Below are 144,179 nucleotides of genomic sequence, written 5' to 3'. Positions count from 1 at the left end.
AAACACGTTGCATACAGCTGACCGAGAGAAAATTGATAAGCCACGACCGCCCCATCCTTCGGCGGTCGCGCGCAGTTCTTCAGCCTTTCCAAACTAAAATGCTTCGCTGTCTTGATACCTGTACAATGGTACCCCTAGGTAACGACTAGGTGTCGTGAGCCACTGAATATTTCCAAAGGAACTGAGCGTGAGGTCCCAATTGCCATGCCATAAACTAATGCTTTTCTCTTTGTTCATTAAACTTCCACTCGTGTCACAAAAACTTCAAGTGATTTTTAATAACGAAGTGACACTCTCTCTATCAACAGCAAAAAAAGGCAATATTGTCGGCGTATGCTAAAACACGCACTTCACATGACTGCAACCTGAAACCATTAATCCCTGTGTGGTGAATCACTTTCTGACACAGTGGCTCCAAAAATAGAGCGAAAAGCAAAGGACTTAAAGGACACCCCTGGCGCACGGAGGAAAGTACTTGTATGCGCTGTGAGAGTTCTTCATTTACAATTAAATTTGTGGTTGAACTTTTGTATACCAATCTAATACCTTTACATATGATCGCACCAAGACTAACGTACTCAGCTAGCATGAAGAGTATATTGTGTGGAACCATGTCGAAAGCCTTGGATAGATCAATTTGCAACATAGCTACTTTTAGAAGCGCAGCGTCACAATACTTCAAAATGCTCCTGGCAACATGAATATTCGTGAATATGCTCCTACGCTTGATGCCGCAAGTCTGATGTGACCAGACCAACTTGTATATAACTCCTTGCAACCTCCTAGCCAGAACTTTCATAAACACCTTATAATCTACGTTTGTTAGCGTGATTCGCCTGTATCCTGTCACTTTGCGTAAAACATGTTGCTCTTTCCCTTTAGGAATCAGCACAGTGTGTGCCCGATTAAACGATGGAGGCAGAGTTCCGCGATCTAAAGACTCTGAAAAAACCTCATGCAATGCGGCGGCCATATCCTCCTTGAACGCCTTGTAAAAGGCGGCATTAATGCCATCTGGACCAGGTGATTTGCCCATGCCAAGATCATCGATAGCCTTTTCAATTTCCCTTATAATAATAGACATTTCCAATAAATTTGTATCCTCAGCATTAAGTGTCGGCATTTCTATCAAGAACTCATCTACAAAACCCGGCTCCTTTGGTTCGCGATAAGGAAACAAGTCCTGATAATAGTTTTCAAAAGCTTTCATAATATCTTTATGTTCTCTCAATATTTTACCATTCCATTCTATCTCTAGTATGTCGCGAGCTCGCCCATATGCCTTTTCATCTGACAAGGCTCGCTTTGTCGGGGCTTCACCCACGAGGTATCTCTCAGCTCTTGCTCGTATAATTGCGCCTTTATATTTATCTTCTTCAAGACATTCAATTTTGTTTTTGACAACCTGCAGTTGATGTGTAAATAAGCCCGGGTTTTCTGCTTCAATTTTCACCAAATCATTTAGCTCTGCCCGTAGCTCACGTTCCTGTTTTCGAGCTTGATACTGCATGTAGCAACCACACTCTATTGCCTTCATTTTTATCTTTTGCTTAAATAATTCCCATCTTTCCGTGGCACTCCTTTCTGCGTTTTTGAAAAAATTTTCGATTTCCTTCTTTGTCTTATCTACAAACCCTTCGTGCGTAATTATCTTAGTATTCAGTTTCCATGTTTCCCATACATCCTTCTTTTTGCACTTTTTACCTATATCAAGCGAGACTAAGCAATGATCACTGAAGGAAACAGCATAAACGTCATAGTTCTGACATAAAGGTACTATCTCAGAACAAACATATGCTCGATCTAGTCGTGCGTGACTCGAACCTTGAAAATGTGTGAAGTGTTGGCGACTGCCACCCTTCGCAAACAGAGCTACGTCATGTAAAAAGTACTTATTAAGGCTGTCTCTAAGCAAACCAACGCTTTCATCACCTAATTTAGCAGTATACGTGCAATCTTTTAGGGTCAAAACACAATTGAAGTCACCCAACAGAATCACACATTTCTGACATTGAAAGTACGCTTGCATTTCCCGAAAAAACAAACATCTGTCTCTCGAATTTCTAGGTGCGTATACGCAGATAACTCTAAATTTAGTGTTTTCGTAACAAAAGTCACACAAAACAAAACGCCCATGTAGGCAATTTTTGACCTCTTCCACTACAATACCAAGAGAGTTCTTGACAAAAATAATACATCCGGCTGATGCTCCCACTGCATAGCTCACACATGTATTGTACCGCAATGAAAATTCTGCTACCAAGCTATCAGTTGCGTCGTCAGTGCAAGGGCGTCAACAACAGAAACCCTGCTGAAAGCCAGGAGAAGATAAAGTCAGAACTGCATTGGCTTCGAGGTACTATCCTCGCGGTCGGCCAACTCGGAGATTCCGCGGCGGCGGTGGTGACTTTCGAGGGCACGAAGTTACCCCGATTCCTCTTCTACCACTGCGTGGCGACGTATATCCACGCCTACAAGAAAACGGTCCCTGTTTGCACCAAGTGCGGTACCATCAGTCATCGACCACCTCAGTGTCGTAACCCCGCTCCAACCCAGTGTGCCAAATGTGGAACCCCCGCACCTGCAGGTCTCAATGCCCACGACTGCCACCCCAAGTGCCTCCTCTGCCACGGCGGCCATGAGACTGGGACCAGTGGCTGCACGGCAAAATATCGGAAACGCAAGCAGCCCTCAACATCTCGTCGAGGGACCACCTCATATTCGTCGCAGCCAGACAACGGCATCTACCTGCACCAGTCGGCTCCACCACTCCACGCCGACACTAAGGCATTCCCACCGCTCGAAGCACCAGCGGCGGTACCTCAGGGGAGCAGTTGGGCAGGGAATGCTGCTTCTAAGCCTCTCTCACCCCCTTCTGTCGATCCTCCTTCTCCCGAATTTGCGGCCCTTCGCCAGCAAGTTGCGGCACTTCAAAAGCAAAATTCTCTTTTAACTAAACAAGTCGAACTCTTAAATAAGCGACTTCAACCCCAACAACAGTGTACTGCAAGGCCATTCGATATTGCCTCCTCTGTCCAGGCGGCTACGCCAGCTACGTCCAAGCTTAGTCCTCGCGCTAAGTCTACTCCCATTAAACCGCCGGTTCAAGCAGCCATGTGTACTCCAGCACTTCGAACCGGTGCCGCATCTACTCCAGAAGCTCTTGAGGCTCCTGGGGCACCTCAGGTTCTCTTGCCCGCTAACCAAACTCTCCCTAGTGAGAAGCGCGCCCCGCACATAGAGGAACGCCTTACGCACGTCGAAGCTTTGAATAATCACCTCCTCACCAGCTTCTCTGTCCAACGCATAGTAGTAGAGGTTACTCAGGCTATTCAAGCCTGGGCAATCACCCAGTTTCAACCCAAGGCATCGCGTTCCCGCTCCTGTTCGGTGAACAGTGTGGGTGCAGCTCCACGGCGTCGTCGTAAGGTGGCTACCACCACCCCGCCGCCGGACAATGCGGCAGCCTCCGTGCCCCTCCCTGCCTCTGAGGATTCCGAGCGGGACATGAAGGACCAAATGTAAAACCTAAGACAGTCACGATGGCTACCAATCGTACGTCCCGTTCAAACATTGCGTCTAAATTCGAGATCATACAGTGGAACCCTGGAGGCTTCGGGAACAGGCGAAAGCGTTCACATCTTTCCCTTTTCCTCAGCTCACTTGGCTCTCAGCCGGCCGTCTTGGCGCTCCAAGAATCTGGCCCTGCTCCATCCCTTTCTGGATACTGCTCCTATGTAGGCGGCACCACAACATGCCTCTTCATGCATAAAGCTTACACGGCGATACAGATCGACCTCGATCTGGATCTTCCTTACGACTACTGCATGATATCAGTGCTGTCTCAGTGGAAGGGCCAACCATCAATACATATCTTAAACGTGTACTGTCCCCCTCGCCTTGCGAGGGCTTCGTTTGCGCATCTCTTCCATCGGGCGCTGCGTATAGCGGCCCGACAACCACTGGTGATTGTCGGGGACTTTAATGCCCCCAGCCCTCACTGGGGTTACCACTACGAGAAGGCCCGGGGCAGAGAGCTCAAGGAGCTCATTTCCTCGCTGAGCCTCACGCTTCTTACCGATCCGGCACAACCCACACGTTCCGGCAACTCGGTCACGTGAGACACATGCCCCGACATCTCCCTCACCCGTCACATCCGCGATGCTACATGAGAAAATTTAGGCGAAACCCTAGGCAGCGATCACTTTTTTACTCCGCATTTCGTTCACACCGCAGCAGAAAATGCGCCAACACTGGGGCCAAGCCCGTCTCACCGATTTGACTCAGTTCAGAATGCAACCATTCCCCGCCGTCCTCTCCTCGACCGAATATGCAGCGTGGACATGATACGCCCTCCATATGAAACAAGCGAACACTCGCACCCTTGTAACCTCTAATTTGACTCCTGCAATCGATCCACACCTCCTACATCTTTGGCACGCTCGCCGCGGGCTCGTAAGGCGCTGGAAACGCAACAAACTTAATCGGAAACTTCGCGCTCGCATTGAGGCGCTCACTGCAGAGGCGGCCGCATACTCTGCACAACTTTTCGATGCTAACTGGGCAGACACCTGTTCGAAGGCTGCAAACCAGATGAGCTCTAAGAGTGCGTGGCGACTCTTTCGAAGCCTTCTCGATCCCTCCACCACCAGGGGAGAAACGCAACGCCAGCTCCGCCGTGCTCTGCATGCCTTTCAGGGCACTACGGATCAACTCGCGCGAGAACTTTGTGACCGCTACATCTGCCGCACAATTGATCCCGCAGGCCCAGCATATACGTAATCCGGCGCCCCTAACACCGACCTCGACGCCCCATACACGCTTTCCGATTTACGATTTGCACTCCCGAAAATGCGACGGGGCACGGCCCCTGGACGCGACATAATCACAGCATCGCTCCTGGCAAATCTTCCCGACCAAGCACACCTCTCCCTACTCCACCTTATAAATTCGATATGGGACGGCTCTCCGCTTCCAGCGGAATGGACCACATCGGTCGTGACATCCATACCCAAATCGGCAAAGTCCAATAGTATCGAGGCACTGAGACCCATCTCACTTACGTCTTGCGCAGGCAAACTCATGGAAACCATGGTTCGCGAACGCCTTTTCGCCTACTTGGAGGCCAGGAGGACCTTTGCCGACACGATGTTTGGCTTTCGCCCGCATCTGTCGGCGCAGGACGTCCTGCTCCAGCTTCAACACGATATCATAGAGCCGACTACTATGCGCCATAACGATAAAGCCGTGCTCGCTCTCGATCTCCACGGTGCGTTCGACAACGTCAAACACAGCACTATACTCACTAACCTGTCTACCACAAACTGCGGGCAGAAGACTTTCAACTACATTCGCACCTTTCTATCATATCGCACCGCCTTCATTCGCCTTAATTCTACCGAACACGGCCCGTACTCATTAGGCATGCGGGGTACACCTCAAGGGGCAGCCCTGTCTCCTCTGCTTTTTAACCTGGCGATGATGAACCTCCCCTCTCTTCTAAGCGAGGTCGACGGAATACAACACGCACTATATGTGGACGATATCACAATCTGGACCAACACCGGCTCCTTAGCTCAAATCGAAGAATGCCTGCAAAAGGCTGCCCTTCTGGTGGACACCTACGCTGGTTCATGCGGCCTGGAGTGCTCTCCAGCTAAATCGGCTCTTCTTTCAGTCTCTCCGCTACCGCCGCCTCAAATTTTTCTTCCGTCCGGGCCCCTCCCGTCAGTGCAAAGTATTCGGGTTCTTGGCCTTCACCTCACGTCGTCCTTGGATCCAAAGGGCACAATAGCAGGCCTCAGACGCTCCAGCGAACAGGTGATCCGCATGATACGGCGAGTGTCTACCAAGCGCGGCGGCCTCCGCGGGTCTCAGTCCCTCCGATTGGCCCACGCGTCTGTGACCAGTCGCGTCCTCTACGCCTTGCTTTACCTTCGCATGCGCCGTGAACACGAGCACCAGCTGGACGTCCTTCGTCGTTCAGTATACAAACGCGCTCTAGACCTACCTATTTCAACTTTCAACAGCCGATTCGCGGCTCTGGGGGTACACAACACCTTTGCAGAGATGCACGAAGCTCATCACGTTAACCAAATGAATCGACTGTCGCAGACGCCTTCAGGGCGCCGTCTTCTACTGAGACTTGGCCTTAACACGATATCTGACTAAGACCCTCTGCAGCCGGTACCAGAGCTCTGGCGTCAAAAGCTATGGGTGGACCCTCTACCCCGTAATATGAACCCCGACCTCCATCCTGGCCGTAGACTAGCACGCGCCGCGGCCCTTCATACGCGACACTCCGATCGTCCTGGCATTTTCTACGTGGACGTCTCAGGTCCCTCCCCCTCGGGTCACTTCACGGCTGCCGTGATTAAAGAGGGCAAACACGTCGATGGCCTCTCCTTTCGAGCAGACACAGTAACGCACGCTGAAGAGGTTGCCATAGCTTTGGCCGCCTCTCACCCTGCCTCGCACACCATCCTGACGGACTCGCGCTCGGCCTGTTCTCAGTACCTTCAGGGTTCCATTGCCCCGCTGGCGGCTAGCCTGCTGCAGGCAGCCTCTTGGCGCTTTAACCCTCATCCCATTTGTATAGTCTGGACCCCAGGCCACTCGGGCCTGCCCGGCAACGAGGCGGCAAATGCCGCTGCCCGCGCTTCTCCTGTCCGGGCCGTTGCCCCTCCTTGTCCCGAGACGTAATCTGGCAATACCAACCTGACGCGCTTTTGCGAAATTTTGGCTTATTACCGGGCTTCGCGCCGCCTCTACCCGGACACCGCACGCGGTTTGGAGAAAGCGGACGAACGACTGCTTCGCCGCCTGCAGACTAACACTTTTATCAGACTGGCGGTCGCGAGGCACTTTTTGCCGGAAATCAATGGCACCTGCTCGACCTGTCATGTCCTCGCCGACACATATCACGTCATAGCATCGTGCCCAGTTAATCCCATTCCTTTCTCATCCCCTTTCCCTATCCCAACTAGAGAGGCTTGGGAGGAGCATCTGCTCGGCTGCTCTACTTTGGCTGCGCAACGCTCCTTGGTGGAGCGCGCACGGGCAGCTTCCAGCTCCACTGGCGTCCCGGAATAAGGCCTGGCCACTCTAGCACGCCGATGGGCCACGTCGGCACTCTCTAGTAGACTTTTTCTGAAATAAATGTTTTTTTACCACCACCACCACCACCGTCTTCAGTACTAACTTTAGTCACCTAGACCGCGAGCAAGTCAAGGTCTTTTTCTTGCATCAAGCGTTTCAACTGGTACTGTTTGCGACGCGTTCCTAGACCACGTACATTCAGCGTACCAATGCGTAAAGGCGCAGTCATGCTAGCCATGTTGATGACAAAGATCAAAACTACAATGCTGCGCTTACCGTGTCTCGTATACCGTGCAGTGGGAAAACCGGGGTCTTACGCGTCTCGATCCTGTCCCCGAACCGGCGACGATGAAGCCGACCGAGTTTCGAGGGCATATTTTTTGATGCGGAAGCATCTTATACTCGCGCCTTGTAGTGCGCCGTCCGCGCCGTCCGCACCGCTTCTCAAACATTCGACAGCTGACGCGCGCGCACGCGCCGTCGCGCCGTCGCCCACTCTTCCACCATCTGTGCATCCCTTCCTCCTCTACACACCGCGCGCGCTTCACTCCTCCACCATCTGTGCACCCTTCCTTCTCTACACACCGCGTTCGACATCTACAATTCTCCTGATTCTTTAGTGGACGCGCATGTGGCGTCGCGCTTCGAGAACATTCAACAGCTGACAGTGCATGCGCCGTTACGCTGTATATATACTCAAGGTCGGCGCTCGCTCGCTCAGTTGCCGCTCGTCGGTTGGTTTGTACGGCGCGTCGACGTCCAAGGTCGCGGTGAAATGAATTCCAACGAATCCACAAACACAATGATCGACGTCCCTTCGACCAGCGCCGCCCTTTCGCATACGTGTGTACGTGTTCACTCATTTAACACCCCCTCCTACAACCACGTTAACCAATTTAGCCATCGACCCAAGTAAGTCGCAATTTAACACCCCATTTCACAACCACGTTAACCAATTTAGCCATCGACCCAAGTAAGTCGCACTTTAACACCCCGTTAACCAATTAAATGCTCCGCATCCTCCTCAGTGTTCCCCCGAGGGAAGCTGCGGGCAATTTTTTTTACTCTTAGCGCCCATGACGCGATGCCACAGACGCTCCGGGCATTTCAGGTTGCGTTCCGTGCTTTCCACTCGGTTACGCTTGCCGCGTCCCGTGGTCGCTTCCGGAGACTTTGTGCTGGCTTCTGGCGTAGCGAACTCGCCACTGGTACCCATGTCTTCCTCCATCGATTCTTGAATGTCCTGCTGGCCGCCTGTTGCGGCCAACTCCTCGAATTCCTTCGTTGAGTCTTTGCCGTTTTGCGTTGTCGCGTCGGCTGTCTCTTCTCCAGTTGCCTGAACCGTGGCGTCGGGTCCCACGGCATTGCTGCCAGGGGCCAACTTCTCAGCCTCTTCGGCGTCCATTAGATTATCTTGGGCGTCGTCTGTTGGCAGTGCGGTCTTCGTAACTCTGGCATAACTCTTGACGCAATCTTGACTTTCATGTCCAAACGCTCGGCATACACCACAGCGGGGTGTCTGGCAGTCTCGTCGTATATGTCCTTGCATGTGACACCTTAGGCAAAGCGGAGCCCGACCCGGGGCCACAAGAAGGACGGTGCCCCCTCTAAACTTAAAAAGGTGCGGCAAGTCTTCTAGCACCACGCCTTCCTTCAGTTTCAGTCGCACCACCCTCGTCGTCGACATCGCGTGTTCAAAGCCCGCGACGGACCAGTTGTCGTTAGAAACCTCCAGAACTTCACCAAACTCACCTAACGCTTGTCGAATGCTCTCATTCGAGACCGCAAAGTCAACCCAGTAAATTTTCACGGTTACATCATGTTGGATAGGGTCGATGATAGCACAGAAGCCACCCTTGACTCGGAGTCCACCTGTTTTGAGTAATGCATCTTTCTCATCCTTACTTCGCATCTTCACCAGCCAGATGTGATTCATCTGGAAGGCTCCAATGCCAGTGATCGCCTTGATGAGTCCCACTTCTTCCAACGGGGCCCGAAAGTCTTCCAACCGGTATGGTCTTTTTTCCAAATCACCGTGCAGAAACACACACTCTTCCATACTGTCACCCGACGGCAATGTAGGCAACAAAAACCGGTACTCCGATGGTGCAGAAGAGAACCTAACACCACGGCCAGCAGCGGCCGCTGAAGCACCTCGCACGGAGCAAGCCATCACACGTCCGTCTCCCACCGAAGCCGAAAGTGGAGTGATATAGCGAGACCTGTTCGTCTCTCGTAGCCGTTGTAGTAGTGTGTAACAAATATAACATTTTGACCCCTAAGGTGGTGCTGGTGAGGCATTTCTTCTGTGCGTTGTTGAACAATAAAAGATAGTGCTTAGTGTAAATGCCAATGGCTGCTAAGGGGGAATGAGAGACAGGAGAATTCAGCTTTTAGTTAACGCGCACGCTGCGAATTTCTATTGTTCAACAACGCACAGAAGACAAGAAAGGGTTGCCTTGTAATACTCGCTGGGCGTAACCTCCTAGGTTTTAGAAAGGTTTAGCGAGCGTTGGGCCACAGTGCCATGAATACAGTGAACTAGTATATACCATGAACTCGAGGGGGTTAAAGGTGGGAAGTAGACACGAAGCGCAAGCCGTAAGAAAGTGTGCGTGTGCCACCTCTCGTTTAATCTTTGGAATGTCCACTGGATGGCGGTGCTTCTATATGGGGAATATATGATGAAAAGATGCGAGAAGGTGGTACTTGGAGTGTTGAATAGATGGACGAACAGACACACTGACAGATGTATGGACGGACGCACGGATGGCTGCACGGAGGGATGGACGCATGGACAGACGCAGGAGCGGATGCATGGACGAAAGCAGGGACGGACGCACAGATGAACGTGCGCACGCACGGACGGGCGGATGGACGCACGGGCGGCCACACAGACGCACGCATGGATGGACGGAAGCAAGAACGTATGGATGGACGGATGCTTCGCCCCACTATCCATCATTCAATCCGGGATATGCTGCCATTTTTTTTTCTAAACCAAAGGTGTCAAGTAAAAAAAAAATTTCCTCGAGTTTCTGACTGGAAAAAAGAGCCATCATATTATATATGGCCACATTATATACAGCCACATTATATACAGTATTTATTGTCTGCTTCTTTGCTGAAACGCGGATTGCAAGCAAATGCATAACTTGGCAATTGCATTAAACGGAGAATATAGCACCAGAAAAGCATCATGTCAGCGGAACCTTCACGAATCTCTTATTCAACTCAGACCACAGGCAACAGCGCTTACTTACGAAGAAGTTGTAAAAGAAATCAATCGTGAAAACGAAACTAGTGTAATGAAGAAAATGAGTGGCACTCGGAAAGGTGGGGGACATCAATCAGGTGAAAAGAAAACATTAGGTGTACTCGGCGCTTCCGCTGGTTCTGCCATCACCGAGTAATTTGTGTGAATGCTCTCGTTCTATGAAAAAGTGAAGTGCTGTCTTGTTTTAACTGGTGGAAGCGTTAGATATTCCGTAATCCTGGCACTTCGAAACCATGCGTTCCCTTCAGGTGCCACCATGTCCACGGAGCAAATGCTGCAGGTTGCCACCTCTACCACAAATACTGCGGCTGTTGCTTATTCAGCCCAGTTAAGCAAGGTCACCTACCTTCTTTTATTGGTACCGATGACAAGTACGTGGGAGATTGGCTTGACGAACAAGACAGGGTGTGAAAACAGAACAAACGGGATAATGCGCGTACGTTTAACGTCGTCTGTTTTTATCTATAACCGGCCTCACCAATCGGCGGTACCGTTATCACGGGATGGACCATCCCACCTTGTCGGTGAATGGCTTTAGCGGTACTGTTTGGTGGTCCAGTGCCTCACAAGTTACACACATGTCCAACTGTTGTTGGAAACTTCAGCTCAGAAAAATACCAAGAATTATAGTATGTACTATTTACCTTCAGATAAATGGAGAAATCTGAGCATGAAATGGCAGGTGCTGAAATTGGAACGCTTTGCCTTTATCAGTTCAAGACGCGGCAGCATGTTGTACCTTATGACAGTATGAAATGGGTGTTTTTGGATTGAACTGAGGTTCAATGGAGTCTAGCGCCGCATAAGACGTGATATTTGGCTGATGAGATAATCGTTTCGTGGCTCATTTGAAACATAAAAGTAAGCATACGTTTTCACCTACAAGTTGTTCAAGAGATGGAGGTCGAAGGAGCAAGGGAGAAAGAAAATGTGTTCAGATACGGGGCTACTCAAGCAGATGCTTATGCTCGCACGAACTGCAGCTTTTTCACACGTTTCTGCCCATCAGTTTCAACGCTCCACCCACCACCTTTATTAAGCAAAAAGCCTCGCACCATAACGCGGAAGTCGGCGTCTGGGCCACGCCTGCTTTGTTTAGCCTAGCAGCACCAAATTGATTAGGCACAGCTCACGCATATTAGCTGGGAGGCGTTGAGTTCATAGATGGCGAAAGGAAAAGGAATAAAAGATTAGATTTGTGGGGCGCGAAAAATGTTCTTGCTGAAGGAGGTAAGACAAAGAAAAGCAAGATGAAAAACGCGCAGTCCGCGGCCGTACGTGAAAAGGCGTAATAAGAAACGTTATTTTCACACACTTCTTTTGTATGTAACATTATGCTTTTGAATCTTTGCGAACCAGGCATGGGTAGGGGGTGGCGGTAATTTTACATTTTTTGCGCGCGTATATGTAGGCGCAGACATGGAAACACACGTGCAAATATACGTAAAGAGGGATACATGCTAGTTTGAAGCTTAGTAAACGATAAGTGCCAGATGAAGCTAATAGAAACTACTGCACAGTTATTACGCTGAAGCAAAAATAAATACCGAAAAAAATATTAGTATCTAGTTCACACACAAAAGAATGACCAAGTGACAACGGAAGAAAATAGTCACTTGATCTTTAACTTGAACATGGGCTAGATATTGAAATAGAAAAGCAACATGGGGAAACAAACACAACTTAAATGTATGCGAAGCCGCTTATGTTTGTTAGGAGTGCGCTCACGTGCAGCAGCTCATTCTTTTAACCTGAATGCGCGAGAGTGAATCACCGAGTCTTTAAGTTCTCGTTCCTCTCCTCTCCGCGTCTGGTTCTCGGAACGGCCTGTCCAGAATACAGCTGCACAGGACTCTTCATTGCAGGCATGCACGTGTTTTCGTTGATTTCACTGCTTTGCACCGTTGTACAGCGCTTGTCGAATGATTATTCGATGCTGACGCGTTCAGGTAAAAAAATGGCGGCTGTGCACATTCCCAAGAGTAAGCAAAGTGACATGATTTGAATGAGAAATGGTTCTTTGAAAAAGGGCAGCGATGGCCGCTAACAAGCGCTGTTGTTCACGCAGGCGACACCTCCTCCCGCGTGCTCGAAAAAACAGGGGAACACGCGCCGACTGTTTACGGTGCGGATGGAGCGATGAAAGTGTGCGCTCCTGAAGTAGAGAAGGGTGGGGACGTTTCAGCCTGCTGTCATCCGAGAGAAAGTGAAATGCTTGCGGACGTGATTAAAGGACCCTTCTGACATGCCGTTGCAGTGCCTTTGATAATTGTGTGCTGTGGAGCACACTTAGACGATGCGAGGCACGTGAAAAAAGTAATATAAAGAAATAAACAATACCACCAGGCTACTGGTTTGCAGTGCGTGTATGCGTGTGCTCGCGGAGTCTCTTGACAGTGATTTTTTTTTGCTTGTACACCTTTCAATATCATATGAGAATGAAAATTTTAGCGTGTATTTTTGTCAGTGTAAGTGCACTTCATCGCAAAGTTGCTGGTTTCTGCGCTATCCGTTGTTTTCAAGACACAGTTTGCGCATGTGGAGTGATGTGCTGAAGTGTTAACTCTTCGTTTTACTTCGAAGGTGATAATCAGTGGGGAATGACATTGTAAGAAGTAGACGCGAGTAAAGTAAATACAGGGTGCGACTCAGACAAGTAATTGTACTGGCTTTACTGCTTTAAAGGCCATCAGTACGCGATAGTGATAACAGATGTATAGAGAGGCTCAATACGCTTTTTGAAATTAGTGAACCAGTTTCAAGTGAGAAAAAGAGGTACCCATAAAATAAAGTGAACTAAAATTGCCCATATGATTTTTTTTGCTGCTTGTAACTACTGCTAGAGCTTCTTTTTTTTGATAAATAGAACATTATTTCTAATATTGGTAGGGTAATTGTTATGTCACGTGTACGGGCCATCAAAGGAAGAAGGCAAGTGCGAATTACTTCAACGATTTTTTAGGGCAATCTTAACCTGTGTTATTATGATTGCATAAGTTCATAACAGACATTAGTGTAATTTTAGTATTGAAGTGTTATTTCTTGTAACAACCGAGGAGGTGTAAATAGGTGTAAATTGAGTACACTGGACATTCAAAAATATTATAACTTGCTTTGATTTCATATTTCCGTTGCTGCTTACCTGTTGGTGCGTGTGTACAATCAGCACCTTTCTGGATGCGACCAAAGCAAACAACTATGGCACACATGACCACGCGCACACCGCAATAAAAAAGAAAAACGCTCTTCCACTGAATACTTATGGTGAGTGGAAAACGTTTTTTTTTTTGGTAAAGCGCAATTTTCAAAATAATTAACGCATGAATTTCGAGGAGCCTTGAACTGTTTATTAGTACAAGACAATGTTCTAGTTTTTGTCTAACTAACCGAAAATCTGTTTTTGTAGACTTCGAAAACCTGAACTTGTTTACTCGGGCTAAGATCTACTATAAAAGTAATGAATATTAGGTGATAGTCATAATCTGAGCCAATTTTTATTTTTTTTTGAAAGAATAAAAGTACATTTATACAGGAGTTTGCAACCACCTTCGAAAATGCTAATCTCAAGAGCACTCTTACAGCTGCGTGTTCCTCTTCGAAGCATTTGTGCTCTTCAGCAAAAACTAAGGTCTGTTTTAGACATCGTTTATAGATGAAATTTAGTAAAACGTAGTTCGTGCAGTTTGTTGTCAAGTTTAGGGAGCTTTTAACTACCCTTATCTGCCTTAATATAGCTTTGATTGGCTCGCGAGAAGCAGGAGTGGTCACCTTCAAAGTATAATCATTTGGCAGGTGTTTTTGTTCTCGATCTGCCTGCCAATGACAATAGATGAACAGGTGCTCCAAAAGAAAAAAAAGGATATACGGCAGGAAGGGGAAAATAGAAGCCTGCGGAGAAAAAAACCGGTAAACGACGGTTGTGTCAAGCTCCCGACAAGCGAACTTGTCTTCCTCAAGGCTAAAACAGAACTTATTTCTTTATCGCTTGTGTTTCTACGCTTCGAACTCTCTCCTCCATCTTGACAAAGGGTGGGTAGTAGCAACGCCGACTAAATTTGAAGGCCGAAAGGCAGCCGCAGTGAAGTCAGAAGTTGGGGGCCCTGTTGCCCAACTGAGCATGCTCAGTAAGACTTTTTTTCCACATCTTTTATTCGGCCCAATCAAGCCGCAGCAGCTGCGAGAGCGGGAGCGTTGGTTTTCCTAAAACGTGAACGAAATACAGGCTTTCCGCCGCGTTCGCGGCGTAACTGGGCCCCCACCCTCTGACGTCACTGCGGCAGCCTTTCGGCCTTGAAATTTAGTCGGCGTTGGTAGTAGGCAACATTGGATACAGGGAGCGGAGAGGGGGGGGGGATGCTGTGACAAACTATGTGAGTCAAAAAGGAACAGGTGTTCCGTGAATAAGAACAAGTTAAGAAAGTGGCGAGGAGGCTATTGTGTACACGTGTCTCTTAATAACGTTGTCACAAGTTAGCAATGGCCGGTATGAAATTCCTAGAGGGCTTAACTGACGCTGATTTTCTTTGTGTATGCCAAATCGACACAAGGGTCCCTTTAAATGTTTTTTACCTTCTGGCTGGAGTGTACTGAATTTGTGAATAAGGTATGAACCTGTAAATTTTCCATTTCTTGCGGACCGGAAGTGCCACTGAAGTACGTAGTGCTTGAGGTCGCCTAAGTTGTTTCCTGCTACAATAAAATGTTTTGCCACTGCATTCGATAATTTTTGCCGTGTTCGATCGATGACCATTTCATCTGACAATAACGACCTGCTCTGCTTCGCCAAGCTACTGTTCACGTTGTGATAAGATTCTGAATCATAAGCACTAGCAACCACTGTTCCTTCACGACGACCAGAACCAGCCCATTCCTGATGGCGAAATGACATAAGCAATGAACCAAACATTTTCTTCCATTTTTGCTGACGAAACTCTTATGTTACCGTATTTTCTTCCTGATGGTAATATTTATCCCTGATGGTTATATTATTACGGCTGATATCACCTTTAGTCCGGCCAACGTAGCAAATTTAATTGATTTTATATATAATACTTTAGTCATTGGCAGGCGTTGATGGCATCCACTCAAAAATTCTAAATAAAAATAACTGTGCAATCAGTGAAACATAGTGTCATAATTTTCAGCCGTAATAATCACTAGGTGAGATACCGTAGGGCTGAAAAGTGGTCAAGACAGTGCCAGTCCAGAAAAAAGATCCACTTGGTTTATGACGCAGTAAGCACCCTATCTCGCTAACCAGTGTTTGTTTTAAACAAATGGAGCACATAATTCATTCACATGCAGTTATGTTCTTGTTATTGGTTAACTTTTTCACTCTTATTCAACATGTATTTCAAAAAGTTATTTTTTGTCGCACAGAACTAACATTGTTCTTTAACCGTATTTGCTCGAACCTCGACCTAAATGTTTCACTTCATGCTTCGTTTTAAATTTTGAAAGGGTGTTCGGCAAGGTGCCTCATCAGCGACTACTCTTGACATTTTCTCGCTTCAATCCAAATACTTTTGTTTTGGATTGTATTCGTGCACGTTTTACTAATCGAGAGAATTTTGTTCATGCTAACAATCATTCAAGGAGAAGCCTTGTTTGGTCTGGTGTATCCCAAGGAAACGTCTTGGATCTACTCCTTTTTGTAATAAATGTTATTGATCTCCCCAACATCTTATCCAACATACGTCTGTTCGTAGACGATTGCGTCGTTAATCGTCCTGTTACTAGCGATCATGGCTGCCGATCACTTCAAGAGGGGCTGGCACTGCTTGGTGTGATATATGGATTATGTCTCGAAGCACTACGAAAGCACTGCTGTTTTGTTTTTGTTTTTTGCCCGAAAAAAGAATCTCTCTCCACCATAGCACGTTCTGTGCGACGCTGCAATTTCTCCTGCCATTTCATGCAAGTACACCGCTGTCGCCACGTCCAGTGATCTTTTCTAGTCCTCTCACTTTACAGGTATTAATAACGAGGCTAACCGAACATTAGAATACTTTCGAAGGCATTTGGGCTTTGTTGGCCCATCATTAAAATCATTAGCTTATCACACATGCGTCCAGCCTCAATTAGAGTATGCATGCTTTCTTGGGACACATATCAAACTAATCCTATTAGAGTGCTTAAAGCAGTACAAAACCGCACAGCTCACAACTTCTGCTCCGATAATTTTTTCCACACTTGCAAAACTGAAATTCGAAGCACATCTTGATAGCTTAGAACTAACACACCTTACATCTAGCTTCTGCTTTTTTCTCAAGTTTTACCATTCCTCTCCTTAAACTTCATTACTTTACCTGCACATCGATCATCCTTCCGCACGAATCACACTAAGGCAGTCTACCCACCATCAGGTCAGACCGTTGCGTACCTACGCTTCTTCCTAAAACAGCAAGGAACTTGGACACACTACCCAGAGATGCTGTTTTCCTATCCAACCCGCAAGCCTTCGAGTTCTATATCTAGTTATTGTCACTGCATAACAGCTGATCACTCATGTAAAATCCAATGCTGGAGTATTTCAGGTAATATTAAATAAATGAAAAGGTTATGCACCCCCTACAGTGCTTGCCTGCTATCAATGTCTGTTATCAATTTTTGATAAAGAATTAGTAGGTGGCAATTATACAGCGTCAATACTTCCTGTCTTAAATAAAGTGTGCTTACTCTCTGAATTCCAAGTAATGATAGAGCGAGATAAGAGCGTTCGCTCAAATATTCATTAGCGTACGGGAGGAAACGTCCATCTAAGGTGACAAAACTTCTCACACGCATTAAGCGTATGTCTACGTAACGATTTGGGAACAAATCCTTTCGCGCAAACAGATTACGGCTACCGATATTAGGCCTTTGCTTGAGTCGCATTGGGAGTAATTATTTATTCACTGAAGGCTTCATGTTTGAGCCTATGAGAACAGACTGAAGAAGTGCACGACGTTGCTGCAAGTGACTAATCCTTGCAAGCTTTGTGCAAGTCAAGTGTAAGGTAATTTGTGATGACGATGACAAGAATCTGATATAAACAATTGAGTTCGAATGATTAAGGTTAGCAGTGTAAGTTTTAGGAAATGTAGAAGAATTTACTGTTCTGAGGTTCCTCTTGTTCCCCTTTGTTTGAAGCACTTCTAATTGTCCTTCATTTATTCTGTTTTATAGCCTGAAAACACCCATAGAGGGTAGGCAGTGTCGTTGGAAAAATGAAACGGAAAGTCATAACCATCCATTGAAAAAAAAACGGTGTATTCATTGGCTACAGCTTAAAGACAATAAAAAAATTCTAACAAAGTCACCACTTCTCGCAAAAAAAAAAACAATAAGCTAGAACGCTAGAACACAGGTGTTTGTTTCGGGTGGCCTAATGACATCTATTCAGTGCATACTTATGCAAAGACAATCACAGAATTCTAGATTGTTGAATTAGAGGGGGAGGTACCAAACGCAGAGCATCAAATATCCTGTTTATAGCATTTGAATGAATATCCTTTTTTGAGTTTCACTGAACTGGGATTAAGACGACTTGTTTCGTTGTCAGTTAAACGCGTTATTTAGAGTTATAAATGAATAATAGTTTTTGATGCGGTTTTGTGTTTCGTGTGGCATTTGTGTCATTTGCCGTGTGCTTCTAACCAGGTGGGCTATGATCGTAGGTTCGTAATTATATCAACTTTCACGACCGTGTTGCCTTGAACAACGCGAAATATTGCTTAAAATAAAATTGCCTTCATTAGCGGGGATTCAATTTCTGCAAAGGAAAAAGAGTACCAAAACACTTCTTCATGGTACGTGCACTTGTGAAAAGGTTTCTCGTTTTCGTGGACTCCTCCGTGTTCTTGGTGTGAGCTGGGAGTACGAGATATCAGCCTATAGGGCCACGGTTATCTCTTGTAATTCCAATGTTTCTTTTAGAACTTGAGGAGCCTAGTGTGGGTCAATGGTTGGCGTGTTCCACCTGCGAAAGCAATTTGGCTTATCAGAGGCTAGCGGGTGTTAACTGCCCGCTAGTGGTTTGGACAACCAGGGGCGGCCTTACCCTCCGCTTCATCTTCTCCTCTTCCTCAGTTTTTTCTACACTCAACCACACGACTCTATGCTCAGTTTTGCCCTCTTCCTTTAAATTACTTTTAACTCACAATGACCAGCTGATCACGACAAGAATTGAGGCTTTCCACAGCAATTAACCAAAAAAGGATTGTGTCAGCGAAGCATCATATGTTCTCAGCGATAGGAAAGTGCTTTTTTTTTCTGGAAAATCGCTGAATCGTTATAACTTTGAATCATTCAACGTTCTTGTAACACGTTGTACACTGATATGTATGTATTCTAATTATGTTATATTTTTTCCAAAATAAGCTAGTTGCGAATGCAGTGGTGGTCTTGTTCATTCGTGTCTTCTTTTTGTGCCTTGTCTACGGCAGCTGCTTCGCACGTCAAGATATACTATACAAGTATGTGCACCACTGAATTCTCTTTTATTTCATTTCCCCTCTTTCTCTTCCTAACTGGCCTTTCCCATCTCCTTTCTGCATAAAACTGTACAATAATATGCAATGCTTTAATTTCTGCCCTTATCTATTCCCCCTGCTCATCTTGCATCACTCCTCACCTCAGCTCCATTTCCACCACTCTGGTATACCATGCTACACATGAGTATGCTGTGCTTTAAATTCTACCCTCCTTTATCTCCTCCTCCTCGCCTTAACGATTTCCAACCACTTTCTCTTATCAGCCTTATATCTCTGCCTTTTACGCTCAATGACTCTGCGCAATCTTACCCGTATTTTGGGCTTGATTTATCTGACATGATTTGCGATCACGTCAGATCACATTTTTTGGAGCATGGTCACGTTACGGACACTGCGAAAGAGATACAGAGGCCGACAAGCTTCTCAACAGCTCCACTGTTAAAAGGTGAATACATCAGCTTATAGGAAGTTATTACGGTGGCAACCGTGTCATTGTTTAAGGAGCACATGCGCCTTTCTTGCATTGCAGTGAAGAATGCGAGTAGACATTAAAAGGACGTTTTCAAAGCAATTCGCTTTCCCGTATGTACATCATACCGCTTGCGAAATGTGCTCGAGGGTGCCTACCCTGCGACGACAGTTGTGATGGCCGCTATTGCGCGCTCTCGCGTTTTGCCCCAAACGATGAGGTCATTTTCTCGGAATTGCGTGCATGTGGTTTGACGGTATGTGTTCCACTTCCCACCTACGTTACATTTAAATGGTAAGCAGAGGGTACTTGGTTCTGGGGGCATTTACGGCTGAACACCGATTATCTTTGTCTGAGGAATGTATTGCTACTATATTCGTTCACACTTGACCTGCTCTGCTCAAAATTACTATAGATTTTGTGAAAAGCCCTGTTCAAGAGCGAATTACTACAATCTAATTTGCACAATGTGTGTGTTGTCGTTGTTCTTTACATTTAAAAAAAAAACACAGAGCAGTGATATTCGTTTCTTTTGTTTGTTGTTATAATTTTCTTGTCCGGTAACCACGTAGAGGTGAATGCATGGCGCCAGTCACTGCTTTTGTGCTATTCAACGACGTGATGATTCATACTCGACTTGCGGACTGGATACACGTGCCTCGCAGTCATTGGAGTTCTTATTTCGCAGTGAAGATTATCGAACTCAAAACATCTTTGATCTCGTCAGCTCCGATATGTATATATATATATATATATATATATATATATATATATATATATATATTTATATATATATATATATATATATATATATATATATATATATATATATATATATATATATATATATATATAATATACGAACGCGTCAGCGTCCCCAATCATTGGGACGAGGCAGGTAAACTCGGCAACCTGGTTTTCTACCTCGCGGGTGTGGCCGGCATGTGGTACAACAACCACGCATCCGATTTCCCCACTTGGTCCGCTTTTAAAACCGCCGTCGTCGACGTGTTCGGCCGTTCTGCCGTTCGTAAGCTCCAAGCCGAACAGCGGTTACGTGAACGAGCACAGCAGACCGGTGAGTCCTTCACAAGCTACATAGAGGACATCCTTGACTTGTGCAAGAAAGTGGACACGAGCATGTCAGAGGCCGACAGAATTACCCATGTTCTAAAAGGCATCGTCGACGATGCCTTCACCATGCTCCTGGCCAAGAACACTCGCACTGTGGCAGAGATCATTACACTTTGCCAAAGTTACGAGGAGCTGCGACGCCAGCGCTCGATGACCCGTCGACCACCCTCACGTGACGCTGATCTCTCGGCCTTGTCAACACTTCCGGATCACACCGCCTTGCTTGCTGAAATCAAGTCATTCGTGCGTGAGGAAGTTGCCCGCCAGGTCTCTTTGCTGGCCTTTGCTTCCCCGCAACGTGCTGAACAGTCGTCAAGCACACTTCTGCCTCCCCTCCGCCGAGCCATTCAGCAGGAAATCGCAGAGGTCGTTCCAGAATATCACCAGCCCCCTCCAGTATCCACACCACTCAGTTACGCCCAAGTTGTCGCCAGGCCACCCCCACCGATTCCTGTGACTCGCCCTCTTGGTTACACCGAAACCATCGCCAGACCCCAGGCCTTCGGAGAAACTGCGCCGCCTACATATACCGACGTCATCCACGTGCCCCGTGTGCCGCCCCCTATGCAGTTATATCAGCAGCCGGCTCGCCCACCGCGTTCTTCGACATGGATGGGACCCGCGAACCGATGGCGCACTGCGGACAATCGCCCCATCTGCTTTGCTTGTGGTTGCGTCGGTCACGTAGCACGCTACGGCAATCGTGTGCAGCGACCGCAGGTCGCCTCCAATTTTTCCAGCCAATCGAGCCGCTTTTATGACCAACCGCCACCTACGTCACCGTCGTCCCGCCCCGCTCCATCTACCCGCCGCTCACATTCTCCGCGACGTCGCTCACTGTCGCCGATGCGGCCACGTCCACTAGAGGGCGACAAGGAAAACTAGTCGTCGCAGTCCACGAGGCAAGGGCTGCGACGCTGTCGAAATGCGGAAGCCCTCCGGAAAGACCATCGAACGTGATAGACGTGCTTGTGGATGGTGTTCGTGCATCTGCCCTTGTAGATACTGGAGCCGCCGTATCTGTGATGGACGCAAAGCTTAGCCGATTACTGCGCAAAGTGACCACGCCACTTTCCGGGCTCTCCCTCCGTACAGCCAGCGCCCAAAGCATTCACCCTACAGCGATGTGTACAGCCCGCCTCATGATTCAGGACGTGATGTATGCCGTCGAATTCATCATAATTCCTTCATGCTCTCACGACGTCATCCTAGGATGGGATTTTCTCTCCCGCCACGACGCCGTCATTCATTGCGCACCAGCAGAAATAGAGCTGACACCATTCTCTTCTTTGACGCCGGCCGACAGTCCATCTACTGCACGCAAATTACTCGTCAGAGACGACACGCAAGTGCCTGCAAACTCGTCCGTGGCGGTGTCGGTCTACTGTGCAAGTCTTTCAGACACCGCTGCACTCCTCTCACTATTTCATCGTGTTTTCACCAGAAAAGGTTTGCTGGTTCCTTTCGCGACCGTGCAAGTAACTCGCGGCAGCACCACTATTTTTGTTCTGAACTCATCCCCGTACAGTGTTACGTTGGTGCGAGGGGAATGTCTCGGCATCGTGGAACCCATCGAAGACGCACAAGTCATGGATCAACCTGATGACACGCACTGCCGAAGTTCCAATACGCTTAGTGCTGTTTCTACATCTGTTTCATCATCCGCTGATGTATTTGGTCCTTCCATTGCCGACAACCTTACGCCGGTCCAGCGCTCCCAGCTTCTGGCCCTGTTGGAAGAATTCCGCTCTTCTTTCGATGTCTCTCAACCTTCTCTCGGCCGCACATCCACTGTTACGCATCGCATTGACACAGGCGCATAACCACCACTACGGCAACGTCCATATCGCGTATCTCCCACAGAACGCCGTGTAATCAACGAGCAAGTGGACGACATGCTACGCCGCGATGTTATTCGACCCTCTAACAGCCCCTGGGCGTCTCCTGTCGTTCTCGTCGCGAAGAAGGACGGTTCTGTGCGGTTCTGTGTGGACTACCGACGTCTCAACAAGATCACTCGTAAGGACGTGTACCCACTACCGCGTGTGGATGACGCGATTGACAGCCTGCAAGGAGCCGAATTCTTTTCATCTCTAGATTTGCGCTCAGGGTACTGGCAAGTACCTATGGCTGAGGACGCTCGACCGAAGACCGCTTTCGTCACTCCCGACGGCTTGTACGAATTCAACGTCATGCCGTTTGGGCTGTGCAATGCGCCTGCCACCTTTGAGCGCATGATGGATACCGTTCTGCATGACCTAAAATGGCACACGTGCCTGTGCTACCTCGATGACGTCGTCGTTTTCGCTCCGGACTTCTCCACGCACCTTCAACGCCTGCGGCATGTTTTAACGCGTCTGAGTGACGCCAGTCTGCAACTGAACCTAAAGAAGTGCCGATTTGCAGCTCGGCAGTTGACAATACTCGGCTACGTCGTGTCCAAGGACGGAATTCTCCCCGATCCAGCCAAGCTTCGGGCCGTGACCGAGTTCCCCAAGCCGACATCCATCAAGGAACTGCGCAGTTTCATAGGACTGTGTTCCTACTTTCGGCGCTTCATCCGAAACTTCGCGTCTATCGTATCGCCGCTGACAAAGCTCCTCGGTAGTAACGGGCCTCTCCATTCGTGGTCATCACAGTGTGACGACGCATTCACAACGCTCCGTCGTTTACTGACGTCGCCTCCCATACTCCGCCACTACGACCCTACTGCCCCTACAGAGGTACACACGGACGCCAGTGGTGTCGGTCTCGGCGCTGTCCTTGCGCAGCGCAAACCAGGGTTCCCGGAATATGTCGTGGCGTATGCAAGCCGTACGCTTACAAAAGCCGAGACTAATTACACCGTCACTGAGAAAAAATGTCTGGCAATCGTCTGGGCCCTTACCAAGTTCCGACCTTATTTATATGGTCGCCCATTTGATGTAGTCACCGACCATCACGCACTATGCTGGTTGTCATCATTGAAAGATTCCTCAGGCCGTCTCGCCCGGTGGGCACTTCGCCTGCAAGACTACGACATCCGCGTGCTGTACTGCAACGGAAGGCAACATGCTGACGCCGACGCCCTGTCGCACTCTCCCTTGCCTGACGACAATGCCCACGACTCAGCGTCTCACCTTGCCGTTTCTTCCATTAGCATTCATGCCGTTGCTACTGAACAGCGCAAGGATCAATGGATTGCCTCACTGATAGACTTGCTGACTGATCCATCCACTCCATCCACTCGCGCGTTGCGTCGTCAAGCCAACCATTTCGCCGTTCGCGACGACCTTCTCCACCGACGCAATTACAGCGGTGACGGCCGCCAGTGGCTACTAGTCATACCCCGCAGTCTGCGCTCTGACATATGCGAATTCTTTCATACTGATCCGCAATGTGCGCACTCCGGCGTATCGAAGACTTACCAGCGCATTCGCCAACGGTACTTTTGGCGAGGCATGTACCGCTATGTGCAGAAATTCGTTCGCTCCTGCATAGAATGTCAGCGCCGCAAAACTTCAACGCACCTGTCGCCGGTAGGTCTGCAACCTCTACCTTGCCCTTCCAGGCCGTTTGGGCGCGTTGGCATCGATTTGTATGGGCCACTTCCACTAACGTCGGCCGGTAACCGCTGGGCCATTGTTGCTGTGGACCACCTCACGCGATACGCCGAAACTGCCGCTCTCCCTGCGGCTACAGCGAGCGATGTGGCCTCCTTCCTGCTCCAACGATTCATGCTCCGACACGGTCCACCTCAGGAACTGCTCAGTGATCGAGGCCGCGTCTTCCTGTCTGAAGTCGTCGAAGCCATTGTCAAAGAGTGCAACGTTGTTCACCGCAAAACTGCTGCTTACCACCCGCAGACGAATGGCCTCACTGAACGCTTCAACCGTACGCTCGGCGACATGCTGTCCAAGTACGTCGCCGCCGATCACACAAATTGGGATTCCATTCTACCCTTCGTCACCTACGCATATAACACCGCCCCTCAGAGCACTACTGGCTTTTCACCTTTCTTTTTATTATATAGAAGGCACCCGTCGCACACCATCGACACTATACTTCCGTACAAGCCAGATCCGTCAGAGTGGGCGCCTATTTCTGCTACAGCCAAGCTTGCTGAAGAGTGTCGAGAGCTTGCAAGGACCTTTACAGCGCATGATCAAGAGCGGCAAAAAGGCATTCGCGCTGACACCAGCACTACTGCGCCCATGTTCCTCCCTGGAGCGCTCGTCTGGCTCTCGATCCCTACCACTTCAACTGGCCTATCTTCAAAACTATTGCCCAAATACGAAGGCCCCTACCGTGTCGTCGAACGCACTTCCCCTGTAAATTACTTGATCCAACCCATCGAACCATCTTCGGACATGCGCCGTCGAGGGCGCGACATTGTCAACGTGGAGCGCCTCAAAGCCTACCACGACCCGCTCATAGTAACCAGCTGCTAGGTCGCCAGGCGGCTCCCTCTTCGTACCCGGGGTAGTTGTGGTGAAGCCTTCGAACAGTGGGTCGTCCTCTCCAGCGCCTTCTAGGGGGTTGCCCTTTTTAGCAAGAAGAAGAGCAGCTCGTGCAGAGAGTCGGTACCCGCATTGACTGTCGCTGTCAAGCATCGTCGACAAGCGTACGCCAATAAACGTCTCAACAATTTATATATTTGTGTGTGTGTGTGTGTGTGTGTGTATCAGACAACAATGCCAAGGAAAGTATAGGGGAAGTTATTAGACTGAATTGCATTGTTAATGTGAAGAAAGAAAAGTGGGTGAAAAGATAACTTGCCGTGAGCAGTAACCGAACCTGGAACCTTCGAATAACGCGTTCGATGCTCTACCAACGCGGATATCCTCCCAGCCACATTATTGGGTATATATGCGAATTTAAACGTGGGATTGTCAGTCAGCGCCACCAGTAGCCATGGCGGCGAGGGTGGCACACTCTTTATGAGCCCGTTCGGCGTCACGTAGCACGTGAACCTAATACGAGCTGGCAGCTGACCAATAGTCCCTCCTATACAACCTAAAGGGACCAAAACTGCCAGTACGAGACCCTCGTTAATAAATAGGGAAAGAAGTACATTTAAGGGCTCGTTTTTACGTGTTTTGACATAATAATAATTAGATCTAACAGACAGTAATACCAAGGAAAGTGTAGGGGAAGTTATTAGACCGATTTGTAATGTAAATATGAAGAAAGCAAAGTGGTTTAAAAGATAACGGTTCCTGCCCATGGCAAGTTATCTTTCACCCCTTTTTCTTTCTTCACATTTGAAATACGATTCGGTCTATTATCTTTCCTATACTTTTCCTGACATTATTGTCCGTTATATCTTACTATATTGCATCAAAACACACACACACACAAACACACACACACACACACACACACACACACACATATATATATATATATATATATATATATATATATATATATATATATATATATATATATATTTATATATATATATATATATATATATATATATATATATATATATATATATATATATATATATATATTGTTATAGATTGCAGCATTGTGTTAGCTTGGTTAACATAAAAGAGGGAGTGACTTTTATTGCGCGCAGATAGCGATCACGTGTGTGATAGCGTGTTCCATGGGCTGGCTTGCTTTTTAACGAGGACGTTGCCTCCGAAAGTATCGCTCCTGTGTTCCTTGAAGGACAGAGTTTCACTTCGCTCAAGGCTAAGCTGAACATAACTGCTAAATGCAATATAGCGCATTCAACACCATAGATATAGCGTTGTTAAACTGTCACAAAACGTTAACATAAATGTACGCGTGTAAAACTCCTTTCAGTGGTTCCCGCAAGTGAGGAGAAACGTAAGCGTATTTTTAAGCTCTACGCATGTAGATTGAGTTTTTAGGGGCGAAGCTCCTTATACTCCTTGACGTGGTTCCCGCAAGCGAGGAGAAACGTAAGCGTTCTTTGAAGCTCTACGCTTGTAGATTGAGTTTTTAGGTGCGAAGCTCCTTATAGCGGCACCCGTTCGTCCCTCGTAGTCGTAATAGTAGAGTGTAACCAGTCTTACATTTTGACCTCCAAGGTGGTGCTGGTGGGAGATTTCTTCTGTGCGTTGTTGAACAATAAAAAAATTCGCAGCGTGCGTGTTAACTAAAAGCCGAATTCTCCTGTCTCTCATTCCGCCGTAGCAGCCATTGGTATGTACATTGAGCACTGTCTGACAAGGAAGGGTTGCTACGTTACACTCGCTGGGCGTAACCTTCTTGGTTTTACAAAGGTTCAGCGAGCATTCCACGCAGTGCCATGAATACAGGGAAGTAGTATATACCATGAACTCGGCGGGGTTAAAGGTGGGAAGTAGAGACGAAGCGCAAGCCGTAAGAAAGTGTGCGTGTGCCTCCTCTCGTTCAGTTCTTGGAATGTGCGCTGGATGGCGGTGCTTCTATATGAGGAATATACGAAGAAAAGATGCGAGATGGTGGTACTTGGAGTGTTGAATAGGTGGACGAACGGAAACACAAACAGATGCATGGACGGACGCGCGGATGGCTACACGGACGGATGGACGCATGGATGGACGCAGGAGCGGATGCATGGACGAACGCAGTAATGGACGCCCAGATTGACATGCGGACGCATGGATGGACGGAAGCAAGAACGAAAGGATGGACGGATGCTTCGCCCCACTCTCCATCATTCACTCCGTGAATATGCTGCCATTTTTTTTTTTTCGCTGAGCCCCTCAAGATTCTCTGAGCAACTCTACATTTAATCTAAGAAAACTCGCCGCTATAACCGGACTGCTTCACACAAGAGTAACTTATGTAATCGTGTTTTATGGTGTATCACGCTATACATTATGGAAATGAGAGTAATGTTCTTTTACACCATTACAAGCTATGGTTTACTTCCTAAACATAATCAATTGTGTGAAGTCAATTTTGTAGTTACGTTTTTATTTTTTTATTACTGCCGATGACATTTATTTTGACTGATCGAGGTAAAGTGATAACTCCTGTGTGTCAGATAGCAAGATAACCTTGGTGCAAATAACTTTAGGTGCATGAGAATAATAATGAAGAATAGTTACAATAACTGAAATTGTCTGAATCATTGGCTTTTTAGACGTTATCTTACTTAATCTGTGAATCTGTTGATGCTTTACATAATCTGTCACCAGTCTGTGAAACATTCTGACAAAACAAAACATTGCAGGTGGCTACGTTAGAATGGTGCGAAAAAAAAAACATTCATTACTTATGCATTGGCACCCTCTCTGCTTCTGTTTTCCCTTTCATTACCCTCACGTCACACCTCCTCACCCTCACATATTTTTCCACCCCCTTGCTATGCGTTACTATACATCACCATGCTATGGTCCACCCTCGCCCTTTTCCTTCCTTCGCTCTCACCCTCAGAACTTTCCTCTTCCCACTCTACACTATTTTGCGCACCTTGCTATATTGCCCTATACACAGCTAGGCTATGCTGTGCAGTTTCATCCTCAGGTTCACTTTGTGAGCGTCACATCAATCCGCCTTAATCCTAACTTCCCTTTCCACCCATTGTTATGCTGTCCTCCCTGCTTTTTTCCCTTGCCCTCACATCTCGCCTTCAGCCCTCTCTTTTTTTTTCTCGGTCTTTGTGATAATATACAAGGCTCTTACAGGTGGCTGTATGATACACAATAGAGACGACCACATATCGACAATGCCAAGGCAACTCCAAATCAGTCAGTTAATGTGATGCGGCACTTACACGACAAAAATATAGGCAGTATGACAGTGAGGCAGCAGAGAAAGCAATTATTAAGAAATAATTGTGAATTGTTATAATATTTTGTCTTTGCCACTTCAGAAGATTGACTTAACGGTTAAATTTAAACAAAAGCGATGCATTCTTGTGAATATAAATGTTTTGTCAATCGTAAAATATATTTCTAAAATAATGTCTACTTCCCTCTGGATATCGAACAATCCATCTCTCACTAGATAGCTTCTAATATTGGTTGAATCGTAATCAGGCACAGCAACAGCAAAAAGAACAGCAATCAGGATGATGGTGACTGTATGACGCTGGCGCACTAATGACTAAGGTATAAGTGACGCGCCATCGTCACTATATTCTGGTGTCAATATAAGAATGGTGATATTCAGGCCATAATGTGACTGAGTGCTAGAAAGCGAAGGCGGTAGATCACTGTAAATGACTTAAAAGCCAAGGAATTATCATAAACTGACAAAGACGACGAACTAAAAGCAGTCGCAAGACCGATACAGCATTACAATAACGATGCAATCTTGTTGAGTCTCGTTTTAAACTTACCCGCATCCCTGCTGCTCCTGTCTCTCCCCGCTAGCTTTTAACCTGGTTTCGTTTCGCACTCTGCTTAACATTCGCACACTCGTATAAACCACGCGTTAGGTTGCACGTTTCGAGATACATCTATCGAAACATGGAGCAATCGAGAAGCAACGACCGACTTGAAAAGGCAGCTACAGAAGGCTTCGCTTAAAATTTGCGGAAATGCAGCAGCGAAAATGCAGTAGATTACACCACAGTCAGCAATACATTCTTCAACCCATATGACAGCTTGCTGCTTCCGCAATGTTCTGTGTGATACAAAAGCGGCTGCAAAATTACTGTCTTCATCAGAGCATCAAGAATCAAAAACTATTCATTTTGACGTGCACATGGTGTACCGACGTATTTCCGCCTTTCGATATGTCACACTGTAGCGCCTTGGCCAGATGCAAGTCAAGACAAGGCTAACCTTTGAAACACGGTAATTGAAATAGGCTTGAACGTTGTGAAACGCATGGTAAGTTTGAACCCTCTACCAAAAAACAAAGACAAAAGTGTGAGCTCATGACACACCAACAAAAGCTACCAAAAATATTCACAAGACGATGTGCCTACCTTTTCACAATACATGTATTTGCTTGAGCTCACCTTCACACACTAACACCTTGCTGCTTATTATTAAGAAGTGTTTACTGCAGGGTATACAAAATTATAATTTTTTAGTTAAACAGAATCGAGTCACGCACGCAGTTTTCGCATAGTTTAGTTCCACTGTTGCGTCTGTTGCTTTTTTTTCTTTTGTTCTTTTGCATTTAGTAACATCGTTTATATTTCAATAAAGCTTTATTTTTCTACTCTCTCCCATTAGTCTATTTGATCATTTTATATTGCTTTAGCCTCAGATGAGCTGGTCGTTTTCTACAATACCACCTTCCACGACAAAAGGCTGTAAGAGCGCTTCACCTTTGACACCAATGTAACAGGCAATGTTGTTTGTACAGGGGAGAGAACGCACATTGTATGCCTAGAGGAGAAACAAAAACATTTGCCTTCATATATATATATATATATATATATATATATATATATATATATATATATATATATATATATATATATATATATATATATATATATATATATATATATATATATATATATATATATATATATATATATATATATATATATATATGTATATATAGTCCAGTAGATCCTCCGTGAGCGGTCACAACGTGGTTTATTTCGACGTTTCGGCCTTGAGTCTGGCCTTCATCAGGATTAAAGATACAGTTTGTTGGTGCTCAGCTTTATACAATCTCAAATCGGGGGGCAAGGAAAGAGGAAAAAAAGACAGAAAAGAACAAAAGAAAAAAAGAAAAAAAAAGAAAATAAGGAAAGAAAAAGAAGAAAAAAGAGAAGAAGAGAAAAATAATATACGGTGGACGCCCCTCGGGTGCCCCCTTCCACTCTTCCCTCCGCTTCCCCCCTCCACTCTTCCCTCCACTTCCCCCTTCATCCCTCTCCCCCTTCTCCCCTTCACCTTTCTGATGTCAGCGGTCTGTGTATGTTTCCGTTCACTAACGCATTCCTCCCGATCAGACGGCCCCTCCTGGCACTGGCGGTTCGGTGTGGGGCAAAAAAAGAGCTTTTCAGGAAATCCTAAAGCCTTTAACTACTCGGGGTCCCGTAAACAATTCGTCGTAGAAGGAGGGGTGCCGCGTATTGTGGCAGAGGCTGGTAAGCGGGCATTTTAGGAAGTTCTAAGCGTTTAACTACTCCGCGCCCTGTCAACATTTTGTCGTAAAAAGAGGGGTGACCCATATTGCGTTAGGCTGTGCAAGCGGGTGCAATGCGAATTCCTTGCCCGCTTCTGGATTACGCGTGTAGTGGGGGCCTCCCGGCTGTGCACAGGGTTGCTGTTGGGCATGTCATGCATGGCACAATGAATTAGGTAGTAAAATAAAGCAGAAAACAGACGACAGCTGCACTTAGGAAGAGTAGTTACACTTGGAATTGTTTTGGGTTGTCCAGTGCCCTTCGCAGCTGCAGTGCCATGAACTCAGTTACTATTTTCATTGTTGCCGTTATTGTTTTCTAATGCTTTAATTGCTGCAAGTGTACCAGGATTCTCATTTATTCCTCTATCGAGGGTGTTAAATCGGTGGATAAGGTATGACTCTCGTTGTTCACGTTCTCGATTTGATTTAAATCCCGTCTCTAAGAGCGTTACTGATAGTTTGTCGAATGCATGGTCGGGAAGATTGAGATGTTTTGATAGAGGTAGACTTGGGGCTGATTTCGCATGGGCTCTGTGATTATTTAAGCGAATCCTAAATGGTGTTTCTGTTTGTCCGATGTACTGCATACCACACACGTTGCATTCGAGTAGGTATACCATATTAGAGGAATCGCATGTTAGGTTTCCTCGTATGTTAATCGAAAACTTGGATTGCGTGCTGGTTGCCTTGTCCGTTTCTCGCATCGCCTTACATACATGACATCGTGGCTTTAAACAAGGGCGGCATGAATTATTGGGGGATGATGTGTTAATTTGGGAGTGGATAAGGGTGTCTTTGAGGTTACGTGGTCATCGGTAAACGGCGCCTTCGTTTAAAATTTGTTTTGCTTAATATATATATATATATATATATATATATATATATATATATATATATATATATATATATATATATATATATATAGTATTCATGTGTGTGTGTGTTTGTGTAAACAGATATTACGTCTGACAAAGAGATTTGCGTGAGCTAGAATATGGTACAATTCGCAAAGCGAAAAAATGACTGAACGCTGTAGTGATGTAGCGACTCGGACGTAATAACGCTTGGGAAATGGTGGAAGGAAATGTGGGCGGCACTTCTTAAGTGGCGATACTAATACCACAAGAAAATGGTTCTTCGGCGAAGAAAGATGAACTATCAAGCAGAAAAAAAAGCTTGAGGACGAATGGTTATTTTTAGTCGAAGTGAATGGACATATCTTCGCAAATCGTCGGTGGGCTTTGGGCGTTAAGGTCTCACTTAGTTTCGACTCCTTCTCTTTCTCCACTGCGCAGTTTGGGTGCACTGATAGCGTCAGGCGTAATGTTGGTTCCTTTGTAAGAGCAAATGGCTAAGGCAAGGCCCCATTGAAATAAGAGGAGTGAAAAGGAAGAATCAATCCAAAGCAAGGATCCCAGGTAACGCTAGCTCGATTTCTTTTCCTCAAAGGAATCTCGGCCATGAAGGAAGCTGTAAACGCTCCAAAATACAGAGAATAAGTTTAGGGGCAAAAAAAAAACAACATTCACGAACAAACTGATTTTCAGGACCCCCCCCCCCCAAAAAAAAAACAAAAAAAAAACGCCAGCTATTGACAACTAAAGGCTTTCTTGAAGCGGCGTCATGAAGAAAGGAGAGGATTGTTATTTCAGCGTGAATAATGGGGAGGGTGGGGGGAGGACGAAGATAAGACTCAGAAGAAATAAAATTATTGACGGGATATTTTTTGTCTTTTTCTTTAGGATAAATTGTGGAAGAAGGCGAATTCTTGAAAAAGTGTGCCTTCGCCTTTTGCTTGGGTTTCATTTTCCTAGCCTTTTCGCCTGGGGGCGTCATTTAAAGTGATGTGCGTCGTTGTTCTGTCTGTCTTGCTGAGCATTCGCCTTGATGTGGGTGCTGCTTTCTTGGTTCGTGATTTGTCATGTTTCACGGAGCAGAAAAAATGGTTGTGGGGAGAGTGAAGTTTTAAAAAAAGTATGTCGAAAAAGAAGCGCATCAGTGTCGTACCCCATTTTAGTTCCATACTTAAAATAATGAAGAATTTTCAGCATCTTGACTATTCTGAAAAACACAACCGAATCAGGAAATTCTAAACTTACCCTTCTGTCAATATTTAAGGGGTGTATCCTATGTGATATCTGTCACTTTGGTATTGCACTTATGTGGCAAGAAGCTCAAGGATATTGAAAAAAGTTAAGACAGGTGCTTGCTTCTGCTGTATATTACTTTTATGAGTAACTCTAGCAGCACAATGAGTATTTCTACATATATTCGCACGATATATGCAGGTAACACGGCATTTACTTTGTTTGTGTGTGTTAATATGCAGCTGCTGGGTAGATCTGCACAACAAGAGAACAGTAGTAAGCATTCTCGCAAATAAGAGCTTAGACATACCGGCTACGCACCAGTGATGAAATCAAAAGTAAAAAAATCGTTGTTTGAGTCAGCAGTAATAGCGAAAAGTTGATCAGGCTGCATTGAGCTACACAAAAATGAATACAATATTAGAAAGAACGTTTTTCAGTAAACAACAAAAAGTTGGGGTACTGTTTGGCCTGGTTTCACACCGTGAACGAGTGTCCAGCCAATCGCTTTTGGCGGGGACGCAGAAAAACAATCACATATTGAAGGGTTAGCAAGTGGATAACATTATTGTCCAGTTGCATTTCGGGTTGCTATGTCTTCATTATTGCAGTTGGCCGGACTCTCTGCAGACCAATCTGCCAGTTCGATGCGTCCGGTACGACTAGAAGCAAACCGAATAAACTACCGGTTTTGATATGCATAGGATCCACCAATCCTGTCTTTGTTTTTATAACATGAGAAAATTTTCAACAACATACTGGTTTTCTGTTACTTGAAAGGATTACGTTTCCTATTTTTAGTTTACCGCATAAGCAACTATGCCTCAATTTTGATACAAAGTTTTTCCTAGGCCACAAATTTGCTAAATCGCAGTAGAAAACGTACTGTCGGCCAAATACTTAGCTATCGTGCATGAGTGACAATCGTTTTAGTGTATCTTTGCCATACGACCGAATTAAATTTAAAAAGAAAGGTACAGGACAAGTGTTTGCCCATAAAGCACATGTTCACTAATCAATTTTTTTGCAACTTCATTCTATGACATGGCGCTGAGAGAAAAGAAAAGTGGCCACTGTCCACATAATTTAAGGTTTTGGCCGGCTGTACGCAGCGCCAGAGCTCACGATATATTAGAGAGAATAAACAAAAACGCGCGCAAAGCTGACAACATTTTGCACGGAGATTCTCTGCTTCCTGTACGTGAATGCGTAATATCCAGTTCTCGTATTTATACTCAATAAGAAGTTCTAACTTAGTCTTGGTACCGTTCTCCGTTGAGTGAGCCTGTCTAAGCATCCTGCTCCCCATAGGAACGAGTATCTCCTCTAAAGAAAGGTATAATGAAAAGCATCTTACGCTGTGCATAACAATAGCAGCATCAATAATCCTACTCTGCTTTAGCCCGACCATGAGATATTTTCATCCCGAGTGATTCTTTGCCCTGCTGAATAGCATCACGCCTTGTTTCACCAGTGATTTAGAAGTCGCTTCCCACTTACGGGACTCCAGCTGTTATAACTGAGGCACCGTGCATTGCGAGCCGGTCGGTGCTGTGGCCGGGCTTTTTCCGTGATTACGACGTGCCTACGCACATCCGGTGAGCTCTTCCTTTATACCTTTTGCAGTAATACGCCGCTAGCTTACCTTTCCTTTGAATAGCTTTTTGTAAAGACTGCAGGTATACTACAGACCTATTACGTGTTTCTAAGCAATGGTAGGCACCGTCAAAATACTCAGGCGCTCGTAGCGGCGTCACACCGCATGGCCTCCACTCAGCCCAAATTTCACAACTTCCTGCTATGATCGCGTGAGAACTGGCACAGCAACGGCCTGCGAATACAGCGCATCAAGGAGGAGCCTTTTTACGTCCGTGGGAGGCTCTTCCCAAACGCGTGGAAAAAAGCGAAATTTTCAGAAAAGGCTAAAAAAAAAAGGCGCTGATAAGGTCTGTGGAGAAACGACCGTCACCACTATGTGAACGATGGCAGCTCGCTTCGGTTGTTCTTCGAAATCACCGCAGCACATTTGAAGCCTTGTGCAGTAGCTTAAAGTTGGGACATGAAATAAATTTCTTTGTTGAGGCAAGTGCGCTGGATGACCCGAGCTGCGCGCCAGCCATCACGTGCAATAAAGAGTCTGTCTAACCAAACGTATACGTTCAAGTGATCATCAACGTGCAGTGGCATCTTCGGCTTAGGTTTCTCCGGCAAGCCGAGTGTTAATTATCAGTCGTGAAAATGCTTCAGACTACTTCACATTAGTGTTGCGAAGCCTGAACGGAGTGTGGAGTGGAAAAGGCTTCTTTGTTTCTTTTAATTTGTATTAATTTCTCTTTCATCATGTCATTCTTCTTTTTTCTCCCCAAGTATTTTTATAAAACTCAATCTTTAAATTTTTTTTCTCTTTCTTTTAATTCCTTCCCTCTTTCTCTATTTCCCGTTGCTTCTTGCTTTCTATCTCTTTCTCATTACGTCTATAGTTTCTCTTCCACTCTTTTTTTCGGTGTTTCTGTTTTTGTTCTGCCTTTTTTTCTAGGTGCCTTTCTCTTTTTATGTTATGAATTACCATTCAATTATTTTTGTTCTCCTTACTCTCACTTCTCTTCTCCAACCTTTTAAAAATTAGAAAAGGCTACGGTTTGCTCGGCAAGCATGTCTGTCGGCAAGCATGTTTGCTCGGCAAACATGTTTATAGGCTCACTTATGGATTGTGGGCACGCGGATCAAAACCAACGTCGTCAAGAAATATTTTTCGCAAAGTATTTTAGCGGCGAACCTTCTTAAGGCGTGGGTCGTGTGGCTGTGATGTAAGTAGTAGTAGTAGTAGTCGTCTCTCGTTTATTCCTTGGAATGTCCGCTGGATGTCGGTACTTCTTTATTATGAATATATGATGAAAAGATGTGAAATGGTGTACTTGAAGTGTTCACTAGATGTACGGATGGACGGACAGACAAACAGATGGACGGATGGACAGACAGACAGATGCACGGACGGATAAATGGATACACGGATGGACGCATGGGCGCATGGACAGACGGATGGCAGCTCTGAGGGAAGGAGGGATGCACGGACGAACGCACTAACGGATGCACGGACGGAAGGAAGCAAGAACGAACAGAAGGACGCTTCGCCCCACTGATCACCATTCAGTCTGTTAATAAATTGTAATTTTTTTCGCATTCCCAGTATTTTTTCTCGGTCTATCTTTCTTTCTCCCTCTCTATATCTACTCAATATCTCACGCATCTCAATTATCGCATCCCATGTCGGATAAATAGCCGCACCTGGAAAGTGTGCTCTGTACGCACAATTTCGGGGAGCGAAACGGACGATGAAGAAGAGGACGAAGAGCGCGCGCACCAACTGAGTCATTGCATTGAACGTGTTACACGCATGCGAGGGTCTCATTCTGGCAGCCTTGGTGGCTTCAGGTAGAATACGAGGGATGATTGGTCAGCAGCCATCTTGTAATAAGTTCACGTGCTACGTGACACCACACTCACCGTCATGGCTACTGGCGGCGCTGGCTGATGCTTCCACGTTTAATGCACGTATATACGCCATACTTTAGACGGGCGGGAAGTCGCCGTGGTAGCTCAGTTGGTAGAGCATCGCATGCGTTATTCGAAGGTCGGAGGTTCGGTTCCCGCCCACGGCTAGTTATTCTTTCGGCCACTTTCCTTTTTCGCATTTACACTCCAATGACTTCTTAAAACGTCCGCTATACTTTTCTTAGCATGATTGTTGGTTAGGCCTCAATAACATTGGGTCTAGAGAAGTATAGATTATTCGTATTAGCTTGTACGAACACGAAGCATCATACCGAAAAGCGTAACAGTTCCGCTGTGAAATTACTTCCATAGAGCTATTTCGTGAACCTTAGCAAAGAATGATGGCTCCTTTCCGAAATATCTGTGATGTCCTACATCAAGTGAAAAAGGAATACTTTTGTAATTCATGCACTCGTTCTTACTGAACACTTCAAGAGCCGCTACATGAGGCGTAGAGGTTGAAGTTATAAAGGAAATATCAATGGCTCTACACAAATGTTTGCGGAGCTAATTTGTAGACCAAAGTTACTCTTTATGTTGCACAAACAATTCTTCTGTAGTTTCCTTCACAAATAAGGACCATTACGTGGCGAGAGCAAATGATTGCTTGCCACTACTTAGCTGACAAGTGTAAACACTTTATGACACATGAGTTAAAATTTAAAGGATTTTATAGATTCAACGCACTGCAGAGGCTTTTCTTGTCCTGTACACCTGTAGATAATGGCTTATGGGATACATTGATCATTGTTAAAATTAGATATAGCCATCGTCGTAAGTTCATACAAGCTCCGTACGTTAGATTATATAGTCAATGAACGTGGGACAGTAGGTTTTCCGCTACCATGCTCGTTTGAGAACCTCCATGCGCAACGTTTAGTTGTACTGGTAGATTGAAAGATAGAAACTTTGAATGACCTACGCAGCCTGATTCATGAGTTGATCTTCTGCCGCTGCCGAAGTATTTATCCGCTTCAAGGTTTGGAAATTCTAAAGTATTGACCTAGCTTTGAAAAAAGTCATTTTAGGTGATCTTAGGCTTCATTACACAACATCGAACATGTCAGTGTATCTAGAGCCAACTCTTACTGAAAAATGTATTCCTGAAAAACATTCAAACTTTTCGCTTAGCAACAGCCGCACAACACCATAGTCCCGCACCACTGAGTGCCTTAGATATTGAGACTTGAGTCTTTCAGTGCTTCTGCTTTCACAGTTAAGTGGGTGCAGCATATTCATCAATGACTGCACTGTTACATCTAAAGTCACGCAAATATTCGCAAATTCATAAAAATATTTGGCTATGAACTTTCAGGTATAAAAGTAAAACTTTGGAACTTGATGTCTGATATAGTAAGGCACTAAGATCTACCCACTTGTAGATGATTGGCAGGCCAGACCACCAGTGTTCATTTTTAACTTCTAACAAGAACTGATCCTCCGGAATACGGTAGACAACATCAATACAATCAGTAGAATAGAAGACAATACAAGACAAATCATAAACGACTGAAAAGACAACAAAATATGGCTTTGACCTTCAAGATGGCTGAAGTTAATGCATAAAGGACACCGTGCGACTTGTTTTAACGATGATTGTGCAACTTTTTATTATGTATAAAAAAATTAAGAAAAGAATGGAGGGAAAACTGAGTCCATCAGTCACGGGAAGAGAGAATTATGATCAATTAATGCATCGAGAAACAAGTAAACTCGGACCAAGTCGCTCAAAGAAATACGCACATATCGAATTTTCTTCCGACTTCCACTAACTTTATATTACCCACATGTTCCCAAGGGTAGAATTTACTAGCAAGCCTGCAATAATTCTTCAGCCAGATACAGCTCCACAAGCGTTGAGAAGCATGATATAAGGTAGTTCACATTATACCTGTTTCTTTCAAAGAAATACTGACACACTCTTATTCCCGAATCCTCGCTAGCTCTACATACGTGCGGGCGACGACGGGTCTCAAATACATTCGGAGTACGTGAGGCTCCTTGAGGTACGTCACTCGTGCGACGCAACGTGACCGGGCTCCATTCGGTACGAGATCTAAAACACAAAGAAACAAAATAAAAAAGAAAGGTCTCCGCTTGTCTGGTTTGTTAAGTTCAATCACGACCTCTCTCACTCTCTCCTTTCATCTATTTCTCTCACTTTTCACCACCTTTCTTTTTATCTCTCATCACAACTTCATTGTGCTTCTACAAATAAAGGGTCGCCCACCTGTCCTGCTGAAGACCCTATATTGCGATTAAAGTTCAGTGAACAGGGCTAGCTGGAAAACAATAAAGTACCGTCAGGGATCTTTTGACGAGGCTGAGTCCGGAAGCCTACTCTAGATTGGATAAGGGGAAAGAAAGCTGGAGAGAAATGTAACTGGTGCATCTTACATAGCAGTTTCACGCTTGACACCAGAGATGGTGAATCATTCAAATATCCTTCGAAAATCGCAGAAGCGCTTTCGTTTGGTTTTGAAAGTTCCAAAGGCATTTCTAAGGTCCTAACATAATCGAGACATCTAGAGTGTCTCCGTTCAGGCAATTCGAAGCACTGCGAAGACGAAGCATGTGTGGACTGGAAAGGTAGTAACAACATACCTCAATTAAGATACTTCCGCAACTGAGTTCGATCCTGCGATGTGTTACGCCAGCTTCTTGTGTTGTACCATTTTAGACGATGGGACTGAAGATAACACATTTGGAGGAGAAAATATTTACAAGGGTATTCTTACAGCTACAGTGACAATGGACGAAGTTCTAAATGTAATTTTATTAGCCATATATGTACGCATAGGTGCTTTTACAAATTTTACGCCATTTCACGTCTCTATAGTTTGTTCTTCAGATGTTCGAAGTGTTCACGCAGATAACACGCGAGAAGTACCTTGGTCGTTGAAAAATTAACGCATCACAGCAGCAGTGTTACCGCCTGCGCTTTGTTTAAATATCTCGTATGCACAATGAATAATGCCGGTAAAACTTGCCCATATTATTTGCTGAATCACGCTTTAGCTTTTGTTGCACTATAGCATGCGTGCGTGCTAGCGTAGCTTGACAGTAGACAAATGTCTGTTGAAATTATTCCTACATGTCCTCGACTGAAGACGTCCCAGGTGAAGGCGATGAACGCACTACTGTTTTTTTTTTTAAGAAAAGCGGGCTTGGACAAGTGGCTGTGAGAGCAATGTTGCTTACGATGCAAGAGTCACGGACTCTGACTGGCTGTGCACCTGCTGTGTCACGTGTTGTCTTCAGGTTTTTCTTCTCCATGTTTCAACATCCCCCATTCTTTTCTCATGTTTGTTTTCCTAAAGCGGGTAATATCTTTGCGTTTCCTTTGATTTCACTTATCTTTCGATGTTTAATTTTTTCTGTCTCTATTAGGCATCTATGTTTCCTGCGTATACGCTGCCAATAGTGCAAATTACCGCCTGTTAGAAGCGCGGCTGCCGACCAGCCACGGTGGTCTTGTGGCTAAGGCACTCAGATAAGGCCACGGGATTGAATCCCAGCCGCGGCGGCAGCAGCGTTTTCTATGGAGGTGAAAATTCTTGAGGCCCGTGTGTTTACATTTAGTGGCACGTTAAGGAACCCCAGGTGGTCAAATTTTTTGGAGCCCTGCACCACGGCGTCTCTCACAATCATGTGGTGGTTTAGGGACACTAAACATCCGCAGTTGGAGCGTGGCTGCCTAGAAAATGTTTACAAACTTCTACTATCATGCCCGCCACGTGGCAAGCTTCGCGTTTGCACAATCACATTATATATACGGAGAGGGAGGTTTATTTACAGAAAGGCAGAGAGGTCGGCCTGAGCGATAGCTTTCTCTACCCTGCTACTCTACACTGGGGCAGGGGAAAAGGTAAAAGAAAGACTAATGGAGGACGATGGTGAGATGAAGAGGTGAGTATATAGAATTCTTTCTAGCTGAGAAAAATTTTATAGCCGAGCATGTAGTCCAGTTGCTTCCAAAAAGGTCATAACCGCTCTTATGACCACAGTTGCACTGTTGGTCCTGGCCAAGGGCCCAACACGATCTCATAAGTTCATAACCAACTGTGATATCGTCCAGTAAAAGAAATCAGTGTCTGTCATTCACATGCCTATGCCGGGCAGTCATAAAATATGTGCTCAACTGTTTATGGCAGATCACAGTGTTCACAATTAGGACCAGTGTCGCTGTGACCGATGATATGTGCGTGACGTCTGGTGTACGCCACACCAAGACGAATGCGGTGGATCGTACTTGCGAGTTGCCGTTTCAATTTAGGAGGCATGCGGAACCTCATTTCCGGGTCCCATTTGTGAAGTCGCTGGTGTCGCCGTTCTGCTTTGGGCCAGTGCTGAAGTGTGTAGCTGCACATCACGCAGCGAAGCAGGGCGTTCGTGTCAGCTCGTGAAAACGCAATGCGTGCTTCAAGGGCACTGCTTAAGGCATTTTTATCTTTAGCGTCTGCCTCTTCGTTTCCCATCGCGCCGCAATGCGCGGGAATTCACTGGAAAGTGAAAAGGTGGCCATTTGATGAAGCAACCTTAATAAGTTCTCTGATTTCTATTGCCGAGAATTACATTAACTTTTATGCGCTATGCTCTATGATAGCGTAGAACGTAAAACGTTGCGCTGCAATGTTCGAACGCACCGGTCTCATCCTTTGCCGAAGCAACTACACCATGATTGGGGTGAAATACAAATAGTGCAGGTGTGCTCAACTTGATGTGCACATTAAGAAGACTCACGTTGTATGAACTATTCCGAAGTCTTCAACTACGGTGGGCTTAATGGTCTCATCGCTATTTCCACATGCAGAATCACAGCAGCTTATTCATCTGTGCCCACTTCGGTGGAACATCTGTTATGATGCTCGGCTGCTCACATGAAGCTAACGCGGTCGATCCAAGTCGCAGCCGTCGCATTTGGATGGAGGCAACATTGCAGAGTCCCATGTACTGTGCGATCGCAGTGCATGTTAAAAATACCAGATGGTTAAACCTTTCGGAGCTCTTCACTATATGACACCTCTCATAATCATATCGTTGTTTTGAGACATAAAACCCCAGAAAACTTGCTGAGCATAACGTCCTTGGCTTTAGCAAGGGACGGCGCACTGCTCTCCCATAGTTGAGTACGAAGTACTCAAAATCGTCAAACACACACACACACACACACACACACACACACACATATATATATATATATATATATATATATATATATATATATATATACCAGGACATGACGACACCACGCCGAAAGTGCCCTAAGAGCAATATAAAAAATGGCCCCAAACAAGATATCAGTGATACTTACGAGCATCTTCATCATTACGGTTGTATTCAAAAATTAGCTTTAGACCAAGAATGACACAGGCCATGCGAAGATGCCATTTTAATGTTTCTTCAATTCATAGATTTCTCAGGCATTACTGAGTCATCTTTTTCTTCTTCACAATTTCATGTTACCTGTCATCTAGCTTATTGCCTTCAGTGTAACACGATAACATAGTAAACATGCCTATGCCCGGACATCTGTTTTTGCAGGCAGGTGCATAGCGTGCAGAGATAACAACATGAATCCTTTTTCAAATACATTTATTAAAGGTTGTGGTTAAATCAGGATTAACAGTGGAAGGGCCTCAGAGTGGCTGGCCAGTCTGAGGCACTTCCCCTGTTGATCCTTATTATGCCACTACGTCCTTTCTATCTGTCAGCTTCCATCTAGATTTTCGACTTATTAAACGTTGTGTGTTTGGAAACTAAGCTTCGCTATTACTAATGTTTACACTTTATGTAGTTCATATTCACTCCACCGAACATGGTGATACCGGTGATACTGAACGCAAGGATTGTGCAGTGCAGCTCAAAGTACCCGTCACTTGCGTGTAAAGCCATCTGCAAAGTGAAATTACTACAATCAGGTTATCTCTAAGACTTTGGCCAAACAATGACTGGTGATGCATGGTTTGCTAGCTATTAATTAGATTACCATTACTCAAAGTTCAGTTTGGACTGTGCTTATCTAGCACAATACCCGACTGGGCACAGAAAAACGAAAAAAAGCGAAAGAGCTGTCGTTTGTACAAAGTGAACCAGAAATGTACTCTTGTGCGTTAAGCGATAATTGAATTTCTCTATGGGAGTTGACATCCAGGGCGCCAGTAGTCTCGCCTTTATTGACGCCTTTGAAAATTTGAAGTCGAACGAACTTTGAACACACATTCCTGACGCTCCTTGCTCTTCCTTGTTTTCTAAGAGGATGTTTAACTGTCAATGAAACTTGCCTGCGTGCAACGCTCAGACCTCAAGGAAGAGCTGTGATGGCATTCGAGTTGCCAGGATGACGTGTCAGACAAACCAAAAAATATTATCACAACTTTAGCTCCTGCTTATGGCAGTGCACCGATATGGCAAAACTACCGTAGGCTTAATTGGAGGTACTATGCTAAAGAGACAGAAAAGCTCATGTGCACCTAGGTTGGTATGGCTCTTACTTATAAGTGCGAAGCATTTTTTTGCATACTGAGAGCACTTTCTACATCTATCTATCTATCTATCTATCTATCTATCTATCTATCTATCTATCTATCTATCTATCTATCTATCTATCTATCTAATCTATCTATCTATCTATCTATCTATCTATCTATCTATCTATCTATCTGTCCGTCCGTCCGTCCGTCCGTCCGTCCGTCCGTCCGTCCGTCCGTCTGTCTGTCTGTCTGTCTGTCTGTCTGTCTGTCCGTCCGTCCGTCCGTCCGTCCGTCCGTCTGTCTGTCTGTCCGTCCGTCCGTCCGTCCGTCCGTCCGTCCGTCTGTCTGTCTGTCTGTCTGTCTGTCTGTCTGTCTGTCTGTCTGTCTGTCTAAAACTATAAGCGAAAAAGAGTCAATGATTGATTGATAGGTGGGGTTGAACGTCCCAAAACCACCATATGATTATGAGAGACGAGAAAAAGAGTCAAATAAATGACCGTATAGCATAGGAGGTCATGACGTAGATGAAAAAAAGAAAAGCCAATTGAAGAAAAACACGAAAAACAAAGCAACTATTTACCACAACATCAGAATAAATATGCGTGCTCCAGAGTTTGGTACAGCACGGCTCGCGCACCTTTGCTGGTGGCGCCGAAATCCTTGTCCAGAGGTCGCCTTGCGGGGGCGCCCGCGGGAAAAGCGCTCGCCTCGCCCCGATATTGGGCCGCGCGCGGCATCGATCCCCGCCAGAGCAGCGAGAACCGCCGGCCGCGGGGGGATCGCCTCATCGCCGCTCTCGCGACGACGCATTTTGCGCGCTGAGCGCGCGATGCTCCCACTTTGACGCACGCCGCGTCTCCAAATTCCTTCTTCTCTCCTGCGAAGGACTCTCTGCGGTCGCTTCGCCGCTCGCGTCTTCGCACCTTCACAGCCGGACGCAGTGGTCTGTGGTGCGCGTTCGGCCTGATCGGTTCTCCTCCTCTCTTTCAGTTTTCTTCCTCTTGTTCCTCCTCTGCATGCTTCTGCTCTTTGCCGCGGCGCGGTTGTGATCGAGAGACTGACTGACCCGGCAGCCAGGTCCACTTGTGTTTGGCAGCGAGCCAAGTTGTTCGCGGCCACCTCGGTGTTGTCAATATGAGGAGGACCACTAGCCAATCGGTGCCGGTAATCGGCCGGACGCTGAGGAGGATGCTCTTTTCCTGTGCTGTGCGCGTTTGGATGTGCTCCGTTGTGGTGCATTGTAGGATACATCAGAGACCGGCCAACAAGGAGCAGCCTTACGGTGAGTGAAGAATGACATCTTTTGTAGTACGTATTCAAACAATTCTTTTCTTGCATTTCAAGTTCTAGGAGTTGTTTGGTTTCTTTGGGTTGGGAGCATCAAATTAAACTAGAGACAACTATTCTTTGCTAGTGTGAACGATATACGTTAATCTTAACAAAGGCTCCTAAAACTAGAAATAGAGAGGCAAAATTATCAGGTTTATTCATATTCATTCCTGTGGGTTGCCCTGACATCAATGAGTGCGCAGAAAAAGCAATCACAGAGTAGTTTTTTTTTTTTCAAATAGTTCTTTGAAATATTTGTTTTGGCTTGACGAATTGAATAGCCTCCAGCGCTTACTAAATCTGACAGTATGAAACTTTTCAACAGCATAATGCCATTGTTTATAGAAGGTATGCAAAAAAGTAATCATTACGTGATGCAAACTGAGAAAGCAGGGTGTAATACGGGGTCCTTGATACTACTTAAACAAACCAATGATAGGGAATCTCAGAATTCTAAGTTACAAACTTCCACTGCCTTCTCATGACGTATAAGTTTATTTTTCTTTCAATTGACTGTGAAATTCATTTCCCACTCATTCAGGGAATAATCGTGCGCCGCTTTACGTTTGAAATGAACAAAGCTACTACGAGATGTGTATATACCTGATAAGGATGCACTGCAATATTAACACAAACTTATTACATTGGACCTTTATGACCATACCAAAAGAAAGAAAACAGCAGCCTTCGTATCTTAGACGTGCGCTGGCTCCGGGCAATATCTCCTCATTCACGATGGTGTACTCGCATAAAAAACTACTTCTTTGATATTAGGAAATGCATTAGGTTTGTTAATCTCTTGTTGTAAGATGAGCTGAGCCAGAATCAGTCTTCGCTAATGAATCGCTTTTAAGGTGTATCGTCACGCGTCAAAAAGTAATTATAAGAACAAGCTAAATAATCTTCCCCTGTTTTTGCAGACTGTAAGCATTCATGTGTACCTTGAAGGTAATCTTCGAGACGAAGCTCTTAATCCGCGCGGAATATTCTGGCTTTGCGCACTCGCGTGCCTCATCTCAAATTGCAATATAAAGTTCAAGCGCTCTTTTCTCAGCGAGTAATATGCCAGACAAATTGCTATTCTTTTTAAAGTTTATTCATCGTTCTTCGCCTGTGTACTTTGCGCAGACACAAGAAGGTGTTACGCTAATGTACTACTTCTGATCTCTTTCTCTCTCTCTTTCTTTCTTTCTTTATTGTATTCTGAACAGCCTATTTGTCCTGCAAGGCATGACCCATGAATCACTGAGACTGACTAATGAAGCACATTATCAATTAGAAGATTGTATAATGGCCTAATTGGCATTTTTTTCGCAAAATATTGCTCCCATTTTTCAAAGAATTATTAAGATATATTAGTTGCTTCGAATCTAACAGCAGTCAGATATTTACTAAATGAAAATACTAGAAAAATCAATCAAACAAACAAAACTGGAGTATAAACATACAGCCTAGTTAAAGCGCACCTTATGGAAGTGGTTCTATTTGCGCACTTGACACACATGCACACTTCTAAATATTTATTAAAAGATCTCCGCCAACAGCTCACTACTGTTTAAAAAAAAGCAAGTAAATATACACTTTCAAACAATAAAAATTGAATCTGTAAACTACAGCAATTCGTCTTTTGTGACGAATATACTATTCCAAAAAGATATTTTCCTGCTACAGTGCTTGTGTCACAGACCTCGATAAGACCTTAACCCATCTTATTTACAGAATCAAATTTCGTTGCATCGGCTTCCATATAGGACTGTTGCAATGACGGCAAATGTTGGCCCTTCAAGAACTGAGTCTAAATGAGAAATAGGAAAACGAGAGAACCAGCTTCGCAAAATGCCTTCATGTACCGGATAGATAGCTTTGTTTCTTTCTATCCTTTCGACAGGGCACGCGAACACGACATCGCAGGTGTCGCAGACTTGTGTTGGGCATCGCGTTATAAAGAACGTCGCAGCAGAGCCAGTGGGAGCGCTAGAAATGAGATACAACAAAAGAAGAATTGTAACTACCTTACAAGAAGCGCGGAAACAATAAAAATGTAGATGTCATGAAAGAGCGAGAAAAAGTTTCATCGTTGTATTTCACCGTGACATGTCTGGCTTGTCGCCACGCTTGCTCTTTTTGCACACGTTTGTTCTTTACGTTGGCGCCTTGCTGGATTTCTCAGACTATGTTTGGCTTCAGCGCCGCCGCAACTCCGAAAAAAGGAATGCACCTGATTAAAATATTAATGTACGAAGCCTAAATTTCTTTTTTTGACAATGGCTATTGCTCCTCGGCGAGGAGCCAAATCAAACTTGTCACATTTGAGCATGGTGCAGGCTATAGAAACCAACGCTGCTCTATTCAGGTGTTGCGTTGGACTAAAACAAATGTTTACCAGACATATGATGATTAAGACTGAAGAGGTAAATAACACGTAGTTTTCAGCGTCTTTCGAATAAGGAGCCCGAACTGTGATCTTCATTATAATGCTGTTTGCACTCAGGCGGCTGGCGGCTTTATCATACTAAAGAAAATAATATTCCTCATTGTCAACCTTTTTTCTAAACAATATTTGCAGCTAAGAGATGGCACGCATTGAGTCAGTTACCATAGTTTAGTTATTACGAAATAATAGGTTTACATTTTAATACTGTAATCATACGCGAAAAATGTTGGAGCACACTGGGCCGAAGTGCAGAGAGTTGTTTGGCGTTATCGTTTACCGTTGCCATTGATTTGATTGATATGTGGGGTTTAACGTCCCGAAACCAGCATATGATTATGAGAGACGCCGTAGTGGAGGGCTCCGGAGATTTCGACCACCTGGGGTTCTTTAACGTGCACCCAAATCTGAGCACACGAGCCTACAACATTTCCACATCCATCCGAAATGCAGCCTGGATTCGAACCCGCGACCTGCGGGTCAGCAGCCGAGTACCTTAGCCACTAGACACCGCGCCAGGGCGTTTCCTGTTGCCATGCTCCCAGTAAAGCAACCACACGCTGGGTCCGTGGTGAAATGCGTGGCTGCAGTTCTATGCTCCGCGTTCCCTGCGCGTAAGCATTTTCGACGACGACACTCGGCAAGGAAGCACCGTCCCAGAACGCCAATACTACCATCTGCACCGTCGTCTTAAATAAACTATAGCTCGATGGTCCGTGCGTGCGTGGTTGTTGCGGTCGAAGCACGACCGAGGGCGTTGCGATACCGTGCCGCATCAGCGCATATGGAGTGAATCTGTTTCATATTTCGCGGGTTTTCTACTGACGTCGTAAAAGGTAATCACACAGCATGTACGTTGCTACAAAATGTTGGATCAGTCCTTTTGGAAAACCCGCTGTAATTTAACAGAACGCAGTTAGTCCTGAAGTGAATGTACCAATGTTTCCATATTGATGTAGTTAAGCAGTATTGTAAGCTCAATATAAAAAAATATTTTAACAAGTGCCAAATGTTGACAGACGTATATGTACTTGGCTTCATTCAATTGACGTTAACCATCGCTCAACGCTTTTTTCTTTGTTAATCATTGGTCCTCGTTTCATGAAAAATCCTGGATATGGTACTCGGGCACGCAACTTCAAATTGAATAATTAATGAACCTGTTACCGAAAGATACTGCTCCTTCTTGGCTATCGATGCTATATGTATATTGTGTGGAAGGTTTCTCATAAAGATCCTATATAAGCAGCGTTTAACCTTACTAAAACTACATACATCATTACGATTATCATTGCCACATAATTTTTAACAGATAAAGGGAATGACTGTATTACATAGACATGATATTTTTCATGGATAAAGTATAAATTGCTATGACATTGTTTCAACTTGCCAAGAACAGACCACCTGATGACTTTTTTTCAACAAAAGCATCACATATTAACAGCACTTTTTCAACTTGCTCAAAGTTGCCGTTATTATAAGACACTTAATAAAGTATTCATTAAACTTCGCGTGAAGCTGTCACCAAAGGTGCTAATTACAAAGCCGTCGAAAGCAAGACCAAAAAGAATAAAAATATGCGGACGCATCTGCTAATGACACAGCCGGCTGAAACAAATGACTTTCGCTCTGAGTGCGTTACAATAACGCTGAAGTTCAATTTGCTTAGCGAAAGAGTAACTAACGATGAAAAAAAAAAAGACGTAAGAACGGGTCGTGGGGGTGGGGGGGGGGTGAAAAGCTGTATTCTTGGACTTTACTATTTTTTTATCTTTCTCTATAAAACACATTCAAGGGCGACGCGCAGAATGTTCGCTCTTCACTCTCTCTTACTTGCATAACAAAACGCCGACTCGGGAAGGTTTAGGATGATTCTCCGCCCCTTCAACTCGCTCCTTTTAAGTCCTCTTAAAACCAGCTGCCGAGATGCAGGAGCGTCGTTGGCTGTTGTATAAGATAACTTCGCTTGCACTACACGGGGCAGCTGGTGAGGCGACACAAAACGATCCTCCCCGAAGAACAACCCTCCACCCGGAGTTGGGCTGCGCAACGTTCGCCCGGCCCTCCCCGCCAATATGACGTCCCCACCCTACACTTTCATAACACACGCGTCTCTCTGCCGTTCGAGAGGCTTGTATCACCCGAACCTCACGTTTATTTTGCTAGAAGCCAGCCATCCGATGGACTCCACGGCCTAGAATCGATACTTGCGCGTGCGCGTCTGCCGTGTGATCAGACACAACGCGTTCGTGCGTGCTTTTGCGTTCCAGAGAAGGCAGAGCAGAGCCGTCCACCCGTTATGCAGCAATGAGTCATTGCGATTAGCGAAGGAAACTACGCCTGTCCTGTCGTGGCAGCGGCGCTTGCCTGTTCGCTCCGTGGCTATTAGCGGCAATGGCCAGGTCATTTACTCCAGTAGACGAGTGCTTGGTCTGATCGACACCGCGAAGAGCGCGTAGTGCATGTGGGAATTTGTCGTCTTAGATACTCCGCATTCTGTTGTTGTTGTTGTTGCCCCTTCGCACTGGCACATACCCACTATGGGGGATTGGCCATGAAATCTAGAAGTATCCTATATGAGATATATTAAAAGGTTTATCCTTAATGAAAAAACTAATGATGTAATAGAAAATAATAATTATCTAAAAAGGAATATTAAACTAAACAAATAATTGAAGATTGAATCAAGAAGAGAAAAGGTGAGGTAATACTACAGTGGAAGACAGAAATTTTGAGTATACCAGACAATCGAGCTTATCTCACCCGGTCACAATCAAATGAATATGCAAATTTCATTCAAAATTAGACAAGTGTCTTCAGAAATATATTTAAGCAGGCATTATTATGACATGCGCTTTGATTCTCGAATGAAATTGCATACAGCATCGAATACGCTCCTGTGGCAATGTCCCAAGCTAAAGGCACCGAAACTTAGAACATTATCTGCAGTTAAATTTAAACCTACTGCTTGAAACGGAACAATTAAAAGTCTTTTCCTAATTAATGAATAGTTTTTACATGTTATAAAGTAATGCTCTATTGTTTCCGTTTCTTCACTCCGCATTCTCAGCTCTTGCTTCTTTTTCTTCTTTGCCCGTGAATATAATCGTTGTGCAAACTTTACACGCGATGATGATGATGATGATGATGATGATGACGATGAACATTTTATTGTGAAAATTCAAAGAAAATTGGGAGCGTCCCTATTCCAATATTCTTATGGTAACCTCCGCGACAGCCCAGGTCCTGAGAATGACCCCTGTATTCTAGAACGTCCCTTCACTCAACGCTTCACCTTCACCTGAGAAAGCCGATGGGAGTGCCATCTATAAGAACGGCAAGTAACTGCTTATCAGGGATAATCTGCTGCGATTCTTGAGTAGCGCAGCGTCATTTTCAGCCGAGCAGTGGTGCACTGCTCAACTCTGTCAAGTGAAGGATGAAAGTCGAGGTGAGGAGCGTTTGTGAATACGGGGCTGAGGGTCCGGCAGACCTCGGAGGTGCCGCCGCGAAAGGTGCCTTCCCACTCTTCTGGGGTACGGGTGGAGTGAAGGATTGGAGGGAGGAGAGGGAAGTAAGCGGCGGAGCACTCTAAGGTAACGTGAAAAGTTGTGGGGATAGCGCCACAGCGTGAACAGGTATCAGTAAAACGAGTCGGGTATATTTTATTCATGAGACAGCACCTATTTGTGGGGCAGCCCAAACTAGTTGTACCACTGTCAGTGTAGTTTCTTAAATATAGGGCGACGACAGAAATAATTAGGAATGGTGTTTTTTTAAAAAAAGAAAGAACTACAGTTCCTATAAAAACTGGCCTATTGTGATTTGACAACGCTAGCGGCACCCTGTGCTGACCATAATGGGGGTAACAAACATTGAACGTATACTCAAAATGATGTCCACATACTTAAGCGACGAATATAACAGAGCCTGCAGGCAGTAGTACTGCCTACGGAAGGTACTATACATAAAACGTGTTTATTATTACTTACTTTTTCTAAAGGCAAAAAATATTTTAGTTCCTAATATACCCGCACGAACTATTCGATGTATATATGTATGAGTACGCATTAAATGCCTGAACACCGCACGCCAACGTAGGTTAACACACTCGTAGGTTTCGCACTCGCATCTGGCAAGAAATGTAGATATTTAAATACATTCGGTCATGCTGAATTGCGTAAACAGCCTTTTACGATATTGGGCATTGTCCTTCGTAATGGGCTCCAGTGTTTAATTAGGCTCAGCAATTATCCGCAGAGGCCAAGTCAACATCCCCTCTTGAAGTGGGCGGGTAGTTGAGCGATGTTCCGTCATTCCAATAGCTTTCAACAGCCCACACATGCGTCGAGAGCTATGGAGGTCGTTATAGAATGACCGGCAGCAGGACGCCAGAGGAACGGTGGATGCATGAGGGGGCCATTCTATTAATGGCTTCGGAAATGAACAACCTGCTCTCCTGCGGAATACGAGCAGGAAGGCTTCGCTCGTTTGCAGGGTGGAGGGTCGGATTAGAAATTGACCTGAAGGGTGGATTGTGAAGGCTGAACAATGCCTGCTAACATGCAATTCGCCTAATGCCATACTGTATTATGATCCAAACGAGGCTCTTTCTAGAGTTATTTCCTGTCAGACCATCACAATCGTCGAGTATGTGCCCGGTAGGAAAGCCCATTGTTAGTGTTTTTTCAATTATTTATTTATTTATGATATTTATTCTTTATGAAGTGATGATCCGTCTAAAAACTACGTTGGGGTGGTCATATTTTTTTTTCACTTGTCATGCTAAGTGGTGATACATGCGCGTTTTTGTCGTTTTTCGTGTGGTTGCTCTAAGGTATGCAACAGTGTAGAGGCAAGTCTGTTTCCAGAGAAGGGGAGGGGAAGGTAGTTGAGGCTTGCCTTTCCTCTCTAGAAATTCTGGTGGAGATAAGGTTTTTCAGCAAATAAATATTAAAAAATACGTGTTTTTCTAGAATCGTCAAGGCTCTCAAAAAGTGCCCCCCCCCCCCCCGCCCCACCGACCTCTTCCGTCTCAAAATAGGCATGTTTACCGGAAGTAATGGTTACTATATTGCACTTATATGACAATTATATGTTATTACACCTACGGCAAATTAGGACATGAAACTTGCTCCGGGTCTGAAATAAACGAGAAAAAATAGCTTGTAAGCATTGTGGTTGATCTGAATTTCCGTATGATGCATTTAAGGGACAACTTCGCAAAGAAACTTCAGCGAAACGATTCGGCAACACGAGATAACTCACTGTTCCCGGCGGAGCCGTCAGTGAAAATCTATTTCCGAAGCACATATGAAACGTGCAAAGCGCGCTCTCATTCAATGTCATTTAGAATTGCATGCTGGGCGCAGTCGACGATGTCTGACTAGCATTAGCTGTCGTTGATTCAAGTCCCGAAGCCGCGCCGACTCGTTTCCCGTTCCCTAATGGAAAACGGCCGGTTCTCCGACGCGCATCGATTTTGTTGCGCACTTTCTGCCGGAAGAAAGGCGCGCGTTCGCAGTCGGCAGCGGTGGTCGCTGTGCGAGTGAGCGATAACGCCTGCGCCCAGAACGAGCGGCTTCCCTTCCCCTTTTGCATTAAGCCTCCTCACTCATTGTATTGGATTCGTTGTAATTAGACTGCTTCGTGACATGGGCCAACGTTCACTTTGTGGTGATGTGTCTTTGTCCACACATAAAAAAATACTTCGTGGAATGTGAAACCTTGTTTTGCTGGCGTGATAGTCCCTTAATTCGAAGCCATACGTGTTTACGCACGTATGGGCGCTGTAATACCATTCAGGGATGTAATACCTTCATTGCTGCAAAGAAGCAATATTACAACAGAAGATCTATGTTGAATAAAGTAAGTGCCCCGCCAGTTTCAGGCCAGCTTTGTTAGAAGCGCTTGTTTAAACACCGGAATTGCAGGCGTGATCGGCATTTTTTTTGTGACATAATAAATGATGGTGCCGATTGTGTCTAATGAATGCATTAAATAAATTCCGTGCAGTGTGTATTTCTTTCTCCTTTCCAGCTGCTTTTATTCTCTCTCTGCCTCTCTGTCATGAACTTCGCTAAAAACAACTAAAGTCAAGGTTATCTGCTACGTTTGCGAAAATCGGTTACACCGCCTCTTAAGTTATTGCGGCCATTGAACATTTATTCTGTAATTTTATGGGCTATAATGTCGCCCTCTGTATGTTAGTAAAATGGTCGTCCTACTGCATCACACTGTCTGTCTATTATAGGCTCACATACAAAGCTAGCCGAGGTAAATTTCGAGTTTGACGCTCACAAGCGCATAAAACATGCCGCCAAAAATTTTCTTTAATCTGTGTAGTTTATGTAGAAGTTCGAAAGTTTTTATTGAAGGAATAAAATTATTCAAATATTTTTTTTGTTCTTTTAAAGAGGTCACCAAATCAAGTTAACATGCTCCAGAATCAATGTGAATGACGCGTGTCTTGGTGCAAAATACCATAGGAGGAAAAGGTTATGTCGCGACTGCATACTGTTTGCAGATTCTGTGTGGAGGTTACTTCTGCTGTGTTTCTCAAGCCTAATCATTGAAGCAATCCGAGTAAGAGCAGCACAGCCGTAGATGTAGTCAAACCGTGTGATGTATATCAACACTCAGGTTGTCCAGTTCTTTGTTCGGCAGGCAGGAAGCTTGGTAGCAGTTTGGCATAGCTTGATGTTCCCATGGTTTGACATATCTACAGGCATAGATGATTACCCGGAATATTGGGCATTGCATGCATGGTGAAATCACAACGAGAAAACCTGATGACCCAGGTCTTTTCTTTTTTTAATGATCAGACCGCCCACGTAAAGGGACAGTGTCACTCTAGAAATATCTTCGAACCATCGCTACAGGTCTTCTCATTTAATAAAATAAATAGAAAAACTCAAACGCGATTTAGATTGAAAGCAATAAATTGTTTAAACAACACCCGGAAGACTCTTCAGTGGCTCTGAAGCATTATGAGCTCTAATGATGACTTTATTTACAGTTGTATACTGAGATAGACCCCTGAACATCAACTCATTTCTGTATTCTTTAAGTGATTTAGTAGCCATGGACAAAGTGGGAGTACGCATTGACTGTGCGCGTTAGGGTTGCAATCTATCCTTTTCACAGACTCTAAACTTCGAACCGCGAAATCGTTGCTTGCAGCCGTCGTTCGTAGAAACGAAAATCGATGAAAAGTGCGACTACGTCGTGCACACATTTGAGAATTTGCGGTTGCAATTAATAACGAACGATTTTACGTCGGAAACATTGCGACTTTCGGAGGCACAGAAAGCTGTTTTGTGCCGTCGTGAAAGGTTCTAGCCGCGAAGCCATTTTCTTTTGTTTTCGTAATCAACACAGCGGAGAAACCAATAATGTAACATATAGAAAAAATAAAATATTAGTTTCCGAACTCTCGTCATTTGAGCAGTGTTCCAACATAGCGTATACCGTGAGTAGAGCGTAACATGGAGTGCCGTCACTCTCTTATCTCTTCCAAAATTATCCACCCAGTTGCTCAACCCCGTTTTAAAGCGGTGCTGCAGACATTATTCGACAGCGTCGCGGACAAGCTCGGATGTGCTAAGCTCTGCCTACATGGTCACTGTGGTGTTTATCTTTTTTTTTTGTTCAGGCCAGGGGAAAAGCGAGCGATAATTTCAAGCTCGAGCTACATATGTTTGGTTTGTTTTAGTCTGGTTTACAGTGCGCAAATGTCACGTCACTCACTGGTCTTGTTCAAGTGCTACCATTGCTATAGACAAAGATTGCATACCAACAACCTCCCCTCTCTCGCCCAAAACTTGAAGTTTGGCAGTTGTTATAAGCACACATTCAAACACACGCATTAACATGCATAATGAAGACAAGTGGAACCACCCCCGCCCCATAATAGCAATATATTTGGTACTTCGCATGAACAGCCTTTATTACATGTTTAAGGCTCGCTAACGTTTATTATTGTGCCTGAAGCCTGCTTTCTACAAATTACCAAACACTGATTGGTTGATATGTGGGGTTTATCGTCCCAAGAGCACCATATGATTATGAGAGACACCCTAGTGGAGGGCTCCAAAAAGTTTTACCACCTGGGGTTCCTTAACATGACCCAAATCTTAGCCCATGGGCCTACAGCATTTTCGCCTCCATCGAAAATGCAGCCGCCGCTGCCGGTATTCGATCCCGTGACCTGCGGGTCGGCAGCCTTATCCGCTAGACCACCGCAGTGGGGCAATTACCAAACACTGACATCAACTTTCACATTCTTGCAGAAAGATTGCATGTCTGACTGCCAAAGGGAGCAGTTCTTCACAAGAAAGGTTAATACATTACTCTCGCTTAGACCTTTAACCGCAGACATGTTACTGCGTAGAGTTAGGGGGCAGTTCCCTGCAGCATAACCCATTAGCCTGGAAACTCTTTGATATCTGGACAATTAACAGAAAAACAAAGTGTTTAATGAACATCACGAAGAAATGAAATAGGAAATCGCTCTGTTAACACGCAAACTCCGCTATCAACTCGGAGCATGGCCTAATTAATCATTCTTATCGAGTTTCGCCACACGAATGAAACAGTGCGAGAGTGGAATGGAAAACGCCGGAAAACAAGAACCCCAGAGCAATGAACGTCCTTTGACAAAGTGTGCCGAAACATTTTTTCTCGTTATGCTTCGTCCCTCAGACGTTTATCGTGCGCTGTTTCAGGCTTATTTGGCTGCGTTAGACGCGGATAGAGAGATAGAATCACGATGAATGTTGCTCGTACTTCATACAGTGACAAACAGACAAAAAAGTTCACACAAAGACACGAACATAATATGGGCTCACTTCGCCCTTTATTTTTCTGTTCTTTCGAAATGAAGCGTTCACTGTTTTCGATAAAATGCGTTTTCGCAAGAGAGGAGTAAACAGTAAAATAAAGACGTAGCGTAATGTCAAAGAGAGATATGAATAGACACACAAATATAACGTCATTAAGATTCACTTTAATATGAACCAAGACGCAAATCGAATAGAGAACGCGTGAAACTCGTTTCAATGTCACGTTAATTTTGCTGCCGCACCAATGCATAAATTAGGTGGACGTTTCAAAAGTACAAGGTCATTCGTGATTTAGCGAGCTGAAACGCTGAAGCTGCTGCGTAGAGGTGCTGTCTCGCTATGCGTCAGTTAAGGTCAACATTGATTCTTCGTAATAAGTCCGGTCGACCCACAGACACAACTATTATTGATGTATACAGGAGTTACAGATGCCTGCTATGACGAGTGATGTTTGATGTAAGGTTCCATGCTGCGTAGATACTCTCACCTCACTCCGCTACTGGGCTCACACTTAGAAGAAAAACCGAACAAAGTTTGGAAAAAAAATATGAAAAAGAAACATCGAAGTTATCTTTGGTGGCCACTATACTTTTCCGGTAAAAAAAGCTTATTGCACATAATTTAACGCGATAGCGTTAAGTAAATTGTTTAGCATAAATTACGGCGTTGGCGTCAGTGTTGGCGTCTTTGGTTGTGAGCGAGAAATCTTCATCTTGTGCGTGGCCAAAAAATCAAGAAAGATGCAAACAAAATGAATAGTAAAAATTTTGGGTCTCAGAGGATCGAGCCCTGGTACTTTGTGCGCATGCAGTGGTTTTACCACACAGCCCCGCATCTGCTTGTGAACACAGTGAAAATAACTTCCTCTGCTTGTAAATATTGTGACAGTAACTTTCATGCTTTACAAACACACGCGTTCTGTATACATGCTTCCCAATACAACATCAAGTATTGAAGTAATAATGTGTGCTACAAGCCCCCATTGCCATCAAGCGTCATAACATGTGATTATCATAATAACGTTGTGGTTCAAAAGCCGGCAATCTACTACAAAAGGGCACTCTCGTTACTGCGCCTATTCCCTTAAGGCGACGTGGTGTGTGCATAACAAGTTCGAAAAGATTTCATGCACCAAGTGTTTGAAGCACGCATTAAGGACAGAATAACGCGGTTGCGTTACACCCTTATGCTGTAGCTTAAGGATTCCCTTTTTTGTTTAGGTTAGCTTTGGTTCTCGAAGATTGTGAGCGTGCAGTGACTGCACGCAAGCAGGAGCTCTGACGTCACTCGTCGCCGTGGCTGGTGAACGGTGCTCATGTTCTTGCGCTGCTACTTCCCTTTCTCACCACACTCTCACCTCTCGCTCTCCCCCTTCTATGAAAGCGTTGCAACGGGCCACCGCTTTCAAACATTCTGCCACTCAGGAGTAGTTCTACAGATGTGTGTTGCGCACTGCGTTACCATGGCGTAGCTTCGGAACATTCTAATAAGCTAACATCGTTATACAGGCTTGATTTATACTATGCTCGTTTTCTGGACATGTAACAGGAATCGTCATGTTTAGCGCCATTTAGGAGCGCACACGCTTTGTTATTCATGCTGTTAGACATATTCGATATAAGCATTCGGCCCACTTATATGCCTGACGCGAAAGAACATCACTGAAGCTAGTCATCGATAAGCTTCCTAGCTGTTTAGGTTTAGGTTAATTTCTGTACACGTTATCATTTCCATGACGCAGCTACCAACTAACCTGACAAGCGAAACACAGAAAAAAAGGAGGAAAAAGTGTTCGGAAATTGAGTGATCGCTAACCTGTAACTGTGTCATTTGTTAACTTTCAGAATAATCACGTTCCAGTTGCTCTCGTGTGCGATAGCAGACAGCAACAACTAGCCGGAACTGCTTGTCGTGGTCGCATATCAGCCCGGCGTGGCTCGATAAGCACGCTTCCATTCAAACTGTTTTCTTTGACTTTAATGATTACCTACAACCACTTAGAGAACGTGCGTAACGCTGAGAAAATCAAAAGATCAAACAAATAGTGGTAGCGATGCAGAGTAGCGCCTAATCGTCTAGTTACATATTGCATGCGCGATATAGATTTCATTCTCAAGTACGATTTACATTTGAAATGAAAGCCACTATGTTACAGACAGCCAAACATTTCATTGGAATGCAAATGTGTCAATAATAAGCTTGCTTGGCATATTTTTTGTTAATTCACGAAAGCCATTTGTGGTAGCGTCTGCAGTGAATAAAAATGTGCAACTCATTGTTGCAGCAAATCATATTCGGGATTGGAAACACGTGTTTCTATTGAATTAGTTTATTTCAATACTCAATTTGTTTATTTCAGACATACATACACAATGTGAAGTATGTGCCCAACGCAAAGCAAATGGAGATTTGTATGTCTCCAGACGAAAAAATTATTCATAGAACCATGTCTTGTTGTTGTCTTCCAACTCTGTAAAATCGTTGAGGACTACACGTCTTTATTGAGCAGATGAGAATGATATAGCGACAAAATTAACCGTTACCGGATCTAATAGCCGAGGTTCAGCTTGATTCAATGGATATACGACTTCGAGTTCCCGGTTGTCACATTTCAGCAGCCTAGATTAATCACTAGTGAAAGAGGGTTTTACTTTGCCTTCTTCCCTCCTCATTTCCTCCTCCTCAGCGTCACTTCACCTTCGCAGCCCTTTCTAGATTATGTCATTCATACATTTTTGATGCTTCACCCTCTCTTTACTTCTCAACCTCACTTCCCGTTCTCACACTTTTGCTATAACATGGCTATACAGCAATTTAGGGTTTTAACAATTAACCGTATATGATTTTACAATGGTTGCTGGAGACTGCACAGCTTGTACTCCAGGGCCCAACAAGCATTGAAAATGGTGTTAAAATGTGGCAGTACAATTTTACACTATTGTATCCGTTGTGGGACCATACCCCTGAGTGTGTTATAGAGCATGAACACTCGGAAAGCACAGAACCAATATCTTCGTTTTTTTTTTCTGTAAACTACAAACCAATAGAGCAACACGAACATGGGAGGCACGACGGCTGAAAATGCCTTCTTGCTCACTGAGGTCGCAGGCGTGTTAGCGACAATATTTGCTTACTGTACCAAGTCGCAAGAACCAAGGGATTGAAAAGTACTTGGTGTTGGGCCAGTCTCTCCATTGTATAGAATGACTGTAATACTATGATCACTTAGCACAGAACAACAAAACAGCCAGAAAAAATGAATAGTGTGGAAGCTAACTTTCAAGTGGTTCGTTTGAACATGATACAGAGGCTATGTAACAACTTTTTTTTTTCAGCGCGAAAAACAAGTGACGCATCATCGTCCTTCTCAACACCATGAACACATTTCTCGAAAAACCATTTTCTACCGAGAATTGGGAAATAAATAGGTTCCTGAAACACGATTTTATCAGTTTTTTATTGGGAAAGGTCGCGACTATTTCTAGCACGGCTATATGTATGCTTCATCTAAGAATCCAATCTTGTCTCGCCGTGGCCCACACTGATGTGCATGAAAATGCGCAGGCTTTGAAGATAGACGGTTGCAGTCACGCGAAACTCGGGGCAAAGACAAAAGACACACGAAGACGAGCACAAACTTCCAAGTAGGTTTAATGCGCAGAACACGAAAATATATAGGCGATAGAAACGCCTTGATAGTTTTAAGCCGTGCAAAAAAAGCAAACAAGGTAGTGAAATCAAACAACAAAAATAAACGCAGAAAGAAACCAAAGGCACTATCACAGAAAAACTATATGTTACAAGGTGCACGCTCTGACCCTTTCCAAACATCTTTATTCATTTGGGACAAGAAAGGCTTGCTTACGCGTAATAACAATTATAGCAATTAAAGCACTTATCATACCAAGTAACCTAAGCCACCACACTTTAAAGATAGCTCGTGTTCCTCCTCCATTTTCTTTTCGCTGTTATGCACAAAGTGGCCGGAGCTTCACAGTGAATTCGCTACCAAGAATCCTATTTTTAAATTGTGCCACGTCTGTCGAGATTGAACTAATTTATGTATCACAGCTCACGTACTGCACGTACAAATAATCTGCTCCAACGGCAATCGAACTCAGCTCACCTTGGCACAAACCCGCAGGGAATCAACGCAGCAGTGTCGGCGCAGTTTTGGAAAGACGCAAACCCCCGTGACCTCGGAAGTTCCAGAGGTCTCTGCCGTGTAGTCCGTTCATTGTCCCGTTACCAGATGAGGCAGTGATGGATGACGTATTTCACACTTGCAGTCTGGAGCACCCGCTGTGGCGAATGATTGATGCAACATGTCCGCGAAGCTCTATGTTCCTTCAGTGATCCTACGAATATGCGGGCGAAATATAGCTGTGCTCTGCCTTCCCTCCTAAGTCCTCAGACAGGTCGTAAAGATTGGACGCGGGGATCTGGGATGCATATCGCTGGCTATGCATATAAGAGGCCTGCTTTGCGTCTGAGTTTGTTACTACGCGTAGAGGGTTTACTTTCAAGCCGAGAAATAGGTGTCAGTCGGCATTCACAGAATGTTTCATTTAAGAAGGAGATACCAATGTCTGGGCTGAAGGGCTTCCGCGTTTAATCTCCTTAAATCAAAGCAGGGGTCCAGCATAGAGTGATTTTCTTTTGTCGATTGCTTCCTCACGTGCAACCTGCTTTTGAAGCGAACGAAGTGAGAGATGGCAAAACAAAGTTGCGGCATTTTTTCGAACAAGTGGCGTGATGGTGTGTACAGTTGCGATGGAAACTCTTCCCTTATATGTGCGCGTCTGTCATACTCATATGGTGGTTTCAGGACGTTAAACCTCACATATCAATCTTCTCTCAATGTCACGCTTATAGGCAACACATTTCGTGTCTTACAGCTATAGAACATCATGCAGACAGAGATAGTGTGGTATCAGCGATGGTGCCCACTTTACTTCGAAACATCGAAACAATACTTAAATGTAACGTGCTGCTGCGCTAGTTATTTCACAAGTTCTCGCTAGACAAATAGTATTACTTTGCATAGAACGTTAAGGTAGCTGTAGGTGTCTGTCCAAGCATTCCTTTATTTATTTCACTGTACTTTCTAAAGTTGTCCACTTATAAATGAAGAGCCTCCGTTCCACATGACATCATTTTTTAGCGCACGTAGCCAGCCGGCCTTTCATATATCTTCATAAAGAGAGAGAAAGAGAGAAAGGAAAGGCTGCGAGGTTAACCAGATATTGACATCTGGTTTGCTAGCCAGCGCTGGGGGGGAGAAATGCGGGCAAAAACAACAATAAAGCAAATATGGCTCTACACATTAGCATTTGTACATTAGTGTGCAGTATCTTGACATTGTTAGGAAGGGTTGGAAAACGTCTGCATTCAGCCACTCTTGCATTGCCTGCTTCGTACCTTTCATGCCAAGAACAGTGACCGTATATATACTGTGGCCTCCAGCCTACTGCACGTAATAGTCTTTACATCCGCCTGTTCGCTTATGAAGCGGCTGCTTTCGCACCAGAGGACACGAAAGCCTTCGTTGACGTAGCCATTCACTCAAGCATTCACGACGCTCGCTGTTTAAGGCGACGTCAGGCGGGTGCATCAACTGTAATTGAGCACCTTTCACGAAGATTAGGAGAGGAAACATGTGAGTACTATGCCGACAGGAAAGTAGTGCGGTGACGCGCCACTGATCGATAACGGTGGCGCTGATTGGTCAGAATAGCTGAACACCACATGCAGGGTTGGTTCCGAGAAACGTTTCATCATTACTCCACGCCTGAGATCACACCTCGTTATCACTTCGTTTATGTCTATGCATTAGTGATGCATGCGTGGTGCTTGTGCTGATAACCTGACGTTGATGTTCGAATTTGTGAGATACCACTTTTCTTCCGACTAAAACCTGAGGAGAAAAAAAACTGCAACTTGTATTTTACTTAAGCTATCTCGCAGCACTCAGAAGAATGTTAGAGAAAAACGATATTATATTTAACAGTACTTTATAAGACGATACATTGAAAATATTCGTGTTGTGAGTACTTGGAGTATGACAGTTGTCAGCTTGATATAGAGATAACACTTATTTTTCTCGAAAACCGATGGTATTTATTTTTAAACGACTGACAGAAAATGGTTAACATATAATTACAATGGCTGCAAAAGTAACGGTAGAATTGTCGGTTAGCACAATCACTATTAATATAATGAAACTGGAGATTCACGACAAAATAGTGCAGACAGTTTAAGTTCAGCAAGTTGCCCACAGAGAGGCGCTCTCTTGAGCAAGGTCAGGTAGAGCTATGCATGAAAAGGGGCGCTCGTACCGAACCAAATCCAGAAATTTGGGTGAAGACGCAGAACTATCACAAATTTTATAAAAGAGATAATCAAAGTAACTTTTTTTACACAAATAGCCAGCCGGTGCGCAGTCAGAAAAAAAGAAAGTGAGGGGCCAAAGATCTCATGCAACATTAAGCACGGGACACAACATACGGTTTATGTCGATGCATGGGCCAGAGGAGAGAAAGAGTTTGTGGCAGTATAGCATAGTTGATGCCAATAGACTCACTCGGGATGCTGTTATAGTCAGAAATGAATATGCGACAGTCGTGAAGAAGTAGCAATAACATTGGGTTTTAGGGATAATAAGTGGACGCGTATTTAAAATGACTCTAAGATGCCTATCAGACATTACAAAAGGCTTTGTAGACAAACGGACTGCCCAGCGTATTGGTCAAATTGGTGGTCAAGAGAAACCCCATGGTTGTACACTTACTTGAGGCCTGTTTTAATTTATCTGGAAGAATTACTATCGGTGCACTGAGCAACCTCTATCCAAAAAAAAATTTGCCCCGTATCTGGATGTTTCTCTGCAAATGTCGTTGAAAGACGATATTCTTGCTAGCGAATAGAGTGAACAAAACGTTTATTTAATGTTCTCCACAAGAAAATCGGTTAATTGTATTCTGGAAGCGCAGCGTTAGAGACTCTCGATCGGTGCAGCGAAGGCAAACGAGTGCATCAAGGCACGTTAGACACAAGTGCCATCTGGAACTTATCTTCGAAAACGAAGGGAGGTGTGCGCACCTATGTAGAAAGATGCGCGCCTGTCTCGGAGGTGATAATGAGTAGAACGCAAAGCGACGAGCAGGTGCCACCACCATGTCGTCTAAGCTAATCGTTGGAAACACTTCCTTTTTTGAGCATGGCGTTGCACTGTCAGCGCAGCGCTATAAACGCTACAGTCCTTGGAATTACTTGTGTGTGCCTTCTCTAGTATAAAGGCACACATACAAAACATCGACGTTTTGTTATGGTGCCTCAAATATGCGCAATAATTGCCTTTAAAGACAATAGTCTTCCTTGGGGACCTTCGACGTAAACATTTTGCTCTGTCTGTACATTTGTCTGTTTATCAGTCCTAAGCGGTACGCTAAATAGCACCAAACGATACCCCAAACGGCCGACGTCGTCCGCAGTGCCCACAAATATTGTTCAAGAGGCAGTGTTCATACTTGAGCAATTGTAAATTGAAAAGCAATTATTGCGCATATCTGAGGCACCATAACAACACGTCAATATTCTGTATGTGTGTCTTTTTACTGGAAAGGGCATACAGAAGTAATTAAGTACCGTAGTGTTTATTACGCTGCGCTGACAGTGCAACGCTTGCACGAAAAGCAAGTGTTTCCAACGCTTTGCTAACGCTTTTCTATATTTGGGTGGTGGCACCTACCCATCGCCTTGCGTTCTACACGTTATCAGCTCCGAGATCGGCGCGCACGCCGCGCGCTTCGTTTTCCATATAGCTCGTGTCTCACAGGTCGTGTCTCACAGGTTTTCCATATAGCTCGGTGTTCGTTTTTTGTTGCAGTATTCAAACTTTTTGCATTACCTAAACAAAAACAATTTTGACACAGCCTGCCCTATTAGTTTAAAATATATTTAGAACAACTATTCAATCATAATTCAATTCTAACTAATAATACAATTGTGGACGTGTCCTCGCGAATAATTCATAATGAAGGTACAGCGTACACGCACAAGTCAATACATTACATCAGTTGGCATATAAATATTAAATTTAGTTCTTTCTTTTTTACACCTATATTTGACACTATATTTGCATCTGCTAGTTAAATACCAACTACTCACACTCATAAATACAGCTGTAGTGTCTCTAGGGTACCTTAAAATATGACGTATCTTCACCTTCTTCAGGTTCATTACCAAAGTGCTCGGTCAAATATCTTGTTTTAATAAAAAAAGTCGCCGGCTAGCTCAGCAACTATTGTGTTACGCCCTTCCAGACCCGCGTTCACAAAAACTTCATACGTTAGAATTATTCATACGAAAATTGCTCGTCCAATCACGTTGCTGGGGACATAACATCTAGATGTATCACAGCCAGCCAATGGCAAAGTGTTCTTTCAATCTGGTGCGTTCTGAAAATACACACACGGCGCGTTGGAGGTTGCTCCTTCATTCGGGCTGAACAATCTCCAGCTGGCAGTCGGGGTTGTAAACCGGATGTCCTGACGTGCTTTTTTCCCGCGCAGATTTTTCGGGCTGTTAATTCCGCTTTCGTTGCTGCGTCATGTATTCTCCATCTGTTACAACACATGAGTGTTATTTACCCAACGTTGAAAGCCATATGCGCTATGTGGCCATAAAAATATGCACCGCTTGCGGACTTTTATGAAACTCCAAGAGCATTCTGGCATTCCGCCTCGTTTGAGCACGGAAAACGTATGAACCATCGTCTACAATATGTATTTTATTGAAAAACTAGCCTTGCGTTGCTCAGAATTTTTTTTTCAGTCGCGCAAAAAATTATAGGTGGGTATTTATGACAAAGCTGCGTTTTGTAAATTTTGTATTGCAGTTTTAGATGCTTCATTGGCAATGTGTGTGTGTGTTTTGTTTTCTTCTAATAAAGGAAAAAAATGTGAGTTTAACATCTCGTTTTTTCTTTTTTGCTGCACGTTATAATAGTCACCGCTAACAGACAGTGGCGCCAAAAAAACCTGATGGGATGTCAATAAAGGAATTGTGATGCAAATGTCAGGAAATGGTTTTGTTAGATAAAGCGTGTAAGGTTTTGGCCTTGAAATAAAGCTATTCCGTTTAAACCAAACTATTTTTTTGGTTTATTAACAATAATCAACTTGGTACCTGTTAGCTGGAGTGTTTACACTAATTGTTGTTTATAATAACAAGCCCTTCTTGTCTATTTTCGAGTATACGGCAGCATATCAATTTTATCGAATGATTTTAATCGTTGGCATCTACAAGTCATGTATATTGATTGCTCGTTTTTGTACCTAACGTATGCTCTGTCATATACAATGCTTAGCTTAAACAATTTCATTACATTGATATATGCTTTACTTTTTATAAAAATTTTCGCAAAACCCGCCCACTGCTTGACAGGGTGGTCTGGGAGCGAAGAAATGGATCTCTTTCTGTACTCTTCAGACTCAGAATCATGACCAGTTGAAAAGTAATCCCTTCACCATCGTTCCTGCCTTTCATGTCTCCACTATGGCATGTTTGTAAATGCGTCCAATCCAAGATTGCTGGTCTGCAAATGGTATACCATTTTTTTTTCCTTTTGTATCGAAAGCCAAGTTTGTCCTGTCCTCATAAGCTGACATTCACTACTGTATGAAATAGTGCACGAGCTCAGTATATAGCATGAACCAGTATTGTTGCAGAACTGCCGGAATACAGAGGCATCATTCCGATTCAGCCATGGCTCCCACGAAGACAACGCAAGGCCACACATTATATGAGCCTGGTGAGGACGATTTGCGTGCAGCTCACGTACGTCACACAGGGACTGTGCCTTCATTCATCTCGTGCTGTGCACCCCAATCCAAGTCCCCGCTCTGTGTCCGCCTCCCAATAATGAACCAGCGCTGTTTCGGAAGGCCTGCGTCGGGAAACTGCGCGGTTTATCCTGGTGCACGAAAGGAGAGCAGCCGGTATCCAAATAAAACGTAGCTTTGAAAGATAACGGCAAGTTAATACCAGAAGCGTGAACGATCATATTCATTTGTCTTCCTTCTTCTGGTAGATTTTCTATGTAAGAGCCGTGCGAATTTCGCTTTCGCTTCTGGCATTCCTGAAAGGTAGATCTATAGTGGTACGTGCGTGTTCCTCTGCATGTTTTTGTGCGGAGGGAGTGTGAGAGGTTGTAGGGGGTGGGTTGCAGAAGTTGCGTGTCTGCGCGTGTGTACTTTAGCATAGCACAGTTTGACTCCTCGTGGGTGGCTGCTTGAACGTCATACCACCTCTCTTATTACATCTGCAGCCTCTGCCTTGCTTACACTCTGCTTCCCACCAACTCTGTACGCCCTCTCGGTTTCCCGTATTGATGGCTCACGCGGGAGAACACATTATTGCGCGCACTGTCACTGCCGCCGGAATTCGAAGGCCCCTCGGCCATTCTTCATGCGGCATTCTTTTCGTATTAGTCCGAGCAGTGCTTGCAGCACGAGAGAGACTAAGGTCGAAATGCGTCCGCGCATTTCGTAAACGAGACGGCTTTTCAGCAACGATTCGTTGCCTGGAATTTTCGCTGTTGCTGGGATTGTGAGGCTCCGTAAATCCACGAGGGGTTACAGAAGTCGACATCTGTTGCTGTAATACAGCGAATCGCTTAGTTAAATCAGTGCTTCCTACTGTGTCGGTTGTTTTGTATTCAAAGCAACCAGTGTAAATTTTTGGAACAGAAGCTACCATGCGTCGCAGTAATTCTAGCATGACCCTTTAACAGATCCGCTGCTAACTTGAGCGTAGACTGCACTTCAATATTTTGAATTTACATGGTGTTTCGTTTTACTTTTTATAGTTTTTCCTCAATAGATGGAGAAATTCAGAAAATTGCATGCAGATTTCACGAGTTAGTAAAGTGAGTCATTTGCCGTAATGATGTACAATCGTTACAAATATGCTAACTCGTGAAATCTGCATGCACGTTTATATGGTCAACACTAATCTTAATATTTTAATCAATAGCGTTTTGGCAGATGTTTCAACGAACGCTTACGGATGGCGTATCTACATATAAAGAAAGTTCAATTGCGTGAAAAGTTTTATATGTCCATTTCTAAAGTGTGCGATAAAAAACAATATTACAGTTATTCTTGCGCTGCTTGCCCTAAACGACGCTTTAGGAAAAAAAAATATGAAAAGCTTGTGCATATTTTAACCGAACTTTTCTGACATGTATACGACGTGGCGAAATACAAACCACCCTCAGATTTTATTTCTAGTAGATGTACTTTGAAAGCAAGTGTGTCCCATTATATATGACGCAATTAAGAGGGTAATTTATGCATTATGTACACGGGATGCGTAAATTACATAGGACGTACATATACGCACATCCCACGAATTGAACGGCCTTCGCGAATCCTTAGTAAGAATTCCAGATTATGAATTCTTTATGACTCTATTATCGCATGTATTGTAACATGTCCTCATATTCTGCTCAGTCATCACGATTACTGTGTTATTAAAACCACTGCGCTGCTACTTTGGAGTGTCCGATTTGATAGTTTACCTTGAAAATTTCGTTTCCCATGTCTCTTGATGCTTTTGCTGTGATATACGAGCAAACTCTTGGGCCACGAGAAATGAATTGCCCTAATAATTGTGATGTAAGTAACCACTACAAAAACTAGGAAATAGTAGGCAATTGATGGACAACGTAGTACGACATCTAGCGCAAATAATGTTCACCGCCTCGTATAATCGAGCTTAGAGACTGCAGCTACGCTACTCACGGGTTATTTAAAAATTATTTCTGTATTTCAAAATATGTGGTGTATTTTAGACGCGCATTACAATATTGCCTAAATTTTTGCATACTTGCATAACTCATGCTCTTCCATAATACTGTGCATGGTATGTGGTCTATGAACATCCCCCAGTGAGAGGAAGTAGCGTTCACATCAATAGGTATGCAGACTCTATAAATAATAGGGTTATGTGGCTTAGTCAACGTAACCATCAATCTATTTCCTGAATTAGGAGTTATTATAAACCTCCCTCCCTGAACTCATTAGTAATGGGCTTTCGGGTTGCTTACCGGAGTTTGGACAGTTTAATTTTCCCGCCACATCGCACTCTGAAACTGATCCCACCATTGTACAATCAAGAGCCAAATATTGTTTAATTTTACCCCGCCACAGTAGTGTAGTGGCTAAGGTACTCGGCTGCTGACCCTCAGGTCACGGGATCGAATCCCAGTGGCGGCGGCTGTATTTTAGATGGAGGCGAGAATGATGTAGGCCCATGTGCTCATATTTGAGTGCACGTTAAAGAATCCCAGGTGGTCGAAATTTCTGGAGCCCTTCGCTATGGCGTCTCTCATAATCATATGGTGGTTTGGGGACGTTAAACCCCACAAATCAATCAACATTGTTCAATTTTTAATTGGACATTGGCGCAGACATACACTCTCGAGGCTTCCAGACGTCTTGTAACAGATCTCTTTGAATGTTGAACAGTTAATTTGGTTTATTCATAAAATTGCTATAGTCGAATCAATAGAACCCTGATCACTTTCCTAGGTACCACGGCTGAAGCAACCAATTTTTACCATTCCTTCAAAATTAGTTTGGCCTACCGCGGAATGAGGAGCACGAAATAATCATGAATACGTTTTTATACGTGCGCACTCATGCAGAACTTCCGTTGATACCTCTCCACTGACTTTCATTATATTAACACACACACGTAACGCTTTCGCTTCCCGTGACTTCTGAATTTTTTGTCAACTGGTCTTTCGAACAGAGATATTCGACATCATGGCAGTGCCACAAGAAAGGACTACGCTTAAAATAAACGTCCAACAAATACACCAGAGTGAACAACAGATAAGTAAGGAAACAGGAAGAAGTCGTTGTTCCCTTCACTGTGTTTTGTCCTCTCTCATGTGTTTGTGGAAGCTGGATTACCAAGCTGCCCAATCTCAAATCTTGCTTTACGAAATAGATGCTTCTGTTTTATCGTGAAGCTGATTATCGCGTTTAAAGATTTCTTTCTGAATGCTACTTTTCATGTTCCCGCTCTTACCTGCAAAAAGATTGCAAATATTCTTATAGTTACGAACTGTGAGGCAAAATTGCGTATGTTTCTGCGCCTCCCGCAAACCCTATTTTGTTATCGAACGGTCTTTAGCAAACGTCAACTGCGAAGATTGAAATGCTCCCGTAATGGCTTTTTAACAGTTGTGGACAACACTACTAATTTGAAAAGTTTGAGAAATACAGATCAACACTATAGTGGCAAGATGTTTAGCTCACAACGAGAGAGGAGATCATTCAGCAACAGATCATCAGAATAAATGTAGTTGCTGCCAGTAGTGAGTAACGTGAAATAATGGTTTTCGCGACAGCCCCAGGATGTTTAAGTAAACACAGCGGGCAGAACCGAAAATTGCTCACTCTCAGAAATGCACTATGACAGATGATATATGCGACGTTTAAAATTCAATTTCTCGTGACTCAAATATCTCCCTGGCCTTCTCCTTTTTATTTTGATACTCTTCTGTGCAATTTCCCATCTTTCTTACTGCTCTCATACATATCGAATAGACTGCTGACGTGGTGACGGCCCTTTCCCCGCTCGCCACGAAGCAAGACTCTGTAAACTCAATGTCAGGACGCCCCCAGAGCAATTTTCGTGGTGGTTGACTAAACCCTAGCTAGCTACGAAACAAGAACTGTGAGTCTCCATCCAAGCCAGAAAATGAAAAGTAGTGGTGGTGGTGTTGCATATAGCTTGGTCGGGTAAGGAGACAGCGCTTATGCTGCTGCTTTCTGATTACCCAGCTGCTGCCCATACAATATGTTATACCGATTGACGGCCAGTGACGCGTCCTATAAAAGCACCATCTTCACATACTGGGAACTCCTCGTATCTAGCTTCAACGACGCTTGGCTTTTACGCTTTCACAAGACGAGTATGAAACAGGTGAGGGAGAACAGATGGGGTCGGGAAAACGACAAAAAGCGAAGCATCGTCGTTTCCAGATGGCAGCACTTACCGGGGTTCCGCACAAATGCTATAGGATTCACAGTATGCGGCATCTCATTACTGCGCTGAACGCCCAGTGCTTCTGAAACTTGATACACGTAACTTTTTTGTCTGTTCACAATTTCACAGTGTTTATTTTTCACGTGGTTGCGGGGGTCGTCCTGGTCTCTGCGTCAACATCAGATGAGTAAAGGCCACGGATAAAGTAATGAGTATAAGATTGTTCCCAGTCGTAAAGCTCACTGAATCGTAAGCGGAGTGAAAGCCATTATACTACCATACGTTAACCCGGCAGTATCACCAGTTTAGTTCATTTTGCAATTAAAAAAATAAGTAAAAATGAAAATACTGCTCCTGCAATGGCATGTCTCACCGCCAACGTAAGTTGTCTGCTCAGCTGCTACGGTGTGCTCTTTAAAATATTGGAAAGAGAGGGGGTATTTCCTTCCCATATTCCTTCACTTTCTTTCGTTTCTAAAGCCAAAACTCGCGTTCACTTTTTGCTTTCCTACTCGCGCTGCACTCCAAAAGTTCCCGTTATTTGTTCCTGCTCTTATCCGTGCCTTCCCTCCTCTTCAAGTCGCTATTAGAGTGGCTGGCTCATCCCAAGGCACTTGATGACAAGGCGCGTTCGTGTCAGCCAAGGGAGCTAAGGAGAGGCTATAGGAAGAAAAGGACCTCGCAAGGCCCCGCTTACTGTCTTCTTGAGCGTCCCCCTCTTTTGCGCATGTCTTCAGAGTGCAATAAGGAATAAGGTGCCAGAAAGCTCTACCACGCTTTATATAGACACTGTGTACGGCTAAAAAAACATGTCTCTCAGTTGTGGTGTAAAGTGAGTTGGCCGTGTACCTTAATCACAAAGCGATACACATCCAGCGAATAGGCTGATGGTAGACCACATAGACGTTTGTTCGATGAGGCTTTTATGTTATAGCCAGTATAACGGGTGAAATCAAGACACAGTCACGCCCAAGTTAGCTTAGATGCATTACTTGTGTTTTGTATTTGTAGTGTCAAGATGATCATTTAAATTGAAAAGGCTTAAAGTGAACCAGAAGATACACTTTCCTTTTTTGGGATCCCCATAAGATATGATACCCTCCCTGTGCAGGGTTCCCTGTCATAGGGAGGGCGGGGGAAAGGTTTTTAACAGCGCACCCCTGCCTACAATGACAAATTTGAAAACAACCCTTCCCCCCCGTCTTAGGTGACTATGGGGGGCACCCCCACCACAGCCCCGTGGAGATCCCAATTCGAAACCTCTGATGCCCAGCAGACCAACTCTCATGCTCTCCATTTTTTTTCTGTTCTTTTTCAAATCCATTTATTATTGCGATAGCAATTATATGGACACTCTTGGCTGGATTTTGCTGCCGGCGTTGACGTCACCGTAACTCACTGTATATGTACACGTTTATATATATGAAAACGCAAGAAAGAAAAGGAATCTAGAAAAGGACTCCGGCGCACGTAATCCAACGTGAGATCTCTGCGTCTCGAATGAGGGGCGCTAAACACTGAGCCACCGATGAAGTTGTTCTTCGACGTTCCGACGGCAAGCTATTTATATCTACTACTTACCTATGCTGACGGGACTAAGGGACGATTATCATGTTTTTAGCATTACCAGCAAGATAGCGATATGAGCGCCCGCCGGCACGTGCTCCAATCTCGCACGCGTACTTTGCCCCGCTTAGAGCAGAGTGGCGACACTCCCTCGCGCGCCCTTATTTCGCGGGGAGGATCGTACGTCTTGGCTGGTCTCAAGCTTTACCTGGAATGATTCTGTTGCAGTTACCGGGCGCAAAATGTCACTGCAATCATTGCAGTCTCCGTTCGCGAGAAGCGCGCACTTTTCAGGCACACTAAAGTAACAACTGAGACGCGTATTCGCGTGCATCTGTACCTGTGAGCACGTTTCGTTCGTAATTTACGCGTGAGAAACGCGGGGCACGTTTCGATTTGCTTTCCATTTTGCCTGGGACCTCCCAATTTGTGGCTATCGCGTACATTGCTTCGCCTTTCCTGCAAAGCTGGGACTTTTTTTTTCTCTCTTTCTAAGTCTTTCTCACTATTTGTCTCGTTTTCCTATCTATTTATTTCTATTGCTCTCCTCCTTTCTCTTTCTTTGCTACGTTCTATTTCTTTCTATAGTTGTCGGTCTTCCTCCCTCTTTTTTTATTTTTTTCAGTCTATCTCCTTCATACTTTCTTCCCGTTTTGCATGTCTACTTTTACCTTTATGTTGTTTATCTTTGTGTTGCCTTTTTCTCTCTTGCCTTTTCTTCCTAATACTTTCTTTCTTTCTCAATCTCTATTCTCTTTTTCTATTTCTTTTTACTTCGCACTATTCCAATGTAATTCACCTGTTTGAAGGGCTCCACTTTTCTGAGCAGAGTTAGCGCTAAACACCCACACCTGCTGTTCGCGCTAGCGAGACGTGCCCGATTGGTGTGGCGCATACCGTTTTATAGTTTTATGCGTTCACCACAGTTCTTACGGCCGGTTTACGCCGCTCATCTGCTAAAACAGTACTTATCTGAGAGTGCTCACGGCTGCAATGATTAGACTTGATTTTATCATTTAACGGTCGTGTGTTTTTTTAATCTATTAATCGTCAGCTATAAATTTTTGCTCCTCTTTTCACCCGTCATCTGTCCCTACCGCCCTCCCTCCCACCCCTTCATGTTTAGGCCCGTAAACAAGAAAAAAAAACCACATACTGCCAGCACCTAGTTTAATCGATTTTATTCTCACGTCGCACTGTTGTGTTGGTTGTCTACACCTTGCATAAAAGCAAAACTTTGGGGTTGCTGCCAACACAACAATAGGCAACACCTGTGCTGTACGGGGGACTGAAGGCGCCCAATGTTTAACTCGCACTGAGAGCAAACTGGTCCTTTTTCTCAAAATAGACCATCTGTGCTGCCCTTGTGGCAAATGAAAAACAGCACCAAAGAAGATATAAAGAAACCAAACGAAAAAAAAGAAACTTTGCGAGTCGGACTTTGCCCATAGGTACGAATTCCTTATCTTGCGTTTCAATGCCATGGCGCGCCCCGCGAAGCCATCTGGCTCACTTGGGTTGGGGATCGTGCATTCAGAGGCGTGGCCAGCCCTTTCTATCTTGTGGGTTCGCAGACTCTCGCATTTTATCTCTTTCTTTTTGAGGAAAGTAAAAGTTTTTTTTTAAAGTTTTTGGTTGCTTGAACAGCAGTTTTGTGTATTTCAAAACCCCTGTCTACAGTGCGGCTTCCTTCCAAATACTTCATCCTTACAGGAAAGCCTTTCATGGGCGTGGTTTTTTGGTGGGAAGGTGAGTGATGAATGTAGAGCCCCAAAAGAAAGAACAAAATACTAGAGAGGTATCGAGGGACTTTTTCTTTCTTTTGACGAGCCCAGCCAGGCCCTCTCTTACAGTCGAACAGCTCCGACTTTTCACACAGCACCTTTGCGTGGAGTGCGCTGCGGCCCGAGGAACGTCTTGCTGCTCGTTCGACAGTTATCTCTTCTCGCTTGACCGGCGTTAAATTGGAACGTACGCGAAGGATAGGCACCATAAAGGAAAGAACAGATCAACGTTCCCAATAGACGTTGTCGCCATAGGGCACGCCTAAAACGAAAAAAAAAGATGAGGAACGGTAATGATGGTGTTGCGCCAGCTGTTGGTCGAAAGAGTTATAAAGAAAGTAAAAGTAATAGGAAGCCCCTCAGGTCACCCCAATGGGAAATAAAGGTGCTTGTCATCAACAATACTCGGAAGTTGATTCAAGACGTCACCACCGAGTTGCAGCACCTCGTTTTGAATTTTTGTCATTTTTTTACTCCTGTTGTTACATGCATCTATCATTATAAAGAAAAATAAATCTGTCCAGGAGTTTTCATAAAGTACTCCCGAAAACGTGGTTGGAGGTTATACATACCGTATGTTTTCTTTTGCTTTACTCATTTTGGTCCGCATATTCCTATTCTCTTCAATGTTTCCATTGCTGTGGCTTTTCTACGTTTTGAAAAAAAAAAGGAGTGTTGAAATCTTGTTAGTTGGCGATGCGTTCACCATGTCTAAGTAATTTGTGAACTCCTGTAATTGTTAGCATATGTGAGTAATGCAAATCTCTACCACAACTAGGCTATCAACATGCTTGACCTCTCCGCCTGATTTGTCTTGTTTTTTCTCTATTTTTACACTTTGATACAAGTAGCAGATCACTGAAAGGGCCTGTCACCTTACTGACTTCTTTTGCACCCCGAATATTCTGTCTCAAAAGTACCCTTTCCACTCAAGTCCACCGGAGCAATGGGGAAATTGTTTCTAGGTCATTATGGCGTCGCGATTGAAATACAGATCGCAACTCTGCCTGACCCACCTGAAGAGCTAAAGTGCTTTACTATATGAGATGACAGAGCACTATACAGTGACTTTTTACACTTGGCTGTTCACACTGTGCAGTCAAAGCTTCAAAACAAAAAGCGGTCTCGTCGTAATGCTCGTTTCGGCAAGTCAATCAATACGGCAGCAGTCACCTGCAAAGTTCATGATTACGCACGTGATGCGTGACTGCCTAAAATATTTTACACACTGTCATGCATAGCAGCGTTGATCTTTGTTTTCTTCGGGCGTAGGCCAGGCATAAACGTCGGTGCACGCACGCGAGAAGCGCGCAATGCTGCTGCACCACAGGGCGTGCGGGAGTCTAGCACGGAAGAGGCCGCCCCGCCGCAGCGCTTAGAAATGCACACTTCCCCGTCGGCTAATGCTTGGCGAAGGTACGCGAGAGTGGCTTTACGGTAAATGCCGCTTTCGTGACCAGCGGCGCAGAAACGAGCCTTAGCCGAGCGAGTGACAGGGACGGAGCCATCGATCACGTATAGGCCTATGCGCGCGCTTTTGCGCGCATATATTGAACGGCTGTGAAGCAGCAGCGTGGACGCTGGGGTAATGAAGGCGAGTGTGAGATACTGGCATGAAGGTATGCAAACACATCAGGCCGTATGGCACATACCCTTCACATCACATCAGGCCGTATGGCACATGACGTGAAGGAAAAGTGAGCGCTTGCCAAACTGAGCTCAGTAATACGAAGCGGTTATTTTGTGTGAGAAGAATGCGACAATAAGTAGTCGCTCTTCGCTATGGCCTATATGTGCATGTACACTCCCTTCACCCGTCACACGAAAGTCACTATTTTCTTTATTACCTAAGAGTATCACAAAACGGGGGTAAGCCCCGAAGCCGTCTTCAATGTTAATTTTGTAAAGCAAATTAAGTTTCTTCCATGCCACTACGTCATAGACAGACTCAAAGCCAAACTTGAACGATTTTGCTGGTGGTAGTGAATAGAAGAAGAAGGCGCCTAATTTCTGCAGCCCGGTATAGAGCACGGTGCAGTGCCTGAAACAATTTTCGCTAGGGTATATAGAAGCCTATGCTAAGTTCTCTGGAAAGAGAGAGGGTAAATTTTTATTCCGAGGAAGAGAACAAGGTCACTACACTAGGTCGGCGCCATCTTGTTCCATGTGCAGTCAGCCATGACCATGACGTCATGATATCATACCCAGACCCAAAGATTCAGCACACAATAACGACACCTGGGATTTTACGTCGCAAAACCACGATATGGTTGTGAGAGATGCCGTAGTGGAGGACTTCGCAAATTTCGAGCATCTGGTGTTCTTTAACGTGCACTAACAAGGCATGGTACGCGTACTTCTACCATTTCGCCTCCATAAAAATGTGACCACCATGGCCGGGATCAAACCCGCGACCTATGAGAACAGTCAGCACATTTTGACAGAAAGTACTTGCCTTGAGTTGAATTGCGTCATATGGTCAGGACTCGACAGGCATGCAGTATGGTCATGTAGTTGTTTAAAGCGCACCAGCTATGAAGTTCTACGGGAAATGAAAAACATTGCGCTTGCAGTCAACGGAAACACGTACCCTTCGGATACCAACTTCACTGTTGCTATAAAAACTGCTCTCCAGGTAATTCCGCCGGCTCTGAAAAAGAAAACAAAACAAAACAAAACAAACAAAAACGCCAAGCTTGCGTGGAACGCGCGGCACTCTCACAGCAACAGCTTGAAGAGCCGCCTTTCAAAACCTCTTCTTTTTTCACTCTCCTCGGGTGACTATTACACCCACTTGCAGCGTACCCACCACGCCCATATTCATTGTGTTGCACGCAGGCATTCCCTGTGCCATCCTTCGTCATTCTTCGGACAAGTGTGGTACCTGCTCCACGCGTGCAAGAAAATTTCGAGCAATTCTTTTTGGGCAGTGGTTGACGACAATGCAGAATTATGGCAGAACCTTTTGTAGTTCCCACAATTCACCACAGTGGTTACGCGCCACAATTATAAATTTGAACAAGATCGAGCTTTTTTGTAGGGTCGGGGCATTCGACGACCCCACTCATTGCATAATTCTCATTATGGAACCCTTGATTGTTCTTTTGCTGTTCTAAAACGCTTCATTACTCGTATTAACACGATTCCTTTCCTGACACCAAGCCTGCCTAAGGCCAGCTTTCAAAGTTCTTGAGAGTACTGCGTTGCTAAGTGGTAGAATAGTGGGCTGACACGCAGTGGGTTCCAATCCAATTGCGACCTTAGTGATTTTTGAGATAGTTTTTATTTTATTTTGTGTGATAGTAGTTACAGACACCGGTAGCGGTGGACAACTATGGCGGGCATGTGAACCGTGTTGTGATCTCATGAAAGCTTTCGCTGTAATAAAAAGCAGCATATTCAATTATAGCATTAATATATGTATCCGTTGTTTTATGCCTCGAAACAACAATATAATGATAAGAGACGCCATAGTGTAGAGCTGCGGAAATTTTAACTATGCGGTCGTTAACCTGCACCACACCACACGGCAGACAGGGCGCTAGTATCTTTTAAGCACGGCAAAAGTTAGCAATGACAATCATACATACGAACAATCTACTCAGTTACACAGTTTCACTTGTAATATTGATGGCAATAATCTATCTGTAGTTCCAAATAACAAGGTCTGAAGGTTTATCAATACATCTGATCTTCGATTGACTGATAAAGTCACCTGAATACACAAGAAGGCCATACGGGAAGTAGAGTATTTAGGGTGAACACTTTCAAAAGTCTTTAGGAAGCGAATTTTAAGACTCCTAATTAAGCGCTGCACATCCAGATTACCTTCTGCAAATCTCGAATCACTACAAACCGGGTGTTATATCGCGAAAGGCCAAAAATATTCTTCACGATATACCATGACAAGCTAGGAATCGGCAAAGGCACGTACTTGAAACTTGTCATGCAGCGTCCTGCTCTAACATTCCAGTCAGAAAGATTAGTCAGACTTCGTGCAAAGCTGTTACTTACAGGGATTAATTACCCCCCCCCATACAATCCAAGATTGGTATCATATATCCAGAAAAAAATTGGATGGTTTTTTGTTTCTGTTTCCATTACTGCACTTCCGAATGTTGCATGTAATACCATTTTCACCAGAAGTGTCGTGTTCTAAAAGCATGGCCTATATATATATATATATATATATATATATATATATATATATATATATATATATATATATATATATATATATACATATATATATCTTTTTTATTTTTATTATTTGATTTTTACAAATTTTTCTACGAGATATTATGCTGCGCGTTGAAACGAACGAGATTTTTTTCTATTCCTCGCACGTTTTGAACGATGAATTGCGTAAAGGTTTCACTTCATATACTGATAGACAGAATATTTTCCCGTAAAATTACTACATTTTATGCAATACTGTTTTTTACACATTAGTTTAATTTTAGGGCAGCTGTCTTTGTAAGTGAGCTTTATTTTAGGTGCTTTTTTACTGAACGTGTAACCCATCCACTCCTGATAAAAGGCCTGGAAATTCAGGCCGACATTATTGAACAATTACGTAGATAAATAAATAATTATTTTAATAAATAAATTTACGCCTTCGTGGAAATATGGCATTTCAAGCCGGGATACTCTGGATTCACTGGGATACACTGGATGCACTGGATTCCAAGCCGGGACACACACACACACACACACACACGCACACACGCACACACACACACACACACACACACGCACACACGCACACGGACACGCGCACACACACGCACAAGCACACGCGTACACGCACACACACACACACGCACACGCGTACGCACACGCACACGCACACACACACAAACACACACACAACACACACACGCACACACACAACACACACACACGCACACACACACACGCACACACACACGCACACACACGCACACAACACACACACACACACACACGCACACGCACACGCACGCACGCACACACACACGCACACGCACACGCACGCACGCACACACACACGCACACACACACACACGCACACGCGTACAAACACACACACACACAAACACACACACAACACACACGCACACACACAACACACACACGCACACACGCACACGCACACACACACACACACGCACACGCACACGCGTACACACACACACGCACACACACGCACACACACGCACACGCGTACACACACGCACACGCACACACACACAAACACACACACAACACACACACGCACACACACGCACACACACACGCACACAACACACACGCACACACACACACACGCACACGCACGCGCGCACACACACACTTACTCACTCACTCACACAAACAAAGAAGCAAACAGATGATAATGTAAGTGGTGTACTGATAGACAGCGGTCCGCGTATGTAGCAACAAAGTTTGCAAGCGTGACTAGGTGGACGACAGCTGGTTGAAATCCTTCTGCCGGTCTGCGCCACATGCACAACACTGCATCGTAATAACACAACCGTATATTTTGCACGCCAATGCCGAATTAGGGACATCCAGCTTTCGTCGCTCAATTCGTACTTTGCGTTGTCACCAATTACCAGTTTTTATGGCCCTGCGTTACTTCCAGCATCGAGCCCGCACTCATGATTTGCACATGTTTCTTTAGCGTTGAAGAACGAGCTGAGATGGCTCTAAAGCGAAGTAATAAACCGATTTCGTACACAAGAGAAAATGTAGGTCACATCCGAAATAATCTGTCACTGTTGCGTTTATATTTTTATTTCTTCTTTGCGCAATGATGCCTTCAATTTTCGCTTTAGTCCACGAAAACAATCTTGCGTGTATACAAACGTGTAGGTAATTGAAGTAATTATGCACATTTTAAAACTTGGAAGTAATGTGCATGCGCATACAATAAATGGCAGACGTGTTTCCGAGCTTTACTAAATACTTCACACTCTCTGTCAGAGGGACGAGGAACCTACAGGACATCGACTTAACGGTTGTGTTTTGTGGAGCGTCCTCTCATAGCTATGGTCTTTAAATAAAAAGAAATACCGCTCTGGCACACCCATAGTTATGAAATATACTTGTATTGATATTTCAATTCGATCTAACTAACTGTATGCTGGCAGTCAAAATGTTGAATACTTTATAATACATCTTACGTTTTCAGTTTTGCTCCATCGCTCCTTCTCTATGAACGTGATAATGGATACGTCTAGTCATTTCACTTTAGTGCGAGCACAGGAGCGGGTTAGAGCGTGCCTGGTACGGGCGTGTGAGGCTGTCAACAACATTGCTCTCGCTGGACCTTCCTTTTCTTTCGATCACCTGACTTTCCATCCACGCAGAAAAACTCGCGGAAGAATTTTACTCCAAAAGATGAAATAGTACCAAGCCACATTCAGCGCGACGGCTCGTACCGCACAAAGATGTGTTGCAGGTACTAATTAACAAGTAAAAGAGTTATGGTGTTGAACTTCAGAAAAACAAGAACACTGCTGCACCTTATTTTTTTAAACAAAGTTGCTCGTGACATATGCGCCTATTTTGTGGATGGTTTTGGCACATTCATTACCAGAAGCTGAACACAATACAAATTCACCGTAGAAAAGTACGCAAAGTTTAAATGATGCTGTATTTACATCACACCCACTGCAGATACGAATATTATGCAGGTTATTTTTATTTCAGGATTACTCATTGACACTGCTAATGCCACGGAGTCGTGTCAACGTAGCTAATGTGGAAGTTATTCTGAAAGTTTAATCTGTTTTCGTATGCCTGTGCTTCCCCTTTTTTACACGTGAAACAACGTGTGAGATCAACGTAATTCCACGCTCGTAAACATTTTCATTATGTGCACCATCAAGAAGTGTTTTTTTTTTTTGTGCATATTCGTTGCTTTTCTTATAGTACCTCCTCTTCAAAACGTCGTATGCACAGCTCCTCATGGACGTTCATATTTGTTTATTCTTTCAAAGATATGCCCATCGATCAACATGCTGTTTTGTAAATAAGGCAACAAGGCAGGCGATTGACAACTCCTGGTGGCACTTGCAACGTTATAAGCTTTTTCTTTTGTGTATATATTGTTATTTACTCTATTTAAAATAACAAATTATGTTTTCATTTCATAAAATGACATTATTTTAGTAGTTTAGTAAAAGATCTGCAGCGCACCTATTCCATCACAAGTATCTACTCCCGTTGTTTTCCCCACATATATATATATATATATATATATATATATATATATATATATATATATATATATATATATATATATATATATATATAGTAATGGGGGAAACATATATATGTATATGTGTGTGTGTGTGTGTGTGTAGTAATAATGAGCTGGAAGTTATCTATTTCAGTCCAGAAAACTTTCGGTTCAACAAACAGTTTTGTGAGGTCCTTTATTACAGTTTGGGGAACTGCATTTTCATCCTATAACTTATTGGTTAACACTTTATATTGACACTCGCGCATCTTATAGAACTCCTCGAATACCGCGATTTGACGACCCTTTTTTTTTAGTATTTGCTGCCATCAAGCCTGGTACATGTGTACTAACTAACAGTCCATTACGGGTAGTACATTGCACGATAATGCTTCGCTCGAGCTGTTTCACGGAGCATACGGCACTACGAAGAAGAAGATGACAGAGCGTGAGAAGGCTACTCTGTTTATATTATGTACATACGCACGGGGCAGCCTTTTCGGCGAGAATCCGGTCCATTTTGGCGCCTCGCAACGGCGACGCGTTGTTTGCACATGTAAGTAAAAGACGACGTCAAGTGTGTTTGTCTCGAAAGCACCGGCCTTCTCGGGGGACTTTCATTAGATGATCTTTAGGGAGAGTGCGGAGTGGGCCCCATTTACAGAGGGAAAAGCCCTTTCAGAGGGCAGCGCCACGGTCTTCTTTTCTCAGCGTGTATTCCAGGTGCGGGGTGGGGGGGGGGGGGGGGGGGGCTCCTTATGCACGACGGTTTTGTCTGGATTTCGAAAACAGGAAGAGAAAAGTGGAAGAAAAATCCATACTATGGTGTACTTACGTATTGTACACTTGGTGCCCGTAGTATTGTGGTATACAAGACTTTTTTTTTTTTATCGTTTTGAAGTTATTCTTACTTCTATGTTATGTTATGCCTTTGTCTTGCGTATGCACCATACATTTATTAAGTGTCCTGGTGTTATTTGATGGTATTATATAGTATACTTCACATGATAATGTTTTATGCACTGTTATTCAGCCTACTAAGCCTAAATGTTGTATACGTGAAGCACGCATTTGTAAAAATAAAGACTTCTGACGCTCTTTCAATAGCGTTCTTGCGGAAATACTGTAAATTTTCATTCATTTTGTCTGACATCGTTGACGCTTTATTCGAGCTTTTGTAGCACTAGCCCATAGGACGTTTAATAAAAATTGCATAAAAAATGTTGAGACTGCCGCGAAGAAAGCAACGCGTTACCAAAAGGAGACGATACAAGCACTGCTTTTGTATTTGATAATTTATTCAGTGGCACAGATTATTATGGCATAAAAGCTGATGTAGTAACGCTCATGTGAATGTAGTTTACTAAGTGATCGCTTTACGATGGGTACGTTAAGTTAACATTTCCTGACTGTCCTGCTGAGAAACGACATATCAATACCGCTAAACTTCAGTGGCGTCTCCAAAGACTAAATGCCAGCAATACTTTTTCACGAGCTGTAGGAACTTTTTCTAATTAATTATTCGTAGAAAGGTTCATTCAGCTCATGTGTATCTGTTGAGACTTTCTTTTGTTTTCCGTCATATTTGTCCGCATAGTATAGACGAACACCTGATAAAAAATGCAAGCAAAAGGCCTCGAGAAAGGCAAGTCTTGCCGACGAGGGAACATTTCTTCGTGGTACGTCCCTCATCTAACTTTTTTTTCACTGACGTTTTTCCTGAGATGTACTCACTTTTATTGCTTTTTATAAAAGAGCCTTTTTCGTGCCATTTCATATAATCGTTCTTTTGTATGTTCGCATCTTCTTTTGTTGCCGCAATCTTTCTTATGTTCTTTTCGTGTTTCTCTAAAGCGGCCCAGGACAGCCAGCCGCTCGAAATAAATTGGACAACCATGCGAATGATTTGAACACAGCGGGGACCTTCCGTGAACCATGCCACGCCAAGCGTTGATATCTAACCAAAGGTCAAAAGGAAAAAAAAGAAAAAAAATATTAGAAATAGCAGTTTCAATATTTGTTCTCATTTACTTTCAGGTATTTTTTTCTTCTGTTGTCTTTTTGCCTGAAATAAAAAAAAACACGAATCAGCTCATCGTAAAGAGGAGCGTCTAACGTTTTCCCCATTCAGCCAATATTTATCCTGGACTGTTCGTTCGCTATTAAAAATTTGACAATGCATGGGTGCGCATTTCATTCTAATTAACATCAGATATTTTGTTAAGGCCTTGTGTTTGCCGCCCATTTTTTTTATTTCATTACGTACTAGACTCATTAGTGCAAAGCACTTGTTCACTGGTTAAACTGGACTTAATTGGAATACCTGTCAGCCCCCCATAGGTAGAAAACTTTTTCCCTGATGAATTTCCAATAAAGAACCTCCACCTCCGTGAAATCTGACGCAGAATAGAAAATTTTATCCGACAGAAAATATTTATTGTAATAATAAACGTAAGTGGGCATAATTTGTTTGACGCCATTACTGATAAACGTTTCGTGTTTGCTCGCATTATACAAACAATGCTTTCATGTAGACTAGTGCCTACTGATTCCTGTAAAACAATAAATAAATAGTAGGCAGTATCTGCATAACTCTAATAAATGTTTTACGCATTGCCATTGTTCTGCTTCGGAAAGGCGGCCACAAATTTTTTTCTGATACTGCCCCGCTGTGATACAACGGTCACTGTGTACAATGGTCAATGTCACTGTTGACTCGAAAGAAGCGGGCTTGATTCTGACGGCGGCAGCCGCATTTCGATGCATTTCCATGTACAGAAATGCGGCTGATGAATGCGGACTGGAGATCGCGTTACTGTACGATGTCAATGCTCGTTAAGAAAAAGAAGATGGGTGATCTTTCCGGAGCCCTACAATACAATGAGACTGAAAATCTTGACGTGGTTTTGACACGCACAATCACAGAAATTATTATTACTAAATTATGCTAACATGTGGGGCAGAAACATGTAGGATACTATTAAAATAAAAGTAGAGAAGATACGAACTACAAAGCGTGTCGATTGAACGAAATATAATTAATCGATGATGACTAGCGAAGCAGTAGAAAAATATGGGAAAGTGGTGGTGGTGGTAGTGGTTAGAAAAGGAGAAAGGCACCTAATTTCTGCAGCCCGTTCGGGAGCACGGCGCAGTGCCTAGGGAAAAGTGAGCTTAAGTTAGCAGACAATCGCTGCGTCAGCGCTGTGAGGTAGGAGAGGGAAGTGTAGGAGAGGAGAGAAAGAGGACACGCATGCGCAATGGGAAAGCAAGCGCAAGAAGGAGGTAGAAGAGAGTACGTTAGTAGACGCCCCCTGCTTCTGCATTGCGAGTCAGGATAGGGAATGATCAGGAGAGGAGAGAGGGAGGGGAGGGGACGCGTATGTGCAATGGGGGAGCGAGGGCAATCAGAGCAGGTTAGTAGACGGTCCCTGCTTCTGCATTGCGAGTCAAGAGAGGGGGTGGTGCAGTAGAGGAGAGAGGGATGGGACACGCATACCCAATGTGGGTGCGAGCTCAAGCAGGGAGTAGAAGTTGAGAGAGTAACGCGCAGCTGTTGGAAGAAGGGAAGGCGATGCCTCCTCCTAGTCTTTTCAAAGACGATAGTCTTTGTTGGGGACCTTGGACGGAAAAATTTTGGTCTGTCTGTCTGTCTGTCTGTCTGTCTGTCTGTCTGTCTGTCTGTCTGTCTGTCTGTCTGTCTGTCTGTCTGTACATTTGTTTGTTTATCCGCCCTAACGATACCTCAAACGGCACCAAACGGCCAACCCCATCCGCAGCGCCCACCAATATTACTCAAGGTTTAGCGTTCATAGTTGTGCGATAGTCAATCAAAAAAAAAAAACAAATACTGCGCATATCTGAGGCGCTATAACAACACGTCTACGTTTTGTATGTCTGCCTGTATACTAGAAGAGGCACACACAAGTAACTCTAAGGACTGTAGCGTTTATCGCGCTGCGCTGACAGTGCAACGCGATGCTCAAGACGGTGTTTCCAACGCTTTGCTACGATGACACGGTGGTGGCACCTGCCCGTCGCTCTGAATTCTACACCTTATCACCTCCGAGACTGGCGCGCATCTCTCTCCGCGGCACCACACGTCTTCGTTTTCGAAGATAACTACCAGATGGCGCTCGTGTCTAACGGGCCTAAATGCGCTTGTTCGCCTCCGCTACACGCTCGAGGCACTCTAACGCTGGGCCTTCAGAATACCATTCAGCGATTTTCTTGCGCAGAACATCAAATAAACGTTTTGTTCACTCTCTCCAGACGCAAGACTATCATCTTTAGATGACATTTACAGTGTAACATGTAGATTCGGGCCAATTTTTTCCTCCTTACCTTTCTATCCCATTTACCCTTGCACAGTGCAGGGTAGCAAACCAAAAATTTCTTTCTGGTTAACCTATCTGCCTTTCACTAAACCTTTCTCTATCTCTCTCACTAACAAGCTTCGTATGATACGCTGTTTTGCTTTCTATGTACATTCTGGCAAAAGCAGCGAGTCTGCAGGTTACTGGAAAATAATGAAAAAAAAGTTTCCACGGAAGCGCTCAGAGACAAAAAATTCAGACAGTCGTTGTATGTAGTGCTCACTCGAAAACTGACCCCAGTGAGTCACGCTAGGTTGCGTTTTTGACCTCGCGTGTTGCAAACGCGAATGAAAAGCTGGGGTACCGCTAACCTGAGAATATGCCGCGCTTAGTTTCACCGCATTGTTCCAGCAAGACTTCCTGTCCCGTTATCTCTGTTCTCGTTTCTTATACGGACTCTCTTGAAATTTGAACACAGTACTAGCGAAAAGTGCGCATGGTGGTAAGGGGTAGTAAATAACCACAATAGATAAAAAAGCGTGAAGAGTGCCTAAGGCCCTCCCGTACTACTTTGAGCACCTCAATTTGCACCTTGCGTGACTGTTCGGTAGGATACGTTGGAAGTTTTCTTTTTTTTTAGTTGTGATTATAGGCACTTGGATAGAAGCCTTCAAGCTTTGTTATCTAAACACGCTTCTGAAGGGATAACAAGCATATCATGTGGCTTTATTGGTACCACGTACGCTTTAACATTTTCTTTGTCGTATCAGTACCGTAAAATAACAGAAAGCAATGAAAGAACCAAAAACTAAATACAAAAACATGACTGCGTAACTTATTCACAAAAATCACCGTAAATAATGGAGCGCAGCGTGCACCTAAGCGCACAGACTATGCTTTTTCTTGTTTTTTTATGCCATATCAGTCGGGAGAACAATTCAGGCTCACAAATTTCCCTAGTTGGTGCAGACATTCACGAGTACGAAGTAAAGAAATTGGCATTTAGTCTGAACACTTCTATTATAATCGTGAACAAACTTGCGTAAACAAACTTCTATTATAATCGTAAACAAACTTGTTGAGTTCTAGTTTTTTTTTTTTACGTGCCATCTGCAGAAATTTTATTTCTATTGCTATGAAGAGTGAGCAATATCCACAATAATACAGCGAGTGGATACTAAAATTGGCTCATCTGGTAGTGTGGCAACGACACCAACATGTCGAGACTTCTTAGATTGGGATTGCAGCTGCAAATAAGCGATTATAACGTGCACATAAGCTTAGCGTATACCCGCATATCCTGCCACGGCGTTCTATGAATATTCCCATGCGCCCTTTTATAAATAGTGAGACCAACGACTGTTTGTTTTGCTTGCCACTAGATGACGGAAATGGAGGCCGTGGTTACAAATCGCTCCCGCTTGAACGCGCTACATGCAGCCGCCGAAGCACACGGGCCACGCGTTCGCGTGTTCCCTTTCATGAAAATTGACACTACGTCATTCAACTAGCCAAACTTGGTGTTCTCCTTAATTGTCAGTGGCTTTGTAAATCACGCCAATCTGGGGCTACGACAGGCTACTCTACTGCAGTTCATTTCCGGTTGGGCCAGTATTGTTCTTAAAAACGTTATGTTGCATTTAGAAAGTGCAAATTATGTTGCATTTAGAGTGTGCTTTTATAAACTCACGTATTAGGGTTCTCACAGATTTTTGATGGTATTTACGGGTTCTCAAATACGTACCATTGTTCATTTTATAGTTGTATTGATTTCTGTGACGCCAATGAAATTTTTTGTTCTCTTTTTATATTCTACGCAGCTTCGATAGTGTACACGGCCGTGGCTGGTGGAAAGGTAGCGCTACCATGCGACATCAGCCCGCCTTCGCCTGACGACTCGGTGACTCTGGTGCTGTGGTACAAAGACGAAAGTCTGGCACCCATCTTCACACTTGACTCCAGGAAGGATCACGTAGACCAGGCACGCCAGTCTCCCGCGCCGGGGCTTGAACGGCGGCTTTTCTTCGACATGGGCCACTCGCCTGCTCACTTGAGGATTGACCCTGTGCGGGAGGGAGACGGTGGCGAATATCGATGCCGTGTAGATTTCCGCAAGGCCCGCTCGGTGAACACTGTGATCAACCTCAAGGTGATCGGTGAGTATTCTCCTGAAATACAGGCACCTTAATAGGTTCTCCTAAAGAAAGGTAGAAAACCAAATGACAGATGACAGAGAGGTGAACCAGATATGCATCTGTTGCCTACGCTGCGCTGGAGGATTGGGAAAGGGATATATTAAGGTTTAAAACGAGGGAGGTAAAAGAGGAGATCGGTGGTGAACTCGCTAACGCCGCCGGAACTGCAACCCTTTACTCAGTCGCTAGCACACGTGGTTTTGGGGCGTAGCATCATATAATATCATTAGAAAGTAATATAATAGAGTCCCCAATAGTTTTGATCCCGAAAGAAAGAGCTTCGAGACCACTGAACATGCGCGAAGTCCAAACAGCGTTTGAGTTTTTCGTTGGGGACCCTATTTCTTGAATTTAGTGGGAGCTGCAAAGTCTGCCCCAAAAGCTTTGTGTCAAAGAAAAATAACGGCATGCCTACTGAAACTACGACTCTTAATTTACCTAGACCCTGTGTCGTAAGCGCCGAAGACCCTATTCGGAAGCTCCCTATTATTATTATTATTATTATTATTATTATTATTATTATTGTTGTTGTTGTTGTTGTTGTTGTTGTTGTTGTTGTTGTTGTTGTTGTTGTTGTTGTTGATGTTATTATTATTATTATTATTATAGGCGCTCGCCCAAGCCCGTTGTTTTCACGTAGCACAAAAGGGTCATCACACTCTTGTGCGCCGGGGAGCGACGGTGTTCTAAGCAACTGTACGCAAAGTGTGACGATTGCTCTTTCTCGCGACAAAACAGAACGTGCTTCTCTTTCCGAGCTGTATTACTGAGGTACAAGTGGCCCACTCGATAAACGCTCTCGTCCGTGCGACAGCTATCGCCTGCCACGCACTCAATCATTTTCATTAACGCCGTGTACGCCTCGGCTAAGACAACTGTTACACCCATTTCTCCGTGTTTCTGTAACAACACAACGCTCACGTGCGTGACTCACCTTGCTCTCACAAATTGCATCCTGTAAATCTAGGACATGATGCTTCTGCGCGTCATCAGGGCAAGATGCGATTCTTGACTGAGAAGTGGCGGGTGACTTACAAGAGCGGAAGCATGAGGAGGCCCTAAGATGACTATTGCGGCTGACAGGACACCCAAACGGGTGCTACTCTGGTTACGCGATTGAGAAAGGGAAGTTTATTGTACCCTTAACTTGTACATACACAAACCAAACATCGTAAACATGTAAAGGCAGTGTATACATCGTACAAATGAGCATCAAAATCTAATTGATCACTGGGTATCCAAATCTTACAAGTCAAAGGAAAATTAAAACGAATCAAGTAACCACAATGTACAGAATAACATGCATGCATGCGTACTAGAGTGGGCGCATGGCTAGTACGGAACAACTGGAAATATCATTGTGCATGCGGCCCTCGATGGTTCGGTGGTCATGAACGCGTTTATAAGCTCCGTCTTACAATAAGTAATGGTCTCTATCGTGGACTTGTCGGCGATCATTCTTTGCTTCTCAGGCAATGCGATATTTCATCTAGGTGGCTCGTCGTATTTTGTTTCCACATTTCACTCTTGTCTCTGATTGAGTGCATGCCAGTTGCGGTTGCCTGTTGCAATAACTGTTCCGCTACTAAACACGTACATAAAGGTTCAATTCCAGGCACGAAGGAAAACATTAGGGTGCGGGGCGGGTGTCCTGCATTGCGAACGAACAGAGAAATGAACGATCGAACAAAAGAACGAAGAAAAGAAAAAAAGAAAGAAAAGATAAAAGCAAAAAAGAAAGAAAAAGCAGAACGGGACCTTATCTTTGCTTAGGGGTTCCTGATTTTTTTAATAATTGATATAGTCACGCCACTGGAGTCAATATCGATCACCTCAGCAGATATGTAGCTACTCATCATTTTCTAGACATACATCGCCTTGTTGCATAAATTAATACGAAACGTAGCGAATACGGGTCTTTTTATGTTGGTATTGTGATAGCAATTATATGGATACACTCGGCTGGATTTTGCCGCCGGCGTTGGTGTCGATGTCATGCACCGTATATGCATGCTTATCTATATATAATAAAACGCAAGAAAGAAAAAAATCCAGAAAAGAAACACTCTGGCGCGCGAAATAGAAACAAGGGACCACTGCGTCGTGAAAGCAAGGCGTTAACCACTGAGCCATTCCGGAGCACGTCCTTCACCGTTAATACGGCAAGCCATTTATCTCTTACACTTACCACTGCTCATGAGAACCTCGGGGGGAATTTAGTTTTCAGCATTACAAGCAAGATGGTGCAATGAGCGCACGTCGCCTAAACGTCGCTACATCGCGCGGCTGAGCCCGCTCTAATCTCCTACGCGTACTTTGCCCGGAGAAAGGGAGCAATGCTCCTTCACGCGCCCTTATCTCGCGGTGGCGAGGAGGGGAGGATCGTACGCCTTAGCTGGCCTCGGGCTATAGGTTGAACGATTCTGCTGTAGTTACGGGGTGCACAAAGGTCGCTGCAATCATTGCAGTCTCCATTTGTGAAAATCGCGCGCTTTTCAGATACAGCAAAGTAACAAATGAGACGCTTATTCCCGTGCATCTGTGCCTGTGAGTACGTTTCATGAGTCATTTGTGCGTGAGAAACACGGGGCACGTTTCGATCTGATTTTCATTCTGCGCCTGACATTTCAGTTTGTTGCTATCGCGTTAATTGCTTCGCCTTTTCGGCAAAGCTGTGACTTTTTGAACGGCGAATGATCGCCGATAATCACTGAAGTGGCTTTTAGGAAATGGTTAAAGGGCTAACGCATACACACCGTGCAGTGACAAAAAAGATGTAATTTGTTTGTGTGCTCTATAAACCTCTTACGCTAAAGCACAATACAGCGAGGAACTGTAGCACTGCCTCTTGAATCGAATCAGTGTGGACAGAGTCATGATTGTGAGATGTGATGTACGCTGACCGATTTCGCACAAGAGATGCGCTAAGAAATGCAGCGCTTCATATTGTGCAAACACTCTGATGATGGGAACAACTTGACAATATTGAAGGGTTTAAAAAGTGGTGACATACAAAAAATACGAAGCAGGCCTCATGACATTTTCACTCCTGAAATAGGTATGTTAAAGCGCTCTGAAGAACCTGGGGAGAGGGGAAGCATGCAGTGTTTCGATATAGCTTGCTTTGATGAAGCAAAATGGTGTTCCCACTCTCCTAACGTCAATATGAAGCTCAGTTAGAACTGCGGAAAAGTGGGTCAGCTATTTCTTGGGCCAACTGTTGCCATCTTCATTTTAGGGGCGAAGCTCCCTAAAGCGTAGGTCTGTCCATCCCTTGTATCTACGTAGTAGTACGTAGCCACCAGTGGCACATACCTGCTCTTGAGCGGCTATGTGCCACAGGGAATGCGATATGGGAGATGGCGGTACTTGGAGTGTTCACTAGATGGACGCACGGACGGACGGACAGACAGACTAGCAGATGAACGGATAGATGGATAGACGTGCGGACGTATGGACGGATGGATGCGTGAACAGACAGACAGACAGACAGACAGACAGACAGACAGACAGACAGACAGACAGACAGACAGACAGACAGACAGACAGACAGACAGACAGACAGACAGACAGACAGATGAATGGACGGACTCACGGACGAATGCACGGACAGACAGACGGACGCATGGATGGACGCACGGATGGTTTCGCGCACGGACGGAAGCAAAAGCGAACGGACGGACGGAAACACGGATGGGCTGACGGACGCTTCGCCCCACTCAACATCATTCACTCCGTGGATATGCTGTGATTTTTTAGTGAACCGGGGCTCACTACTGAGTAATCCCATTTTGGTAACGTATACCCGTTTGTGCTTGACTGACAACATATCACACCATGGCGTGATTGGATGACGAGAAGCTATGTCTTTTGCGGTGCTTCGTACCAGCAGGTCTCCCTGACACGTGGTTTTTAATCTATATTTCAGTTATCGGAACATGAAGTTGCCGTTCCCTACTTTTTATTTGCATGATGTGCTCGAGTGTACAAATAGTTATTTCTCCGAGAAACATATAACCACTACTTGGATTAGCGTTTGCTTATTCATCTTATTATATAAGAGAAAATGTGGGCCATTCAAAAGTGTTTCAATGCCTGAATGAGATGTATTTATTTGACCCTTTAGTGAAGCTCCTTTTTGAAAATTGTATTTATGGCCACTGACTTTCGAGTATATCAAACCGGCTCACAAACATTGATTTTTCCAGAGGCATCTGAAATAAATATCCGTAATATCAGTGACCTCTTTTTCACGGGTCAGACGTATTTGTCGTGCAAATGACGTAGCCCTTTTTAATTTGTCGGGTTGCATTTTCGAACACCGCGCCATGTTTCATAATTTAATCAAGCGCAGACCTCGGGAAACCAAGAGTTTGAACTTCGTTTCCATGGCGACGCTTATACATACGATTTCGCTTACGTACAACTTCTGTGAGAATCGATCCAGGTCTTTGATGAATCTGAGTAAATATCTTCCTTATCACATGCTGTCGCTACGTTTTCCTTTTATTTGACGATTCCAATTGCAAAGAACTGGTCGCAGTGTCATGAAGGTTTTTGCACGGGGCGAGACTGAGCTCAGCTGGGGCTAGGATGATGTATTAATCACGCACGAGCTACAAGCTTAAATAACGTTCATCCTCATAATTCGTTCAAGGGCGTTTACATCTATAGCATCTGATAGTTTCTTTTGATCCTCCAGCGAGAAGTGAAAGATAGTTGTGACGTATAAGATAATTTAGCGGGACGTTAGCGTAAAGCGTGTTTAAGGCCAGACTAGTGCCAGTAGGGTTGGAATATAATCTACTGAAAATAAAGGTGATTAAAAGAACGTGATGGAAGGTTCAGCGTAGAGGAGCTAAACGGGCATAGCATGGTGTGTCCACCCCTCACATGTCAACAGCCATTGCTTGAGCAATTTTTATGAGTATTTTAAATACTACAGCTTTGTCAAACGTTTCTCCCGTCTATCAGGCATTTGTCTTCGTAATTACGAGGCTCAGTGTGTGCGTCATGTTCTCAGCGCACCATTTTAATTCGTTGTTCAAGTTTCTTAGCGACTTTTCTTACTTTCTTGAGGGTTACTTCGACGACGCTACTAAAACGTTAAATTTATAACAGCAACGACGTGGTGCTCATCGAACTACATAAACTGACCTAATTAGTACGTGGCAGATACTCTCGCAAAGTAAAAAAAAAACTAACAGGAATGTACGACACACATTCGCTTAAGCAAGACGCTGCGTCTGTAAAAAATATTTTTCTGTTATATTTTCAAACAAAAACGCTTTGACTTACTCGTTTGCTTACAGCTAAGGGCTCGAGTCATAGTAATCCGAATCGCTCGATTTCTTTTAGCACTCCTATTTGTAATCTAGGTGGTTAAATGATAGAAACACGATCAGCAATAAAACGTTTCATACATACTTCGGTAATAATGGAATACCAGTGCACTTCAGGATTACTTTGCGGTGCCTTTCTTCGTAGGAGACGAGCTGCAACCCGCCAAGGCAGCCACACACATTGAATGTAGAAGTGTAGGAGATTTCAACATTAAAGAAACCTCTAAAATGTGAAAACAAGCGCCCGATTCTATTGTTTTAACGCCAGCCTATTGAAAGAACAAGTTAGGGGTAGCAGGGATCACCCCACTGATGGACCGTGGAGAGAAACAACAGGATAGTTGAACCATTCGTACATTTTCATTTTTCCTGACATCAAGACCTTCGAAAGTCTCGTACATTGGCAATTGAAGTACTCGAAAGATACATGAAACTGCATATAATTTCACGTGCATTGCAACCAGCAGCGCTTTACCCACAAGTATAGATGTCACATCTGGGGGCTCCTTATTTACTTTCACTTTGTTCTTTATTTCAAACATCGTTTTCGTGATTGTCTGCCTATTCGGTAAAAACGGGCGTCAACATTGATTTCTTTTTACCACGTTACAATCTAGTGTGTTTATTCGTCCAGAATTGAGCTTACTGTTTGGGCCGAGTGTTTACTCTACATACAGTAAGTACATCCTATTCGATCTGTTTACACCATAACGCAGCCTCCAAATCTCTTCGCAGGATTTCGTTCGGTCCGCACTTTTGTGTGAAATTGCAGCTGTCTTGCATGGAAGTACACATCTTCGACTTAGTCCTTTCCCGTGTGTAGAGAGCTCATAGAAGTTTGTATACCACAGAATATCTGCAGTAAAGTTCAAAAATGACAGTAGAATCTGATACCGTAGGATATTTCGTATATTTACTTCTGGAATTGCAGGATTGCGGCTTTACTATTGCGCAAAAATAACATAAATAACCACGAAGCCCTCCCAACGTACCACACACACACAGAAAAAAAAGCGATGCTACGGTAAAACATTCGGTGCACTATCATCTCAAGATTGAGAAACACTTTTGAAAATAATACAGTGCCAACGAGATATTGTTTCCTTGTTCAATAAAACCTTTGGTAATTGAAACAAGGGGGCACTCAATCACTCTGTTGCTTTGGTAGCCACAGTGCAAACACTACCCGGAAAGAAGCTTTAACTTATCCTGTGAGATACCTGTAAAGAGGAATTCGATCTTTTCTTCTCTTTGAGTCCCACGACTTTTAAGTATTTCAGGTACGGATGCGTGGACGAACGCAGGAACTGACGCACAGATGGACGAACAGATGGACGGATGGACGCACGGATGGACGCACGGACGGACTGAAGCAAGAACGAACAGATGGATGGACGCTTCGCCCCACTCATCATCATACACTCCGTGGATATGCTGTGATTTTTCCCCAGGACTATTGCTGACTAAAACTCCTTACCCGCAAGTGCTTTTCAGTCCGAAGGTATTGAAAAACAAAGGAACGATCTTCTTGTTAAGTTTAGTCCTGAATGAGGCATGCCTATCGCATGTTGGCAGTGACCGAGTGAATGATTTGTAGAATTCTGCTCCGTGTGGGTGTTTTCCTTTTTCACTGTTTATGTGCCGTAACACGGCTGTTGAAGAATTCTGTAAGTTGTCTGATCAGGCTGTGACATTGTACCTCTTTCTGCGCTTTGTTGTATCTCCTGCTTAGGCCTAAGTATAGCCCTACAGAACATGTGAATGGTGCAAAGTAAAAAAAAAATGCCGATGAAGGTCAAATACACAAAACACTAAAAGACTTTTTGGTTCCCTACACAGGATCCGTGTTCACAATGACAGAAAACAGCGTAGTGCCTAGGCACTACGCCAAGGCACTAAAAATAATAAAAAAAAACATGTGCACAGGCTTTGACATGGGGCGCGAACCAGCGACCTTTCAAAAGCGCAGCGCGTGGCGCTAAACAATCCGCCACAACACGCATGCAGTGGAGAGTGCTAACGGCAAGCTATTTGTATACACGATGTATTAGTTGCGGTCCTCAGAGCTTCGCAACTTAAGTGCGTTTTCGTCATCATTAGCGAGATGGCGCGACGAGCACGCGTTGGGCCCACTCTAAGGGGCGTCGCATCTCGAGTTCCCGTGTGCGCCGCCTACACGGAGCGTGGTCTCTTCTGCGTCCGCGCCTAACTAATTCGTGCTTAGAGAGAGCACGTAGGTCACTTCACTCGGCACCGCAGCTGCAATTACAAAATGAGCACGCTGCTCACAAAGAAGAATTGTGACAGTTGTTCGCGCTTGTCCAGTGTATACTTGTGCGCTAATTTCATTCGCCTTTCTTTCTGCGTTAATCAACGCGCTTTAAGCGTGAAGCTGTGACAGTTGTTGGTCCGCGCTCATCCTGTAAATGCTAATTTTGTGCGTGCTTTCTGCTTGAGGTGCGCTTTGCAAGTTTTGAGCTGCTGCTGCTTGCCGTTATCTGCGGGACTTTGCAATTTGTTGCTGTAGCATTCATTCGTTCGGCCTTGGGGCGAAACAATGCGAAATAAACGTCAACCACCTCTGTGAAGACACATTTCACTTTCATGTTATGCGGATTCCTAGAAAGAAGGATAAGCCATGTAGTTTTTATTGAACATTATTAGGAACCTTACTTAATATCGATGTGCGCTATCCCCCACCCACTTCTCAGGTACCTTTCATTTGGGCAGTGTGCATGGCAGTCTCAAAGTGCCATACCTTTCACTTGCTGCACTCGAATCTCTGAAATCGACTGCCCCGTGAGAAATTCATGCAGGGAATTTATGTCTGCATGAACTACAGATGATGTACACGAATTCCACTATCACATCTGATATAATTTTTTCCAGAAAACTTATCTAGCCACACTGAATCGGCAAGTGAAATGTAGACAAGTACGAGCTGAAGTACTGACCAGCAGCGGAAACAGGTGGTTAAGAAACCAAAAGTTAAGATGAGAAGCGTGAACCTTTAGTGAACGGAAGATCGGGAACTGAGTTACCGAAAGTCGCCTGGCAGGCAGTAGGTGGCATGATCGAAATTGCGTACGACTTTACGCCCGCGTTGATAGGAAGGCTAGTCTGGCAGCAGTGCTATCTGTTTGGCGGGACAGGCAGCAGCAGCTATATTCATCATAGTACGGCTAATTAAGGTAGAAAAAGCCCATTTTACTTTAATAATCTAAGAAGTTTGACTTGTTCAAAATTCATCAGGGTATAGAGAAGATAAAGAAGAAAAATAATTGAGAATGTGTAGAGAGTTCTTCATGCTCCTCAAAACAAAAGGTAGCTTTTCAATTCTGACTCAAGCGCAAAGATTGAAAGAAAACATATTATGCGATGAAGATATTGTGACGGGGCGAGATCTAGGTTTTTAATATAGCGTCCACAGAGAATCGGCAGCCGAACAAGATGGCTGAGTTGCCTCTCACGCAAGCGTCTAACGCGCAGACGTCTTCGTCCTCTTCGCAAAGTGCTACGCTTGCTCCTGTCGATGGTACACTGAAACAAAATATACTAAGAATATCAAAACGTATATGCAAAGTACTTTCATAGGGGTCACTTCAGTTTGCGCAGGGGATTTCACATTTAAGGACTGAAACCAATAATAGTTAGCTAAGCAAAGGGTTTCCATGGGTCATTTATTGATATACGTATATATGCAACCGTAAAGGCAATGCATTAACATTCTTAATTGTCTTCTTTTTATTCACTGAAACTTGCTACATGCCACAGAAAAGCAAAGCGTGTCTTATGTTATTAAGGGATATAGAGTTGTTGACCTTGCTTCATTCTATTAAAAGTAGCATTTAGACCACATTCACAGCATTGTCAGTGTGAAGCCTCCGGTCAAAACAAAAGCACTTGCAGTACGACAGCAGTCACTGACTGAGTCTGTCAGAATGTGCATGCTGTCAACAAAATGGTCGTATACAAAGAATAAAATAAGCAGCTTCAGGCACCGTGTAATTCGCTGAGGAATGAGATCAATAAATCTGAACTGATTATTCACGCATTAGAAAGAGTGAAAGAACCGATAAACACTGCGAAATATGTAGCATAGCTACTGCTTTCAATAAACATAAATAAAACCAATACCTACAATGAAAATAAGCTATCTTCTGGCCATCCATAAATGTAAGGGCCGAAATAACAAAAATCCGATATCAAACTTTCGATGAAAATCTGAAAATCCAATTTTAGTGGCATGCAAGATATTGTAAATATACGAGCTAGTGAGGTTCAGTGAAATATTGATCGCCTTGAATAAAATGAGGTGCGCCAGGGTATATTAACATACATCATACAACGGGATGGTCAGCGAACAGAGGTTCACGGTTGAAGAGACAGAAAAGGCCAGAAAAAAACAATGGCTAATCCAGTGGATTGTGTCTTCGTGAACATACATATTGACGTTACAGGGTTGTTTCGTTTAGCAACTACTTGAAGCCAATTCTCCGGACGAGTTCGCGGTATCTCCCAAAATGTTGATTCGATATTGTTTTTTTCAGTAAGACACGGAAGAATCACAACTAAGGGGCAAGAAAGCAATAATAAAAATTGCAGACGAAAAGGGAAATGAAAGCACCTTCTGAAGAAAGAACTATGTGATCTTTAAAATTTTCACGCTATTGCACTGTTTAGATTACAGTATGTGTTTGTGTCACGACAACTTGCAGGCATTTTTTGCAGGCAATTGAAGCCATTCGTTGACTTCATTACTCTCCCTCGCTTGCTCGCTAGGCGCTGTAGAACGAATGAATGGGCCTCTTCTGAAAAGAAGACGATGCATGTTGTATGCTGGTTGCCGCGACAGTGCACGGTGGCTCCTGGAAATTCGATTTCCCCTGCGTGCACAGTCAACAGTGTCTCTGTTTTCCGTTGCTCGGATGTCATCCATTAGGCTCGGCTTATATTCGGCGCGGCATGGTGTTCGATTTTCCGGTCTGAGCAGATCCAACTGCGAAAAGGGGATGCTGGGGATGAGTTCGTAGTTCACGAAAGGCCTTGTTGGAGTTTGCAAATGAAAACCTAATGCTTGAGGCACATGCAAAGGGCGAGCCGCTTTCAGCACTAGGCTCGTTTTTGTTTGCTCTGTCTTTCCTACTAGGCGCATCTATAGAAGGTCTCCACATCGCTCCTTTGTAAACAACCAAAAAGTTGAGATATCAGTGATTTCTCTGTTTACCTTTTCACCACAAATGTTTTGCAGAGAACGATGAGAAAGGCCAACGCTGTTGAGTGAGCGGGACTCTCTCCTCTCATTTTCTGCTAAAGTCTTGTGAGGCCTATTATCTCGCTATCAGTGCATGGTGATGCATGGCTTTCGCAAAAGCTTTCTTGTCGGCATACACCTTACAGGCTACTGCCGATGAGTTCTGCGAAAAATGAGGCCATATACACAGTGTGTGAAAGATGAAGTACATACAAACACGTACAATGCTGAACAAAGATGTATTTTATTGAAAACGGTGTCTATTAGGAAGCTAAAACAATTGTACAAGCTACGCGCTAGTTGTTCGAATACCAAGGAAGCAGCAGCCTTACCACCTACCTCACCAACCTCCTTTCCCCCTTCGTCACTCTTTTTTTCCCCGCCTCTTGCACTACTATACATGAGTATGCTACGCTTTAACCCCTCACATCCTTTTTTCCCTCCTCCTTACCCGTACTTCCTTTTTTCACCTCTTGCTACACTACGCTAAACATTGCAGTGACTGCTATTTTTTTCTTCTATCTCTTTATCTGCGCGCATTTCTTTCTACATCCTTTTCTCTATTTCTGTCTTTTTCTTTTATCTTTTTCTTGCTTTCTCACTCGCAGTAGTCAAACATAGGAGTTCTTTCATCCAGAATCCACGCAGTGTTATGGGAGTTAGGCTGACGACGAAGAAGAGTACAAAGATGGCACGTGCCGCTTTATCATGATGGTAGATTTGAGGTGCTTCCACGCACCATAACCCATAAAAAAGGCTCAACAGTCCCGCACTAAAACTGCTTTCCTTGCCAAAAGTACGTAGGCAGTATTTGTTCTCGCTTGAAGAATATCTGCTATTTTAAACAAAGAATGGCTTTCATAAATGCTTAGTTTGAATATGAAATTTCTTTGATGAATTACAAGTATGCTATCAAACAAATTAATCAGGCGATATTTTTCACTTAGTAAAATGAAGGCTTTAGACACTATATATGTGTTTCGCGAAGGAAACATTAAGTCTTCAAGAGTATAAATAGGCCTGACTTAACTGTGTGTCTTCATACACACTTGCTGCTACTGTACGTCAGTTCTTTTTATTTGCTACTGCACATTTTTTTCACAGCCACGCGAAGACAATACAATCTGTTCGTTTTGTAAGCGGAACTTTATTCTAATTTCTGCGTTATCAAAGGTACCGCGGAAACTTGTGCTTATAAGACATGCCGAATGTTCTTAGTGTTTTGGTTTGAGACACTTCCTAAAATAGGAATTGCAAAAGACTAAAAAAACTAATAGGGCGGAAATAATGACGCGCCTAATCTGATACTACTCATTTTCTTCAGGAATGGTAGTTAAGTAAGCACGTCCGTAGTATGTAACGAGTTTGTGTAAAACCTTTGGCTAGTGGAAATGTCTATGGATCCAGAAATTCGCAAGTTTAACTAAATTGGATAAACAAGTAACCTTTCCATGAAAACAAACACTTGGCTAATCAACGCTAACACATGTTTCCGTTAATAGATAGCAAACCAAACTTATTTCGACCGAGTAGCACTGTTGAAAACATCCGAAGGCTACGCTACCATATACGCGGCCTTTTGTAATTGACTTTCACTGTTCTTGCACACCATATCAGCTGAAGAGTTTTAGTACTGTTTACCTAGTATCATTTCTGTTCCCATATGAAAAGACCATCTTTTATTACCATGTTGCCCCACAGCCAACGAACAAACATATAAGAGGCGAAGATGTCCTCAAAGGCATGTCCTCAAAATAAACATGGTCGTCGTATCGACAAGAACGGGAGGGCCATTATTTTCCTCTGGGCTGTGCCATTTGTTTTTCAGTCGTCCCTGTGCGTCTTCGTGGTGTATCTGGATCATAAGCCAACGTACGCTGAGAGGAAAGCAATGTAACCGAAACGTGTAGCAGAGAAACACGATATTTTCCTTCGTAGCTTTCTTGAGAGGTTGCTCGAAATATGCATGACCATTGTAACATGGTCATACCTGAATATTCCTGGGTTTTTGTGAGAGTTCATTCTGAAGTGGACCACTATGTATTTATTTGAGTAATAATATTGATCCACATTTTCTCCAACACCTCAGTGTCCGGGAAAGTCGTTTTAAGGGTAGCCAGTGTTTTAGTTCCCTATCTTTTGATATGAGCGGCAATGAAGTGAAATTTAAGGGCGAAGCTCTTTAAGCCGTGGGTCATGCGTCCGCGATGTAGTAGTAGTAGTAGTAGTAGTAGTAGTAGTAGTAGTAGGCAGCCACCTCCACTGCCAAACTAGAGGAGCGGCTCACACACATTCTTTTGAATTGAGGAGGAAATCCGCGCCCGCTAATCATCAATAAAAAGATAGTTGTTTCTGCTGAAACAATATACTGAAGCTATTATTGGTGACTGGATCTCCAATAAAAGTTTTCTTGAATTTGATGCTTATTAAAAAAAGATAGTAACAGAAGGACGCACTTTGAGCACTATCTGACCAGAAAACGTTGCCATGTTAAACTCGCTGGGTGTAATCTTCTTGGTTTTAGCAAGGTTTAGCGAGAGATAGGCCGCAGTGCCATGAGCTAGCGGCGGTGAAGGTGAGAACTAGACATGAAGCGCAGGCTGTAAGAGAGTGCGCGCGTGCCGCTTCGCCTGCTGTGCCACCTCTCGTTTAGTCCTTGGAATGTCCACTGGATGGCGGTATTTATGTATCGTCGATATATGATGAAATGATGCGAGATGGCGGTACTTGGAATGTTCACTAGATGTACGGACGGATGAACAGACAGACCGATGCAAGGAAGGACGGATGCACGGATGGGCACATGGCGAATGGACGCATGGACACACGGGCGGACGCACAGAGGAACGGACGCTTGGACGGACGCATGCACGGACGGTTGGACGGACGGAAGGATGAAATCAAGAACGAACGGACGATGGAAGCGCAGACGGTCTGATGGATGCTTCACCTTACTCATCATCATGTACTCCGCGGATATGCTATGTTTTTTTTTTTTGATAGATAGTGTGTATTCAGGTTGTTTGAATTGTGTGCTGCCAATTCGGCTTCACACTAGGGTTGACACTTGTAATGTGCACTGGCATATTTCTTGCAGTTCCATTCAGTACAGCTTCCGGTGCACGCTCTGACTTTATTTTAGGGGCTCATGATGACTTACGTGCGTTTCTACGTGTTTATATCTGATATGAGACTACTTTGCTTGGCAGTCTTTGAGATAGGCGTGGTTTCTGCTGCTAAACAGTTAGAAATTGGCGCCCGTGTCTGTCAGTTCATTTCTTCACTTTGTCCCCGTAGTCTTTGCGCCATGTCTGTTTTTTTTTCCCGAAGCTGTCGTTTCCGAGAGAGATGTTCATTAACTTTTTTCTTCACCTCTGTTGGGCTTACTAAACCACTTACTTGTACCAGTTTGACCTTTCTAGTTTTTGTTTTCACTTTTTTTTTCTATTTTTCGCAAAGCCACTCCGGAAACCGCAACTTGAATTTTAAACTTTTCGCTATTCCCTGCCTTATATAAATATGTAAAAAATTTGATTTTGTGTAGAAATCTGTTCGGACTTACGCGAAGAAGTTCAACATGCCGGTCGAAGCTAAGGTATCGCTCATTCTGAAAACACAAAGCGAAAAAGCGGGGAATAATTTTGTTTTACAGGTTCGTTGCCATGGCAGTTTTTGAAGCACCGTGATGAATGTTCCGCGTAGACTTACTATATAATAATTCTGCGACACTGCTTTATACGCATCGTAGTTTTCCAGTGCTATAGCGTTATATTGAGGGATCGAAAATGAATTGTGCTCGTGTTGGGCCTGCTGGTTCGCTACTGTTTTCGAAGGGCTGCAAATTTCTCTTGCGACAATTTTTAAGAACTACCATAAACACAAATTATATTCAAAAGGCACGATATTTTGGCGAGCTTTTTCTTCCCCTTCATAAAACCTCGACTACCGGTAGACCCCATTCGAACGTTTTCAAGTTGTAACAACGAGTTATACGCTGCGTCGTTTTTTTTTTTACGAGATGTGCTAGAGGTACTTTTATGACACTTTTTTTGTCTTAGCTGATGTGCACATTTGTTCACCCACATTTAGCTGCATACACAATAAACCGAGCACAGAGAGATACGAGTGTGGAGACATAGTACAAATTTCACCATTGTGAGGGATCGTACGGTCGCTCAAACCAAAATATGCATTTTTTAATATTCGTGCCTTCGGGGTGGGTACATAAACCAAAACATGTCACCGCCATAGAGTGCATGGAGAGATCTTCCACAGTGCTTAATATTTGCTTGTTTGAGCGACATAAAATACACATACACAAAACGCTGAAGCACGCGTGTTTATTTCGATTTCAAAAAAAAAAAGAACACCAACTGTCACAGCATGCGTCTTTTACGTCGACCATATTTTTTTTTCTGCAACACTAGGTTCCTTCTCTTTGTATTATGTCTCTGGCAGTGTTTTGATCTGAGAAAAATTGCATGTAAGAGTTGCCTGCGCAGCGTGAAATTGAGCAGGTACGATTTCCTTGTCTGATTCAAAAAATTAAAATAGTTAACATAACAGTTTTGCTGCCTGCTACAGCTTTTACTAAACCTGCTTACAAATAATCCGCAAGTTGACTTCGGGACGTGCGCGCGAACCTCTCTGTCATCGCGTTGACACTTTGCAAGATGACGCCAGCTGCTATGCGAAACCGATGACTTACGTTTAAGGCGCGTTTGTTTAGGAACCACGAAACGCGCTGTGGCGGAGAAGTTCTCCTGCGCCTGCCTGCGAGAGAGCATCTGTCATCGTGTGTACCAGAACAGACAAAACTCTTCTGCGTAGTGAGAAGAACGCGGGACTTTCCTCACATTGTGGAGACACGCAGACTGCTTTGCGTGTCGGATGATATATGTCGCTGTCAGGCGCACTTAGACAGGTGCGAAACTCTACACGCACTCTGGCTCGACGCCATGCACAATGGTTGTGGTAACGTATGGCAGTGTTAGCCTGAACAAGGCCAGAGGAACGTTTCAAACGAGGCATGATTTCTGTCAGAAACATGGAACGAGAGAAAGTGGAAGCAGTATTATTGTGAGTGTTGCACGAAGCGACAGGGGAAGGATAGAACTTGTACCGTTCGTTTGATCATGTGAATATTTTCAAAACAAGTGTCCTACCATGTCAGTTCATGATATGCTAAACGTTCGACAACATAAGCTCTGGTATTACCTTGAAGATACGTTAATCCGCACTAACGCATAAAAACATTGTTATGCCGCATTTGTTGCTTTTTCTGTTGTTTCTTATTATCCAACATAGTGATTAGTAATTACAGTGCTCGACTAGTTGTTGATTCGAAGATCATGTGATCCAATCGCTGCTGCGGCAGCGACATTTTCACGGAGGCAAACAGCCACAGAACCACGCATTTAGGTTTAGGCGAATGCGTCAAAGAACACCAAGTAGCCGATGTTCCCGGAACCCTCCACGATGGTAAATTACCGTAATATGATCGTTTGAAGACGCCAAACCCGCAAATAATGAATATGTTATTTCATAGCGATTCCACAGATGTCTCCTTAAGTGGCCACTTATCTCTTGATAAACTACAAGAATGCTGTGGCTGCAAGTGCCCATACTTTTAAATGAGATTTGCTTGCTTAGTATTTTCATAAACACTGCTGTAATACAAAAAATTATATCAGTTTGCTACGTTTGATGTGATCAAAAAAGTTTTATAGCGCAATTTAACGCATGCGACATGCGTTGACTCCATAGCATTCAGGAATCGCGTGGCTCATATTCATAATTTGTTTCCTGCAATTGAAGCCTATATTTGCACTTAATCACGAAAAAGAATATAATTTTTTGTTGATATGTTTCTCCCCGTCATCATTGTCGGGAAAAACGGTAGTGCGTAATGAGGTTCAAGTGAAGCATGAATTACTGTGCCAACCTTTTTAACACATAAGCATGCCGTATCAGTGAATTATAAGGTACACGTCTACCGTGCACGTTATCGCGTGGTTCCACAACGTGAGGTCTGATTTAGCTCAGTGTGCCCTCTAGTTCCTCATGTTAACTGTCACTTGAGTAAACATATTTATCATGGGGGAGGGGGTACGATAACACGAAAAAATGGTCACTATTCTTTCATGCAGTGCCTCCAGGTGATCCTATTATAATGGACGAAGACGGACGCAAGCTGGAAGGCCTCGTCGGCCGCTTCAGCGAAGGACGAAACCTTAGGCTTCTTTGCGAGGTGGAGGGAGGTTAGTAGAAACGATTAAAAAAAAATACAAGACATCATTCTCTTTATATATCAATTTTAAATATTCTCTCGCTTTTCTTCTCCACAACCTGATGTCACTTCCTTCATATCTCCTATTACCATTATTACCTTGGTTTATAAACTGATCAACGTCATTTGGCTCCCTGGCGTTGGCTTTAAAATCAGTCCTTTTCTAAAAAAACGTCCCAAAAAGTCCTTCGAAAGATGGCGCACTTGTTGCAAACGTGACAGCAACAACTTTGCAGCCGCCTCTTTTCTACTGATGTTGTTTCCCTCACTTTTCTTTTTGTAAGCATCACAGTTGAGGAGGAAAAGCAATTGTGGAAAAGTTGAAAGAGTGATTCAGTTTGATGTCTTGTGTGTTATTTTTATTAGACACCTCATTTGTACCTTTGGAAGGTTATACCAAATGCCGCTTAGTCCACTTCCTGCATAAGATGACAGATTTATTCAGGTTTTCTAAAGCGGTACCGACTCAAAGCTTCATGGCTGAGATAGCCAGCGGAATCGATTGTCGCACTTATACGGATATCAACTTCCATTTACCTGTAGACTTACCTGAAGCTTCCACAGATGTGTTGAAGCTTCGGTGATGACGACAACGACGACGATGATGAAATCGAGCTACAGATGCCGCATGCAAAATAACAGGAGCAGATGACGCAAGCAAGACTGAGTGCATCACAATTCTGTGCCCCTTTCACACGCTAGATGGCGTTAGTAGCACATCACGGCTTGTCGTCCCAAACCGACACTAGGACTGGTCGGTAATAAGCATACTGTAGTTTTCTGCCACAAGCTGCAGCAAGCGATGTGTTGTTATACGACGTTTAGAAATCCATCAATATAATGCGGCAAAAATTACCACACTTGAATGTTTGTGCCAGGATACATTTAATGATTGGCTTTTTCTTCGCGATTATTTAGGTTTAATCCACAAGTTTCTCTCGGTGATGTTACTGTAAGATTAACTTTCAACATGTCACCAGTTCATCAAAGACGATCACTTGAATTTGTTGATTAACAAAAACACAAAAGAAAGGCTGTAATAATAAGAAACAGACGTAGTAGACAATGTACTCGCAAATTTATCGTTACTGAGAAACAAGTAAATGCTATGTACCAGGTCACTGAAACCCACGAGTTTGTTTTCTTCCCATCTCTACATTACAGTACAGAGGCCGCGCACTTAAGCTGCATATTCGCAAATGCCTCATTCAACAAAAAAAAAACAATTCGAATGCGATATTTGTATATCTTGTCGTTTTATACACACGAACGCAATTACCATTGTACATATCACAGGAAAGCCTCGTCCTGTTGTCACCTGGTGGCGTGACAAGCGGCTGGTGGACTCGAACTTCAGCTTTGTAGGAGACGGCACTGTCGCTCGCAATTGGCTTGAGATCGGCGAACTCAAGCGCTCGGACTTTCTCAGCGTGCTCACCTGTCAGGCGGCAAATAACAACGTTACTGTGGCAGTGTCAAGAACGATAACCTTGGATATGAACTGTGAGTATCGCATACCATTTATATTCTCACCTCTTTCGTCACTGGAATGCATTAGGATATCTTAATATATATTTGTGTATGTCAGTTGATGAAATAAAGTGGCTAGTTGGTAAAGAGAGATACATATGGGCAGCGGCGCTAATTACTCATAATCCCGAATGCAGCCTGCGTATGAGCTCTGAGCGTAAACTAACATGTTTAACACGCAGTTAGGCTCAATAAGCAAACAACATATTCAAAGAGAACAATAATAGCTAGAGGGAAGTAGAAATGCAAGCTGCAGAGAGATTAGAGAAGAAAACGTCGCTAATCCCTGTTTTTTTTTTCTTTTCAGCAATCGGTATAACACGAAACTGAAACATGTTTTCACAGAGGTAGTTGAGCGTTTATTGTGCACTGTTTTGTGACAAAGGCAAATGAATCAATGCTACAGCAACAAATTCCAATGTCACGCGAAGAACAGCAAGCAGCTCAAAACTTCGAGTGTACACCTCTTGCAGGAAGCACGCACGAAATTAGCATACACATGACGAGCGCGGACACACAACTGTCACAACTCGACTTTTGAAGCGCGTGTTTCAAGCAGAAAGAAACATGCACAAAACGAACACACAGGTATACGCAGGACAAGCACGAAAAGTCAGAATTCTTACTTTATGTCAACTGCGTGTTCTTTTTGTAAACGCGGCCGCGGCATTGAGTGAAGTGACCTTCATGCTCTCCATAATCATGAGTCCGATAAGCACGCGCGCAGGAGAGACCCGGCGCTCATCGAAACTCGATAATCGTGGAGGAAGGGAGGCGACGGCCTTATGAGCCTGCCAATCTCACGGCGAGGACATCGCGCCATTTCACCATTGCTTACGAAAACGCGCTGAAGTTGTGAAGCTGTGAGTGCCGCCGAACGGTATATGGTGTATATAATTTGCTTGCCGTTGGCAGTCTGAGCAGTGCTTGACGGTGGCCTAGTGGTGTTAGCCACGCCACGCTCTGCAATTCGAAAGGTTGGTGGTGCGGTGCCAGGCGACAGAAAACTTCCGTCTCGTTTTTTTTTCTTAGCAATGCAGTAGCATATATTTCACAACGTCATATCCGTGACGGAAATACGTCAGCGGAGCCGTAGTGTACCCTGGCATGAAACGCTATCATGTTAAAAAACTCGCAAACTCCGTGATTCTCCCAGTCATGAGCTAGATCTGTGTTTTGTAGCAAGCCAGCTACAATCTTGCCCCCTTTTTTTCTTGGCTTATTTCTCACCGTTGATAAAAGCAAGCTACCAGGCTGACTGAGATGCGCTTAGAGCACTGAAGAAAGGGACCACTAATGATTTTTCACTTTTGGAGGAATTGCGGAGAGAAGGCTCGTGAGATAGGCTTTTACTGTTAACGAAATAAAAAATGAAGATTACACTTGTGAACGGAAGCGTGCAAAATCAGCGTCCATAACTGCGCGCAGGCCAAGGAAGTTAGTTTAAGTTTTATTTCATTAATTAAGTAGCTCTATTCTTGTTTTAAGCGCACATGCGCATTAGACTGTTCATTTACCAACGCTTTGACAGTGTTAACAATAATAAAATCTGATTATTCCACTGGAACAAAGCTCATGAAAAGCTTGGCGAGCAGTGCAATATGAGCGATGAAATTCATAAAAGCAGTGCGTGACAATTTTTTTTCAGACAGCCTTCGTTAACTTTCCTAACTTAGTCCTGAGCTTCGCACAGCATAGTGAAGTTCTCTAATTAGAGGCACCAACACAAAGTACCTCTCATAAAGTGCTCTAACTACGCTTACATATACAATATGGCGTGAGCTAGTTATGCGTATAATCGAACTTTATAAGTGCGGCGTACTTAGGAACACATGATCTCATCGTTAACCTCAATTGTATCGCTGTTTAGCAAGTGCATGCTCCTCTGGCTTGTCGAAGCGCGCGCTTTCACGCCAGATAGCTGCGAACCCATTTACTGGGGGTGCAGTTATAGCTCCCAACCACCGAGGCTTTTGGATGAGCAGCTCGCCGTTTTCCTGCCGTGTTCTTCCGTGTGAGAGCTTTCCGGGAAAACCGGCGATAGGTACGCGAAGGGATCGGGCTAGAAATGCGCCGGACCACTCCGTCATAATGCGAATTGCGGAGCACGCGCCGAAGAGCCAGTTTTCAATTAACGCGTTATTGCGGGCTAGGACCCCTGCCATATATCCCTTCTCACTCATCGTACCGCGATAATGGTGGCAGCAGCTGTACGAAGCCTGTCACTTATTTGCTATCCTCGGTCCCTCCTTTCCGTTCACCAATGCGTAAGCTAACCCTGCGAGGGCGTTCTCTTGGGAAAAAGCGTGCAGTGACCAATGCTGTGCCGTCACTTTTCATTGGTTTAGAAAGTAGCTCCGAGATAGATAACGAAGAGGAGAAAGAATCAGAAGTTTATGTAGTAACCCTTCATTCTAACTTTTACTCCTGATATCGACAAAAGTCCTTTTCTTTCTCTTGCCCGTCGTGGCGCCTGAACGGCAGCAGCTAGGTGCGAACGTACCATGCTAGATGAAAGCGGAATGCAGCATAATGACCAACATTAACTAGGAATAGCTTGATACTAGAAATGAGTTTGTGGTTACAGCGGTTCTAGTAGGCCTTAAGAGATTACTGCGTTTGTTTGCCAGCACTCATTAAATTATTGGCTGCCTTTAACGAGTCAGATTTACGGTGTTCCTCAAACCCTCAACTCATATTGCCACGTTCCATTTCCTAAGTTTTTGTTATCGTTCCGAAACACCACATGATTCTCGGCGCAAGCCGCGCCTGCAGGTTTCGAGAAGGTTCCGGACTGTAGTAGATCATTTCGATAAGATAACGCCCACTGTGCGAACGGTACAGATTGTTCTGGAACCTACAGCACCGCCAGCGATAACGCTAGAACATTCGACGGCAAGGGTATAAATGCCGACGCGCTTCGCCGCTTGTCAGTGGTTGATCGAAGGCCGACGCTGCCTTCGCCGCTATCAGTCCGAGACTGCTATTTGACTGCTGCTGTAATTAGACTTTCCCTTTACCGGGCACAGGTTCGCCCAAATAAACAGTTTAATCCAAACACGAAGTTTCCTGTCTTCGGCCACGTCACGACTCCGTGACATCTGGTGGAGGTGCTGCTTCGTTCATGTACCGGACGCCCCCGTCAAGCCGTGAGCCCAGCCCCATTCGCGGAGAAGACTCCGACGCCAACCAAGAGCAGCGAACGAGCCGCCGACAGCAAGGTCTCCCACCGGAGTACGGCCTTCTACAAGACAAGGCGCGGAAGACCAAGACCATGACCTCGACTGCAGCGACAATGACAACCGGAGCGTCCCAGTCCGCGATCGTCATTCATCAATCCAGGGAACCACCAACGTTCCATGGCTCATCGTTTGAAGACCCGGAAACCTGGCTAGAAACATACGACCGTGTGGCCGCCCTCAACCACTGGGACAACGAAGAAAAGCTCCGTCGTGTGTACTTCTACCTGGAAGACACCGCAAGGACCTGGCTAGAGAATCGGGAGTCCACGCTCCGAACGTGGGATGTCTTCTGTGGCGCATTTCTGCAAACGTTCGCGAGCATCGCTCGCAAAGAGAGGGCCGCTGCTCTACTCGAGACCCGGGTTCAGCTACCAAATGAAAGGTTGAAATTTTCACAGAGGAGATGACCCGCCTATTCCGTCACGCTGACCCAGACATGCCAGAGGAAAAGAAAGTTCGTTTCCTCATGCGAGGGGTCAAACAGGAGCTCTTCGCGGGACTAATGAGGAATCCACCGAACACCGTCCTAGAATTTGTATCCGAGGCGACCACCATCGAAAAAACGTTGGACATGCGCACCAGACAGTATAATCGTCGCCTGACTCCAGAATGCACTGCTGCTCAAGCCAGTGACTCCGACGACCTGCGTGAAACGATCCGAGCGATTGTGCGGGAAGAGCTGCGCAAACTGTTGCCTTCGGCGCAGCCTCAAGTGGATTCGATTGCCGACATTGTGCGAGAAGAAGTCCGGCAATCGCTTCGAATTCCCGAAACACCGCCGCCCGAGCCAGAAACTATGAACTACGCCGCTGCAGTGCGCCACAACGCTCCTCCCCGTCCACGCCAAAACGCCGCCCCGTCGCACTTCCGTCGCCAGACGCCACCGCCGCCACCACCCCCACCGACGTCCTACCGTTCGCCAGCGGGCCAGCGCAGTGCACCGAGGAAAACGGACGTTTGGCGTGCACCTGACAACCGCCCGCTCTGCTACCACTGCGGCGAGGCCGGGCACACATACCGCCGTTGCCAGTACCGACAGATGGGACTGCGTGGCTTCGCCGTCAATGCACCGCGTCCGCAGCCAGGAGATCGGCCACGTGACATCGCCGACTACCTGGCAGGAACTCAATGGACACCACGAAGTCCTTCCCGTTCGCCGTCGCCCAGCCGCCGCATGTCACCGCACCTCCGGCAGTACTCTGGCCCAACGCGGGGCCGGTCTCTCAGCCCGTATCCGGGAAACTAAGTGCAGCAACCGATGGAGGTGCGGTTGCTGTGCGACGAACTACCGAAGATCGTCCGACGACGACGCCGCCGCGACGGAGCTTTTTGAACACAACACCAACCAGGCAAAGCCCTGAAGGCAAAAGCTCACTTACCGAAGGTGGCCGGACGACGCAACATGGAAGCAGCGGAACAAGCCGACGCAGCCGTGACCCGACGCCACGCCCTAACTGTAACGCGAGACGGCGAACTAGCGACCTCGACGTTCTTATCGACAGCCACAGTGTAACTGCTCTCGTCGATACTGGAGCCGACTATTCTGTCATCAGTGGGTCGTTCGCCGCAAAGTTAAAGAAAGTTAGGACAGCTTGGAAAGGCCCTGAAATCCGCACAGCCGGAGGTCATCTCGTAACGCCTGCAGGAATCTGCACAGCGAGAGTCACCATTAACGGCCGTGTTTATCCTACAGACTTCGTAGTCCTACAGCGTTGCTCGAGAGATGTCATCCTTGGCATGGACTTCTTATGCCTCCATGGTGCTGTCATCAACCTAAAAACAAGGTCGATAACGTTATCCACAGAAGAAGCAATACCGCCGCGCACGCCGTCAGGACACCATGCCTTGAATGTGCTGGAAGAACAAGTCACCATTCCGCCTCGCACAAGCGTCGTTATTTCAGTCGGCGCTCCTAAATCACCTGACTTGGAAGGCGTCGTTGAAGGCAGTCAGCATCTGTTGGTCACCCGAAATATTTGCGTCGCAAGAGGAATTGCAGAGCTGCGGGGAGGCAAAGCAACGGTTATGCTCACGAATTTCAGCAATGAGTACAAACATGTGAACAAAGGAACAACGGTCGCATACATCGAAGAAATTGTCGAAGCCACCAGTGCTTTCGCCCTCACCGATTCTGCGGAACCTGCTCAGAGGAACCAAGCCCCTCCCATAGCTTTCGACGTCAGTCCCAGACTTCCGAACGATAAGCAAGAACAGCTCAAGGCCCTGCTCCTTCAATACGATGATTGCTTTTCGTCGTCATCGAAAATTCGGCAGACCCCAATCACGAAACATCGAATCATAACCGAAGAAAATGCCAGACCACTCCTTCAGAGTTCGTACAGGGTTTCGACGCGAGAACGTGAGGCCATGAAAAGACAAGTTGATGAAATGCTGCGAGATGACATTATCCAGCAGTCCAAGAGTACGTGGGCATCCCCCGTGGTGTTAGTGAAGAAAAAGGATGGGACCCTACGTTTCTGCGTCGATTATCGCCGCCTGAACAAAATCACAAGAAAGGACGTGTATCCTCTCCCACGAATAGACGACGCACTTGATCGGCTCCATAACGCCAAGTACTTCTCGTCAATGGACGTCAAGACTGGCTATTGGCAAATCGAAGTCGACGAAAGAGACCGAGAGAAGACGGCGTTTATAACACCGGACGGCCTCTTCGAGTTTAAGGTGATGCCCTTCGGCCTTTGCTCAGCGCCTGCAACTTTTCAACGCGTTATGGATACAGTACTGGCAGGATTGAAGTGGCAGACTTGCCTTGTGTACTTGGACGACGTCGTCGTGTTTTCCTCGAGTTTCGACGAGCATCTTCGGCGCCTTGAAGCTGTACTTCAAGCCATCAAGACTTCCGGACTCACACTGAAGCCAGAAAAGTGCAGATTTGCGTATGAGGAGCTCTTGTTTCTGGGGCACGTTATCAGCAAGTCTGGAGTTCGTCCCGATCCACGGAAAACAGCCGCCATCGCCAACTTCCCGCCGCCCACTGACAAGAAAGCCGTGCGCCGATTTCTGGGCCTGTGTGCCTATTATAGGCGGTTCGTGAAAAACTTCGCCCGCATCGCCGATCCTCTCACTAACCTTACCAAGGCCAACGTGGAGTTTAAGTGGGAAACGCCGCAAGAACACGCTTTCCAGGAGCTTAAACATCGCCTCCAGACGCCTCCGTTACTTGCCCATTTCGATGAATTCGCCGAGACAGAAATACATACTGACGCAAGCAGCGTAGGTCTTGGCGCCGTTCTTGTGCAGAGGGCTGACGGACTTGAAAGGGTTATTAGTTACGCCAGCCGATCGCTATCCAAAGCAGAAGCAAATTATTCCACAACAGAAAAGGAGTGCCTCGCCATCATCTGGGCTACGTCGAAATTTCGCCCCTACCTCTACGGCAGGCCCTTCAAAGTTGTGAGCGACCACCACGCATTGTGTTGGCTAGCCACCTTGAAGGACCCTTCAGGTCGCCTCGCACGATGGAGCCTGAGACTTCAGGAATATGACATTACTGTCATTTACAAGTCCGGCAAAAAACACTCCGACGCCGACTGTCTCTCTCGCGCGCCTGTCGACCAACCGCTACCCGACGACCCGGATGACGACTACTTTTTAGGAACGATAACTACCGACGACTTCGCTGAACGACAGCGGGCCGACCCGGAACTTAAGGCCCTAATAGAATACCTCGAAGGCAGGACCGCCGAAGTCCCGAAGGTATTCAAGCGCGCACTTGCGTCGTTATTTCTACGAAACGGTCTTCTACAAAAGAAAAACTTTTCACCGCTTCGGGCTAAGTACCTCCTTGTGGTGCCTTCAGCTCTGCGACCAGAACTCCTGCAGGCCCTGGACGACGATCCGACGGCAGGGCACCTCGGTGTTTCCCGCACGCTCGCGAGGATACAAGAAAGCTTCTACTGGCCACGTCTTACCACCGACGTCACTCGTTATGTGAGGACATGCCGGGACTGTCAGCGACGCAAGACACCGCCGACAAGGCCAGCGGGACTTCTGCAGCCAATCGATCCACCTTGCCGACCTTTCCAGCAGATTGGTATGGACCTGCTGGGGCCGTTCCCGACGTCGGCTTTCGGAAACAAGTGGATCGTGGTAGCTACCGACTACCTCACCCGCTACGCCGAGACAAAAGCCCTGCCAAAAGGCAGTGCATCCGAGGTAGCTAAGTTCTTCGTTGAAAATATCGTCCTACGTCACGGCGCCCCGGAGGTCCTTATCACCGACAGAGGAACGGCATTCACTGCCGACTTAACTCAAGTGATCTTGGCATACAGCCAAACAAACCACCGCCGGACGACAGCGTACCACCCACAGACCAACGGCCTCACCGAGCGGCTTAACAAGACGATCGCCGACATGCTGTCAATGTACGTCGATGTCGAACACAAGACGTGGGACGCCATTCTTCCGTATGTGACCTTCGCATACAACACGGCGGTGCCGGAGACGACGCAGATATCTCCATACAAATTGGTCTACGGAAGGAGCCCGGCAACGACGCTCGATGCCATGTTGCCCAACGTCACCGACGAAGAAAACCTCGATGTGAGCGAGTACCTTCAACGCGCCGAAGAAGCCCGACAACTTGCGCGTCTCCGTATCAAGAATCAACAGACGACCGACAGCCACCGTTACAACCTTCGACGACGCTTCGTGGAATACCAGCCGGGTGAACGTGTTTGGGTGTGGACGCCGATACGCCGACGTGGACTAAGTGAAAAGCTTCTGCGACGGTACTTCGGACCGTACAAGGTGGTTCGACGTCTCGGCCCACTTGATTACGTGGTTGTCCCCGACGGCATCACGAACTCTCAACGACGCCGATCGCGACCTGAAGTCGTCCATGTCGCGCGCCTCAAGCCGTTTCATGCACGTTAACAAACTGAAACAGTGTTTTTTGTATTATTGTTGTATTGTAATTTATTCATTGTACTTTCTTGCATTATTATTGTACCTTCATCTTTAGTTGAAGCATCGGGACGATGCCTTTTTTTTTCAGAGGGGGGCAATGCCACGTTCCATTTCCCAAGTTTTTGTTATCGTTCCGAAACACCACATGATTCTCGGCGCAAACCGCGCCTGCAGGTTTCGAGAAGGTTCCGGACTGTAGTAGATCATTTCGATAAGATCACGCCCACTGTGCGAACGGTACAGATTGTTCTGGAACCTACAGCACCGCCAGCGATAACGCTAGAACATTCGACGGCAAGGGTATAAATGCCGACGCGCTTCGCCGCTTGTCAGTGGTTGATCGAAGGCCGACGCTGCGTTCGCCGCTATCAGTCCGAGACTGCTATTTGACTGCTGCTGTAATTAGACTTTCCCTTTACCGGGCACAGGTTCGCCCAAATAAACAGTTTAATCCAAACACGAAGTTTCCTGTCTTCGGCCACGGAATGTTCTAGAAGGTTCCGGACTGTAGTAGAAAACTGCAGGCGCGGTTTTCGCTGAGAATCGTGCGGTGTTTTCGGACGATAACAAAAACTTGGGAAATGGAACGTGGCAATATGATTTTGATGGAATGATTAAGCAGAGCTATGAAAACAACTAAAGCTGACTCCGCATTGTGCGCTAACAGGGAAAAAATGAAGGAATACCTAAGTGAGTGTTTTTCAATGCTTCAAATTTGAAGAAAGACGTGTCTGCTTCACCCATAACTATATTAAAGTAGCCATACTGCACAAATGGGGTGAGGTCTCCCTCAAACCGCCTTGGTGTGGCTTTTTTCCCTCACCCATCTCCGTTTAACAGACGTGTGTAAATAGAAAACAACAAATCAAATCAAATCAAAGTCATCACTAATGACTGAGAACTACAGCGCGGGCAATGTAATGGGGCTGTGAAGCTTTAGGTTAATCTGTAATATTTAGCGCAATACTTTTTCTTCCCAATTCATGGTTTTAAGTTGCACAACAAACTTGCAGGTTTTAAGACGCTTTGTTGTAGCCTGCGCAATCAACAGTAATTATATGAGGAAATCTTGTTACAGGTCAGCTATAACAGACTACTACCGTTTGCCATTTTTTTAAGCTGCTACTTCCCACATGATCTTTTTATGTAGCTGACTTTTAGTCGCGCTTCCGGTTCAGATGCTCTTTCAGAAGCGGTTTTTCATCTCTGCCAATTTCAGACTCTCATTGATTTATGTCTAATCTTAGGGAACTTGATACGTTCATCGTAGGTACATTTTCGTTGTAGAGGCACATAGATCAACCACAATCACAGCAGTTACAGTTTTGAAGCTTCAACATCAAAAGAGAAATAGTGAAGGTATGTCAAAAATCAGGAGAACCCGAAATGGAAAGCTGGGTTATTTAACAAGAGTACGACGCGATGAAGAAGGGAGAAATGTATTAAAGTAGAAATAGGTCAGCAAAAGGAATATTCATAGCCAATGCACTCACATATACAAGTTTATGCCCAATAAAGCACTGGTTATTCACTGTTTCCAATAACGGTCGCGTAAACTTGGGCGTCTTAAAGAAAGCAGAAGCCCTTATATGGCTCTGTACATCTCGGGCATCAAATTCTACACAGTGTCCATCGATTACACATGCAGTGATACCACTGGACGTGGCAATCCAGCCTCCCCGCCATCCGCTGTCGGCGAGTCATCCGGTGGAGCTGGTCTGCTCATCCACTGGCTCGCGTCCTCCAGCACTGCTTACGTGGTGGAAGGGAGACGAGCAGCTACTCTCGGCTAAGGAGCATCAGGGCGGCAACAACCACGAAGGAACCAGCTCGAGCGTTCTACTCTTCACTCCCAGGAGAGAAGACAACGGCGCAGTGCTTTCGTGCAGGGCCGAGAACCAGTTTATCCAAGGCAGCGCCATCGAAGAGGGATGGAAGCTAGACGTGTTCTGTGAGTCTATGTATTTGTACGGGAGAGTGATTATTCATAAAAAAATGGCAGCATATCCACGGAGTGAATGATGGAGAGTGGGGCGAAGCATTCGTCCGTCCATGCGTCCGTCTGTGTGACCGTCCATGCGTCTGTTCGTGCGCCCGTCCCTGCGTTCGTTCATGCATCCGCCCCTGCGTCCGTTCATGCGTCCATCCATGCATCTGTCTGTGTGTCCGTTCGTCCATCTATTCAACACTCCAAGTCCCACCATCTCCCATCTTTTTATCATATATTCCCCATATAGAAGCACCGCCATTCAGTGGACATTCCAAGGACTAAACGAGAGGTGGCACACGCACACTTTCTTACGACTTGCGCTTCGGGTCTACTTCCCACCTTCAACCACCTTGAGTTCATGGTATATACTAGTTCACTGTATTCATGGCACTGCGGCCCAATGCTCGCTAAACCTTTCTAAAACCAAGGAGGTTACGCCCAGCGAGTATAACGTAGCAACCTTTTCCTTTCAGATAGTGCTCAATGTACATGCCAGTGGCTGCTAATGTGAAATGAGAGACAGGAGGATTCAGCTTTTAATTTCTTACGGCTTGCGCTTCGTATCTGCTTCCCCCCTTTAACCACCTCGAATTCATTCATGGTATATACTAGTTCATTGCATTCATGGCCCTGCGGCTCAACGCTCGCTAAACCTTTCTAAAACTAAGGAGGTTACACCCAGCGAGTATAATGTAGCAACCCTTTCTTGTCCGATAGTGCTCAATTAACATGCCAATGGCTGCTAATGGGGATCGCAGCGTGCGCGTTGACTAAAAGTCGAATGCTCCTGTCTCTCATTCCCCATTAGCAGCCATTGGCATGTACATTGAGCACTATTTTTTATTGTTAAACAACGCACAGAAGAAATCTTTCACCGGCACCACCTTGGAGGTCAAATGTTATACTTATTTTGGGTATGTGCCACTGGTGGTTACGTACTACGAGGGATGCACAAGCCATGCCATAAGGAGCTTCGCCCCTAAATGTTTACCCAGTTCAATTCAGTGTAAAGGTTGAAGATATACCGGAGATGTGGTCTTCCTCTGCTTGAACATATTTGAAAGAGTTCAACGAACAGAAAAAGACGACAAACCAGAAAGCTTTTCTCTTCGTCCACGTCGTCGTGGCGCGATTTCAGTAATATTTCAGTACTGTAACCAATTATCGAGCTTTAAATTCTTCTCTGGGGCTTTCCTTACCATATTCTGTGACATTCTGGGATTCACGCTCGAGCCACATTTGCTCGTTTGACTGCTCAGCTAACGCTTCATTCACAATGGACGCAATTACGTTATCTATTAGCGTATCTGAAAACCACTTTTTGAGGGACGCCTTCAGGTTCTGCCAAAGCGCAAGTCATGCTTCCCGGCCACAAACGACCGGAATGGATACGCCATCTATAGCTATACCTGTAATCCGGAGCGTGATTACCAGGGACTGTCATCTGTCGTGCGGGCCAGCTCTAGAACTGCTCTGCACTTAGGCGAAGGAAGAAACAGGAGAAAATGGAGAAAGAGAAATATTCACCGGTCCTACCAACCACTCTCTTTCTGCCACCCTACCTTTATCTTTAAGGATACCACATTCATTTCGCCCGCGTACTGTAGAATACCTCTTAAAAGTGTATCTTCATTCTTGTCCGGTACAATCAGTTAACCAGCCTATTGTAGTTGTTTCACTTCAGCCTGTTCTCTCTTCAATATTTCACTCCAAAAACTACATTATTTATATAATTTGTGGGCCCACTTTTTCTAGGCATCTGAAGTTGAATACATACGCTACGTGAATGCATACCACGCCGAATACCTGGATGAGCTCCATTCCTAGCACTATCCACTTTTTTAGTACCGAGAATTGGTTAAAAGAAGGCGTCCGGTTGTGGTCAATAATATCTATGTAGAATATCGAACATTTCGTAAGCCACTTTAGTGTCCATGCTACAGTGGTATCTCGCGCAGCCATATCTGGTCGAAATCGTGAATAAGATACGCCGGAAGAAGTACGGGTGCAACGTAACTACCACTAGCAATAACTTGAATGAAGGTTGGACAGCCATTGTGAGAGGACACCAGATACTGCTGAGGTGGGGCCATGACATCGATTATGGCTCAGTATAGAGACTTGTAAAGGCTTAGCCTGTTGCATTAATAAAAACATTCAGTCCACTCGAAAGCTATTGGGTGTATGGCCTCAGAAAACAATTGGTACGTACCCAATCAGACGTATGCTTTTTTTTTTCTCTTTTAGGTTTCAGTTAGTCAATGGTGAAGTGCAAGTGTGTGCATTGCCGTTAGAGCTAATGGCTTCTTGGAAATTGCTTAATTAGTGCGCAAATTCAACAAATGGTGATCAATTTACCGTAATTCCCTGGCTTCTCGTTGACGTACTGAAACTACTTTCCGACCATCTGAACGTCTCTGGAGCCAAACATTTCTGAAATGAAGTTGTCTTTAAAAGGGTATATAGTGTATTGGACAAGTTGTCTACCTTTGCGTAATACACAACAATGAAACTGAATACACAAGGGCTCATAGGCGACAAGAAAAATCTTTGTCTTTCTTCTTAAATAAAAACTAAGAGTAACTTTGTTTAAGTACCGCCTTCAGGAACATCTTTTATTTGACAAAACTTTATCAATCCTTGTGTTTCGTGTGCATTGTCCTTTCGGAGTCTGTGTTTTTTGTGCGCTGTTACGTAAAAGGCCGACTAGCGAAGGCGTTTTTTGTCTGTAATACTTGCATGAAGTCAAACCTATTGTGTGAACAGTTGCCAAAGTCACTGAAAGTACATTCGGGCATTTAATTTTGGCAGTAATGCGAGCTACGAAGGCTCTTATTTTCTGGGTTACTTGAGGTGAACAAAGAAGTAATATCTGTTTTTCTTCATGCTGGACAAACACAACTGTAAGTTAACGCTAAAAAAGAACAAATTGAATACGAAGCATTAGCAGCTTAGCACGAGTTCACAGGAACCTACATTTGCAACAGGTGATGGAGTATAAGGTCTACAAAGCACTGTGGTGTACACGTGCGTATTAATGCGTCTTCAGCTGTATACATTAGGACAAATCTAGGAGTTGTGGGGCCTGCAGAAACATTGAAGTACCTAGCTGGGCATTTACATATACGGCTCATGCGTGTGCCTTCATTAGACCACCTTAGGCCGATTTGCCTCTCGCCAATTTTTCATGTAAGCTATGTATGCTTAGAGTCACCTCTATCTCTTGGACTCCGATTCCTTTCTTAGCTCAAGTAATTAACATAACCTCGCTGATGGAGGTATTTCTACGGTCATCGAAGAATCCCGGCGGTTGTAATCCGACTGAGAGAGAACACCGCAAGTATAGCGTTGTTTCTATAGCACTTTCGCAATTATCTTTTAACAAGGAAACGTTACGCCAGTAATGAGCGCAACAGCAATTATCACGGTACACTTTGCTGATACTTCCACGAAAGAAGAAAGCGATGGGTGAGATTCTAGCATACGCTCTTGAATTATCGATCCGCCTACCTTAGGATCTTGAGTACTTAATAAATGATTTGAACATGGCGTGCCGTGGGGCTTCTTTGTACCTCCCACTGTTAATCTGCATAATTCTCAGCTGTGGAACTTTGGTGGTAGCTAGCGCGTTAGCTATGGTCAACTTTTCTAGCTGGTTGCTACGTGATTGCTAAATAACGGAATTATTGGGCATGCATTAACTTCTCACCGTTAACGCAAGTTTTATTTTTTCCTAGTTATTAGAAACATAAGTATGTACGGCTTAGCTAAAACTTCATACTGAAGCAATACTTTGGAATTCTTCAGAAAAGACTGAGCACTTTACACTCAGAAATTGCTTGTCAGCCACTAAATAACGATGTATAACAACTTGCATGCAGCTGTACCATAACATTTAGGCGAAATGCTTTAACGTCTCATGCTCACGTTCATCTGTCCAACCGTCTGTGCTCTGGCACTGCGCCAGGTATAGTGGTGGAAGCGGGCCAATGGACGCCGGTAACATCGGCCGCACCTTGCGTCGTAATACACCGCCAGTTATGTGCGAACTGAGTGACGTAGGGTACAGAGCCAACCACTTCAGTAAATAAAACTTCGTCGTGAGAATACAATGTTCTGGGTATGCTTTTAACGAGATTTTGACCATTTTTATCACGCAGACAAACCTCTGGCATCACTTCGCTTAGGTCAGAATCTGCGGGAAGATGACATCCGTGAAGGTCGTGACGTGTACCTTGACTGTGACGTGGACGCCAACCCTCCGGCTAATGAAGTGACGTGGCTCTTCGAGGGGCAGGAAGTCACCACAAACACCAGCGCTGGTGTCATCGTCAGCAGTCGGTCACTGGTGATGCAGAAGGTGCACCGGTCGCGCCGTGGGCGGTACAAGTGCATTGCCATGAACCGTGAGGGCCATGGCACCAGTAACGTCTTCATGCTACGCATAAAGTGTGAGTCACTCTAATAAATGTATCTATTTTGAAATTTGTATAAAAGTACTTTTTTAACTATGCACATTTCATTACAAAACACCAGAGCACAATTGCCATGCACCGTATTTCGGTGTACTCATTTGAAGGTCTGATTAAATTAGAAGTGCTTAGGCTTCATTGCAATGTCCCTGGTAGCTCTTCTCAAGAAGGGGGATGAGCGTTTCCCGTTAGCAAAAGGTCAAGCAGAAATCCAGATTACGTAATAAACAATGTGCCCAGTGGCTGTGAAATCGTCACTTTCCGCTGGACCAATAACTTAGCAAGTGATGGGGTGTCCGCTTCTTGCAAGCACGCTTGCTACAACGTCCTCAAGCTGTCTTTCTCAGGATGCTTCTATACAGACACTGATTTATTAAAACAGCGGCAGGTTTAACAGACATGCACAAGCTTGTCTGGCTTCGTCACCGACTCATCGGTGTGATGAGGTGGTTAGTGCGGTTTGGCAATGCTGCTCAGATATGAATCGCGCTTCAGCGACAAGGCCAAGTGCTGTCGCTTTGCGTTCTGTACTAAAGAAATAAAAATTTGTTATATGTGGACTGCTTTATTCACAAAATCATTTGAGCTTGAAGTTGGGCGTAGTGGCATAAATTATGCGCACTGTAGGAGACGAGTTTCTACTCCACTTTTCAAACGACAAGCTGAAGTATTCCTATAAAAGAGCAGCATAACATCACTTAAGTTTTTTTCTGTTATATTTATGACCGTAAAACAACAAGCGAGTGATGCAATCTTTTCGCTTTGCTCGCATAGAGCTATCATTAAATGTGCTCATAACAAGATTTGTCACGATAAATATGAATAAATTATTTGCTACTGCAGCAAATGAGTCAGAGCACTGCGTGAGCCTAAGCAGTCTACCGGCCAATATTTGAGTAGAGAGACGTAGGTTTACCACTTGCTACGGGCGAAGAAAAGCAGGAAAGAGGCTTGTGACTGTTTGCAACGGACAGGTTGCAATAATGAAGTACACGTGGAATGTCCAAGCCGATTCAACTGTGCATTGACTAAACAAAATGGGCACTGCGAATGCAGCCATTAAATATGGCTGGATGTGCAATGTGTTAAATCATTGTGAGGGGAGACGGCGGCGCTCCTTATCGGGGGAAGAGTTCAGCAATGAGAGTTCTGAGCACGTTTTTCCTTCATGCGTAAAACCTTTCGAAAAAAAAGTAAGATATAACAGAGCGCTGATGCGACATGCCTTTCGGGGAAGAATGCTTGCTTACCACCAGAAAAGTGTAATATTAACCAGCCCAAGTAGACACCCTGTTGCATAATAAAAGTATTTTAACACAAGGAGTGGTTATGAGGAAAGATATTTTGGGGAAAGCATTAGTCACTTCTGAATTAATGAATATAAACAGGAGTAATTGTTTAATATGGCAGCCTTTGAAATAAATAAATTGAATAGTGGTGAATTAAAAAAGCAGGTTTAAGTAAACGGACACTGAGGTTATGGTTAAGAAATCGTGCCTTTTTCAAGTATTCTAAAGCATGAGCAAGTTTCCTGAATTTACTGAGTCAAGTTTGCACGTGGTTTCCTCTCCAAGAGCCATGAATCCATTCCTGTGATGTCGTCTTTCGCAGCAACTTCATTGAACAATTATAAGCTATAAGCTTACAGCCTCTATGAAAATGTTACTATATTTAGCAGGATTTTGCTTAAGAACTGGCAAACAATGAGTGGTGAATTTAATAGGGACGTTAAACAGTGTAATGTTGTCAATTAGGATGTTTTTTGTTGTGTTCAGTTTATCAAGCTGGGAAATAACGAAATTACTTGAGCTTAAACCTGACATGTGGTATTTCTTCGTAGCTTTGTTATTTCGGGATCCGTTTAACGTGGCTGATACGGCGAAAAAATATTTTCTAAAGCCTGTATGTTCCCCCTTCCTGCTTTAAGTACAACCACTATCAGCGTCATAAAACCAATGTCATTTCGCTTTATTTGCTTAATTAATAGAGGTAAGAAAGTTTAAACAGAAAGAAGGGTAAAAGCACAACAAAGGAAAAGACAAAAAAGTAGAATAGAAACATTTGGTTAAATACAACCGTAGTATACAATCTTATCTTTTGCATTGTGTAATTGCTCACAAGCTAATGTCTACAAGGTAAGCGGGAAGGTTATCCCACTCCCGTAAGGTGTGTGTCGATAATGATGGATCAAAGCACGCTCTATTGATTGAAACAAACGCGACGTTTTCATGATGGCTTTTGCAATAAAGTACATACTATGGCTGAAGGATGAGGCAATTCAGAAGAGGAGGAAGATGGTATACTTGTTGCGAAACGAAGCACTACGCTACACTTTACTGCGTGATGACAACCATAAAATTTCTGTGAAAAAAAAAAAGAACGCATTCCTCAATAACGTGCTGAGACAGTAGTTCTGGAGCAAATTAAAGGCCCAATTCCTGAAGTACTGTTCACGAGTGTACACACAGCTACCGGAACGAAGATACGCTGCAAATTATGCGCCGCGGTCATGGGCGTTTTTTGAGTATCTCAAGTGAGAGAAATCAGACGAATTCGCGTTATCTTGTCCTGCAGACGCCCCCGTGTGCAGGCAGGACCAAAAGCACATATACGGCGTGTCGCGTCACGAGTCCGTGTCCGTGCGCTGCGAGTTGGAGGCTGATCCGGCGGACGTGACTTTCCACTGGCGCTTCAACAGCTCCTCGAGTGGCAAGCGCCTAGAACTGGCCAGTTACAGCCACGCCCTGACACGCAGCACGGCGCTCTACTCACCGCTGAACGAAGACGACTTTGGCTTCTTGCTCTGCTGGGGCGATAACGAAATCGGCAAGCAGCAGATACCCTGCAACTTCACCATCGTTCCAGCCGGTGAGTGAGCACCGTTCGTGGCGCGAGCTCATCAATTCCAACACAGCGCAATGCGGCTTTGCTTAAAGAAGAATGTTGATGTATATGCTTGTACCACTGTACTCGAAACTGTTTCCATAGACTACTTTGAGACACCGTTTTATTTGATTTCATTGTTCGTATATAAGCGACAACCTTGGTTTTATGTCAAACTCTCATCACCATCATTCACGGTGGGGACAGACTAGAATGCATTTATTTTGTCGGCAGGCTCCTATGAAGCGTTGTGTGATATCTAACGCCATACAAATGCTGCCAGAACTCGTGATTTAATATTTTTCATTCATAGGCTATTAGAATGCACATTGTTTGCGCACATCATGCTCTACTGCATGACATATTTTGACCCTCATATATTTTTTAGCCCCGCATACTTTGTTTGACAAGATAGCAGGTGGAGCTGGAGCCTCCACAAAACGACCAACCTCTACTAATCAGCATTTCAATAAAAATATATGGAGTGCAAATACATGACCCTTTATTTCCAGTTCTATGTAGAATCTTCTTTCTTTGTCACCAACTAACGCGTCTTTTGTATTAAAAATAAATAAGAGCATGCTTATTTACAAAGAGACACTCCCTGTACCACAGCTAAGTGATTGGTGCCACATAAGTGCTGCCAAGCTAATCGTATGCTGGGACTCGCAATTAAGAATGAAGTGCTATCTATTATTATCCCTTATCGTCGTGGCTTCTTTCACTTTCTGTTTGATCAATAAAATTCAGAAATGAATGTGCACTGACATCACTCATTTTTGTAATATATTTAGGCATGGCCTAATTCTTTATCGGGCATCGTGCATATTCTTAATCAACAAGTGTCATTGCTCAACACACTCCCATGCTCGTTAAGTATTATCAATGCCCTCATTCAGACTTCTTTTAACTTTGCTACACCCACAACAACGCAGGCCCTCCGGAGCAGGTGAACAACTGCAGCCAGATCAATGGCACCGAAGACTCGGTGTCCTTCGAATGCTCCGAAGGTTTCTGGGATGGCGGCGTGGCGCCCGTTACGTTCGTGGCTGAACTACGCGAGGCCGACACCGACCGGCTCGTGGCAAACGCCTCTTCCATGTCTGGACCGGCATTCAGCTTCAGCGGCCTCGAAGGAGGCGCTACCTTTCGGGTGTTCCTTTACTCGGCCAACCCCAAGGGACACCGGTCGCCCGTAGACTTCGTCGTCAGCACACTGCGGCCAGCTGAGAAGCTAACTGGTGAGTGCAGTACTTCTGCGTGCACGCCAAATAAATACTAGCCTGCTATGACCTGTAGCTATTAGAGCCTAACTTGTATAGACGTTCCAGCAATGCTGTACTAATCGGGCAATCATTAACCTGCCCTTTTGTAGCTAAAGTTCTTATGGTGTAAGTGTAAGACCTGTCTGGAAAAAACACGTAACAGTGTCTACATTTCTTTATCTAAGCGTACTTTAAAGCGGGTCTTGCGGTTGTGTTTGGTGACATGGATTTGAAGAATTGAAAACCTGGTCGCGTCGGCCACTTATATTGTGGAGACGAGAATGCTTGAGACCAGTGTACTAAAATGTGGGATCACGTTAAAACCCCAAAAATCTAAATTTTCTCAGCCTGTCATTGCGATGTCCCTCATAGTATTATTGTGGTTTGCGTACTTTATACCCCGAAAACGTTTGTAATTTCCTTATTGTGTTAAAACACGTCTTCTACATGTGTTGTTTTTAGATGTTTCTATAGTAAGCAAAATAGTGTAATTCCAACCGCATGCGGAGTATTCCAATGAAATGAAAGACGACTGTGTGTACGCCTCGTTAGGTGGTACTTTTGCAAAACAAACGTAGAGAAGTTCCACTGCCGGGAAACCTAGAGTTGTGCGTATTGCGGGTACCCAGAGATTCACATTCCTAAAGCTCTCACTGCTCCGTTTCCGAAGCAACGATGGCGTCAATTGGAGCTAGGAATGTAGGGTTCCCCCGCCACGACAGAATAGTACAAGGCAGATTCACGAGCTTGGTCTGCCTGATAGGTGGTGGTAGGTGATAGGTTCTGTGCTCTAACAACTTCCTGTTGATCACGACTGTAAAGATACGTGTTGTCGGTACCGAGTCTTGTCATGTTGTTTCCAACGTCAATTGTAGCGTCAAGTTGCTTCCCCCATCAGATATGTAGAAACGTAGGATGGGCATTCGTTCACTTGGCGTGGCGGTGGGGCCCTCTGTTCCAGCGCAGAGTCCTCAGACTGTTATCATACATGTCTCCAGACATGTTATCAGACATGTTATCTCCATACATGAGTCTTCAGACATGTTATCAAATATTTGTTATCATGTTGAGTTAGTGCTATTAGTTTGCTTCTACGTTATTTGTTACTTATCATATTTTTGGCCTTTTTCGAACTTGAACAAGCGACTGTAACAGCAATGTCACACACCGCGAAAGACAAGACTGGACTATGACTGAGTGTGCGCGCATGTGCTGCCAAATGTGCTGTTTCTATCTTCCCTCTCTGCTCTCTTTCATCTCCCCCATCCCTCCCCAATGCGCAGGGTAGCAAACCGGCTGCCTATAGGCTGGTTAACCTCCTTGCCTTTCTTTTCCCTCTATTTTCCTTCCTTTGGCCTTTTTCGTTTACTTTACCGCACCTTGAGCTTTGCTAGTATATATTTTATAGTCTTCTAAACGCTTTACTGTGAGCGTGGTCGCGGCACGTGAGATGCATCGATGGACGAGAAGCCGGGCGCTTAAAGCAAGCATTTATGGCGGCACTGCCAAGATAACTCGGCTATGGAGCGTTTTGTTCGTGAATGTACGCTTTAAAGAACTTAGTTCGAGGCTTTAAAACATCGCCAAGTTGGGAAAGAGCATATGTTATACAAAAATTTGGCTGATTTCTCCTGTCAACCATAAATAAAAGATACTGATGAAGTTATCGCTACTGAGAGGAAATCAAAATACATGCCGTTGGTCCTGACAATCTATGCTATTTGAAATTTAGCAACTTATTAGTACAACAATAATTTTTTTGCTAATGCAAACGTCTGTACTATGTGATACATCGTACGCATTTTCGTATATTAGCTTCATCCGCGTTCTCAGAAACTCTTATAACGAAGTTCCATAAAATATCTTGCACCCCTATTTGGTTACGGAAGCGCGTATAAAATCTGTCTGTAACTCGATTTATTCATTTATAGCACGTAAATCTAAACTCCTAATAGCAGATTCTTTTTCTTTGCTTCACTTTAAAATGAACTCTAGCATTATAATGATGGAGAATCTTATTTTAGTCTCCGTCTTTTGCATAATGCACACGCGTTAATTAGGCAACAGCTTAAAACACACCTGCTTTTGAAGCGGTCGTTCTATTGTTCCCTCGTGATGGCTCCTGATATTTAAAAAAAAATGTACACGCTAGATTTGCAGGCCAAACAGACCATTTTCTTCATTTCCTCCTCCTGTTTGCCAGTGGTATGGGGACGGCCAAACGCAAACGATCTCAACAAAAATGTCCATAGAACAGAAGAAGCTCGGAAGACAGTGGAATGCCGGCGTAAAACGAGCAGCCACTATGCGCTTGCTACAAAGACCACTGAATTGACCTGTCTACGAGGCGATCGTTGACACCCCGTGAGCCGCACACCGTTTTCTTTCAAGAGAAAAAAGGAGGGCTTACTCTGCGTGGGTCGCTGCCGCTGTGACAGCCAAATCCATCACAGCGATTTCAAGTGGCGTTTAAAAATGTCACCCTTACCGTCCGCCGATTCACTTCCCTTCTTGCTTGACTTTTTTTGCATTCCCGCGCTAATAATCATATTTATGAAATTGAAGGAAGTGGGCAAAAAACAAATTGAAGTTAGAGGACGCATTTTATGCAGTTTCATAGCTTCATTTTAATCACGTGTTCCCTTTATTGCATCCCATATAATCTATTTCATGTCCGCGCATGACCATCTGTACCTAATTCTTTGCTATAAAATAGTTTCTCAGTACAATAGAAACTCAAGTGCACTACACTATACATAAAATACAAGAAACAATTACAACGATTTAACAGAATCTACAGACGACCAGAACTTTACCTATTGTGCGAAGTGGTCACTTCTTTCTCTCTCAGCGCCATATTAAGAAATGAAGTTACAAAAAAAATTGCTTCGTTGACATGCGCTTTGTGGGCATACACTTGTTCCCAAAATTTTTAACTAAATTCAGTCGTCTGGCAAAGATACACAGAAAAATACTGCCACTAAGGCGTGATGGCTAAAGATGTGGCTGACTGTACATCCCAGCAGTCTAGTATGTTTTCGGTTTGCCTTAATAATGTTAAACAATTAGGCAGCAGGTCGTGTGACCTTTCTATTACCTAGGCACCCCTTCTAGAGTACCACAAACTGCGTCCTGCTTTATTTAACCGTTTCAAAAGAGCGGGAAAAAGAATGTACATTGTGAATATTGACGTGAATTACTTAGCGCAAGAAAAGGAAGAAAAAAAACGCAGCACACGAGTGATGCACACAAGGCACAAACGCTTGTCTGTTGTGTCTTTCTAGTAGGTTGTTTTTTTTTTCTTGCGCTAAGAAATTTTTGTTGATATGCAGCAACTCGACCTTCAAAAACTCCTTTTTAGTTAATTTGCACAATAAGCTGTCTACCATCAAAAGCTCCCTTCTTTTCTTTCAGCCTGTCGTAACGGGTAGTGAAAAGAGAAACAGGACACCACGAAACGGGGGGCATGTGTCGATAAATCCGTGCCACTAAAGTCGAAAAGGGAGCTCGTTGCCATGTTTTCGAGCCAGTATGATTTTGCCACTTAGTAATCACGCACGGCGCGGTACAGCGCGGCGCCACGTGGTCTCAGTGGGCGAGAGCAGCTGTAGCAGATGTGCTTCCATAGCTCGCCTTCGCAGCCGGCGTTACCAAAAAAAGCGCGTGCGTTAGAAAGCCCACCTGGCTTGACGCTCCGCTTCTCGTTATTCGCGAAATGTCGCGTGCTGATGGCAGCGTTCCCCTTCGGCGCCTTACTACAGTGACTATATTACTCTGCTGTTGATGTCGTCTTTACTTTTTCTTAGCACTCAATGCACCCGGCATTGTCTATGCACGGTAAATCCAGCCTAATGACTGATTTGTGATGCAGCGACGCCGTCGTGCGCAAGCCGCAGCGTGGACGCTTCCTGCGATGAAGCGCGCTGGAAAACACAAAACTGATTCGCTTTAGCGCCGGATGTTGGAACTTCGCCTACTGCAGCGCCTGATATCCATGTTCCCATTAGGCTCGCGCACCACCAATATTTTTCTAACTTGCCATTGTGATAGTAATAAGGGTAGGTCACACCATTATACTTTGTTTGGTACCTTTTATTTCTAAAGCCTTACACTTCAACTCTTTTAAACGCAAATAGCTCTTTGACTAGCCTGCGTAACGCTGTTCGTCTGTGTCTCCATGCCAACGCCCCGCACCCCCTTCCCTAACCACAGGTGTTGAGGCGGTACCAAGTAGGTCACGCCATCCCTCGCAGTGCACGGTGACGCCACTCTCTCGCCTGCCACGCGCTCTGTGTGTGTCACCTCTCTCTCGCTTCTTCCTTTCCACCGCATACCACGTTCGAGCGCACATCGAGTGAAAGTCCTTTCGACTCGTTTATCTGCGATGGAGAGCACACCGGAGAGCCAAGCTCCTTCGCCCGCCTAAACATGCGCTGAAGCGATTTAATGACACCGATGAGGCTCGATTAAAAAATGCCGATCGCGTCCATGCGCAACGCTGCTGCCTCACATCTTTCAGGGTTTCCTTTGGGAAGATAACTTTTTTTGCTTGGTGAATGAATGCTAGATTTTTTTTACAAGTGTAAGTTCTCGAGCACTTACGGAGAACTAGTTTATGTCATGCTACAAACTTCCTATCGCTTTTGTCTTGGTATGGCTCGTTTGATTGATTGATATGTGGGGTTTAACGTCCCAAAACCACTATATGATTATGAAAGACGCCGTAGTGGAGGGCTCCGGAAATTTCGACCACCTGGGGTTCTTTAACGTGCACCCAAATCTGAGCACACGGGGGTATGGCTCATTTTCTGGTCTCATCATGTAGCATGACAAACATTTCGCCGTCTCCGCGTGACAAGTCCATGTTCAACAAACGCTTCCTGTTTATAAAAACGAATACAGGACACTGCATCTGTACCAAGCGTGATGACTCACGACCCCGATAACTACTAACCACGCTAACTGCACTGCTACGGTCTCCAAATATACACGCTAGGTATTTTGCTTTGCTGACAACACCAACGGGTGCAATGAACTCTCTATAAAAGAAGCAAACGTTAAGTGCATATTAAAGAGCAAATTTTGTAATTTTCTTCTCACTATTGATCTCGATGAGATTTACAGTACAAGTTCTGATAGCTGCTCTTATAATGCGCTCTGAAAGATACGGTGGGAACTCAGTTTTTTTTAATTATAAATACTAAAGATTAGTTGTGCGTCTACCGACACGTTCCGAGTAGCTGCCCCAGCTCGCCTTCCTCCGGCGACACAGCCCAGTTAGCTTTTACGGAGCTAGTAATTCTGCTAACCTGGCAGCTTGGTAGCCTTCGCTTCTGGAAGTTGGTTCTGGAGTTTTAACACTTTCGAAGAATTTCTAGGCAACGCAACTATTTAACAACTGCGTTTGCGGGCGTCTTACACTCGGAGCTTGTATTCTAGCAGTTATGCCACACAGCTAGCATGAAATTATACAAATACAGAAAGGACCGTATTTCAGGAAAGTGGATAAGATGTGCGGACATATTTAATTTTGCAACTGCTTTATCACTTTTTGTCGACAGCACTTGTCTCTGTTTTATTGCAGCTGGAAGCCGTGGTATAATCACCGCTTGGCCAATAATAGGAGCGCTTCTCGGCCTCATAGTCACACTGCTCATCGCAGCAGTGGTGATTGTGGTATATGTCAAGTACAAATACCTGAAGAGGAAGCGAGGTGTGTTTTGACATCTTTTAACTTTGTCTTCATATAAAACGAAAACAAATATTGGGGTGAGCAAACACACTGTTCAAGAACATATGAATCCACGACAAAAATACTCCCAAAGAAGACAAAAAGCACTTTGCAAGCTAGTTTGTGTTCACATTACACGTTTAGTTCCCAACAAGGAGTAAAAACACACAAAACAAACAGTTTGTTTGCTCATGTTAGCAGAATAGCGTAGAAGAGCTCGTTTCGAGAAAATTTCAGTGTTGGTGTCACTGTCATTGCTTATGAGCGAAAAATCATCTTGCGCGTGACAGAAATATTGAGATAGATGCAAATGAAATATAATAAGAAGTTCTTCGTCTATTTAGGGATATAACGTGGGTTCTTTGCGTGAAAAGTGGGTGTTGTTCTACACAGCCACGCGACTGCTTGTCAATACAGTGAAAAATTACTTCCTCTGCTTGGAAATGCAGCGAAAATAACTTTCATGCTTTACAAAAGCGGGCGTCCTGTATGCAAGGACGCAAGGACGCTTCGCAAGGACGCCTCAAAGCGTCCTATATACAAGGACGCTTCGCAAAACAACATGAAACATTGCAGCAATAATGCACGAAACAAGCGTATACATTCTCATCGGGTGTCAGAACATGTGCACATATCTTTGGGACTTAATAATTTAAAGCTGGTCACCCACTGCAAAAGGCACATATGTTACTACGCCCATTCACTTAAGACCACGTAGTGGGTTCAAAGCAAGTGAGTGAGTGAAGCAAACAACTATATTGGGTCCACAATACACGTGAGTTGACTCAGCATCACCTGGCTTGGCCCACTAAGGGACGGTCAGGTTAAACTCGACCGCCCTCGCGCGGGCCAGCTGGACGCCCAGGATTTGAGAGGTTAGGCCCTGAGCCTTAAGGTTTCATGCACTAAGTGTTTGATGTAAGCACCAGGGACAAAATATCGCTGTTGCATTCAGCTTTTAAAGGTGAAGCTTAAGAATGCCCCAATTTTTAGTGGTGTAAGAGTTCTCAAACATTACAATAATTCACGTGAAGAAACCAACTAAACGTTGTTCAACGAATGAAGTGGAATTGATCGAAAGCCCCGTTTTAATGAATACTATATTGAATGATGAAGCCACAAAATGTATAGGTGGTGCTATTTGTAGTTTGTAATTGATATAAAAAATAGGAAAGTACTTTACTGTTTGACGAAAGGCCGGCTTGCCTCGGAAAACCCAGTTATGAAGCGATACGCAGTACAACAAAAGTATGCTCTCGCTATTGGAAAACTAAGAACACAACAGAACATCTGTCAGTTCAACGGAAAGGTATCTACCTGATTTGCACGTTTGAGCACTAGCAAACACGAAGCCATTGATGTTGAAATAGGTACTACAACGTTAAACAGGACTGCGACATAAATAAGTAAAACACGACTGCAGGATTGGCAGACGAAGGTAAAAATAAAGAGCAAAAACAAATAAGGTCAAAATACTGTTAATTTGCTATTAGGCGTGAAAATTCGGTTGAAGAAATTCGGCTTTGATATTCAGCAGGATGTGCTTTCCCTCCATGATTTAACGGGCCCACTGGATACAGTACACGAACTAGTATGCATTATAATAGTTCACAAAGCTACTAAGAGCGGCTGCCAATGCCTTAATTAAATTATTCTTTTATATAATTTGGCCCGAATCTCACACTTTAGTTTTGCTGTATGCAAATGTTTCACAACGCTGTGTGAAAAGTAAAGAAGAAAAATGCAAGCCTTTCTGACGTTTGCATCAAAGATGTAAACTGTTTTTCTGGGGAGAGGGAGGGGGTTGACTACTATTCGCATTTGCATGAGCTTGCTGAATTCAAAAACTTTTGGAGCTTGAACCTTTTCCTCTCCTCCAAACAATTTTGCTATAGACATGAACGTCGGACATGAACACATCTTGTGCTAACGCCCTGCTCGGTGCAACACTGACAATGATTGGCTGTCGGTCAGTTTTATGTTAGCCTAGTGCTGTGTTCGCTATTCCACAGTAACTGCAGTCCTTGCTGTACTATTAGTGCACGAATATGCTGCCATTTTGTTACTTTATTTTTCGCCTCCTTTTCTTTTTTTTTTCTTTTTTCATTCAGACACATACACTGAGCCTGGCGATGAAAAGTAAGTACCTGACTTCATTCACTTCTGAACAGTTCACAAAATAAATAGCTTATATATACACCAAGGAACACTCAATGAGTGTTATTCGTACCACAGAATTTTTCCAACTTGGTTGTGCTTAGCTTATAGTACTTCTGCAAGGCGTCATCTGAGCTGTCTTTTAGCAACCACGTGTCGGGAAGAAGTGCTTTCTTAAATCGTTAAGTCTCTACAAGAATCACTGAGCGGAACTTGATAGGCAACACGAAGCTTTCAGCTATCTCTTTTTCTGGCTTATCATCACCCCATAAGTGTAATATCTATTGATACAATGCTAAATATCTAAAAAAGGCAGCGAAAAGTGTAGAATGACAAAACAAACGATTTCAATATAGCTGGCGCTTTCTCCTTCATAGCAAGCGTTGTGGATACTTTCCGTTTTTTTAGCGTTACGCTTAAGGCCAACTCTGTGTCTTAAATATCTAACTATGGTACACTTTGAGGCTGTCAAGGTTTGCTTTCCTACTTGTGCTAGTTTGTTGACTTTCGAATAATTGATAAGAATGCATAACAACTATTCTTGCCATTTAAGATCCAACACCCTTCTGAAGAAGGAGGCTGACGACTTCACGGACGTTGAAGAGAAGGGTCCCGACATCATACCGGATACTCCACTATGCCAAGTTACATATAAATGTACGTATTGTAGTGCAGTGCCGGAATAGCCTGTTTCATTCTAGGCACAATTGCATAGTGAGGCAACTGCACCGGGCAATATAGGTTTCTTGTAAGATTTATTGTAATAGTTGTAGATTATTGTCCCCAAAATCTTTCTTGTCAGCTTACCGCGGCGCGAGAGCACAGAATAAACTCTGCTAGTTTTATCAGTTACTTGCTTGTTCAGTTAATTTTTGTTTGAGCACTTGACCAGTAATAAAAAAATTGAAGTCACTCTTTGTTGCAGCTTTTACCACTAATTATTTTATGCCGGGGATCACCAAGGCGCCAATGACGTATTTATGTCACGAATGTGGCGTGGTAAAATAGATGCTTAGAAATTGCGAATAACTGAAAGAAAAAAAGGGTGCTGTTGAGTGCGCCGTCGTTCTGCGTGTTACGATGCACACGTACCTCTACGGGGCGTGGGGGCTTGTGCGGCCGCGCTTATATTGCGATGCGTGCGGCTTATACGTTTTGTGCTTGCGCCGCAAGTTTTCGTTGAAGTTAGAGAGCCCGAATTAAGGCTAACTCATTAGCTGTAGTGGCCCCGTTTCCGAAAATAGCGGGCCACTCACACAAAAAGAATTATCAGCTCTAGCAGTTCCTTACACTCATCCTGTCTATACCTGTGCGTTCGTTTATTCAGCTTTTTTTATGTTTGAGCGGCGCACTTCAAGTGTCAAGCTGTGACAGTATTTCGCAGTCATTCCGTGTATGTTCTTTTCGTGCGTTCTTTCTGCTTATGCACCAGTTGCAAGATTCGAGCTGCTTGGTTTCATTCGCGTGGCATTCAACTTAGCTACAATAGCATTCATAGTTTTGCCTTTGTGGCGAAATAATGCACAATAAACATTAAACTACCCCTGTGATAGTAAATTTCTCTTCAGCGCTACAAATATTAATAGATCAGCCGTGCATTTTTCTCTTCGCTTTCTTAATTTTTGAAAGAATATCCACATGTCTGCATTTCATATATCAGAGTCTTTAATCTTGAGCGGCCACTTTTAGCCTTTATGAATTTGACGTAATCAAAATCAAGAGAGATGACCCAATCTGACCAGAAATATTAGTTAGAAATATCTGTGTGTTTTTGAGTGTGTTACAAAATAATACGTTTTATAATAAACGCTGTTACAGCTGAAAATCTAAGATCAATTGATGTTTGGTTATTGCGTAATTTGCAATAATAAAATGCACAGTCTAGCCGATACATTGAAAAATGCTTTAAGCAACAACGTCAGTCATGTGAGTGTGATGGACAAAGATAACATAAAAGTTGACGAAGCAACACATGTGGCAGCCAAAGTGCCATTTTAATGATTAAGGGTCAAATGGAGTTCCAAAATGTTCGCCGCAAAAACGGCGTTCCTGTTTATTCCTAAAATCCAGCAAGCATTGCAGTACAGCATTCCGTGCAATATATATATATATATATATATATATATATATATATATATATATATATATATATATATATATATATATATATGGTGGGGGGAATTTCAATGGATCCGGTAGAAAATGCGGTAGAAAAAGAGGTCGACAAACGTGCAAAAACACAGGTTTTACTAACGTTTCGGCAGGCCCACCTGCCGAAACGTTAGTAAAACTAAGTTGTGTTTTCATCACGTTTGTCGACTTCTTTTTCTACCGCATATATATATATATATATATATATATATATATATATACATAAAGACGCCAGGCCTGCATGGTAGGCGCAGCACAGTCACCGCGAAAGCTAGAAGAGCGGCCTTTCAGAGACCTTTGAAAACACTCATTAGGTAACTAATGCAAGCACTCTTGCTTTGTACCCACTAGGGAATTAATAATAAACATTTGGGGTAGTAGGCCGGCATTCGCTATACTAATTTTTGTCATTTTTCTGAGAAGCGTGGTATCCGTTAGACACTTCCAAGGAATTTTGTGCCATTTCTCCATGCAGTGGTTGACGACGATAAGGAATTATAGCTGAAGTGGGTATGCGCAAGATCAAGCATTTGTGATGGTTTGGAGCATTGGACGGCCCACTCGTTACGCTATTCGCATTGTGCGACGACTGGTTGTTCTTTTGCTGTTGTAAAGCACTTACTTTGTAAGTCGTATTAACGTGATTGCTTTCCCGACATCAAGCCTGCCTAAGGCAAGTTCGACAACAAGTCACAGGAACTGGTGTAGCTCAGTTGAAGTACATATCCAAAAGATATACTCCCTCCTAGCAATGTAAGAAAACATGGTCTATAGTTTCCGGTTTTTCACAGATAAGGCAAATTGTCTTTCAAGGTGAGTAAAAACCACGGTCTGCTTCAAATGTCCTGACAGATATTGTACCTGGGTCAAGCTTTAAAAAGAAGGACGTTAAAGAAGTAATTACCTTTAAATTCTAATGGTATAAGATTTCTTCCAATGGTGGACCAAGAGGGAATGCCTTTGATTTGATTATCCTGTGTGGCCTTTACTGTTTATGGCAGGCCCGTATGGCGGGTTTTATTGCAATCAGGGTGCACGGCCTGCACGAATGTATTTCCGTGAATATATGGCCAAGTTTGTTGAACTGCAGAAAGCTCAGGGGATTGTACCAGAGTAGTTGTCGAGGGTAGAGCCCTTGGCAGCACTTAGGTAATTTTAGTTAGTGTCGGATTGTTACTGCTTGTTTTTGTTGTGCTTGTGGTTTGATGTACGCGCCTATGAATAGGCAATAAAGCAAAAAAAAACTGTGTAGCTCAGTGGTTAAATACTGGGCTGGCAACCAGCGGACCCGGGTTTGAGTTCCACTGTGCCATTGGTGCTAGGTCATGCCTGCCTAAGGCAAGTTTGACAAGAAGTTACAAACACCGGCGTAACTCAGTGGTATTGGGATTGTACCCAGCGGGCCCGGGTTTAAGCCCCACTGTGTCGTTGGTGCAAGTTTTTTTTTCTATTTTTGCGCGATGTGGTTACGGACACCGGCGGTAGTGGCGGCGGACAACGACGACTGCGCGTGACCCGAAAGTGATCTCATCACAGTTTTGGCTGTAAATGTCGGCTTGATCATACCCACGTATCATATGTTCTTTTGCTTTACTGTTTCAGCTTACGGTTGCGATCAAGATGAAAAAGCAGAGTATGCAAAGGAGCCTCTAACAAACTACTGCACTCTTCCTGCATCCACAAGGAAGGCTGGCGCAGCCGAATTTCCATGGAGAAGCCACTGTACCAATAACGTAAGCTTTTCTGCAATGCACTCAAGCGCGTACATTTCAAATCTTTTTGCGACAAAACTTCAGCGGATACTACTCGACAGTACTCGACGGACGCACGTGTATTACGTAAGGCAAGGCTTTGCTTTCTGATTTGCATGCGGAGTGTGTATATACACTCGTATTAGGGCCGGTTACATAATCCTCATCGGTGGCTGTTATTATCTCGGTAGAGGCAGTTGCGCCGCTTAGAGGTTGTGCAGCGAAGTAGTTTATTACGAATGGTAACCAGTGCTGAAAGCGCAAATTTTAACAGAGCGCAATAAACCTCTGGTAATTTGTTGTTCGCAGGAGGAACGAGCGTTGGGAGCTTCGGGTGTCGAACTGGCTTTCCCAATAACAGCACGCCGACTGGGGCCCGTCGGGTCCACCGCGAGCTTGCCTCGGCCACAGCGCTTCTACCTGGACCAGGTGTCACCGGACGGCAATGGCACGGGTCCCGTGGATTTCCCTCGCAGCGGCGTGCTCAGACCACTGGCGTCAGCGCACAGGCTGCCTCGTCGCTCACGCAGCAACCTGGAGGACTTCGGTTCAGTGCTTTCCAACGACTCACTCGAGAGCACAGTCTGAAGTGTAGCGGCGGATGTTTCACAGTGTTCTTGGCCTGGATCTCCGAGGACATTGATTGAACAGTGTATGGGGGTTCTTTTCAATTTACTTATTGGCTTTCTTAATCTTCTTGTCTGTAAGAAAAAAAAACTGAAAATGTTTTAATGTTGCAGTGTGGCGATAAGCACTATGAAACAAACGGCAATGAAAAATTTTGGAAGGAAGAAAGAGGGTACGGGACACCTTCAAAAACGTAGGGAGCATGACTCTATACGTAGCAAGAATAGTAATTTTTGCTTATAAGTGTAATGGGAAGTGTACACATAAGCCCGGCCCTTTCTGCTAAGCTATTGTTCTTGTTAGGTTTCCTACTACCATTATGCAGGTATACAAGTTTTCATTGCAATAGCACCTGCGGGGACACACCAAGTGGGTTACTGTCGTCGGTGTCGTCGGTCTCCGCAAGGCTCTGTATAAAATTGAAGGGCGATAAGATCTCGGTGCGTCTTGAATGTTCTGATTGCGAGTGAAAGTAAACGTGAGTGCAGCCCGCGATAGTGGTTTAGGAAGAGAGAAAAAGCGCCGTAAGACCTCGTCGCATGTGACACCCAGGAGTGATAGTGATTGTATCAAATTACCATGTCGTTATACTCAAACTACATCGTTCATGAATTATTAAGTATAAGAATCGACGTTTCATAATCAAATGCTTCTTTTTATATTATACTTTAAACAGTCATAGATGAAAGTAAAACATGTGTCTATACTAAACTTGGCTTTTATGCAACCTTAAAGCATCCCTTCAAAGTAGACAAAAGCTAGGGGAATACGCATGTTTGAATTCATAAGAACGCGTTCAACAAAAAAAGACCCTAGAATCAACGTATGAGAAATAAATAGACTGCCCATCGTGGCAAGGACAAGTACGCGTCTCAAAAAAAAAGCTGCAGTGACATTTTCCGTTTAACAAATTTTCTGGTGTACATAAACTTTCATTAAGATGTAACAAGCACTCATGAAATATGTCTTCACGAAACACCGTTTCATTGTTGCAGGTAGTTGATATTCTACAAGAAATGTGCCTGTGCCAAGTCTGCTGACACGAGGATGCAACGTTGGCACGTCTCGTACCACCACTGTGACAGTCAACACGAACAAATGTTGCTTGTTTTTCACCTAGCGAATCGACAGACAGTATCGTGACATGTGATTATCAACGATTCTCAAGCAATGTGTGCATTAGAGTGCGCCACCCCAACGTGCTTCCCTACGATTCCTTCTTCAGTGAGTGAAACTGTACAGTGGTGACGAAACAGTGCCCCCCTCCCTCTTTTTTTGTTTTTTGCCGTGGAGTGTCTCTCGTGAAGGAAACGTTGTGTGTGCTCACATAGCCATGATAGCTGTTATTTTTATTGACTGATAAAAATCTATAAGTGCCCTGATCACTGGGAACTCTTCGCACAAGGGCATATCACCTACGAGTGAAATATTCAGCATTTGAATTACACACAGTGTGCATTGGTGTCACTGGCCTTCTACGTAAAACTCCTAGGAAACGCCTTGTATTCGGGACAGGAAAAGTCGTCGAGGAAAATTTGCCAGGTAATTCACAGCTTTGAAGAGATTGAGCCTGGCCATGGGAGCTCGAGCCCGCCCCGGTTGTGTTCGAGTCTTCGAGTGGAATATTCAGCATTTGGATCAAATGTAAAGCGCATTGATGTCACTGCTCTTCTCCTACGTAGACCTCCAGAAAAAGCTGTTCGCATTCGGTACCTTGCCGAGTGGGAAACGTTCAGCTGAAATATACGAAGTGTATTTGCCACGTGGACTGCGTCACTCAACAGTTCGAGCGTACCCCTGGACCTTCGGTGTTGTTCGAGTACTCCCAGCAAGTGCCGCATTGTGATACACCTAGCGCAATGTCTCTCGAGTGCTTTACCGCTTGCGGAAAAGTTACAATGGTGAATAAAGTGATTTTATAACTTTGGCGCTGAACCTCGATAGCGAAAGGGGTAGTTATGCATTAACAGCCATTTCGCACCGAACACTGTCATGCTTTACATGGGTCTTGTAAGAACAACCAAGAAATGCAGGTGACCGTCCAAACACTACAAAAACATTGTTTGCTGTAGCGCTCCTCCCCCCTCTATATGCTTTAAACGTCATTGTTGATGCCTGAGTAATGTACAGTGAAATCGCTAACCTCACTGTCACATGGCGCACATAATAAGGAGTTCGCACCGCCACACGTCATGGCCCAAGAGTTTGAAAAAAAAAACAATGCCCGATTTCACAGCAGAAGCTGTTATGAGACCAGAACACGGGTTATGCGCGACGCCGCCGTTGTCCACCACCGCTGCCGTCGCCGCTGGTGTCCAAGACCGGTATCGAAAGAAAAAAAATCAGTAATTAAAAAAAACACCAACGACAAAATAAACTTAGAACCCGGGTCTGCTGCGTGGCAGCCCAATATTTTACCAAAGAGGCACGTCAGTGCTTAATTCCGTTTTTAAAATGGCCATAGGTAGGCATGAAGTCGGGAAAGGAATCGTGTTAATAGGAGTAGTAAAACGTTTTAGAACATCAAATGAACAGTCCGGCGTCAAACAATGGGAATCGCCTAAGGAGTGGGTTGTGAAATGCTTCAACCATTAGAAAACTTCTTCTTGATCACCTATTAAGTGTAGCGCATAACAACTGCAGGCATAATTCTTCATCGTTATCAGCCATTGCATAAAAACGCACAAAATTTTTAACAATAGTGTAGTGGATACCATGCTTCTTCAAAAGAGTGACAAAGGGTAGCATAGCCTGCTACACAAAAATTATGATTATTTATGGCGTAGTGGGTATCGAGCAGTGTGCATGTAGCAGTTGCCCGGAGAGTGTTTAGAAAAAAAGGCTCTGAAAGGCTGCTCTTTTGGATTTCACTGTGACTCTTGTGCACGGTCCGCGCATGTCTGGCGTTTATTAATACTTCGTTTACAGCTTCTAACATTTTTATTCTCTTTTTTATGCTCTTCCATCCACGTATATATCTCTGCCCATGCAGAGTATAGCGTGGGAATGACTTCTGTACGCTGGCTACATGCTCTGCATTTCCGTAAATATACTGTTTCATGTGCAAATGGTAATGCAGGACACAATACAAAAGTACCTTAGCTAGTATTAGTCTCTATTTAGTAAACACTCCGTATACTTTGCACTACGCTATTAGCGTTACGTAGGCCGTAACTGTGACGTTGCTATCCATACCAGCAAGCGCAGACAACGTGATCAGGCCATCCGTAACCACCATGAGCACAAAAGTCTCACTGTGTTTTTTGATGTGTACAGTGCTGTAAACTATTAGAGTGACCGAAACTCAGCATGCCCCGCAGTAGTAGTCTAGTGGCTAAGATACTCGGCTACTGACCCGTAGGTCACGGATCGAATCCCGGCTGTGGCGGCTGCAATTTCGATGAAGTCGAGAATGGTGTAGGTACGTGGGCTCAGATTTGGGTGCATGTCCTCCACTATAGCATCTATAATAATAATATGGTGGTTTTGGGACGTTAAACTCCACATATCAATCAAATCAACGACTCGGCGTGACCGCGCTCCAGGCAGCGTCAGTGTGGCAGCGTAGCCGTGCATCGAAGCGTAGCTAGGCATGCGCACATGGGCACACGGAATATGCTCTACATCGTCTGCTACATAGCTCGAGTGTGCCGTTCTGTAGTAGCCAAGCACTGGTTGGGCTTGTCTGTAGCACAGCAAGAGCAACGTGCTCGTGTGCGCATGCGCTGTTTATATTCAATGCGTGGCCACGCCGGCTGCACTGGCAGTACGCAGAGCACTGCCACGCAGAGCCATGTTCACCCCAAGACTGGACGCCACTGTGCGTCTACACATACCACTTCATTCGAAGGGCGAGCTCGGACACTCCGTATCGACCATGGCCACGAAAGCTCCTTTTTAATTATGCAGGTCAGTTACTTACCACTTACCTGTTGTTACCTTTCGAGCGGCCGTGTAGTATTGAGTGGCGTGCCCCCTTGACCTGCTTGATTATAGTGTCATTGTTATTAGATGCGAAGCAGCTCTTTGACTAACGTGTGTAATGTCGTACGTACGTGCGTCCATACGAACATGCTGCAACACGATCCCCTTGCCCTAGGTGTTCCAGTGGTGCCATGTAGGTCACGCCGCAGCTGCGCGTTGCTGTCGCGATTCCCTTCCACGCTTTCCTCTCAGGTGCGCGATGACATCACTTTCTCCCTCACCTGCAGCACGCTTGCCGCAGCACCCGCATTTGCCGACTCCTCCGCCCGCTCGCAACAAATTTCTCTCTCACTTCACCCTCACCACCTCCCGCCACACTCGGCCGTACGACGAGTGGACACACTTTTTCGGCTCGCTTATCTGCGATGAAACTTACAGGAAACCCAACCAATCTCCTGTGTTCTTGCGTTTCAAACAAATGTTCACTGGAGTAAACACTAAACCGAGTTCAAATCATTCTTCTAGCACCCGCGTCGACGCCCGTTCAACAAAGGTCAACGCCGTGCGCATCGCTGCTGCTTCGCATCCCATAAGGGTTCCTTTCAGGGAGATGTTCCGTCATTTTATCAATCATTGTGCATATTGTAGCAAGTGTACTATCAGCGTCAAATGAAACCTGAACAGCGGCAAGCCTTCGCGACAGTGTAGTGTGCGCCGTCTAGTTATCACCGTTGACAGGCGCACGCATACTGTTGAGCAGTCCTGCGCATATATGCGTGCCTGCCCGTGGTGGCAGCTGGACGGCACGCACTATGCCGTCGCAAAGGCTTGCCGCTGTTCGGTTTTTTTTTTTTGACGCTTTTAGTACATTCGTGCAGTCCTGCTCATGTATTCGGGCAGCAATGAACTGAATTCTGGCCCTATGTTTGAGCTACTCTACCGTTATAACGTTATACATACTTGACTGAAAAAAAAAACCATATTGTTTTGTTGACGCAGCTGTGTGATTTGTTAAAGGCAGCAAACCAGGTCTTTCTTGTCAAGTTGATTTTTTGGAAAATATAGTCGATAATAGTTACTTTTGGGGTTTAACATCTCAGAACCACGATGTATTTGGGGTATACGACTTAATGCAGGGCTCTGAAAATGTCGGCCACCTGGGGTTTCTCATCATTCACATAAGTGTAAGCAGACGAGCCTGTTGCGCTGTTGCGCAGCGATGGCGTAGTGGTTAGAGCATCATCCTCAAGTGCAAGTGGTTCATGGTTTGAATTGGATCTCAGTAGCGTGAAATTCCCAACCAGATTAAAAAAATATCCGCGCGATGATTGAATTGCATTAGGCGGCCTGAGGTGCGGCCTCACCGGTGACCACCGCCGGTAACGCACTCCCTCACCAGAGAAAGATAGGCCACCCTGGTGCAGTGTCTGGCCACTACCTCCCACATGCATACGTCAATGGACACGCGGCCGTCAGTCCCCAGCGGCTGCGAAGCAGCTGACCACGGCGGTGGTCCGATCTGCAACGCAGCAGAGGGTGCTAAGAATCTGTGGGTCCCGACAGGCCGCCATTGGAACCTGAATTTAGCAACGTTTAACGCTAGAACCTCATCTAGTGAGGCTAGTCTATCTGCATATTTCGCGGAGCTAGAGGGTGTTAAATGGGCTGTAATAGGGCTCAGTTTAAGAGGACACATGAGGCCATTACAGTGCTACGGAATGGGCACGTCCTTTGCTATCGGGGTTTAGCTGACGAACGAGAAATTGGCGTGGGGTTCCTTATCCACATAAATATAGCGGTAACACAGAGGAATATAATAGCAATAATGAAAGGGTGGTAGGTATTGTAATTGGACTCAATAAGAGGTAAAAGATGAAGATGGTACAGGCTTATGCGCATACATCCAGCCATGATGACAAGTTAGTGTAAAGCTTCTATGAGGACGTGGAATTGGCAATGAGTAACGTAAAACCATAGTATACTATACAGATGGGTGACTTCAATTCCAAGCTCTGGCCGACTGGGTTGGTCCTACGCCACCTCCTGCCACTGGTTCCATACGACGACGTCAGCGCAGCTCTGGCCGCCTGGATTAGCTCTACACCATCTCCTGTCGTCGACAAGAGCTCTCGCAAGTGGTGCCCCGTCCTCGGACTTCTGGGACCGTGTTTCCATCTTTCCTATCTCTCTTATGTCGTCGCTCGCTGTCCTACCGCATCTCTCCCTCCCTCTCTCTCTCACTATACATATATATATATATATATATATATATATATATATATATATATATATATATATATATATATATATATATATATATATATATATATATATATATTATATATATATATATATATATATATATATATATATATATATATATATATATATATATATATATATATATATATATATATACCAGATTTTTTGAACGTCATTCACGCTAGACCCGACGTATTGTATGCAAGAAAGAGAGGACGAAACTTTCGTAGAAGCGTCTTACTAAACGTTTTCAGCTGGTGGACCAGCCTTCGTCAGAGTAATGTGACATTACTCTGTGCTTCGAGAAAGGTAATAATGCACTTGAAGATGTAATAGAATATGTATACTTAGGTCAGGTAATAACCGCGGTGCTGAACCATGAGATTGAAGTAACTGGAAGAGTAAGAATGGGGTGGGGTATATTCGACAAGCACTATCAAATCATGACTGGTAGATTGCCAATATCCCTCAAGAGTATCGTATATAACAGCTGTAACTTTCCGGTACATACCTATGGAGCAGAAGCATGGAGGCTTAAAAAACGGGTTCAGCTTAAATTGAGGATGGCGGAGTGAGCGATGGTAAGGAAAATGATAAGTGTAAGCATAAAAAAACAAGAAGAGAGCAGAGTGGGTCAGTGAACAAACCAGGGTTAAGGATAACACAGTTGAAATGAAGAAGCAGAAATGGACATGGGCTGGGCACGTAGCACGTAGGAAGAATAACCGCTGGTCATTAAGGGTAACTGACTGGATTCCCAGAGAAGGCAAGCGGGTTAGGGAGAGACAGAAAGTTAGGTGGGCAGATGAGATTAGGTAGTTCGCGGGTACAAAGTGGCAACAGCAAGCACAGGACTGTGTTGACTGGCGGATCAAGGGAGAGGCTTTTTTCCTGCAGTGGATGTAGTCAGGCTGCTGAGGATGATGATGATGATGATGATGATGATACTTTGTTAATGACGGATAGTTGCTTGATGAATCATGCGATCTGTGGCAGTTGGGACACTTCGGAGGAGTTTCTTGGTAGAATCTTGCATTGTGGGTGTCTACACGTCGAGGGCAAGCTACCACGTTCTTGGAAACTCCGCTCACATGACCCCATTTTTGATACTTGTGGCAGCGTACTAGTTTCGGTGCAAACTGAGGAACAACGTTTACAATGTGTCTTACCTTGAGTTGAGTTTATTCATTTACCCACGGGACTAAGCACATTGTGACCACGTTTGAGACGAGGCACCTTTACCACGTGTCGAAGCACCTTCACGTAAAATGGCCAAGTAACGCCTCTGAAGATAATCTTGACGTAAGCGACTTACCCAAGGCTGATACTTGGATGTTGTTGGTGGGGTCACTCGCTTCTTTGATTAACATCGGAAGAATGGTATGATGAATGGTGATGTCAACAGTGTATATTACACCAACCACCATGCCGTAGCTCAGTGAAATTTGAGCTTTAAACATGATACCTCAAGGTCAGTAATGCAGATCACAGATAGGAGTACGGCCAATAGATATTCCTGCGGCGGTTGACTCTTCCATCCTTTATTTTAACACACTATAAACTGCTGCATCTGGATTAAATGATGCCATCGACGTTATATATACATGTAAAGACGAGAACATCGTGTAAGAAAGTGTGCGAAATGTTTCCTTCTTGAAGACAATTCTCAAATGTGAGTAAATACTGACGTGTAGAAAGTCATTCTGCGATCGCTGAAAAATGTTCTTTTGTTTGAGTTCACGCGTCAGAATGTTGCTACTTCTTGTTAAAATATTTATATAAGAGAGGCTTGGATGTCCAAAAACTACATCATTATGAGACATGCCGTAGTGGAGTGCTCTAGAAATTTTGATTGCCTGGTGCTCTTCAACTCGACGTCCACCTAAATTATGATGTCGGTTTAAAATCTAGAGTCATTCACGCGTCTGGCCCGTTTGTCTGGCCGCATGATAGTGGAGTGTCGTGGATAAATCTGCTTTGAAACACGCTTTGATATTCTTTGTGTCC

At 44.5% G+C, this 144,179-nt stretch overlaps 1 protein-coding gene across 2 annotated transcripts; it reads left to right on the top strand.

The window, feature by feature from the left end:
- Positions 1 to 43,398: 43,398 nt before the first annotated feature.
- Positions 43,399 to 137,351, top strand: LOC119172652 (neural cell adhesion molecule 2). Of its 2 annotated transcripts, none has more exons than XM_075892757.1 (14): positions 43,399 to 43,896; positions 85,999 to 86,334; positions 103,119 to 103,229; positions 104,555 to 104,761; positions 114,608 to 114,910; positions 119,110 to 119,400; positions 121,996 to 122,289; positions 123,240 to 123,545; positions 129,154 to 129,282; positions 131,412 to 131,439; positions 132,011 to 132,114; positions 135,211 to 135,341; positions 135,669 to 136,011; positions 136,982 to 137,351. In XM_075892757.1, the coding sequence occupies exons 1-13, from the start codon at positions 43,749 to 43,751 to the stop codon at positions 135,945 to 135,947; spliced, it is 2,667 nt and encodes an 888-aa protein (XP_075748872.1). In that variant the 5' UTR covers positions 43,399 to 43,748; the 3' UTR covers positions 135,948 to 136,011; positions 136,982 to 137,351. The 2 variants fall into 2 exon arrangements, with proteins under 2 accessions (XP_075748872.1, XP_075748873.1); XM_075892758.1 differs by having other exon boundaries at positions 136,986 to 137,082.
- Positions 137,352 to 144,179: the final 6,828 nt, after the last annotated feature.

Source organism: Rhipicephalus microplus, chromosome 4 (assembly GCF_043290135.1).
Source record: "Rhipicephalus microplus isolate Deutch F79 chromosome 4, USDA_Rmic, whole genome shotgun sequence".
In the NCBI taxonomy this organism is placed as follows: domain Eukaryota; kingdom Metazoa; phylum Arthropoda; class Arachnida; order Ixodida; family Ixodidae; genus Rhipicephalus; species Rhipicephalus microplus.
Note: the sequence above shows the minus strand (reverse complement) of the source record. Positions and strands in the feature narration are given on the sequence as shown.

Excerpts from the sequence above, each read along its gene's own strand:
- LOC119172652 (XM_075892757.1), top strand. The coding sequence starts at position 43,749 with ATGAGGAGGACCACTAGCCAATCGGTGCCGGTAATCGGCCGGACGCTG. Across the intron at positions 104,762-114,607 it reads GATAACCTTGGATATGAACT|TGATACCACTGGACGTGGCA; the intron begins GTGAGTATCGCA and ends TTACACATGCAG. Across the intron at positions 122,290-123,239 it reads CTTCACCATCGTTCCAGCCG|GCCCTCCGGAGCAGGTGAAC; the intron begins GTGAGTGAGCAC and ends ACAACAACGCAG.